General features: G+C 39.0%; 1 protein-coding gene across 1 annotated transcript; it reads right to left on the bottom strand.

Annotated features, from left to right (window-relative positions):
* Positions 1–38900: 38900 nt before the first annotated feature.
* Positions 38901–99735, bottom strand: TRIQK (triple QxxK/R motif containing). Its single transcript, XM_054059398.1, has 4 exons — positions 99668–99735; positions 81683–81763; positions 53733–53818; positions 38901–44052 (listed from the first exon to the last, which is right to left on the bottom strand). Exons 2-4 carry the CDS (start codon positions 81741–81743, stop codon positions 43939–43941), a joined length of 261 nt encoding a protein of 86 aa, XP_053915373.1. The 5' UTR covers positions 81744–81763; positions 99668–99735; the 3' UTR covers positions 38901–43938.
* Between the last annotated feature and the right edge of the window lie 44444 nt (positions 99736–144179).

The raw sequence follows: 144179 nt of genomic DNA, 5'->3' as shown, positions 1-144179 counted from the left end.
TGTCACTAAAAGAAAACATCTTTATAGCACTCGAAGTATTTTGAACTATCAGTCAAATAACATTGAGGATGAAGCTTACACTTGTTTTAGGAAAAAAGATCCAGATGGAAACCTTGGTTAAGCTGAGTAAGGACCAGTCAGGTACCTGCCAAGAAGAAATTTTCTATAGGAGAAACACCTTTCGCCACAAAAGCCCTGATTTCCCATATCCCTCCTTCCTTCCACCACCATCTTTTCACTCTAACTGTTATGTCTGTTCTGTTGAGATATTTATAATCTCACCATTCAAACCACCCCTTTGGGGCTCTCAGGCTGAACAGGGCAACCAAGCAATGGGAGCTCACAAAAGAGAAGCTATTTCATTTCACTGCCTGAAATATTTTGGCAGAAACTCATTGAGCATGCATAGGAAGAGATTAGTCAACTGCCTAAGATGCTTGTGCTTGTTAACTTTGGCTTGACTATCCAAATACGTGGTCCTCACTTAGGGCAACAGCTCAACATTCAAAAATTCATCTTGTTTCTTGCAATAACAGAGATTAAAATTTTACATTTTTAATATATGGGGCACTTCTCCACTTCCCATTGTCCAAAATGAAAAGAAAATAACAAGAAAAGGAGTATGGGATTTATTTCTAATTTTCAGAGTAATTATTCTCCTTTGGATGTAATCTAATCGCAGTGTGTTTCATAGCAAGGGGAGGAAGTTTTAGAAAAATGAATGCTAAACAGAAATAGTTTTCAACTATATTTATTTGTCTCTTAATCAGTAGATACTAAAATAAACTGTTAAAAGAACTAGTTACTGAGAATAAAGAGATATGAACATAACAAAGAAAATATAAATTTAATCAACTATAAAAAGCAACAGTCATGTTGCCGATTTCATTGTAAGGTCCCGAAATAAATGAAAAAGTAAAAAGTTTAATACTTCAGTCACAGAATGTTCTTACACTCAACGTTAAGAAACTTTAAAATAAAGTTTTTACTACATAGAATAATACATACAATATAATATTAAATTAATGCTACCACAGAAACCTTAACTCTTTCACTACTAGAGCTTGTAATTTATTATATTCTGTTAAAGAATAAGTTTTTATATTCATCCAGAACTACTGCCAGAAGTATCAATCCAGTTTTGTGACTGGATTAGATTTTGCATTGCACATCATTTCTCACAGATACTGTCCACTGTTTAACATTTTTAGGCATTTTCAGCTCCTGTTCTGAAATGCTCTGAGCTTCATTCTCTGATCAGATGTGAATATTTCTGGGACAAATAAAAATAATTTGTTCCACATTTTTTGACATGGATTCAATGTTATTTTGTAGTAGATTAAAGTTGAATACTCTAAAGATATTCCTCACTTTGCTGTAAATGTCCTACACAACTATATTCAAGTCACTGAATCTATTTTTCTGTTTTCCAATGGATAATAAAAGATATTTCTATACTTGCCAACTGTAATGTTTTGTGCATGTAAGTGTTTAGGGATATGATTTAGCAGTAGACTTGATCTCAAAGGTCTTTTCCAACCTAGAGATTTTATGATTCTATGGAAACCTGGAAAGACATTGAATGAAAAAACTGTTAAGTATCTATTTCCTTTTGCATCCATTTGCAAAACATTCACAATCCATGCCCAAATAACTTCAGGCTTGAAATAGGAGATATTCTGGGCAGTAGTTTTAGAGAATCCTGTAAGTGGACCGTAAACTTTATGGTATACAATAAGCAGGTGTCTGGAGATACCTGAATTTGCTCAGCTTAAGGTCAAAATTATTTTTTAATTTCCAAGGGTGATCCTTCACACTGCCGTATTTTCCTCCAAGAGACACAAGTGCAGCTCCTGTATGCAGCAGAACTGAAGTTTTCCATGCACAACACCATCCATCCCTACTGGCAGGGCTCAACCTGCGCCAGCTTCTGTCTTCCACACAAGGGATGTGCTATGCTTTGAAGCAGTCCACTGCCTGGATAAACAATGCTGCTGTTTGTTTCGACAGCTTAAAATAATACCACCGTATCACTGACATGCCACTGAACATGTCAAAAGCTAGGCCATTTCCCTGTGCTGAAGTGCTTTTCCTTTTATTGCCAGGCCTATAACAAGATTACTGAAATGATTTAACAATAGTCAAGCTGCAGCTATAGATACTTGTTGAAAGTAAATAATAAAAGTGTTTTGTCAGAATTGCTGTCATTTTCCTGTTGAGGGATACATCTGTTTCATAAGTACATTTTTATGTGTGCCTGCCTTATGTGAACCTGCTCTAATTTAGTTATACCGATAGGTACAGTTGTAGCTTTCTTTCTAACAACATTAACAGATGAATAGGGCAGTCATTTCAGACAGCAATTTGCCATGGCTACAAAGTGGATTGGTTTGAGATTACAACCTGGAAAGAACAGGGGTTTTTTTGTTTTTTTTTCTTGCAGTTACTTTGTTGCTAGGCTGTTGTTTTTCTGTTTTGTTTTTTGTTGTTGTTGTGGTTTTTTTGTTTTAAATTGGGCTACGGGAAACAGTTATGCAGTAATTTCAGATAAAAATTCATAGCAAGAAAAACTCAATAGGGGCCAAAAACACTCTTATGAAAAAAACAGTAGGTAAAGTACAGTCTACAAAAACAGAAATGTACAGACAATATTACCTGTCTACATCCTGAGTATTGTCTAGTAATTCAAACCTTGATCATACAACGCAGCCATCTGACGGACACAAACTGTAAGGACAACTGTAAAGCAAGTAGGTGCATCGTTGCATTTCTGTTTGAGGAAAGGAATCTCAGCCTGCACTTGAAGATGAAGGGAAAACACATACTATTTTGAAAATCAAGTGTTTTGCAGTGAGATTCAAACTTCAAAGGTATTGGCTAGGTTAGCCTAGATGCTGTTTTTAAACAGCAATCCCATAAACGTTGCCCAAGCACCTTCAGCACCCAAAGGCAACTAAACGCCATCCCAATAGCACCTGTCCATCTTTGCTGCTATGTAAGTTTCAATCTGACCAATTTCAATCAGTTTTAACAGATGACGATGGTCTCAAATACACAAAGTTCCACCTAGAAGTTGGTGACTTAACAGAGGAAAAAGACTTAAACCAACATCTGCAGCTGAAAGAAAGTTAGAGTTCAAGCTCTTAGGCTCCCCTTTCTGTTTGACCTCCTGGCTAGCTAACCAAAACACTGCCAGTGGCCCAGGCACTGATGGATTTTCCCTTCCCAGGGCTTCCCCTCTCCTACGCATGGCCCAGGACCCTATTTCAGTCCCCCAGGACCATTGGTCCCTGCCGCAACAACACTGCAGCAAGGCTGGGCTTCAGGTCCCCATAGCCCTGCCCTACCCAGCAATGGGCCCACCTGAAGACCCATGTTCCAGCCTAGTCTCAGCGTGTCCGTGCCCACAGGGAGATGTCTGGCACCCAGGGCTGGGGCTGACCAACATTGATTTAGCAGCTTTTCAGCCTACAAATTTCCACTGCTATGAGTTTACAGATGCCAGAGTGTTTAATTCCTGTTACTTCTACTTAATTTGCTATGTGCCTGCTCTCAGCTGGCAATATTCAGGTAGTGATAAAGACCGCCAAAGCCCTCTTTCCTTTAATTTGTAAGGAATCAGGAACAAGAGTCCAGACACCCTCCAGAGACAGTGGATTCTGAACAATATTGCAACCTGGCAATAATGAAATCCCTCATCCTCTAGAGGGTTTGCACCTCACAGTGAAACGCAGAAATTCTCAGTTGCTGGAACCCGGAAATATCAAAGTTTGCTTTAGTATCAATTATCACCACTGCTCCAAGAATATCTATTGGAGGAAACACAGGCAAAGCCTGCCTATTTCTCTTCTACTTCTAAGTAACAGACAGTGAACACAGAAATTTTGCAGGAAAGAGCTGGATTGCAAAGATAGCTTGGACTTTGTCAGAAATTCTCTTTTACCAATATTTTTTCAGTTCCATTGGTTTTGCTTAGAAAAATATTACTTTCCCTCACATTTATCTCCATTCTCTTCTCCTTTTAAATAACTGCAGGAAGGAGAAGGTTAAGCAATTATCCCTGAGGGAATACCTAAATCAAAGGTTACCTTCAGGTGTATTTTCCTTAAATAAATTTCCATTAAAATATGCAATAGAAATAAGATACCTATTTTGCAACACAGAGGAAGGGAGAGCTGTTCCTGTATGAGCTCAGAGATCTGGCTTGATGCAGTCTCTGAAAGGATACCAAACCCCTCCCTGACCCCTCACTCCAGAGCATGGAGGAAGAAATAAGCCCCTCCCGGCTCCCATGAGTCCTGCCTTCACTTGGCTTCGCAGGACCTGGTGAGAACATTGATGTGAGCTTCTGCAGAGCCAGAACGTCTCCCCAGGATATGAGATTCAACACAACACTGTTAAATACATCTGAAAATCTGCCATTTCTCATGAAAAAAAAAAGTTGGAGGTGGTCCCCCTCCTTCTTCTCCTCAGTGGAGGGAAGCTTTTCACACTGTTTGTAATACATCCAAGCATCTTCAAACACAATATTTCCCTCATGAAGCATCTCAGCCAAAAACCTGGAGGAAACCCTAGTACAACTTTTCCTCTGAGATGACAGTCCTTACTGGGAAAAATACAGTATATATTCTGTGACTGGGAAAGACCTTGACGGAAGTGATGTGGGATGTCAGGGTAGGGAAGGGAAATAGTTTCCAACATAAAAACTGACCTCTCTGCTTGTTGGGCTTTTTAAAAAGAACTGAAGAAGCACTCAGGTTTTTTACACATACACATTTTTTTTTTTTATACATGCACATGGGGTTTTTTTTTATACATACACATGTTTACATATATAGACACAGAGAGAGAGAAAGACAGAGAGAGAGATAATTTATACAAATGTATTTCCTATGGTAGGCACCTAAAGCCTAAATAATTCTGGCCATTTGTTTATTTTACCCAGAAAAATTAGACTAAGACCCTTGAAGGCAAGGACTTTTCTTCTCAGTGATACAAAGTTTAGCACGAGGAGTACTAGATAATACCAGGGATGCGTGGTCAGTGCTGGTATAAAAGGTAATTTACTCTTCTTGTTCCACTGTACTTTTTGTTGTCCTTTGCCTTCATAAAGGCTTCTCTCTCCTTTTCTCCCTAATTACTTCTCAAAGCTTTGCTTCTTCAGTTTAAATTAAAAAAAAAATTCATTAAACATTAATTTTCAGCACTTTAGAAACCCAGCTCCTTTAGGCTCTCCACTTACAGCTGTCATAGAGACAGCTGCTCATTGTCTTTTACTAATCAAAGTGGTCAAATTGAAGAGACAACAAAGATCAATATTGAAGCTTTCTACTCTTTCTGAAGTGATTTCTCTGAGTGAACTGGCCCACGAGCAGCAGATCTAGCAAACCTTTTGTCCTAAACATACATGTCCAATAGCCCTCACTTACACTTATAACCCCCATAGACCTTCCCACAGGACCTCCAGTTCCTCATTTAAGACCTCTCTCTTATTACCTGGTCCCACACTCATCAGATGGATGAACCAGAAGTTGCTTATGTAGTGTCTTCTTGTGAAACAGGAATCCAGCAATTAGTAGAGGAATACATCTATTATTTGGCTGGTTAGCTACTCAGTGTGCAGCTGCTGGGCTCAGAGTCCAGATGCACTCTCAGTGGAACTATTAATTTTGGTTATCCTCTTTTAGCTGCTTGATGACTTTCATAGCTTTGGTACATTTCTATCTTTGAAGCCAGTCTTAGCAGAAATTGATAAATGGGCTCAAAAAGTTATAGAGGAGAGAAGACTAAGATTTCATGATTGTTAAAGTCTTTTCATATAAAGCTAAAAATGCCTATCCTCAAAAAACATCTTTTAAAAGATATTTTATGCACCAAATTTTCCATGCAAGTGGTTAATATGTCACAAGGAGCAGAAAATCTGGAAAAAAGATGTTTTCAGACTACTTTTTCTTGGTCCTAGCATCTATTTTTTTTTTTCATTTCCACATTAAACAAAAGAGCCAGTCATATGTAGGTTAATAAAGTGAACACAAGGGAGATGTACCTCCAAATTGGAGCCAGACAGTGAATAACATAGCAGGAATGTACTTAAACCTCAGTACCAGCTCGTGACAAGGTCTGCTCTCTGTCTTAGCCCTTCGATATTGGAAAAAAGCTTCGGGAGCTAAGAGAAAAACTTTCAACCTGACAAATACTCCTTGGCTGGAAAAGGCTCCTGTTTTAATTCAGCACAGATGTGACTTTTAATGAAAGCATTATGGCTTTGCAGCTGCATGGATGATACAAACCTTCTTAAAGGAATAAATGACTCAAAATGCTTTATTTTCACTGCACCATTACGCTTGACCTTTGCTGGGGTACAATCCTAAGACCAGCTACAGTGCTGTTTATGGTTATCTGTCTTTTATCCAGTTTAACATTGGGAGAAACGAGACAGACTGACTCCTGCTAAATGAGAAAAGAGAATAGCCCATGCCTCCTGGATGGGACTCAGCACTTTGCAGGATTACATGCCTGGTGGGTATAGACACCAGTGGTAATCAAGAAGGAAAATACCTAAATGGACCAGGCAGTTAAATGCAAAGAAATACCAGGTCAAATTAGCACAGAGACACTAGATAACACTGAAATCTAGGTCAGTGTGAGGAACACTGGGAGCTTTTCCTACAGCAGTCATTCTCTAGAAAGCAAGCGGGATCTAAGGTCTGGCCATTGGGCTTGCATTCAGACACCCACTTTATGCAGGCACAAGGCTAAATCACAAACATAATTTCTTCCCTTCATGGAGGGAAAGGCTATGGATGTAGTCTTCTTGGACTTCAGTAAAGCCTTTGACACAGTTTCTCACAGCACTCTGCTTAGGAAACTGGCTGACTTTGGCCGGGACAGGCTCACACTCCCCTGGGTGGAAAACTGGTTGGATGGCCGGGCCCAAAGAGTGGTGGTAAATGGAGTTAAATCCAGCTGGAGGCCCGTCACAAGTGGTGTCCCCAGGGCTCAGTGCCTCATCCAGTTCTGTTCAATATCTTTATCAATGACCTGGACAGAGGCACTGAGTGCACCCTTAGCAAGTTCACAGACAACACTAAGGTGGGAGGAAGTGTTGATCTGCTGGAGGGTAGCGGAGGCTCCAAAGGGAGCTGGACAGGCTGGACCACTGGGTTGAGACCAATGGGATGAGGTTTAACAAGGCCAAATGCCGGGTCCTGCACTTGGGGCACAACAACCCTGTGCAGCTACAGATTAGGGGAAGAGTGGCTAGAAAACTGCATGGAGGAGAAGGACCTGGGGGTGTTGGTTGACAGCGACTGAACATGAGCCAGCAGTGTGCCCAGGTGGCCAAGAAGGCCAATGGCATCTTGGCTTGTATCAGAAACAGTGTGACCAGCAGGTCCAGGGAGGTTATTCTGCCCCTGTATTCAGCACTGGTGAGACCACACCTCAAGTCCTGTGTTCAATTCTGGGCCCCTCACCACAAGAAGGATGTTGAGGCTCTGGAGTGTGTCCAGAGAAGAGCAACGAAGCTGGTGAGGGGGCTGTAGAACAAGTCTTATGAGGAGCGGCTAAGGGAACAGGGGTTGTTTAGCCTTGACAAGAGGAAGCTGAGGGGAGACCTTATTGCTCTCTACAACTAACTGAAAGGAAGAAAGGAAGTTATAGAGAGGGGGCAGCTGGCCTCTTCTCCCAAGTGACAGGGGAAAGGACAAGGGGAATGACCTCAAGCTCCATCAGGGGAGGTTCAGACTGGATTTCAGAAAAAAAATTTTTCACAGAAAGCGTCATCCAGCACTGGGGGAGGCTGCCCAGGGAGGTGTTTGAGTCACCATCCCTCGAGGTATTTAATAGATGGGTAGATGAGGTTCTCAGGGACACAGTTTAGTGGCAGATAGGAACAGTTGGACTCAATGATCCAAGAGGTCTTTTCCAACCTGGTGATTCTATGATTCTATGTCTTAATTCTGCTGGGCAAGAGAGAAGATAAACACTTGTGTAACAAGGGCATTTTTATAGTTAGTCAGGTAGCACCATCTTTATCTTTTCTAACTTACATCTCATCAGAGTTCACTAGTTTCTCTCCACACAGCAGCATTGTTGGTGGTAGTTCACCACATGTACCGCAGGATGGGATATATTTACTCATAGAGGGATCCTGTCTCTTTCTACATAAAGAAGCTGGACTAGGCAATTTTCAGATAGTCATTAAGGTGCTGCAAATCTGACTCTTATTATTTATGACACCAGTGAGTAATTAAAAAAAAAATCCGAAAAAAATAATGAAGATATTTTCCATCTAACCAATCAATAAGGACTATAGTGTCCTAAATGCACAACTTAGTTGCTTTTATCTAAGACTTTTTGGTCCATCTTCTTTCTTGACATTGTTTATGTTTTCATAAATTCTCCTTACTTATTTCAGAGAATTACAGAGTCATTTAGGTTAGAGAAGACATTTAAGATCTTGGAGTCCAATCATAAACCTAACACTGCCAAGTCCACCACTAAACCATATCCTTATGTGCCACATTTACACATCATTTAATTACCTCCAGGCATGATGTCTCAACTAGTTGCCTGGGCAGCCTGTTCCAAAGTTGACAGCCCTTTCAGTGAACTAATATTTCCTAACATCCAATCTCAGCCTCCCCTGGTGTAACTTGAGGCTGTTTCCTCTCATTCTATCACTTTTTACTTGGGAGAAGAGACCAGTGCTCTCCTCACTACAACCCCCTTTCACATAGCTGTGCGTAGCTCATCTCAGACACCTCCAGACTGAACAATTCCAGTTCCCTCAGACACCTCCAGACTGAACAATTCCAGTTCCCTCAGCCACTCCTCATAAGTCTTATGCTCCAGACTTTTCCACAGTTTTGTTGCCCTTCTTTGCACACACTCCAGCAGCTCAATGTCTTTCTTGTAGTGAGAGGCCCAAAACTGAACACAGTATCTGAGATGTGGCCTCACCAATGCCAAGTACACAGGGATAATCTCTTCTCTACTCCTGCTGTATTTCTCATACAAGCCAGGGTGCTGTTGGCTTTCTCAGCCTCCAAGGCACATTGTTGGATCATATTCAGCTGGCTGTTGACCAACCCCCTACATCCTTTTCCACTGAGAAGCCTTCCAGCCGTTCACTTCTAAGCCTGTAGTATATCATGGGGTTGCTGGGTTGCTCTGGTCCAAGTGCAGGACCCAGGACTTAGGCCACCAGGAACCCCATGCTGCTGGCCTCAGCTCATTGATCCAGCCTGTCCAGACCCTTCTGTAGAGCCTTCCTTCTCTAAAGCAGATCAACACTCTCACACAACTTTGTGCCATCTGCAGACTTACTGGAAACTTGAACCCCTTGTCCAGATCATTCATAAAGACATTGAGCAGAACTGGCCTCAACACTGAGCCCAGGAGAACATCACTTGTGACCAGCTGCCAGCTGGATTGAACTCCATTTACCACAACTCTTTGGTCTGGTCATCCAGCCTGTCTTTTTATCCAGCAAGGAGCACGCCCATCCATACAGTTTTTCTAGGAGAATGTTCTGGGAAAGAGTTTAAAAGGCTTTACTAAAGACCTTTCCCTCATCCGCTGAGCCAGTCATCCTGTCATAGAAGAAGATCAGGTTAGTTAAACAGGACCTGCCTTTCCTAAACCAATGCTGACTGGCCTGATCACTTGGTTGTCCTATAAATGCCAATGTGATGCCAGTGTGATCTGCACCATAACCTTCCTGTCACTGAGGTCAGGCTGACAGGCCTATAGTTCCCCAGATCCTCCTTTTGGCCTTTTTTGTAGACAGGTGCCACACTTGCCAAGCTTCAGTCTACCGGGACCTCCCCAGTTAGCCAGGACTGCTGACAAATGATGGAATATGCCTTAGTGAGCACTTCCTCTAGTTCCTTCAGTACTCCTGGGTGGATCTCATCTGGCCACATAAACTTGAATGTGTCTATGTGGAGTATCAGGTTTCCATTTCTTTTTGGATGACGGAGGTTCAATTTTGCTTCTTGTCCCTGTCTTCCAGCTCAGGGGACTGAGTACTCAGAAAACAACTATTCTAACTATTAAAGAGCAAGGTGAAGAAGGAGTTTCATCATCTTTTGTCACTGTTTCCCCCTACATCTAATAAAGGATGAAGATTCTGTTTAACCCTCCTTTTGCAGCTGATACATTTATAGAAATTTATTTTATTTTCTTTTACAGCAGTAGCCAGATTGATTTCTAGCTAGGCTTTGGCCCTTCTAATTTTCTGTCTGCATGACCTCACAACATCCTTGTAATCTTCCTGAGTTGCCTGCTCCTTCTTCCAAAGGTCATTAACTTTCCTTTTTTTTTTTCCTGAGTTCCAGTCAGAGAGCTCTGTTCAGTCAGGCTGGTCTTCTCCCCTCATGGCTTGTGTTACAGTACATGGGGACAACCTGCTCTAGTGCCTTTAAGATTTCTATGTTGACCAACATCCAGCCTTCCTAGACTCCTTTGTCCTTCAAGACTGCCTCCCATGGATCTTTGTTAACCAGACTTCTAAACAGGACAGAGTCTGTGCTCTGGAAGTCCAAGGTGGCAGTTCTGCTGACTCCTCTCCTAAGTTCTCCAAGGATCAAAAACTCTATCATTTCATGATTGCTATGCCCAAGACAGCCTCCAGCCTTCCCCTGTAGTGAAGAAGAAATCAACCCCCTGTGGTAAACATTATCTTTCACCCAATATGGCCTCTACAGGCATTGTACTCTTCTGGCCTCGATTCAGCAGAACACCTATCCATTCCTTTAAGGACTGCTGAGTTGAGGCTAGAGGTACTATCCTGTGCTCAGCAGTGAACTAATGAGCCAGATACTATGAATTCAAGTTCTATATGCTGACAAATTACCATTTCTCAACTTGGACTCCTGAAAGTCTACACATTACTGTAAAAATTTGGACTTCCGGTGATTGTGCCCTTTGTACTGGAGGTATAATATTTTACGTCTTCCTACTGACTCAGTGAAGTTTTGAAAAATATTTATCAATGTTCATATAAGACACTTGTACGAGTATCCAATAATTGACCCATAAAATGTATGTTATATGCAGAGCACATGAAAATAAAGGAAATCTTGTTCATTTCCAAGGGTAACAACAAAAGGAAATATGAGGACCCTGAACAATTGATGAGAGAACCCTGAACAATTCTGTTTAAAGAGAGAATGTTTAAAGTTATTATTCTTCGGCAAATCATTCTGAATGAATTTCATCATTCTTGATTGAAGTGCATTTTTTTGACACTTTAATTATGAAGAAACTGTTCCTGAACCATTCAATATGAACAGAGATGCCATAAGTTTAAGTAAAATGCTATTACTTCCTCATTTTGCAAAATTCACAGTCTCATTCAAATTAAACAGCATTTCTCTGCAATAGAGAAAATGAATATTGCAAAAATGAAACTGTATGCATGGGTTCAGGAACATTTTAATTATTTCATGTTTTATGTACATATATACGTGTGTGTGTGTGTGTGTGTGTATAAAGAATGCCATGCTGGCAACTTTGCAACTTAATGAGTATAGCTTTTTTGCAAGTAACATACCCTCTTATCTCCTTGGAAATGAGAAATATTCACTACAGCAGTAAAACGAAGCAATGTTCATTAAAAGAGGGTATGTAGGTAACAGATTCCTATTACCATGTTACGCCATCCACTTAAATACAGAGCACTCTATGCATTCACCTAATTTTATTGCTTGTACCCCCCTGCTCCCCATTTATTATTGAGTTACCACATTTATAATTCATTTGGACAAGTTTGCTCCAGAATAAAGCCCAGACAACCCATACAGTATAATGTTTACCTCTCACCCTTCCTCTTTTTCCTCTCCCTTCCCTTTTATCACCACAAATCATTTTTACCGGCTACATCTGATTAGTTGTCAGTTTGCTCCTCTTTGTAAATTTAACACAAAATCTTGATCTCAATTTGTTTTTCTTTAATAAATATGTGCTTCTGAATAATTCAGCATGAGCACTTACTTTAGGTATTACATAATACTCTAGCTCAATTGATAACATTTTAAGCCTGTAAATCAGCTTTTAAATTTGTGTGACAAGTAAAGCACATATGACATTTAAGCTAATGACTCACTTTACAAATTTATGAACCTTTCTCATTCCTATAATGTTAGAAAAACAGGAAGCTTTTGTGCTAAAGTATTTGGATTCCAAAATGTTGCAAACTCTTTGTTTCACATTTATGGGATGTGTTCCTCTGCCATGCAGTAAATTTTCAGATGGTAAAAGGGCACTGCAGAGAGCGCAAAACATAAAACCAGACAGACCATAACAAGTCCTTTTCAACACAAGGCAGAGCTGAACTGGGGCACTTTGCTTTACTGTATATATATTAAAAAAAAAAAAAAAAATCCTTAGGAAATAGGGCAGGTGTTTGTAGAACTTCTTTTCTTATAAGGCATCTTCAACTCTATTTTGGCTGAGGGAAAGAAGCAATATGAAGTTGCCTGAACAGAAGCAGCAACAAACCAAATGTCCCACAGTAGCTCACTTCTCCATTTTCATATTGAAATGTGCAAAGAGAATGAATGTGCAGAGAAAAAAAATAGCAGCCTGGCTGCACTGTAGGTACATATATAGATATTTTTGTCTTATTGGCATTAGGACAGTTAGGTTTTCACTGAGTCTCTTAGTTCCTTACTGTAGCTTCTTTGTCCAGCTCTATTAAAACATCGAACAGGCATAAGTGTATTAATTCAGACTACATACTGACCTGATTTATAAGAACAGTCTTCAGGAAGTACTTAACACTTTGAATCTCCAGCTCAGCTGCACTCAGATGACTTATATTGGACTCAATTATCACCTCAGCTTGCTCAAATACAATATTCCCTGTTGTTCAGGAGACTGGTGGCTAATCAAATGCCAACCAATTAATGAAAAATAAGAGGTAAGATACCAGACACACTGAAAACCACCAGCCAGCACAACAGGAAACAAAGCTGAGTGAAATTACAATTTCAGAATGATGTTATTAATTTGCAATTGAAAAAAACTAGTCTTGTGGTTAAGAACCTGTAATAGGACTTGGGACCAGACACGTGATTTGCTTCTTGGCTATGCTGAAGTCTCCCTGAATAATATTTTATTGACCAATTTCTCTTCCATGTCATTTTCCCCACATATGACATAATGATATTTACACTTGTTTCTCTTCCTGTCTCTCTGTCCTCTTTCCTCACCTTCAATCAAGGAAGAAGTAGAACAGCAGATGCTGTCTCCTAAATGCCTATTACATAGAGTTTCTATCCTACTACGGATTTTTTATGTCTATCATTGTAAAAATGAAGTTTCATTTCTTTTTCATAAAAAAAAACCCAAAGCTCTTAAGGTGTAGGTTAAGGAAATCTGAAATGCAAAATTTTACAATTATATTGTTTCAACAAAAATCTATTACCATTGCTAAAGAAAAAAACTATATATCTGAAGACTCAGTGAAACTGTATCTATCTGCTAATCATAAAATACAAATGGTATGCACATTAAGTTATAAGCTATATATTTCAACACTATTCAACCTTACCATATCACAAGCCCTAAGCTCAACTCTGTAGAGGTACTATTTTTTCAGTAATATTGAACTGCACAAAATCTACTGCAAAATAATAAATAGATATAAATTAAACATGATTCAATCTTAAACAAGTCTGCATATATAATTTTACAATAAAATAAATAATATTTTTTATTTTCCTATTAAACTATAAAGTTAGAGCTTTTCTCTAAGCAAGGCTGTCATTTGGTGATGTTCTAGGGCTTATATTATGCAAAGTATCAAACTACAGGGCCCACTTCATGATTATATATGCTTTTTCTTCCAGCAATCTCAACAATTATTAAACTTTCTAATCTCTTTTTATACTCTATACTGAAATACATTAATTGAATGAACAATATCCATGCATGTTCAACCAAAAGGGGCTGAATGACTAGATAAAAGTCTTTTTTTACACTTTAAAAGTATTTTTATCAATTTGCCTTCTGAAAGACTTGTTTCTTTTCACATAAATGAAATCAACAGAGGCTAAATTTATTTTATGAAGATAAAAAATGTAGAAATACTGACGTACACATAAGAAAAACCACCAAATTAAAATGCTTTAAAATTCGTTTCCCCTCACTTTAGCAATACAGCATGACATATCTCAACACATTAAATACAGGAATATATGTGTATTATTAGATTAACATCCAGAACACACTTGTTCATAATGCATTACAGATGGCTCTCCTCTAATTATTTACATATTGCTATGAGGAGGCTATGATGCTTACTGCTTTGATGGTACTTTGAGTTACTGTTTTGATGACTCTGTAAACTTTGAAGAACTTCAAGGTGGTTCAGCATTCTACTTACAAGTCCTCTCTTATTCTTCTGTATGTGCTTAGCATATGAATTGGAAGATTTCTATTTGCAGGTCAAACGCTAAAAGCAAACAACAGTCTGTATCAGATAATCTAAAGAATATACTGGCTACGCTTGTTATTCATTGTTTGTGTTGTTGACCAGACAGTTTAATGATCCGAAATTGAAGAATTATTTCTCTCTTCCCAATGTTTGTGTTGTTTGCTTAAGTCTTTGTGAATAATTATGCACAATAGCTTTTCAAAGTGATTCAGGAATACATCTTACACTAACCCTTTGATCTACCCTGTTCTACTGGAATGACTTCAAAAAACTTTAGTGGAAGCATCATCCTCTATAGAATAGTTTTCTGCATGCAAAATCTTATTTTTTGTAACAAAAGGTGCTTCAGAGGATAAAATTATACTACTTAATGTTATTGAACAAATAGTAATGTTAAATGAATCAATAGCAATAAGAATGATTTAAACATTCAGAATAATCCTACAAGCATGTACATTTCTTAATATACCATTTCCATTGTCTAGAATAACTTATGAAGTCAACTTAGATTTACATACTTCTTTTTGATCTTCCTGAAGGAAGAATGATGCAAGTCAGAAAAGCAAAGCACTTCGGAAATTGTCTTGCAGGAAAAGGAGACTTTTTGTAATTTCAAGGTGGAAGAAGGCTTCTGCAAAAACTCTTCCAAATTACTTTTTTCCTCTGGGTCAATTTAATCCCTGGGAGAGAATATCTTCTGGAATGACCTCCTTGAACCTTTGTGACCAATGCAATAAAACACTAAAAGACCTAGAGATTAGAAAAGAGAGCCTTGAAACAAAAAAAAAAAAAAAAGTGTTCCTCAGGGCTATAAGTTACACCAGAAGAGTGAGAATGAATCCCAGTGGGAAAAGAAGATCCTGTATCCCTACCATTAATTATCTGCTTCGTAATCTACTCCCATTATAATTGTAATACTTTCCAAATGCAGCTCTCCTTTCTCATGCCTGCAGCAATGCACATTGTTCCTTGTCTGACAAAACCCCTCTTTGTTTGGGAATTGCAAGCTATGTAAACTGCATAATAGTCTTTAAGAAAAGAATTGGATCTTTGTTGTGCTTATGCTACACATTTCTATTCTGTGTTTTATACAATGATTTGCCCATAAAAACCACATGGATGTTCCAATAGCACAACTTAAGAAATACTGATCTACATGTCTAAATGCTGCTTTATTCTGTGCACAGCTTTACCCACTGTATGTGTCTTCATTAATTGTGTTTGTTCTTCCCTGTTATTTAAAAATAAAGAAAACCAGTTTTATTATTGGGTACAACTGAGGACACCAAAGGCTTGCTCAGAATTATCCACAGGAATAATTTTAAGCATAGAAGAATACAGTGCATATGTTTAAAAGAGGAGGAATGTGTTTATTCTCACAGAACATATAACTCCTGTCCAACTCATACTAGGAGCATTATCCATTGGTACAACATGAGCTGCAAACTACACTCCTGCAAAAGGAGGTTGGAAGCACTGCAGTTCTACTCTGCTTTACTGCCTGGCTATCCCACGCAATCCCGCACTGTACTCTGCCTGAAGACAGAAGACAGGTTCTTGAGGCAGGGATTAGTGCTGTGGTCTGTCATTGCAGAAGACCTCTGTGGACTTTCCAGGATTGCTCTGGCTCCGTTACTGCACACGCAGTGATAGTGGGGCATTTCTCACAGCTTCATGGTTGTGGGCCTTAAAAAACACAGGGCAAAGAAATTTTCAGAGAAGGTAATAAGGCATGAAATGCACATCTGTAATTTCACAACAAAGTCAAATTATATTTTATGCCTATATTCTGCATGGATATACATAGTGTACACCACTTTTAGAGGCTTCCATTGATTTTTGCTCGTGTTTTTCACTTTTCCCAAGGGTACCAAATTACCAGAGAATGAAGACTCTTTCAGTTGCCATTGCTGAGTACAATCTTTCTAAAGCCTAACACCTGAGTATATGAAGTATAGGTCAGAAATGGGTGGGTTGTTAATGAAATATAAGAGGTCCCTAAAAAAGGAATGAAGCCTCCAGTTTATGAAAGGATTTGTGGGAACTGGGAAACAATTACCATTCACTAAGACACTTGCTTTGCCAGCTGCATACATATATTCTCTCTCCACGAAGACTCTAATCTGCAAAGCTGAAACAATCTTTCAGAGAAGGCCAGTGTTTGGAGGGGTTCATCATTGCAAAGGCAAGCACGGTAATCAAGAACGAGTCACTTATAATCAGAGCTTTTAGTAATAAACACACTGGTTTGATTCAGGAATGTTTCTAAATTATTTCGTAGTTATTCAATATTCTTTTTCTTCTCTGCTTTAAAATGCTTTTTCTTTCAAAAAATATCCTATTTGTGTTAGAATTTATATTTAAGTTTTGCTGTTTAACTTTCTAATACTTTAAAAACACAGAAGAAGGGTAGTGGTAGAATAATCTTTTTACATTAAGCAATAACAGAAGAGTAATGAAGTGGAATTACAGTGTTCAAGTCCTTCATTTACAAAACACTCTTTGATCCCAAACACCTGCATCTTTCCCCAGGCTGAGGGAGCATTTTGACTTAAAATAGAATGTTAGAAGCTCTGGTACATTATCGCTTCAGATCACCTACAGGCAACTGATTCTGGGTGTCAATTAACGCTATTACCACCTAATAAATGCTACTTAATGTAAACTGTGGGCTATACCTTTGGCTTTGTATACAGCTTGGGATTCATAGCTGAAGAAAAAAAAAGCTGTTTGCAAAGGGCCCTTTACAGAAATGCTAGTTTCTAAGCCAGGCAGAGAAGTAAAAAGAATCACATGTGTTTAGTGGAAAGTGTCCCTGCCAGTGGCAGGGATATTGGAAATAGATGATCTTTAAGGTCCCTTCCAACCCTAACCATTCTGTGATTCTATTTCAAGAGGGAAATTTTGCCGTATTTACTTTCAATACGCAAAGGTCATGTCAACAGTATCACATGTGTAGTGGTTTCAAAAGCATAAATTCTTTATGTTTGGTGGAACTCATTCCCTGCACTGTAAAATATTCCTAAAATTGATGTTGGGGGTGGGGTGGACTAGATTGTTTTCAGAGATACCTTCCAACCTCAGCTCTTGTGTGATTCTCTAATAAGTAGGATTAACTTTCCAGGTGGTGGACATGCAATTATGATATAAAACCAGTTATGGTACACAGCCATTTGCCTTTTCAGTCATGTAAGTGGTATCTTATAGCAAATCCAAAATATCTTTCTTTTTCACCTTCATTTTCCTGACAAAATACTTTAAGCAGCAGCTTGTAATCTAAGGTGACATCTTCTGAATTCCTCCCATCTTCTTTGTAAGCATTAATGTAATATTTATAATAAAAGAACAGATGTAACGAGTCTTGGGCTTCCTGTGCTCAGTAGAAAGCCCAGATAGAGAAAGATTAGCCTTTGCTGCAGTTATGATATTGCATAAATATGCATTGTAACATGGTTTAGAACTGGAGGAAGTAAGCATGGGATGATGTCTGGACCACTGAGCCTCCTTGTTCTTTAATCCCAGTAACTGCCAACATCTCACCTTCAGATTCCATAAGGGCTGGCACTTAACAGCTGTCTCCTGGGAGTTCGCTGGTAGAGTGTCAAATCCCTTGCAAATGAGCACAGAGGAAGATAAACCCAAGACCCTTTTCCCTTAGGGTTATACTCCAGTTGTTGACACCTTTAATAAAGAAAACAGCAGCACCAGCTCTCCCCACAGGCATAAACATTGGTGACAGCATGAGCTTTTCCAGCAGATCAGAACTCACTAAAGAGAACATGGACAAATCTCTTCCTGTATATCCTGTTGGGGCAAAAACTGCAGTAGCGATGCGACACAAACAGCTAATCCAGCTATTTACTTCATTTTTCCCAGTCCAAATTAATTCTAAAGTTCTGACAACCTTAATTCTTTTTCTTGCCAGAGGAAGCATAAAGCCAGCACAAAGACATGAACTCTAGATGCTGTAATGCGTGCTGTAACTAATTCAACAGAAAAGTTCATGTGCTCATTTTTGATTCAGATCAAATCTGGACTTCACAAATCAGATCATATACTGCGCAGCCACTGTATTTCTGTGAAGGGGTTTAAGTGCTTCTCACCTTCCCAGTGGAGGCCATTCTATCAACCTGCTTTGGTCAGGTTGATTTGATTTTTTGGTTGAGTATAACAGTACAGTTCTCCATCTCTGTTGCAATACCAGAACACCTCGCACAAGAAAGTACTTGAATGCAGACTGAACTCTTCCATTCCCTTCTCAGAACTCTATTAAACTGGGGTGGAAGATGACCTGCAGTAGCTAGGCCTCTATAATGCGTTGGGTTTGTTGTAATCCTGTCACACAATATGTGATCGCTATCTGATACATTATTTGAAACCCCGCCAAGGCACACTTGAAAAATAAGTTATCTTACAAATGATTTCTGAAGAATTTCTTTTCTATTATAATTAAAGGCCCACTTTATATACACTAAGCATCTTATTTCCTTAATTATTTTCAAACAGTTCTTGAATGGTTTATGCATTCGTCCCCAAGCACACCAGCCTGTTATTCCCCACTGGAATATAACATATGCCAAAAATTAATTATTTGAATATCTAAATGACAAATATTCTTTTCCAATGTCTGTTTACTGACCAAACTCTCCATTATGAATTAAGCATGACTAGGGAAGTTGCCTATTATAGGAAGAAAAGAGCAATGACATAATACAGAGTCTAATTTATGGTATGGACTGGTCACACTACCAGATCTGTGCTGTATGTCTCATGGCTTGAGCACAAGAACCCTTCAGACTATACATCTACATCAGCAGCTGATTTCCACTTCACATCATTTCCTAGGATTCTCTAGCTGGAACGGCAATATCCACCTCTAGACATCATTCGGGCTCCAGCCCTTGTAGATTCTTATCTCCAAGATGTGTTGTATAAAGTTCATCATGCTCATCATGCTCAAACCTGCACTGCTGCCAGCCTCTCGGTCTCTGTGGACTTCGTTCTTTCTTTTGAAAGCCACCTTGAGCAATTTCTTACACAGTTGGTCACAACTGAGTTTTAATGCTGACTGCTTCTATTCCTCTCTTTGGTATTATTTTTTAGGGAAATATAGACAAAATCACCTATATTTAAACAAGATCATCATTATTTTTTCTGACTAAATGCCAAAAAAGCTTAAAAATTAGTGGTATTCAATCCCAGAGTAACATCATTCTGCAGATTTGAACATGGTAAAGAAAACTTTGAGCTTTCAGTTTGAACAATCTTAATAAAATAGAAAAATGATTTTTTTATTATATCATATCTTTGATTTAAAAAAAATCAAATTCTTTTTGGTGTATTTTCATGCATTTTCAGGAATTCTAAAATATACCTTGAATTGCATAGAAATACAGAAATTATAGTTTTAACCAAGAGACGGGCAACAAAATGTTGGCATTTCTGTGTCCTCCAAACTCATGTCTATTTCCCTATCTAACTACATGAGGTCAGTGCCTTGATACTAACCTTTGAAGAAGAAAACACGTAAAGTCATTACCACATTAATCATAAAATCATAGAATCACTAGGTTGGAAAAGACCTTTGAGATCATCAAGCCCATCCATACCTGTCCAGTACTAAATCATATCCCTAAGCACTTCATCTATCCATCTTTGAAATACCTTCACGGATGGTGACTCAACCTCCTCCCTTGGCAGCCTCTGCCAGTGCTTGATAACCCTTTCAGTGAAGAAGTTTTTCCTAATGTCCAATCTGAATCTCTCTTGGCAGAGCTTGAGGCCATTCCCTCTCGTCCTATCACCTATCACTTGGGCTAAGAGACCAATACCCACCTCTCCATAATCACCTTTCAGGTAGTTGTAGACAGTGATAATGTCTCCCCTCAGACTCCTCCAGGCTAAACAACCCCAGTCCCTTCATTTGCTCCTCATAAGACTTGTTCTCCAGTCCCTTCACCAGCTTCATTGCTCTTCTCTGGACATGCTGCAGCACCTCAATGTCTTTCTTGTAGCAAGGAGCCCAAAACTGAAGACAGTGTTCAAGGTGTGGCCTCACCAGTGCTGAGTACAGGGGCAGAATCACTTCCCTGGTCCTGCTGGTCACACTGTTTCTGATACAAGCCAAGATGCCATTGGTCTTCTCGGCCACCTGGGCACACTGCTGGCTCATGTTCAGTCGACTGTCAACAAACACCCCCTACATCCTTCTCTTCCAGGCAGCTTTCTAGCCAGTTTTTCCCATATGACTCCATATTCAAGCCCTCTTTGACTTGATCATTTGTTTGCTGTAATGTTTCCCACTGATTTAAGAGATATAAGCATAAAAAATTTGTCCCAGGAAAACACAACCAGAGAGTCAGACTGAGAAAAAAGTGAAATAGTTGTTTTTTATGGACAGTGTTTTGAATGACCTATAAGTTAGTAATGGAAACTGCAGAGCAAAATTTCAAGCTTTCTGAAGTTTTGGGGGTTGGTTGTGGGGTGTATGTGCATTTTCTTCCTTAAGGCTTTAGTTGCAAACTATTGAGGAAGTATGGTCTTGCTGTAATTACAGATGACGTTCTAACTGCCAATTCTAAAAGCCAGCACAACCAGTTCTTTTTAAAGTGATATAAAAGATAAGTCCATGAAAAAAGTCATATCTTGATGTAATAAAATATCGGTTGCAAAATTCCTTAAGAGAATGCTCAAAAGCAAACAAAAGTTGCTTGGGAGTTGGATTTATTTTAATGAGCTTCCAGGAACATTTATGACATATCTACCCCAGTGACCATAGGTGGATATCCCTTGCTGAGTAACACTCGGCTGCTCCTGAATAAAACAGGAGAGAGCAAACAAACAGAAGAGACAAAACTAAAAAAGGAAGAGATTTATGTCAGGGCACACTTAATGAACACCTGCACTTCACAGGCCTGAGTAACTATTTACCATCTTTTTCCCTCCAGATAAATATCTACTAAGAAATTACTTTTCTTTCTATATAACAGACAAATTAAATGAAACCCTTGAAGAGTGCATGGAGGCAAACTACTCATAGGTTAATTTTCTTTTTTTTTTTTTATGCCAGGAAAATAATCATCATGGAAGCACCTAATTAAAAAGGACTCGACCTTTTGTGCACAATCATGCTTGTTGCTTTGTAACAGAATCACTATTGATCTAGACATGGAGAATGCAGTTAAACAGAACTTCCAACTTCAGTGGTCCAGTCACTTAGGACAAGAACACTCTAACAGTTATCTGTCGGAAAATCACCTGCGTAAACGTCAACCTGGCCACAGTGAGAGAAATCACAAGGTAATATTACACGAGATAAAGGTCTTAACAGACTCTACTTCATTGCCAGTTTATGAACTCAGCCCATTTGTCCAGATCTGTCTTCCTTCATCTCCTCATCTGTGATGACTATTTATGCACAGACATGCTAGGCCTGTGCAAGGCATTTAGAAAGCCAAAACAAGCTATCCAAAGAGCCTAGTAGCCTCTAATCAATCCTGGGCATTTTGCAACCTAGATGCAAGCTATATATGTAATCCACGTGCCACAGCTAACAGTGACCCGGTGTAAAAACACCGCACCGCAAGAGTGCTCAAAAGCTAATTCTGCAGAGAGATTAGAACGATAGTAAAATAAGCAGTACGTTCTAGATACTGCTTCAAAAAAAAGGTCCTGAACAAAACATGGAAAGCAACCCCTCTCCATCGCATACTGCAAACTAACTAGTAGCAGTTCAGCAAGGTGAAGCCGTAAGTTTCTCCAGAGCTGCTCAGGCCAGGAGCTGAAATTCTGGAAAGTCCAGCACACTGTTGTTCATAGGATGAAGTCTGTTGCCAGGACAGTGTGCCATCCTGCCAATCAAATGGTTCTGTAAACCACCGGTGCCCTTGTAGTATGAAAAACATATATGTCAAAAGAGGAAAACCTGTTTTTCAAAAATGCCTCTCCAAGGAGTGATAGGAATCTAGAATGGCTGAAAAGTGGATTTTAAAGGCTAGAGATAGAACTCATCTTGATCGTGTTTACTTGGGTGTCTAATCCAAATTAGTAATTTGAGCATAACCAGGAGGTTTGTTCCACTTAGTTTGCAATCCTGACCACAGGCTGAGATGTCAGGTCCTCTGGAGAGGACTATTCCTGTTCAATGAGCACAAATTAAACATTAGTCTGGAATATCTATAGAGTGCCAGACCGTTTAGACTTGTTTTAGATTAAGACACTAACATTTAGATACCCAAATATTCCTGTCTTAATTTCAGACTGAATCCTCTCCTGAACTTCTAGCCCAGTCGAGGAAAATATTGTCTTCATTGGTTGAGTATAAGCTACTCCTTGAATAATCTTCTCCAAGACCTGTAATTAAGCAGAAGTCTGTGCAGTAATATTTTTAGCCCCTGACTAATCCAAATCGGACATTTTCAGATTTTCAACCTTTATGAGCAAAGAGCAACTCATAACACAGTCATAGAGCAGATCTTCCTCAGGTGTTAAACCTTTAAAATATCCCAACGGAAATAATTTCTTTCTAGAAATATTAGTGCTTTTTCCTTCATTCTTTCTATTATTTTTCGTCATCTCTTTACTTTCTACGATACCATAAATGATAGGGTTTTCATGTTATCTTTTCTCTCTCTCCTCGTTTCACAGCCTCATATGACTCCTTTTGTAAGTGATTAGAAAATCTTCTGCTGCACTGACCTGGTTTTGGAGAAAACAGACCTTGTATTTTTTATTTCACATGCTAAACAAGGAGAAAAAGGATGAAAATTCTATTTGCAAAAAATTCTTCACTCACTTTTTTGTGTTCACTAATTTTGGATACATAGAGAACAATACTTAGAGAAAATAGCAGTACTGGTATTATTGCACTGATGTAAAAATAAATGCTTCATGCTCTGATGGCAATAAAGTCAGTCCACCACCAAGGGTCAATTGCTTTTGCTAAAGGTGGCTTAGTTGTCATTAAAACAAATACAGTGTTGTGACAAAAGCATCCTAGGAGTTATGCTGTGTGCCCCTTACAAAAGGAGCCTTGACGTCCTACAACAAAACTGGACCTTTAGTACAAAAGGCCAATAGCTGCAAATACTCTATGTATGACAGAAGAAAACAGGAAAGGTCAAAGTGCACCTCCTGGTGTCTTATGTCCTCATAATAGCAGGTAGTGAAAAAATGGATTATCCTAGGAAATGGACCATATACTACAAAGGCAGAAAAAGGGCTCTCAGTGTTCTTTGCCAGCCTGACCAGGGGAAATCCTGACCCCAAGTCTCCAGCGAGTGAGCAGCTGGGTACCCAAGCTGCTTCACAGTCAGCTTTGGACATCCCCTGTGCCCTGCCCAACATCCTGAATCTTTCTGCAGCCAAACTCTTGTGCTACTGGGAAACACATTCAAAAATTCACTGTCATGTTTGGGAAGTGTAAATTTGCAGATTCTTTCAAACATACTGCAAGATGATATTTCAGTGTGTTGATACCAAAAAGATAGCCACTATGTTGTAGTCTTCATAAACAAAACAATACATTGCCTCAAACTGAAAATAAGACAGTAATTCAATAGAAAAAATTACAGACAGCATGCAATGCCTGAATTCATTTTAAAGGCTGCATTTACTGTCCCTCTTGGCTTAAAGCTTTTCTAACACATCAGAGAGAATCAAGCAAACAAAGTCTATATTTTAGCATAGAGTGTTTTATGTTCAATACTTCAATAGTTATGAGCGGCATTATTTACCCTATACAAAAATGTAGGCTTTGTGTCTTTCATTTATTCAACACTTCAGAATTGCTAATACCCGTGGGTATACTACACCCACAGGTTTATTCCTTCGACAATCCTTACCTCAGGAAAATGAAAATTCTACATTTCAAATTAAAGCTAATTCTAATTTGCAATTGTAATGTACTGTAAGAGATTATTATTATACACTATGTGTGCCAAAGGAGCTGCCTTATGCTGGTAAGATACACCATAGTAAGGGCTGCTATGAATGAATGTGACACATGAGAACACAGGAAAAAAATAAATCAAGTAACTCAAGTTACTAACTTTAACAACTCCATACTGCTAAAGTAACTTCAGACGTGGCTGATAATCCGCTAGAATCCACCAATCTCTCCAGCCTGGCAAGAAAACATCACTCACATACTATTTACCTGCAAAACCAACTTCTTTGTAAATACACAGAAAAAGTGATGCCCCCCAGGGAATCTCCCTTTATTTTTTAATTGCCTTGGCATTTGCTCTTCTGTTGTAGAATATTTTATCAAGGAATGTTTCTGGATATATTGCATAAACTGAAAATCCTCAATGTATCAGTTACAAATATGCATCTCCCTATTAAGTCTAGATCTGTTCAAGGTGTGGAGGTCAATGATCCCTGTTCCAAGAAGCCACTCTGAAACAAAGCTGCTAAATGTTTTCCCCAGATCTCTCTGAAGCACTAGCCTGACAAGCGACCTGTGTTGAATTTCACTTCCATGACAAGGAACCTCCTGCTCCATCACTATCCTCCTCTTCTTGCAGAGCTAGAAGCAGGATACCAGGTTTAACTTGGCTATACAATCTCTAGGACTCACTTCTATAGTCTAAGGGGTGAAAATAGGAAAGATTCACTCAGGATGATGCTGACCTCCTTCTTGACACATATCAAGCCTAAATTACTTGCTCCCTGCATCCTAGAGATTACTTCCACAACCCAGCTACAGGACATAGAAGTTAATAAATCTTCAGAGTGCTACCATTTCTCAAGGTGTGGTTCCTTGTCCTTAATGCAGCAGGAAAAACAGCTCGCGCTTCTTGACAGGTTCAGGGGCCCTGCAGAAAGGGATTGCCCATCCCTTATGAACAATTACCAGGGTTCATAGGATTTGTGGCCTGAAACAAGACAGAGTATTCCCACAGAACACTTCAAGAGGCAGGAGGCAGAGCTGCCAAATTTCCTCTTACACTGATCATGTGCATCAACTGGCCTTATATTAGAAGAGTGTCTTAAAAAGGCATGCACGAAAACAGACGCCTTTACCATTGTGTGTTTTTTGCTGCCAGTGACTGCAGCATACAAGTTACTCTCCCTGATGTGGTCTATCAAGTATTTTCTGCTTAAAGCCAATAAGCTGTGAGAGTGTTACTTATTCCCCCACCTCCCACTTTTTTTAATTTTCACTGCAAACACAGCTTATTTACACTCTGTCTCTTTTAAAAATCAAGTGTCAAACAAGTGCTAAACTGCTCCTATTTGCCAATGTTTCATTAACACCTTATTAACTTCCAACAGCTGAAGGTGACTGGACCCTCACCTCTGTTTATTTCCTCAAAGTAACAGTTAACCCAAGCATCAGGATACAGGCACCCCTGTAAATATGACTGAAAACAAATATGCATGCAGAATATAATCACACACAACTTCAGCCAGATCTGCTAACAGACACATCTAGTTAATTTTATGCATAGTCACATACTATCAAGTTTGGAGCTCAGATTCCTATTAAGAGATGATAATAAAGATCTCTGTGTGATTTTTGCCCCTTGTCCATATCAGAAACAGGCTAAAACAGGAATACAAACCCCGCACAAATTATGTCACCAGTGGTTTGGTATTTCAGTTTAAATAGGAAGCAGAAAGACCCGATCCTCTTGTCATGTAAATTAGCACAGCTCCACTGATTCCCATAAAACCTGTAGTAGTCTACACAGCTGAGTCTCCAGCACGTATAGATACCTTCTTCTACACTGAATCCCAGTCCACGCAGATGTAACTCTAAAAGAAGGAAACAAAGAAAGAAAGAAAGAGAGAGAGAAAGCAAAAGGCAAACCCCAAGAGATGGGGCTTCCAGAGCACTGAGACAGGAAAAATCCTCCTTTAGAGGGATCCCTGAGGAGTCAAGAGCTTTTTTTTTAGCTTTCCCATATTTCCTTTCCCCAATTTCCCCCTCACCTTTTCCCTGTTCTCATCAATTTGACAGCAGAGAGACAGGAGAGTTTAGATATATGTATTTTTGCCATAACTCTCTTTTCCCCTGTTTTCCATTGTATGAAAAATCTTTCTTACTGTTTTTTGTCCCACACTTCCACACCAACATTCTGCACACCTGGAAAAAGATGCCAATTTAGAAGGCAGTTGCATAGGTTTCTGCTCCCCTTCCTAAATGGGCAGGGCCTTCTGAGCTTCTGAAGGAGCTGGAGCTTTTCTGGTTGTTCTCCAGTTCACACTACTATTTTGGCTGTCACATATTTGGGAACAGAAGCACTAAGAATCACATGAGTGATTAATAAAAGATGAAAAAAGTAAATGGGATGTTGGTACCACTAAAAAAGTAGTGTACTCCAGTCGTTGCAAGGCTAGAAACTTAAATTATTCTTCTCATCTCAAAATATTGTGTTAAGCTAGAACATTTCAAATATAACTGTTAACTCATAACTTGAGCATTCATGTATCTTATCTGATATGATCAATACATTTTTGCATCTTCCCAGGAACACTCCCAGGTTTTACCAGTTTTACTTATAGGTTAGTGGGTAAAAGCGTTCACTCTGTTTACTCTTAAAGTTACACAGAGACACAGATTTTGAAAAGTCTGCAGGGCAGTATATTTTACTTGAGGACTGAAATGAATGTTTTGCTCTTAGTTCTATCTCTGCTAGTACACTGGACGAGATTTTGGTGTCATTAGCACAAATATAAATCTGGAATAGTTCTACTAGTTTCTGTGATGTTACTCCCAACGCATGCTGATTTAACTGAGATCACAAGCTGGTCCATTGACCTAAGTGGTGTCAGTGGGGATGTACTGAGAAGAAAATTTGATCTACTAAATTCAAATCCTTGAGGTGTTGTTCTAGCAGCCAAGTTATTTAGAAAGAAAACACTGAACTTGAATGTTGACCCTCCATCCCAGCTGGATCTCCATGTAAACTGGGCTCCTGCTGAAGCCTTTTAAATAGATCAGCAATTTACATTTTAAATAGATCAGCAATTCAAATTAGTGAAATGCCAGAATGTAGGTAGCATGGAGGGGGGAGAACCTAGTACTTACCTGAAATTTCATCAGCATTCAACAGTGTAACTGTCCTTACATTTTCTGAGAGCAGGGACTGGATGGGCTATAAGGATTCAACTCGTGTGCGTCTGTGCCCAGAGATGGCACAGGGAAAGGATGGGCAGACATGGACACAGCATCACAGATCTTGACCAGACTGACTGGCCATAGCAGGTGGGCTCAGGCACAAACTTTGCCTGGATAAACCTGTCAAGTAAACAGTTCAGATGACCGCAGGAGACACAACTGTGTTCCAGCCTGGTGTGATTTGCTAGTACAAATGTGTCCCATAGGTATCCTCCAGAGCGTGGGGTAACCTAGGGGGAGCAAAGGACATGGAGCAGGGATGCAACAACCCTGCCACTCACACTGAGCCCTGATCTGACACAGGCTCATGGGTCAGAGAACCCAACTGTGCTTTGGCTGCCTCTTGACTGCTGTGCACAAGCACAAGATAATGACTTTGTGCTCCAGTTATTCCTTTAAATGTCTAAATGTTTCTGAGAACAGGAGGTGTTTGCTTCCAGGAGCTTTGAGGTCTAGAGTGGATGTAGGTGCCTCTAGGGTTAAGCTGTGACAGCCTGTGCGTTTTTAAATCATATTCTTGGATTTTAGCACCAAAGTAGGTGGTCTGACTCTCACCAAAGATAAATTATTGGCAGTGTGAGCAATGCATAAACATAGGAAAAATTTAATGGAAAAGCCAGCGTAAAACTGTATGACTGTGTGACGTTTTCTTCAGAAGGTCCTGGCCTAAGTCAGCCTGTCTCATACAACTGCTCATCAGGCCTCATCAGACAAAGTTCTGTCCTTACGTCTACCCATGGAACCACATACACACTAACAGTCACTTGTTAACGAGGGCTCAAACTCTGCTACCATTAACAGGATAGAAGCAGCCCATTCTTCTGAACCGAATGTGGAAAAATATGACTGACATGAAGAGTGAGATTTTAATAGAAGTTTTGTTTATTCACTGCTTTTTGCTTTGATTCTTCATTAATTTGTCTCTCCCTTCAGGTATTTAACCATTGCTGCTGGGCACTGAAAGGACTTTGAGCTATATTATTTCCTCTTTTGATCTTCAGTGCTCATCTCACTCTGAATGCACTGGATGATTTTTGGTTAATACAATGCTGTTACACTGCTCAAGGACAGGTTCATTCCTCTCTCAAGAAACAGTGACGCCTCAGTGCTTATGTTCAGCTACATCACTTGCTTCACACACACAAACAGCCTTTAATTGCTGCTGCCAATTAAAAGCGTGTTGCATAAACACCTTGTCCCCATGGTATTGGGTCTGGCTGTCCTTTGCTGAAGGAATACCACTACATTTTATCTGCCTGCCTCATGCCCTGACACACAGCGTACCGTAGTATCATGCACTTCAGCGTCTGCCTTAAAAAGCATACAAGCTGGCCACAATGCTATTATTCTTAATCCCTTCAGCTCTGATATTTGTTCACCTCATGCCAGGAGGAAGAATGGGGGGCAGTTTCTCAGGATAAACACGAATGACCGAGGGAGATCCCCTCAGGAGCAGCTCTGTCACTGAGGATGTTTGCCTCATTGACAGCCCCGTGTAGCCTGTCGGCTTGGCTGCTGCTCTCTGCAAGAGAAATGGCAGCATTTCAGGCTGTTAAAGGTGTGATTGATGGGTGCTGCCGGTCCCTACCTGTCAGCCCATTGCACTGACAGGAGTGAGATCCCTCCAGAGAGAAAATCGTACACAATGCAGTCCACCCATACCATTCAGTGAGACCCTAATGTCCTGCTGCGATGCTCCTCGCGGGTGGTAATCTGCTCAGCAAGGCTGGGGAAAGGGCAAGCAAAGAGCTGGGAACACATTTTTTTTTGCTGGCAGGGGCAGTGACATCTCTCTCAGAAGTACCTGGAGACACTGGAGCTGGGCTGTGAGCACAGCCGAGGCGGGCTGGCTGCTGCAGAGGGCTGCTTCAGCCCGGGGTTAGGACAGATCCTGCTGCCACGGCTGCAGCTGCTGGGATGTCAGTGGGAGAAACTTGTGGGATGCTGGCATGACTCCATGGCTTTGCATGTGCAACATTAAACACGTGCAGACGGTTTGCAGTATCTGCTCCTGCGCCAGAGGGATGACAGAGGTGATATAACCATTTAGCCCTGCTTGGAGGAATCCCCCACGGATGCACATGGCAGTGCTGGCACATGTAGGTGTGAATTCCTCACCCCACAGGAGTGAGGCTCAATGTTGTCTGACTGTTCCTCTGATTTTACATCAACCTAAATAAAAGTATCCGGTCCGAATAACAAATCACCACAGGAACCAGGGATTTTTTTTTTTCTGTTTCGTGTTTGCTAGCAGGAGATTTAAGGCTGTTTTTCAACACTGCATTTTAAAGAGGATCTTTTCATCCACAAGAGCATCTAAATCAAACCTCTCACCATTCAGCCAAAGTCAATGCAAGAAAGTAACAACAGGAAAATCCAGTTACCGTTCAGCAGCTCCTTCCCTTTCTTGCTGTCCTCTTCTCTTCCCACCCTCTGCCTCCCAGACCAGTGGTGGTTAACCTTTGCGCAGCTTGACCTGCCCTTCCTTGCACCTAGCTGACAGCAGCATGGAGGCTTTGAAGCCAGCATACCCCAGCAAGGCCATCCAAAGCCCACTGACATCAGTGGAAAGCTCCCCACTGACTTCAGGGGAGGCTGCATCAGGCCCAGGTTGAAGCAGAGCCATCTTTCCTTCACAGCCTTTACTTGACTCTTCATAGACCAGCACTGGCCATGCATTAAGGCTTTTAAGGACTTGCTACAGTGCCTACAAGGCAAGCACTGATGCCACTGCTGGATCACTTCTTCCATCTGATGCCTCCGATAGGAGTGTGGCTCACAGCTTCCCTCTCCCCTCCAAATCAAAGGCAGCGACTGCAGCTGCACAGACCGGCAAGTCTGTTTAGCTTCTGTGGGCCAACAGCCACCAGCTGTAGAGGCTGCTGTGCTTTTTGCTGGATGGGAGCCTTTAATTCCGATAGACAATGTGTACAAATATTACCCATATCAAAATTGTTCCATATCTTCCTAACTTAATTAAATGCTAATTTTCTAATGAGGTGACAACAATGGCAACAACCTGTTATCAGCATGCTAGCTAGTGCCTGTAACCAACGGATGAACACAGAACTCTAGTGCTGTTATTAAACTGCATTCCTATATCAATTAATTACTTTTGCAGCTGTATTATTCTGAAGCTGGACAGAAATGTAGATAGTAATTAAATGGAAAAAAATTTACATTATTTGGAGATTGCAGAGTTGCTTTGTGGTATTTATTATTTTGCAGTGTTGTTATAGAAACATCTCATGCTTTTTCACTCCCACCACACATTAGTTTAGCAAAAAATGGTGGAAGAAAAACTCTGGATAAAAGTGCTCCTCAATATCCAGTGAGCATAAATTAAGGGGTAGAAGCTTCCTGAATTTTGGTCGTACTCGGAAAAGGACTTAGGTGCTTAAAACCAGGCAGAGGTGGAAATTATATGCTTATATTCTAAACAGACATTCCGATGTCTGCTTCAGGAGGTTTCCAAACCCCCTCTGACTTCAGCTGCCAGAGAAAAAGCTCCCCAGGTATCTTGAATTCTGGTCATACCCAAGAGCTCTTCAGTCTTAAAAGGTCTAGTTTCCCAACATCCAGTTCAGACACTAGCTTAGTGGGGATCCAAAAAATGTGTTCCTCTGTTTATCTTCCCCAAGGGCTGGTTTGAGTACTCTGAAAATTTCTACCAAAATGCCTTGAAATTGGATTTTTCATAAAACACAACGGCAGCTATCATTTTCTTTTGAAATATGGCTACTGGAGTCCTTCCCTTTTCTAAGCTACTGTAGTGTTTGAATGGGACATGAAAGACACAGTTCAATGCCTTCCTCTGCCTGGTCAGAGCTCATTTGTTCTGTGATACACTCTAGTAAGGAGAGTTCATCTCCCTGGAAGTCAGTGCAAGATTTTCTCATACTTTCTCATAGAAAAGGAGCAGTAATTTCCATCAGGACTGTGATTTAGAGATGTGACATCTTTTCCATCTTTGACAGAGATGGTTTAGGCAGCTAGTGTGAAGATAGCATTCAGACGCCGGGAAATACACAGAAAATTCAGTACACAGAAATTCAAAAACCTAATAAAAAGCCATTCAAAAGTGGAGAAGGACATGGGATTTCAGACAGGTTCCAGACTTCCACTTCTCTGTGTCCTGTAATCACGGTAAGGGAGCATTCTCCACCCTGGGGCACCTCCATATGCTATTCAGGGACCTTGGACACCCAACTAAGAATCAAGGACTGAGAAATGGCATACTGAGAAGGGCAGAGCGTTGTGATGAGTAAAACATTCATTGGTCCTGAATCCTCTTGAACCCTGGGGTTTGTATTTGAGAACCTCCAAATATTTTTCTGCCATCAGGCACCATGCTTCAGAGGTAGAAAGGACAGATTTCCCACCCCCACCCCCCCCAGGTTGGAGAACAGGCTATGCTAACAAAGACTGATGCAGATTTTATTAGGAATTACTTGTATGCACCATGTTTAGATAGTCAGGTAGTGAATGTCCATGTAGAACATTTTACGGCCATTCTCTTAACAGTATGCATCTTGCCACAATGAGCAACAGGTGAGATGCACCTGTAAACCATTTCTCTGAGTGCTTCACACAGTCACAGAAATGATGTTCTACAACGCAATAATAAACCCTGCCAGGAAAATGAAGCCATAATGTGAAATTCATGTTCAAAACTGTTTAAAACAATTTGTTTACCTAATTCAAACAAACCTCCAAATTGTTTTCATTACATTTAGTGCTGGCTGACTCAAGGCAAAAAAATATAAGGCTGATACTAAAATATCAGTCCATTCACACGAAGCAATACTTAGACAAATACTGTATTCCCCTGTGTGCTTCTTTCTATACCAAACATGGACAAATAAATGCTTATTGTTCACTCCTAGTAGTTGCTGCTGCTAATAATAGTGAAATAATTTACATTTAAATAGAAAGTTTTCTCTAAAATCATTCTACAAACTTTGCAAAATGTGGTGGGACCACTTTAACCAGTATCCGAAATGCAGCCACTTCTGGAGTGAATCACAACCTATGCTTAAACACAGATAATGTCAATACAGGTGACAGACTAGGATCAGGAAAGGGGAGGAGTACAATAACTAAGTAATAATGAAAAGGAAATTATCTGATTTGAGGTTTGTAGGAAAACCACAGCTCAAAACTCTTAACTCTAGAGAAAAGTTCTATGAGGTGTTCAGTAATTATTAGGTTTTTTAGATTTGCCGCATAATAACAGCAAAATCTTAAGCTGTACAGCTATCCCAACACCATACTGGAGGAAGGAAAAACCTGACAATAATGGACCTGTACTGCAGCTTCCCAGTGGCTGTGAAATGTGTTCTGAGCAAGTCTCAAGATGAAGCCTGTGGGGATCACACAGTGAGCAAAGTGAACCACTTTCTAAGATGCCTCATTTCATCCCAACCTATCACTTTCATCTTAATGAATTTGGTATTATTTGGCGTGGTGGATTTAATTGAAATATTTAAACTATTTAAATTATTAATGATTTAATAATTAGAAATAAGTATTTTAATCCATGACTAAATAATGTGTACAACTATTCAATTTATTTTTTTGGAAATGAGGGTCTAAGTTTATTCTTTACCTGCTATTTTCAATTCAGAACTATTCAGAAGTAGCGACTCTTCCGTACTGCCTTCCTGAAAAACTCAGTGAGTGCTAAACATCTTATTTAAGGCAGTCCAAGAAAACACACATGTGTGGGAGACAGAAAGTGATACAGTCTCACAAAGTTCTGGTAAAATCTGCGTGGTGGTTAGAGATACAGGTTTGTTAAAAACATCAGAGAAAAACAAATCACAAGTAGTAAAGAAAAAGGATATGATTATGTCAAAGCAAATTTAGAACCTTTACACCAGAAGTTGACTTACTTTGAATGTGCGCACAGAGTCTTTCTCACGCAATATTCATGCATATTCCCCTTTCATTCCTCTAACAAACGTGGGCTATCCTGGGAGCAGCTGGAGACAACCCTTCAGAGATCCTGGACCCACAAACCTGAGCACACCCAGAAGCATTTAGTATTGCCGTAGCAGGGAGTGGGTCAGTGTGCCTCCAGACAGGTTGTTGCAGAAGTCACTTCTGGCCCCACTGTGGCCAGGGAGCAGACAGCCAGGTGGGCAGCAGCTCCTCAGAGACGCAGTCACACATCTGCAACTCCCTTTTGCCTTCTGCTCTCCAGAGGCTTCTGGTCTAGGCCATTGTTCACATTGCTCAGGATCAGCCAAGAGTCAACTCTAAACAAAACCAGCCTCTAAATTCTCTTAACTTCTAACTGGAATTGGATTTAGGTGCCATCCTCCTGACAACATAGCGTATAGATTCTGTGTCCCCAGGGGCTTCTGCTCACCCTCCCATGTGGATTCCTGCCTTGGTTTTGCCTCCAGGGTACTGCCTGCTCAGGTCTACTGCCCAGATAAGCCCTGTCAACACTTAAACTGCTCAGAGGGCTGATGCAGCAGCAGTGAGCGCTGTGGGCTGCCCTGGCTCTGCAGGGACTCAGGACTCCCAGAGCAGGCAGTACTACTGGGAGAGAACATAGCCATCAACAGACTTCTGCCTTCTCCAATGCAAGCTGCCCAGCCAGAGGCGCTGCACTCTTCTCTGTGAGCAAAGATGATCTGTGCCAGCTGCAGTGAATCAAACCACTATCTGTGTGGTTGGTTTTGGTTGTTTTTTTTTTTTTAATTGCAGCTGTCAAGCTGTCATATATCCAAAAAAACCAAGTCATTGGGAAAGTTAACAGTATTAGTCAAATCATCTTGGTTTTTCAGAGGGATGAAAGTGAGTGATATAATTCACAAATAGTAGGTGTTGGTGGGTGGTATTATTACACAGAGATCTCCAAGCTCTTTTCTTCTGTGTGAGCAAATTTTCATTCTTGGAGAGGCATTCTATGTAATTGCAGTTGAAGGGTTACACAAGGTTTATTTTTCCCAAGCTCCCAGGCAGAGTGAGCTGCTCAGAGGCTTGGGCTTCAGATGGAGGGGCACGGCACTGCTGTGGATTTGAGGCTCTGGAAGAAGGGGCTGCTTTTCTTGCTCTCCTTATTTCAGGACTATCTATCCAGCACTCTACATCACTGATTCCTCCTCCACTGGGACATAAATGGTGAAAAGCTTTTTCCACTGTGTTTTCCAAAAAGGAACAACAGTGTCTTTCCCATAGTACTTATCCCAGTTCTACCTCCAAGGACAGCTGAGATGTCTGCCTCTAACTGATTAAGACTAGCATATAGCAGAGTTTTTACAGAATATCCTCTTTTTCCTCCTCATTAGCCTGCCAACTCCAGCTCTCAGCCTAACCTAAGGTCAAGGAACACCTTGTGAGAGGAGAAACATAAGACAAAAAATCTTACATGTGACAGTCTCTATATTTCTCAAGACTTCTGAGACACAAGAGAACTTGACAGCACGTGAACATGTTGCTGGTGGATCCGCTTTTGATAGTTGGCTGTGAGGCACGTAATAGTGGGTAATTTATAAGCTATGATTTAATGAATGGAGAGCTTTATTTCTGCAGCTCTCTAAACTGGGGCAGTTAGGTAGCCTGGTGTTTTGTAATCCTGTTTTACCTAATTAAAGCATTCCTGTTGGCTGGGTGGAAGATGGACTACACTGTTACTAGCACATAATGAAAGGATGCAGATATCATTAGTGCACATGACTCCTCCCTCAGACTCCATCAGAGCTGGGGCCTCTGTACTTCCTCTGGAACAGAATTAACATATTTCTCATTGAAATGTTTTTTTCTCTCATATTCAGCTGCATGGAGTTCCCTGTTAAAGGTATTAAACTGTTTCGTTATCTGTAATGTGCCTGGATTTTCACAAAGGTTCATTTACAAATGAACCCTACTGTTAGGTCAAGGAAGGTTTATTTTAGCACTTAAAAGTTCCTATAATCCTGACTTGTTAATAAACTGACCACTGTTTCATCATGTTTAGCACAAGAAATACTTCTAATGATCTTGACTCTTACTCCAGAAGAGCAAGACTGCACTGGGGTCCTCATAAGTTTTCTTGGGTTTGTGCCACTGGAGGAGGGAGTGCATAAGAAGAAGCATCTGGCAGTACATCTGCATCCAGTCCCTGCTGACATCCTGAGATCCATCTGCCCAGGCTCACTCCTCCTTTCATACAGTTTGATATATCTGGTACCCTGCTGCCAGACAACCTCAGCAAATATTTCTCTCTCCAAGGGAGGTCAAGTCACTTTTTCAGTTTCTTCGTTTTGTGTTGATCTCATTGCTAACCTGATAGAAGAGTGTGTAGTATCTTTTCAAGATGCTTATGGGTCTCTGGAAGGAATCTACTGAAGAACCCTGAGCTGAGCAAGCTGAAAGGCCTGATCTATGTGCAAAGATCAGAATCAGCCTACTCCAGACCGATGACCATGAAGTTTTCATTCTTTACAACGGACGTAAAAACTAAGATGGTCACCGAGATAAATGTTGATGCGTGGGTGTTCCAGATCTGTTCCTCAAGGCTTTGCAAGGAAGCACAAAGGAAGCGCTAAAAACCCTCAGGACAGCTCCATAGTTAGCTGAACAGTTGAAAGTTATAATTTTTTCTGTTGTTATACTTCATTTTGCTTTACATGTTATTGTACATACCCTCTGGTAGACACTTTGAAAGCAACTGAGTAACTCAACACTTAACAGGGATACTTTACTTTTCTTGTTTAACTTCTGGGAAATAAAAGATCATTTTTCATTCCAAGTTGGCAATGATGATCCCCAACTAGTGGTGGAATAGGAAGAATAATAGCTTTGTGAAAACTACTCTAGAGAGCTGTACTGTAAAGAATGATGAATATATGACAGGGGAGTTCTTTATAAATGTGCAGTGTGGTGAAAACTTCCTTTCTGGATTTATATTATCTTTTCGATTTAACACATTTTATGCCTTAGCATATCTCCTGTCTGCAGGAATTACTCTTGTTTCCAAAATACCCTTGCTCACAGGGAGCATTTTTTCTCTTATCTGTATATTCTACATGAAGATGTATAAAACAGAAGTTTTCTTCTTCTGTATGTAGGAATTCACATAGTAAGAGACATCTCTTCTGTGTATAGGAACATAACATAGTGTAGCAGAAACACTTGCCCATGTGAGTTTGTGAGTCTGAGGGTGCAGCAATCACAAGCAAAGTAGATTGTCTCATATGCACTGCCTCTCCATCACCCTGTAACACTGACATAGTCCAGTCACAGCAGTGTATATATGAGAGATTGAATAATGCAAGTGAAGAGTCTCTTAATTTATTTTGTTCTTTTCAGTTGTCCTTCAGGTATTACCCACTCCATCATGATATCAACTTGAAAATTTCCTAATATGTAAAGTAACACTTGTTGAAGAGGAAAAATTTCAAAATAATTGCTCTTGTTAGAGTCATAGATCTGACATTTCTGTGAAAAATTTACCAAATTTCAGCATCACAGTCTTCAGAAAAAGTCATATATATTACAAGAAATTCATATTTTAAGGCTAACTTTAGCTAAAGGGAAGTAATTATCATTCTGTAATGTAAGTAATATAATAATATTTGTATCTTGCCTTATTTTAACTTGAACTTGCAAGCCTTCATGTATAAGGGCAAACATTGTCACATCGCATTCACAAGAACAGAGCAGGTTTTAAAGGGTTGCTCTTCAAAACAAAAATACATATAGCACACTGGGAAAATTTTCCCCACATATATCACCCAAATTTAAATGAATTTGTGGCTTTGGTAATGATCGATGAAGACGCCACTCTACTCTCTTCTCTGTTCAGCACGTCCCTTTATTACCGGTGCAGCAGAGACACGGCAGCACAAAGGTAAAGTACTGCCTGAGAAGAGCAGCTTGAAAATGGCTATGATAAACAGAAATATGGTTGTCTGCCTTTTAAGAAGGAACAGTCATGAGCTCATTAGGGCAGTGAGAAAGCATGATACCACGGTTAAAACAGCCCTGCTTTAAGTAGAAAACCACATCACCTTAGCTTATCTTTTAAAATGGGAAGCTGAAGAAAACCATCAAAAGGCAAGGAAGCAAATAAGGACGCAAAACCTGACTTTCACCATGTAGGCTGCTCTGAAGACTCCTCAAGCAGGAAAGGCTAAATTTATTGAGTCTTCTTCAGCTTCAGTCAGGAGAGAGCAGGGGAGAAAGCAGGTGACCCCCACCAGCCCCTCCTTACAAAAGGATAATAACTACAGCTTTCCTAGCAAAAGGAGTAGGCATGAGCCTGGCACTGTCTGATTGGAAAGCAGTTCCACAGATATTAAGAGAAACAACTATGCAGGAACAAATTTCAAAAGAACAAACCAACCCCCTCCCCCAATTTTTCTGGTACCTCCCTAAGAACCTAATAAATAAAAGTAAAAAGCCTGAACATCTCAGCTTCTATTTATTTGTGGTAACAAATCAAGCACCAGTAATGGTAGGAGACTCGCCCTGTAGGTTAAGCTCTGCTCTGTTCTCTTTTTGTAGCCTGTCCAAAAAAATCCAGGACTGCAGTCCTACCCTAAACACCATCAGCTCCCCACTGAGCAAGGATGATGCTTTAGGAGTGCAGCATCATCAAAAGGTCTCCCCTGCCATTTCCCTCCTTGTCCCTCCTCTCTGCTGATAGTACAACAGAAGAAAGCTTCTCTAGAGAAATGAGGACATTGCCAATATCAGTATATTTACATTTAAGTGGATAACAGACAAACAAAGCTATCCTAACTTGATATAATGTGACATTTTTTACATGAAGGCAATAGCGTTTAGCCTGACCTATGCTTTGTGTAAATCCCCATTTATTCTTTACTTTAACAAATGAAGCACTGATCCAATGAAGAACTGTTTCATTTCAGACATCTTTGTTTCCTCTTGGTCTTTTTTCTCTATAAAAACCTGTAAGTTGAGGCAGCTCTGATTTGATATCAGAATTAGCTTTTCTTCTACCCTCTTCTTGAGCCACACAGTGAGTTGTGAGGTGGCTGTGTACTGGAAGAATTAGCCATTTTCCTTTGGTTTTCTTCCAATTTAATTCCCAGAGAAACTGTGATAGGAGAATGACATCAGTTTGTAACCAAGCTCGATACTCACCTCCTGTAGACACGCTCTTTAAAATTCTTACAGTCTCTTTATGAAATGGAAAACTCTCAAAGAGCTCATTTTTTCCAAGGTTCAGCAAAGAGTAGGTCTTTTTAACTCACATTTATAACTGACCTGTACAAACACCTTTTAGGGAGAATTTGGGCAAGTCAGGGACTGTGCTGCAGGGCTATCAGCTTTTATCTGCTTTCTCAATCATTCAGAATAAGACAACAGAATCAAGCCTATTGTTTGGGCATGTGTTTATTTGTGGCTTTAACAAGCAAAACCAGTGTAACAATTATAGAAATTTGAAAAAAATATAGCACTGAAAAAAGTATTCATGCAGAATGAGGCTTCTACTTGAACTACCCTTCATAATCACCAGTTAGTTGATTTGTCCCAGTATTTATAGCTCATCATTACAACTGCCAAAACTGGCAACCACCGGGATTGTTGTCTCAATTAAGAACAGTAAACAGATTGTTCTGTTTTTAATGAAAAAAATCTAAAATGTAATACTTCACAGTTTAACATGTTTATTCATTTAAACAAGCTAAAAAATAGTGGTGTGACATCTGCTTGAGAGACACTGGTACCTCACATTTTGGCTGTCTCCTCACCAATTTGGTTGTGATTAAGGGGACAATAAAAGAAAGAGTAGAGGATTCTGACATTTAAAAGCATTGATGAACAGCAAAAAACCTTTTTTTTTCACTTTTGGAGAAGTGTAGAAATACATCTACAAAAGAATGCATTACAGCAAACTTAAGAGGATGATGAGGGAAAGTGTTGCAAAATATCTCTGTTGGCTCTTTCAGGGAAAAATATTGTAAGCATATATCACACGCAATCTTTGCCAGTTTATTCATCTCATGGATTCATTTCCCAAAGTGCAAGCATAATCCACTACAAAATCTTTTAAGAAGCAGTTCCAACATCACATTTCTGCTGTCTTATTGATGTGCCATATTGTTATTTTCTTAGTCATAAGCACCACTAATTATTATGCTACTGTAAGTAAAACTTGAAATGCAACCAAGATCTGTAGTATCCTGTTTGCTGGCACTCTAACTTATCTAGTCTTTATTTCAAGTACAGTCCTTTACAGTACTGAGAATTTGACCCTCACCAACTGGCTCAGTTGTGCCTTACGAATACAATCCCGTAGTAGAGGAAAATGAATCATCACTCAACTGGGAGCTGCTAGAAACATTTTCCTCTCTGAAAGGGCAGCATTCAAAACTTGGCCCTAAGTCAGCAAATAAGCCTTTTCCATGATAGCAATTTTCATACAAATGGGATAAGCAGTTTTGTAGGGCTTTCACTGTGCCTTCATTTAGTAGGGCTGTTTAAAAACTGTTTGTTTTCAACCACAACTTGTTAGGTGAACTACTCTAGATGACACCTAAATGAACAGACGAGTTTGCTTGTGTTGTGTATGTTTGCAGTTACATGTCGTGGCATAATCTCATAGTCTATGTGTTGGCCCTGCTACAGCTGGTCTGATGCATGGAATGAGCTATGACAGATCCTGAATCACATGATGTCTATATGATATGCAACAGTGAATTTTAAATAAAGTGTTCTTCAAGAAAAGTTTAAATATATCCCTAGGGTTCATTAAGGAAATGCTTAACATGCCTCCTAAGTTTTCAGTAAAATATATTTATGGACTCTAGGAAATAGAGTTAAAGCCTTTCCTTGGCAATGTTCACCAGCAGCAGCAGTAAAACTACCATACTGAAGCTTCTGTCCTGAGATGGTCTACATGTTGCTTCTGCTTTTGTAGGACCAAAGGGAAAATGAAAACTGCTGAGGAAAGATTTACTGATCAAAATTACTGCTGGAAGACTGTCCTAGCCCGAGACTCTTCCAGATGGGACATCTGCTCCCACTGAAAGAGGAAAGACCCAGAATAAGCATCTCTTCTACAACCTCTGCTGGAAAGAAATTAAGTTTACTCCATAAACAGAGAGGAACAACAATACTGATGTCTACCCTTTCCCCAGAGGTAAACAGCCTTGAAAAAACTGCCCTGTTAAGCCACTGTGTAAATGGTTTGATCTGCAATCTTTCTTTGAAACAAGTACATAGAAGTATTACTCACTGTCTGAAGTTGATAGGAGCTACATGGAACAACTTTGCAGAAAGAAATCTGCTTTATTGGTATTCCGTAGGATGCCAAGGGCAGTTCTCTTTATTAAGTATTCATAGGCTACGCTTAGTTTTAATACGAGCTTAGGGGTTAGAACTGCCTAGAATACTCCAGATACTCTGAAAATGGTGAGTAACACTGCTCACACTTGAACATTGTGCTGTTTAGATTGCTTTAATGTCCTTTCAAATGTATATATAATTCAGCGTGACACACCCAACATTAATAAGAGCACAAAAATAGTAAAAATACATTTATTATGAAAATAGACACAAAGCAAACTCATACAAAGATAGGTGGCTCAAAAAACAAGAGGCATTTAATCTCAGATGTAATTAAGGGCAAAATAAACCACTGGTTTCCAAGATTAAAATTAGTCTCTACTTTAAAAATCAGGCATGGACAATGTAGTGCTCCAGAAAGCAGAAATAACTTCAGGTTTGATTCTGATTTTCCCTTGGAGTAGATCTGTTGCAATTCCAGTGAACTCAGGGGAATCATAAATTAGTAAGCTCAGAATCAGAACTCATTGCCAATACTGTTGTGCTTGCGCCTTTTAGAAAACCAAGGATGAATAATTTGATGAGAAGTGGGAGCTTTGAGCTTTAAGAAACCTATTGACATGCTCCCATTAGAAATTATTGTGCTGGTAAGAGAAAAAGTCTATTTGCTGCAATATTTGCCATGTATATCTATGTATGCTGAACATGTCTATCCAATTTATGTAAGCAAAAGGAAATTTTCTTGTTACATAAGAATATCTTAATTGTGAAAGAAAAGGCCTAGCCTAAATGAAGCCAACAGACAAACTGCAAACTACGGCACTTGTAGGCAATATGGACTGATAAGCCACAAACAGGAAGCTGCTTCAGTCACACATACACAATACTTCTGATATGTCTATAAGCCATAATTATGGGAGATGCAATCTTCCTGTTGTAGGAACTTCATGTTCATAAATTTGACAGTAAGAATAGCTTTCTTTTTCACATAACTGATTCAGAAAGCAAATTACGAGACAACCTGCATCATTCTCAGGCAACACATCACCCAGGGAGCTACGTGCAGACATTAAGAAAGCAATCCTTCCAGCTTTTTATTGAACAAGAAATTTGCTCATGCAAAATAACAGGAGAGGTCTGCAGCTTCTGTGACATGTGGTGTGACACTGGTGAAGAAAAAGGCATGTCACATCCAAGAAGACAGCCTGTGATCTGCCTTTCTTTCCACTGAAAATCGGGCCATGTGTCAGATAATGCTTCATCATAAATGTCACATGTTGCTAAGTGTTTAATCATGTGTGCGAGTATCAGTGGATTATGTCATATGAATGCATAAGATTTTGTGTTTGTAACAGCCAAAATTAGAAAACGAAAACCATTGGCACATATATCTATATGCTTCTCTTCCATATTATTCTCAGAAGACTGATGTACTCTGAATTTCTAGAGGAGTTATTTTGCATTGCATAAAGTGAACGAGGAGTATGACAGACATGAAGTGGATCCTTAGAGACTCATAATGTATATGGTTTAAAAATTAACCTTACTGATCTGTGTTCCTTAAGTGGTGATAGTGGGACTACGTCAATTTAAAATAAAAATATTTTCCATTATAATATTTGCTATGATTTATATCCCTTTGTCTTCAAAATCACTATAAGAAACCTTAGTCAGGCATTTCTGGAAAAATCAGTGAATATCTCAGTTGTAACTAAACCTATGATTTATCCCTGAAATTGGTATCAAAGATACAGCCAAGCTAGTTTGCTAATGAAATTTTTCTGGAAGTCAATCTGCCTAACTCCTTTGCCACATTCAGCATCCATGTCTCTATGCTTTTCTTGGTATCAAAGTGAATCCAAACTAGAGAAAGACTGACCACATTTTTAAAAGGATCAAAACTGAATCTTTAAAACCACAAGCTCAGTTATATGCCAAAGCCAAAGCAGAACTGGATAAAGCCAGAATTTTACAGCTCCCTGCAGCTGCTTTGTCATACAAGCTTCTTCAAGTGGCTTATGGTTATCAAAGGGATCAGAAATGTTATCTACAGTGCATATTCTGAAAAGTACTTTGCAAGAACTGAAGGATGTCATGGGGCCAATATTTTTCCCAATTATTACAATCCATGAAAAAAAAAGTTTCTTAATAGTTACAACTTCTTACATTAGTTTGATGATTAAAAAGATTGTATAACTGGAAAGCAATTTTTTTACAACATCCCCTTAACAGGTAGAGCAAGTTCATACCACAACCAGCAGGAAGAGTATAATTAAAATACAATTTTGACTTTATATTAGTAATAAAGCAATACACTAATTAAAACCAACATCAACTGAACTTTCTATTTACACTAGTTCAGACAGCACAGGAGGCAAAGAACTGTGTTTCAGAGGCATATGCGAATGTTAGAGCTTCTGTCATCCAGGTGCCATTTCTGACAGAACACATGTGTGCTGAACAGTTGGCAAAAGAATGAAAAAGATTACTGCAGATATATGGGCACACAGAATCTGGGATGACATGAAATTAAGTCCATATAGGAAGTGACAGACTGCTTCTAAAAAGATATTTTTTTCTTATAATGTCTTCCATCTTCGTCCTTGCGCGTGTCAACACATGCACAAGAAGGATTAAAAGGGAGAGAAAGGATGAATATTTTTTGACGTATTTTAAGTACCAATAAAGAGAAGATTTCTTATTTGGCATTTCTGCTGTCTTTTGAGGAAGTAAAAGGAACATGATTTGGCTATTAGGAAGCTTTGATTTCTAAATTTAGTCAAGGCAGACTCTCCTCCTACGAAGTCAGCATCAATACCCATGATAATAATAGCACCTGTCTTTTGATATCAAAGTTCTCTGCCTGAGGAAAAAAATAATGTAAACATTAAACTTCATGTATTGTACTGCTGCCCCTGCTTTGGTGTTAACCAAAGACATTTGCCAGGCATAAGTGTTCTCTTTTTTGACCTGGAATGTAGAAGTGACTGATGAATTGCAAAACTTCGGACTGCAAGAAATGGCATCGTTTACTGTCTCACAGCAAAGGGACTGTGTGTTCCTACATAGTCTTGCTCAAGCTGAAGAAATCTTGACGATAGATTCATTGCATCTGTTAGTTTTCATCTGGATCCAGATCAAGGTCAACTTCATTGGAAATGTTAAGATAAAAGAAAGCATAGAAAGCAAACAAAAATACCAGTATAGCTGCAAGGACAAGGGCAACTTCCTGCAGAAATAAGAAAAAAGAAATTAAAACCTGTTAAAAAGTACTATATTTTCAGATAAATCAGGATTAAATATTATTTCCATTCTGTAACACAGAACAAAATAACATATATAATTGCATAAGTCATTGATACTTTACTGTTTTCTTCTTTGTGATTACCATTTCAAAATGTTACAATGTCCATTGACTCAATAAAGATTTTGGTCTGACATACTTATTTGGAGTCTGATATATGGCTGGAAGTAGGATATTTGACTTACAAATCTTTGGTCAGACCTAGAAATAAGAGCTTTACATCCTCTTATTATGCTATTCCTTCTTTTTCAAAAGCAAAGACAGAATTCACAAACCACAGTTTTGAACACAAATTTAAGTTATGAATTTACACTGTGAATTTTGATGTTTTCTAGCAATATGTTACTGCTTTTTGCCAACAAATTTGTAATTTTTTAATGAAGCAAACACAGTATGGTGGAAGTCAATGAAAATTGCTACCTCTACCTCCCAACCTCCTGGCATGCATTACAATATGGAGCTTCAAAATCCTTCAGAATTGGACGAAACTTTTCTGCAATAAGGCAAAAAGCACAACAATTTGCACTTGCCTCTCTTCCCATAAAATATTGCAACTTGCTGCATCTTCCTTAATTAACATAAAAGAGTCTTCCAAAGTATACATGATTTATAGCAGCTTTCAGAAGCAGAAAAATGTTTTTGCACTACACGTCATACTGATTATGTGACTGCCTATTTTCATCTTCTATCTTAAGGCTGGACTTTTAACTCCAGCTTTAGATCCCAGATATTATAAAACATAGTAGGATCATTGTCTTTATAACCCTACTTCTTTCAAAGTAATAGTAATCCAAATTTTTAAGTTTTTATTTTCCTGGAAAGGACAGCATGCTTCCTATAGTGTTGACTCTCATTTTGATAGACAATGAAAGAAGAAATATAAATTTGAGAAAAATCCTTATGTTCCTTCAGGTCACAGAAAGTGCCACTTTCACAGCTAACAACATGCACTGCTTCATTCCTTGTCATCATGATGTATTTTTTAACATCATACACTGAGGCACTCAAAAGAAACAGGTTAGATTGTATCCCCCAAAAAAGTTTTTTCTCTACACAAAGGAGTAACAACCTCCCTCCAAATCTCAGCTCCATGTTTACCTACAAACCATCTGCATCAGAACAACCCAGCTGTATACTTAAAAGGAGAGAAGAAAAACAGTTCAATGACTTTATAACAGCTAATCTGAATCAGTACAGAAGACACCGCATCAAATCTACTCTGCCAGTGGGACTGAGAGAAGATGCCTACACTGCACCTAGACAATCAGACTCCCTTTACCATCCAAGGAAAGAATCTGACTCTTTGTTGTAAGATCCATTGTGTCTTCAGGTCAGGCAAATTCTTCCTAAAAATGCCTGTTTCTCTCCTTAGACTAGAAGAGGAGTGGAGCTGGTAAACAGTGTGGAAACTTGCAATGTAAGGTGCATTCCATCCAGTATCTGTAGATCAGTGGTGGCTTTGTGACCAATTTTGTGTATCCACTGTCATGAAGGAGTTAAAATTGCACTAGCTTCATTTTTTTAAATTCTAGCCCATAATCTGGCGTTCTTCTATAGAACAGCATTTGATTTGCATTTACATGGATGCATTATATAGTTTATCAGAATGTTGGATCAATAATTCAACATATGCCATCTAATAAACTTTGAAATACTACTGCCTAGTTGGCGTATGCTCTATAGGAGTCTTTGTTCTATAGAAATCTTTGCTTTACATTTTATATGGATGATTAATTGAGATGTATTTTATTTTACCACACTGAAATTGCTCCTGTATATTTGCTGAGGCTGTTTGCTACAAATATCAACTGCATGTTCCTCTTGGAATTATATCATCCTCTGAACTTCATCCTCCTTATTTCATATAATTTGATTAAAAAAAAGAAAGTACATCTAATTCACTAATATATTAAAGGAAAGTGATTTGGGCTTTGTTGCAGTTGCAACACGTCAGTATCTCACAAAAGGGCATGGCAGCATCAGACAGGTTTCATTTATTTCCTTGTATCCACAGCTGTGCTCCCAGACCCATCTGGCCACACAGCTACTAATCTTAAGAGGATGTAATAAACAAGTGACATACAACTGCAAGCTCCATCTGCTCAGGAGAGTGGACAACAAAACCATACAATGCAGGCACCATTCACACTTGACACAGAGAGCAAATTCACTCCAGTATTAAAAAGTCTTTCCCCTTGTTTGGATGCCATGCTTGCCATGCTTTCTGTTTTATAATAGGTTCACCTTTCCTCTCCCTTCTCCTCAGTCTCCTTTACAAAATGCAGTGGTAGCAGCAGCAAAATTCTGGGGAATGTCCACACTAAAGATTTGTTTTCTAGGAAACGGAACTGGGAAAATCTTGATTTTTGTTTTCAGGCTGCCCAGTAACTGCTTTGACAGGAGTAGTTCTTTAATTCCTCTGCCTAAGTTTTACAGTGAAAAATACTGAGATAACAATACCACTTTCCTAACACAGGCATTAGGAACCGGGTGACTGGATCAGTATTTATAAACCCTGGGAATGAAAAGCCTTATTAAATAATTCCAGGTTTGAGAATTATGCAAGAACTTTGAGTTACTGAAGAAGGCAGAGTAACAAAAATCTAAAATTAATGTCCTAACAAAGGACACCTGGCTCTCGGCTATGGATATGCAAAATCTTAAGAATTGCATCCAGTTTATGAACTTTTATAAGCATAATTTTTGCAATGTAAATAGCAAATGACATGCTACAACACTATTCTGTCTTTGCAACAACAGTATATATTGTCATTTTAATTTGTTTTACACTTATCAGGCTTTGCTATTTGTATTTTAAGCCATGCATAGAAATGAAATGTTAAAATACTCCCCGCTTGGCATATATAGCTCCCTTTCTCTTGCACTTTATGGATCATCCCCATCATCCCTCTGCAAAATCCATTTACTCAGAGGATTTCATCATGAATAATTAACCAATATAGAAAAAGTCCTATAGAAATAAACTTAAAATGATCACAGGGCTTTTCGCCTTTTTTTTCTTTTATAACATAGTACAGAACACTAGGAAATAACATCCCTGGTCTCAAATCCCAAAGTGCAGTCAAAGAAGGCTTTAAAAAAGAACAGAATTTGCTATTATATTCACTTACATTTAGAATAATGTCTGTAGAACCCTACTGATTTCAGCTTGGTTAAGTTTTTCAGAAAGATTTCCATAAAAGAAACACATACCATTACAGCGTAATGTAGATTTAATTCTCCTAACATTTTTTGTCAGTCTTATGTGCCTCACACCAAAATTCCTGAATAATGTCCTCAGATTCACCCTGATGGAGCAAGCTGCAGAGTTGGGATCTAAATGAGATTAATCAGGAGATGAAAAAATAGGGCTGAAGAAAAAACGTTGGCTATTATAACACAAATCTGGACACTGTGTATGGCAGCATCATCTCCTAAACATATAGAGAAATATCATACTTCTGGGAAATTTTGGATTTCTACATATTTTTTATCGTCCTCCAAAGAGAACGATAACTTTTTACCTGAAGCCAGCTTAAAATAAGGTGAAAGAGTGACAAAAATTGCTGTCTTTTAAATGCTAAACTATCTCTAGCTATTTCTGAAAAAGAGATGAAAAGAAAACCATGCTTACCAAGGATAGCTGTGGAATTAAAACAAACATACATGGACTTGACAGTCAACCTTCTTATCTCATATAATTTCTAACTGGAAGACCTTAACTGGACATTCACTGTGACCATTTTTGTTGAATATTTAAAAATGGATGTTTACTTCCTTAATTCAGGACATTCTACATCTAATACAAGGAACAAATTTATTACCTTTTATCAGTAATTTTTATGTTATAAAATTTTACTGTAGAAAATTCAGATGCAACAAAGATCATCACTGTCTCAAATAATGAGAACAACATACTATTATATAGTCATCTAAAAGGTCCAGCTATACGATCACAAAGCAAGAGGATTCAGTTCAATCTAGCTAAATGCAAATCAATATACACAGGTATCAAAGATATAGATAGTACTTACAAAGCAAAGGACTCTGCCTTGAAAGACTGATTTTTAAAAGGTCTTTGGATTTAAGGAGCAACCACTCCCTCAGTCTGATCTCCAGATGTGCAAAGGCAGAGGGATTTCCAGCAGGGAGATGATGAGCATTTATTTTACCATAGAGAAGAATAAGAGGTAGTTTGGTTACAGCACATGACTAAATCACTCATATTTAAGTAAGTCATTTCACACTGTGGGGTCCTTCTATCCTGTTTACAAGAACCTCTCAAGGTCCAGCTGTGGTTTGATAAGCTCAGTCTTGAAATAAGACGCCATTTCCTAGGAGCAAGAATGATTGAACATTCCAGTTACCTCTTGGGGAAAACATGGTCTTTCGTGGCTGTGAGTCTTTTATGGTCAGATATCTCCAAAAAACTGTATTTTTATCTCACTCTTGGGAAGAATACTTCAGCCTGGGCTTGTGTGAAAAGGAGGTTCTGCTTGCCAGCCTTGGAACTGGCAAACTCAGCCCTCCAGAATGCTCTCCATCAGAGCCCTGGGCAGACTGGGGTCACTTACATGCTCACTGCTCTATTCTGAACCCCAGAAGTACCAGATTGTTAAAAGTAATGGCAGCTCATGCTTCAGTGCTTCGGACTTTTTTTTGTATAGGATCGGAAGAAGTTTTCTTCATTTTCAGGAAATTTCCCCCTAGTTGTATTGATTTCATTCCTAAGATTTGAGGTTTTGTTAGGGATTGGTCATCAGTAAAGACCAAAGCCTATTGTTCCAAGATGATGCAGAAAAATTCCCCTAAGCTCCTGCATCTTGTTCACATGGTCAAACCACCATGGTTATCGTACTTAAATGTAGCAGTCTGGCCACGGTCAGAAGGGAGCAATCCGATTTTATTTTTCTCTTTATACATTTTTTTCACTTCCCTTCCATTTCGAAGTCAGGGCCCAAGTCAGACTACTGGGATCATTGGGAATATTACATTTGGTTCACTGGTGGCACATTAAGCTGCCCTGCTCTTTATGTGAGGCACATAAGCTGGTTTAAAGACACAGTATTTTGGCTGTTATAAAGTGCCTGGACTTCCTAGAAAGTATTTGGATGAAATTTTATGATCTGTAACATATAGAAGGCCAGATCAAATGATCTAAGAGTCCCTTGTGTCCTTAATTTCTGCAAAGCTATGAAACTATATTCCCAACTTATCTTGGCAATTGTAGTTCACTAATTTAGCAGATTATGAACAGTGTGAATTCAGAGAATATCCTTTGCCAAAGCACACTAGGAATGTCTTGTTTATTCATACATAACTTGTTCCAGATGAGATAAACTCTTAACAGTGAAGTAGCTAGCTACACAATAGATTAAGTAGATATGCAAAAGAATGACAGACAGTAAGCTCTCACTTTATTAGGAGATTTTATTTCCTTAACTCTATCAATGTGCTGTGTTGCTGATAATTCTCTATGGAGAAGTATTCTGCAGCTGATTATGTTTTTGCAAGTGGGTGTAAAATACTACTGTTCAGATTTTTGTCTAACTTTCAGCAAGGGAGAAAACTTCATCATCTGTCCCATGGACCACCGATTCATTCTTGCAGCCTGTGTAAAAACCTTTCCCCAAGAACTCCCATTGCTTGCAGCCTCTGCCTCAGCTATCTGGGGCTGAGCTTCCACATCCCTCAAACCATTTTCTGCTTGTTACCCTCCTGCTGGCATCTCTTCCTCACCCACCGAGCGCAGAGTTAGCACCAATGATGCAGACCCCTTGCTGCTCCACCTGGTAAGGAAGAGCAGGTGGGCTTCCACCAGCACGAGCACCCTGAAGGGGGACAACAAAACAACCATGCAGAGAAGGGTCAGAGATTCTCTCTTTGGCACTGCTACAAAGAATTTTGTCTTATCCAAACACTAGGAGACATACAGCATATTGTTTTCTCTCCAAGTGGTTTCTCAAGGCAGGGGTCCTTCTTTTCCAAGAGACACCATATATTTTGGCACTGGTCTGCATTAGTGTCATATATGCAAACAGAGCCAGCACAATAGCTCTGCTATGATATGTAATTTTAAAACACGTTTAAAAAGCAAACATTAACTCTGAGTACTAGCATGGTCACCTTGCTTGAACTAACTTTTGATACCTATTAGTGTTTAGCTGCCTCTCTGACATTATCAACATGGATAAAATCTTTCATTGGGGAAATTAAAAAGTACTAAATGCCAGTGACTGAAAGAAACTTTGTTACTTTAAATCTTGCATTAAAATGACAAGGCAATCAAAGTTTGACAAGACAAGCTAATTAGTATGCCAACGATGAAATGTAAGGGATCTCCAGGGGATTGGTTCTGAAAAGTTTTATGTCATTTACAGAACCTTTTTTTAAGCAAATGTTGTCAGTTCTCATGGTGAAACACATAAGTTGAATTTCATTATCTTCATAGAAATTAATGGCTAAAATCCCTCCACTATTTTCTAGCCCTCTCTTTTTTTTTCCCCTCTAAATACTACACCAAGTCTTAGTTTTTACATCCAGGAATATAAGCTCTACAGAACACCAGTACAAAACAACTCTAGGGGTATCAACGAGCACTAAAAATCCTATTGTTTTAAGTGCCAGTATGGTATGTATTGTCTTAGCTATTCCACAGAACTATAAAAGCATTTGTCTTTCCCAGAGAGCTTGTACTTTTACATGTATGATAAGGATATCCTTCCTCTATAATATTTTTATTAGCTGCAACTTAGATTTTTATAAGAAATAGCTAATATATTTTGAAATACTGCATCATGCACTGAAACCCGGATAAACAAATAAAATACATGGTACATACACATATGCATGTGTTTTCTCCAAGATTTATAAGAACTTTGGACCTTTCTATTTAAAGTGTTGCCTACTTTTTGCACTGCACTGCAGTTACACCACTTTTTTTTTTCCTTAGCATAGAGTGAAGTTAATCAACCATCATAGCACAAAATTGGGGCCTGCATCATATAGCTTATCACCATCAGAAAACTTTGCTAATATTAAGTGACAACTATGACGATATCTTCCCAAAGGAAGAGCTCGGGCACAATCAAAATCTCTGAAAAATAGGAAACAATTAAAGGAATGTACACTTAAGCCTCAAAATAGTTTCATAAATCCATATAACCTGATGGGACCTCAAGTCTGCTGACTCTTCTGACAGCCACAGACATGAGGAATGAGAAGAAGACTTCAAGAAAATCTTATTTCAAAATTTATCCAGAAGACAACAGAGATGTATCTGGGATAGGTGTGGAGGAACGTAAGAAGTTTGCTCTTGGACAGCTGGAGGAACTTAACAGTGGACTGAGCAAAACAAGCCCTGTCCAAGAGATGGTTATGGGCTCTCAAAACAGGGAGAAAGAAGCCATGTCCCTAAGCAGCCGTGTCCCTCTCCTCAGGTAGGGAGGGCAATTTCCCTGCAGGCACTCCAGGTGCATCCACTGCCCATGATGATGCTCTGCTGAACTGGAGGGATAGAGCAGGGTGAAGAGTCGTCACTGTGAGATGGGAAGAAATGCAAGCTTACCCCAAGATATTAAATATGCCTTGCTTCCATACCAAGCGCTGCAGGGTCTGCCAGTAGAAGTGCAGAGTTTTATTCTACAGGGATTACCCATATTCTGGTAGAAGTATTGTAACATTTAGTAAGCCTGAGACTGTTGGCATCAAGCAGCCTCAGTGAGAAGGATGCATACAAAGGCCCTGCTTTCCTTCCTCCACAAGCACATACTCGGAGGGAAAGGCACCCAACTTACCTTCCCACTCTGTCAAGTCTCCCTTACCTTCCCAGCTCTGTCAACTTTTGTCAGCAATTAGGGAGCAAAGCAAAGTGACTGTGATCTGTTTGTGGATGATCCACACACATTATTTAAGGTCCAGGTTTGCAAAAAATATTACAGCCAAAAGACAATATTTCAAAGACAACTTTCTTTAAAGCCAGAGACAGAATTGCAAACCTGAGACATTGCACACCGCAAATGCCCCAGAAATACAACAACTGATGACCTGAAAAGCATGTGTATGCCTTCATAACAAAACTCATTCTTACCTAGAAGTCAATGGGTGTTCTGTTTTGCTATAACATGCATGAACTTATTTGTTCATCATTCCTATTTCTTTACTCACTAACACTTGGTATTTCATTCTACATATGATTGCACATAAGGTTTCCTATTATCCCTCATTTTAAAATAAGAATTACTTAAGAAAATAAGGAAATAAATCAGGTTTTGAAGAACCAAGGTTCATATTTTTCTTAGTTGTGAAAGACACGCAAAAAACTTGCATGTTTTAAAAGAACTAGGCTATACAGTAAAAGCCTCAAAGTAGAACATCAGTTTCAAAAGGTCACGTCATTGAAATTAAAATGAAAAGAAAAAGTAAAATTTAATAAGAAAGTAAGGAAAAAAATGAATTCAAAAGGTTAATAATCTATCCTTTAAACAAAAAAGGCAATCTACTTTTTCTCATTAAAATCTGACACACAGCACTAACTGAGGAGATTATGTTGTGAAAACATACTGCATCGCGTGGTAATGCTTGATCGAGATCAGCAATCAGAAGCAAAAAGAAAGCACAGTTTTGTGATTATAATAGCAAATTCTGGAAGACAACCAAATACATCATCTGGCAGCTCAACAGCTGTTACAGCTTGGTAGTAATACCTTGGCATTTGCTATAAGCCATAACTTGAAAAAATTGATTTCTCATCTGCCAGAAACAAGAAAATGTTCTTTTAACATTTCTAAAGTGTCTTTCACTAGAATACCCACGTATTTGATCAATTTCTTATTTGCTCAGTTTTTACCCTTGCTGCTAGACTGTTTGACAATCTGATTAAAACATAAGTTTGAGGGAAAAATTCTAGATGCATCTTAAATAAACAATGTGTGTTCAGATAAATTCTGTTTTGATGACACACTGGGCAGCAGATAGCACAAAATATTCCTAATTGTCCTCCTTACTCATATTTATAGCTATTATTAATTAGCCATTATTATATTTTATACCTGCCTGAAAAAGGGTCACTTCCAAAACAAAGTTCAGTACCTTTCTGTGTGTTCTGCTGTTATTTAAGCCTTCTTTTCCAAGTCAGAGTCAGTACACAAGAGTGAAGACTGAGATAATAATGATGATAATTTACAATACTTAACAAACCCAGTCTTTAAATTACTACTAAGTATAGAATAGGAAGAGGAAAAAGGAAGATGTCTATTGTAAATTTTATAACTACATGAAATCGTTAAAGCATTTGTTCTGTGTGTAGCATGGCTCCCTGAAAAGATCAATTTTCCAAGCATACGGTACTTTATTGACCTTAAAGTAATTATGCAGCATAACAAGGATGTGGACTACTTAAAATCTTTTAGCAATTCAACTGTTCTAGGTATTTTAGGGTTAAGCAAAAGCAATCCATCATAAATATTTTAGATTCTGGCATTCCACTTAGATTTGGAAGTGTCATAAACAATATCTCTCAGAAATCAATATTCACACAGCACATCTATGGGGAAAATAAACAACATATACACAAAGGTGGTACAAGCTATCAAATAGATCTCTACCTTTACGCCTATTGCAGTTTTCTTGGCCTCTGCTTTTAATCTTGTAGCTCTTAACATAGGCCTGGTTTTCTTATAATCTTGTTTTCCTAGAGTAGAAAAGCACATTTAATGACAATTATGCAAAAAGAATATAAAGAATGTCAGCAATTATTTAAGTTGAAAAGTCAGATCTAACATTTTGAAAAGATCCCACAGTCCAGCACGTTAAACAGTAGCTACTCTGTAAGACAGGGGCTCAGTCTTCTTTGAAAGAACAGTCCTTAACACAGACAGAAACAAGCAAGAGCTGACAAATCAGCATAGAACTCAGTACTCCAGAGGGACATCAAAATACACATACAGATAGCTATCCACTAGTACAATGTTTATTAATTGTTCAGTAAGCATCAAACAGAAAATGTCTATTAAAGGTGGATAATGTTTTTCCCTCACATTTTAATCAAAATAAAATTTTCATTATAATTTTTTGTTGGTTAGTCACCTCTAAGGCATATATAAACATGTAACACAGGTCATTATTGCAAGTGTAAATGTTTTAACTGTATCATTATTTTCTAGTATCAGAACTCAGAGATGCAGCTCAGTCCAAGGAAGTGCTAATAAAACCACTGCTTGTAGAAACATGCTTCTTTAAGTCAGCAGCAGTCAAGATACAGACACAGTGACAAAAGGAGAAGAGGGAAACCTGGAATCTGCGAAGAAACTGCTTAGAGGGGACAAGCCGCAGTGCAACTGCTTTGGCTTTCCAAAAAAGTCCTTTCCCTTTCTCCTCTCACAATGCATACATGCCCTTTGCCCTTTTTGTCTATTTCCAAAGCTGAGCAACCATGCTTAGAGCAGAAATATTTGGCCACTTTTAAATCACTATATTTACCTAGTTGTACATTAGCTTTCATTATTGTCACATTTAAATAATTTAACCTCTGTAAAACTGTGCCCTGTAGTTTTGTGTATGCAACATCTCCGTTTTCTCAACCACATGTTATCTTACATTCAAAATCAATAGTGCAATCTTCTCATTTTATGGTCACCTTCAAAAATCTGGGATATTACAGTGCAGTGGTAAAATTCTGCAACATGAGTAGGAAAACAAAGGTCATCTCCAGTGATATGCTGGGTTCATGGAAAAACATCTCAGCCTTTGCCTACCCTTTCTATCACTCTGCTCATATTTAAAATGGAGCTCGGTACTGTGGATGCTGAACTCATAGTTACGAATTTGGTTTCATTGTGTGATCTCTCCTCAACTCTTGGGATTATATATATTCATCCTTTGGTCAAATACTATTAACAAAAGATCTGAAACAACTTAGAAAATACTCAATGACAAAAGGAAAAATAATTGAAAACATCTATTAAAAAAAAAAAAAGAAAAAGCATATACCCAAGGAAGCTTCTTAGATGATGAAGTGAAGAAGAGATGAAAGAATGACTATTAATGTCTGATGCTCCAATATATTCACCCAGTCGATGTATCTCATTTTCAGGACACGACCACTGCAGCATTACTCTTCAGAAGTCAATGATATCTCATAAAAGGATGCATTAGGAGTATAGTAAATTTTTTGAACAGTTAGGGAAAGAATTGCAGGAGCCACCAAAATGGCTAATTTATGAGACAAATCCAACCAGAAAGAGAACAGTTCTTCTCCCTTAACTATTGCAGTCATATTTTTGTAATGAAATAGTTAAAGCACGGTCAGAATTTCCATTATAAATGGCAGGAGTTTACAACTCACAAAAATTCTATCCAGGCTGAAATTTGGAATAGATATACCCTAGCCTTGAATTATTTTGTTTATTTGTTGGGAGCCAATTTTCAATAATATGATGCAGCTGTTCTTACTTACTTGTGAACAAACTATAGAAATTTATCCATTGGAGATGCTTTAAGCATGAAAAAATACCTTCGTTTAGAAGTATATAACTAACAAGGACTTGGTTCAATTTCAGTTCTCATAATTCAGGTTTGCTGTTCTACCACCTGGGTCAAATAAAACAGGACAGTCAGAGGTTTCCCCTCCAGTGACGCAAACAGCATTAGACAATGAAAACTAGAAAGCCTTTTAAGGCCCATTAGGAATGGGAAACAAGTTGGCTACTGAAAACCACCTCCTTTTCCTCCTATTGCCCCTTGTCCCTCCTCCTCTCCAAGGTTCAGCTGTGAAGGTGAAACGAGCAGGTGTAAACATTGCACAGGTGACCAAGCCTATGAACTTGATCTATCTGTAGGACCAAGTCTAATCCTAGAAAAAAGAAAGCTTATTGGTGTTCTTCCCATCAGTTTCGAGTGCTCTGGTACTATTTATTCCATTACCATGGCTATGGCTAAGACTGGATTCCACTTGTCTACAGAATACTTCCAGATTTATGTTTAATCTGATATGAACAACCAAACCTCCCTATATAACAAATGGGCTATTTTAACAATGACTTTAGAGCTGGTAGTTCTCCAAATCTATGCACCTGCCATTAATTTACTACTCCTTGCTAAGTGTGATAGGCAAAAGGGAAAAAAAATATATGGTAGGGAAACAGTCTGAGTCCACCAAGTGCAAAAGTTTAAAAAGGGCATCTGTGCAGTCCTTTGTAATGAAAACCAGATTCAGCAATTGTACTAGAAGACTCTTAAAACATCTGAACTTTCTGAGGCCTTGGGAAAGACATCTGCAATACAGGACTATAAAGAACTATGAAATGCAAAGCCCCTACCACATGAATACTGATCATTACCACCTGGAAAACAAGCAAAAATAAATAATACAGGCTCCTTATGTTCTTTTGGGTCTGCAAATTCAACCACATGGAACACGTATATTCACAACTCCCAATGTCTTCTAGTTTTATATCACTTATCCTGTAAGCTTTCTGGTACATTTATCTCTCAGAGTCATCGGCTTAAGCTGTTTCTTCTTCCCAGAACTGACCATCAAAGCCAGTTAAGACGGACTCATCAGGCAAAGCCTCATTTCCCTGCTTTAACCAATGTCTATTTAAGACAAACACTGAGCTTTCCCGAGTTCAGAATTCAAAAATTTCCAGACCAAATCTTACTTTTAGCAATTCATCTCATCTCAGCTCAGCTCAGCTCACCTCATCTCATCTCAGCTCAGCTCTTCATAATTTTCTTTCTATTTTTAAGGACAAATATCTAGTCCATGATAAGGTAACTTTTTTACAGACAACAGCCTTCATCCCCCTGCTTGTCCTGCCTCCTGCCAATCCCTCCGAAAACCATGTGCAAAGATATCCACCCTTCTATCTCAGTGTCTGAAGTTGTCTTTGCCCCATGGAATTTTTGCAGGGCTCACTTTTCATCCAGCCCATTTTTTTCCATCTTTCTTGCACAGGTTTTTTCCAGCCCTTTGGTGGCAAAATGACCTCAGCAGCTGATGAAACAATTTGTGCCCGTTTTACAGATCCTACTTTGCCACAGGAAGAAATGAAGACTATTCTACTAGCTATAGAACTATAAAAAGGTGAGGGTAAGGGGGAAACATAGGGACTTTTTGACCTACCAAACATAGTTGTATTGTGAAAAACACCGAAGTGTCTCTGTCAGAGTAAATATGAGGGATTCATACAATATGCAACCTGAGTTTGCCTCTCGTCATGTAACTCAGATTAAAACTCTATGGATGTCACAAGAGTTTTTGTGATTTCTCTCTACTCAAAAGGGAAACTGAGATCCCATATATCTTTTATTCAATAATTTAATAACAAATTGGAGATTACCTAACTTGGTATATTCAGCATTCTTTAAATAAATGTCCAATGACACCATGACTAATGCAAAACTTAAACTAAAGAATACATATAAGCTAGACAAGTTCATTAAGTTGTGGGTGGTCATTTTTTTTTCTAGCCTAGAGAAACACTGTGGCATTACCAGGTAGTATGTGTTACACTGTACTTTTGCATATATACTAAGCTCTGTTATAGGTGTAACTGAGCTCGATGTGCTGAGCACTATATTTAAGAAAACTGTCTAGATTTAAGACTGTGTTTAAAGATGTTGCTGTTTTAAGATACAACCTGAACAAATCTATAGAATAACTACATGAGAAAAAACCTAAGATTCTCAACCATTCCAGACATTAACTCTTTCATTTTAACAATAGCTCATTACTGGAATTGAATAACAGAATAAAGACTAGCTCTCAGCTTTTCAACTCATCAGGCTTAAGCAGAAATAGGACTGCATCTTTGGCCTTTGTTGATGCTGCTGTCCAAGCTTATTATCATATGAATATCTAGTTATTGTTTTATAAATGTTCACATTTCGGAGGCTCCCTGCTTTCTTTTCTCTCAATAGACTTTACAATATCCACCTTCATTATCATCATGTGGCAGCATTGCTCTTTGCCTGCATTTGCTACTTTAAAAATTAATGCACTGCTATTTTCTGAATACTGTACTGCGTAAGCTGCTTATGAGTACATTAGGCTATCAAGCAAACACATGCAGAAAAGCTTCCTAAACTGTTATTCTTTCAATGAAAATACAGCTGGTTCTGCTTCAAAGGCACTTCTTTTCACCTGCAAATGGACTTGCTCCTACACTTATTCCTCAATTCATTGTCTTTTATTTGTGTCTGCAAATCTTTAATTGCCTTTAATTAGAAAAAAGTAAATTCGGTGCTTTAATCTTGCAAATACATTCAATCATAATTCTGTCTGGGATGAATACCAAGTTCTATTCACTGACTGATCTTTATAACAAAGGTATATAAATTTATTGTCCGTTTATATAGACCACACCAATTAAGCCACAATGGAAAAGCAAATAGATAAGAGTCAAAATATTTGAAATGAGAAATGTGCAATCTAAATTCAATTACGCGGACAAATTATTTGAAGATGAGTTATTTACAGCATGCCAAAAAAAACTGACAGATAGTAAAATTTGCTACTCAACATTACAGATTTAAAATTCCTTTCAATACTTCCACTATAATTCGTAACAACCAACAAATTGCCGTCCTGAATATTTCTGCAACGGTATTATACTTACAATCAAAATATTAGTAAGACATTTCCCTTACAGTAGCAATCCATTTCATACATTAAAGTATCGCTTAAGGTGCAATAAAACTAAAACTATTGGGTAAATTTTAGTTACAAGTAGTAGTTTAAAGTATAGTAATGTAACTGATGGTGAAATCTATACCAAAATGTATACATAGGTAATTAGAAACTAGAGACAGACTGTGGCGAGCTTTACTGTCAAACTGGAAGTGTGAAATCACACACCTAGTTAAGCTGAAATCAATGTTCTTATTACAATTATTGATCTAAATTACTGAAGGTTCCAGAAACCCTCCACAAAACACCACAGAACAAGAAAACGGTCTGCTGGACTTTTCAGGGTTTCCACAGTCTGACTTCAAGCATCTCTTCACTTTTCCTGCTGTAACAGGGGGAAGGGAAAAGCTAGATCTCGCTGGCAGGGGAGAAGGTCCAAGACAGAGGAAAGCTCGGTCATGCTATCCTCTACAAACTCGTCACACGCAAGACTTAGGTGGTCATAGGCATTCCACCCAACTTCAGATCTAAGTGATTGCTTGTTTAGGTCTCTCTTTACTTCCCACAGAGAGACTCCTCTAAAGAGTGAGTGACAGTTTAGGACAGCCTAGAGTGCTCCCTGACAGCACCTATTTTAGTGCCCTCAACAACAAAGAGAGCCTAGAGTTGTTCATCAACCAACTCAGGCAGGACGGTTTCACTTCTAAGGTTAAGGAGAGTAAACCTGAGCCAAGGAAGACAGATATAAAGAACAGGTGCAGAAGGAGAAACGGTTTCCTACATGACTTTATTTAGACTCTCGCGACATTTGCGGACATGGCCAAATTACCTTTGAAGGAATTATGTGAAGTATTACTAGCACTACAGAGAGAACATCACAGAGCCATGAAGGGACTGTAAAATGCATTTAAAATCACAGCTTAGCTAGTGGTTCCCAGTGAATTCCACTTTTGCTTAGCTATGTCATGGCAGTTTCCAAGCCAGTTAGCTGCCTCTGTACTATAGAGCCACTGTTGTGAAGGCATACCAGAATTATCACACTGCTTCTTCAAACCCATTCCTGTGTGCTAGCTATGGTTGCTGAGGCTTTAAGCTACAGACTCATAGGATAGTTCAGGTTAGAAGGGACTTCTGGAGATCATCTAGTCCAAGAGAGCCACTCACAACAGACCCAAATTCTAAACTGGATCCAACCTGAAAGTTAGCTCCGGTTGCTCAGGGAGCTAGTCTAGCTCAGCTTGTCTAGCTGAGTTTTGAGTATTTCCAAAGGTGGATATTCCATAACCTCTCTGAGCAACTTTTTCCAACACTTGACCACCCTCCTGGTAAAAACATTTTTCTCGTACCTAATTAGAATTACCATGTTCTAATTTGCCTCTTGTCCTACCATTGTGCACCTTTGAGAAATGTTAGTCTTCACCCTGCCTGTAGCCTTCTATTAAAGATCTGTAGACAGCAATAACTTCTCAGCTGACCCTTCTCTTCTTAAAGCTGAACTAAACAGGTCTCAGCCTCTCCTGGTATATCCTGTACTTCAGATGGCCATCTTTGCCCTTTACTAGACTCACTGTAATATTTCCGGGTCCTCCTTCCAGTTTGCTTGCAGATGGGCACAGCACTCGCCTTTTTCCAGTCACCACTGAACAATTCAGTGACAACTGACAACTCAGTAAGAACTTGGACACAAAATCACACTGCTTCAACGTAACTACAATAACTAAAGTGCACCAAAGGAATTCACTAGGGTCTATAAACAGCAAGTCAATAGGCGAAAAACTTCAAACCAGCTTGCACTCTCAACAATTCATAACTTTTAATTAGTTTGGGTTTTAATATAAGGAAATATAGGGGGTTTTTTTTCCTACATGCCCTGGGACCTCTCAAAACTGGGCTCTATCATACACAGAAGAATAATTTTTCTTAAATTTCCTTTATTAATGCCAACAAGTTAGGTGCCTGGCATGGAGAAAGAAGTGTTTTCCTGAGTACTTTGTAACATAATCAGAACCATAAAGGTACGTAGGCACCTGTTTTCTAAGGTGCGTATAAAGAAGTATATGATCAAATATCTGAGAGATTTTAAACCAGTCACTGTATATTCATAAACATAATTTCAATCCAGTGATACTCTGAAACCCTACTCACATATGACACATCTTAAATATCCATAACACTATAACTCTAAAACTGTACATAACTATTCATCTAGGATGCTACAGGAACCTAAGAAAAACAAAATTCCACAAAAAATTTCAGGTCTAACTCAGTTAGAATCAGACAGCAAATCGCACATCAATAACAGTGTTAAAATCTATGTTTGAGAATTGGTGACAGAACTCTAGGTCATGTCTCCAGAAACAAGACCAAGCTTTCAAGTATATATTGCTGATTTTGTGCTCTTAATGTCACACAGACATATTCAATGACCACTCTTTTCCTGAGAAGCAGAAGTGATATTTTCTTATTTTTAATTGCTGTGATTCCAAATGGAGTTTTTGGAGTCTTAGGTTAACAGAAATTATTTTATAGAGTATGTCTGTTCTCAAAAAAGGCATGAAAACCCCCCACAGCCTCTCTCTTTTTTATTCAGGTTTAATGGCAGCTCAAATCACTGACCATTTTTCAATCTTGAGAGACAGAACAGCTTGACACTAATAATACATTCGCAAGGACACATCATCATTTAACACAACATTAAGTGCTCAGGGACAACTTTTTACCGTAGACACAATGTGCTCTGAGCTCAGGGTTGACATTTAATGCTACAAAGATAATCCAACCAGTCATTCATGAGGGGTAAATTAATTTTCAAGTAACTCTATTTCAACTTTAAGCCAACAAGAAGGATGCATTAAAATGAATAAGTTTCTTTTATACTGAATGCAAGATTAAAAGAAAAAACAACAAAACCACAAAATATAAAGCATTCTTCTTAAGTATACCAAGGTATACCCATTTAGTTATTGCTATCTTTCCCTGATTCCAAAACCAAAGTCTGGTGATATCTGTTAAATGTAATATTCTGACTGGAAACAAAATCCCTTAGAAAATCCCTTAGAATTCGCTGTAAGTGGCCATAAGAAGTAGCATTTCATTAAAGAAATGCTTTACATTTAAAATTCGTATTAGGCTTATGTTGACTGTAATGAGTAAGAATTTATTTAAATTAGCACGGTTTCTGATACTTCCTTTAAGGAATGTTTTAAAAATCTATATAAGCAATTAAGAAAAGCAATTCAGAAAACTAGTTATCAATAACGTACAAAGTAAAAAATAACATAAATATTTCAAATCAGCTAATAAGTCAGGTAATTTTACTGTTTTCAACACCTATAGAATATACTCAGTTAACTGCAAGACCATAATAGAAGATCTGAAGAACAGCACTAAAAATATCAATGCTTATTAGATGCTATTTGATGGGCAGTCCTTTCTGACGCCTTTCAACGCTAAATAATCTACAATTTTTTGCTCAAGTTCAACAGGTGCATGACTATAGTCATTAAAATGTAATAGCTCCACGTAAAAGGAGTATCTTCAACACACAATGGCAATTCTTCAATTAACCTTTCTAACAATCTCTTTAATGTTTCATTCTCAAACAGACAACTATGAAAAAATTAAATGTCTTTCTTAAAAAGAAATTAACACAATTAATTTGAAACAGATCACTGGATGAGTGTTTCACTTTTCCATCTAGACAGTATATACATGGATTAATATGTACATGTAGTTTTGAGCACATTTTTACTACTTTGCTATGGAACAACTATTAGCAGTTGGACTTTTATATAAACAATCATGTTTTAGTATAAAAGCTGAAAATGAGAAAAGCAGGCCAAAAATACTACTGCTTAGTGAAGCACCCATCATTAACACAATTATAAGTCATACATTTATCAAACATTTGATTAGATGATTTTTGTACAACAGAAACTACCATATTATTTCTTTGATTATGAGAGGCATGAAAAAGGCAGTTCGATGCACAGTAAGAGGAACATTCAGCACATAAAGAGTCTTTCTGCCTTTCTGAGACAGACAGTGTCCAGCTGCAACTTGGCTTACATGGATTTTATTTAACTTTGTTGGCTGGAAAGAGGAAAATGTGTTTTACCCTGAAATAAGTGGAAACAGACTTAGGATCAGAGCTTTCTAGGGAGATAGAGGTAGCATGCAGTACCATTATTCCAGAGCTGCACAAATCTGCAAGAGCTCTTCTGGTCTTCGCCATCTCTGTCCCTAGAGGCCTCAGACTTTTTTTTATATTATCCTGTTTGAAGGTACACTCATAACTCTCTTAATAGGGGAAAAAGCTGAACAGAAAAGGATCAGCCAGACAGAAGCTAAGCAGTAAAGACAAGAGAAAGAGAGATGATTACATCGTTGATCACATCATTGTCACAGATACTGACTTAGAGGACACATCCAGCAACCATGTTCCACATACGGACTATGGAGTCACAGAAAACCAGGTTCTTAAAAATGAAGATGGCACAGCCTCACTAACTTTGCCCTGGTGCTTCGCTGGGTTTACAAAGAAAAGTTTCCTTATGTCCAATATCTAACTTTAATCACCCTTACTGAACTCTTAGCACATTACCCTCCTGGCAGGGGGTTGGAACTTAATGATCTCTAAGGTCCCTTCTGACCCAAACCATTCTATGATTCTACTTTTTGTCATATCCACCACAGACTTAGAGGACAGTTGGTTTATTCCCTTCTTCTTTGAACAAGGCTCTTATATACGTCATCACTGCCATTAAATCTCTCAAGCCTTCTGCTCTCCAAATTGAACCAGTCCTTCAGTATCAGTCCTTTTCATTTTCTGAGTTCCTCTTGCTTTTCTCTGGACTTTTTTCCCCGATCTTTGTACAAAATTGAACACAGCACTTCATCTGATGCTTTATTGGCATCTTTTATATATATACTCTCCTTACACACACATTCAATCACAGTCTGCCTGTGAATCTGCTCACTGTTACAAATCCTTTCTCCAAAATTATTGCCTAAGCATTTTTTCTTACCCATATGCAGTCTGCATTATTTCTACCCAAGTTAAGAATCTTGCCTTTTTCCCTTTTGGGTTATATTCTACTTTTCCAAGCCACTTCATAAATTTCTAAAATTTAGTTTAAATTTTAATCTTAAACTATTACCTCTTTGCTGCCTCCCACATTGTTATAATTTGCATCCATCATCCCACTTACAATTAAAATATTGGGTCCAGGACAGACCACTATGGATCCCCCATTACAACTTCAACAAACAGACAATAAACCATATAATAAATAACAAGAACAGCTTTTGTACCAATTTGGTGCCCATCTTATACAGCTTCATATTCATGCACCTCCAGTTTGTTTACCAGGATGCATTGTCAAAAAGCCTTGACAAGGTCAAGGCATATGGCATCTCTTCCTCTTCCCCCAGGTTTGCTCCTCTGTCAGAGAAGAAAGTTGGATTGATTTAACAAATCATGTTGGCTGTTGCTTACCTCCTTGTTGTACTGTAGGTGCTTACAAGATACTGTCTGTCCCTGTCCTGAAGAGTTTACTCTGAAGGATGAGGAAGCTGCACTCAATAATTTATGAATAGTATCTGTCCCATCTGTTTACTTGTTATTGTGATGTTGGCTTTATAATTACTAGAGGTTAGCGCCAATAAAAGCTAGCCAGTGCTTACGCAGGAAGGTAGGAAAATACTACTAATAGTTCTCCACTGAAAGCACTTAAATACAATAAAGGAAAATATAGAGACTGATGACCAGGTCGTCCAATTCAGTTGCCCACAATAAAACATATCCATGTAACAGATGTTCCACAAAACACCTTCTCTGTTCTTCTGTTCCCTGCAACTACATAGCCAGAAATTTCTCCCAGTGTCTTACATAAGTTTCTTTTAACCTTAAACAGAACACAAGAAGTCAGATTCCTTAAAAGGGTATTTTTTTAGGAAAAAAGCCAACACAAACATAAATGATTCTAAGACCATGATCAAAAGGAAAGCAATACCCCCTTGCCTCTTTCCCCAATGAAGAAAACTCCTTCAACAGTCCTACCCTATCTGAATCTGCAAGAAACTCTTCAAGACCACACCTCTAGCAAAAGTTTATCCTCTTGAGTACATGAAGAGGACCAAAGCAACCACTGCCTGAAAAATGTTTTCAATATCACTGATCTGAAATTTATTCCATATTACTCTGGTCTATATCATGCTGCTGCCAGGCAACATCACAAAAAACCATTCACAATGGTGGTTGCTGAATAAGCACCATAACATCACAAGGTACTACATAAAACAATATAAAATCTTCTACATAAAGGGCCAGTGGTGTTTCAGGAGGGGAGGATCTCTCTCCCTCTGCTGCAGTTAATCCCACACCACCTGATGTGTGACCAGGGCCTATTCCTAGGGGATTTCACAGTGGGACTGTGGCACCACATGGGTCTGGAGGTCAGGTCCAGAAGAATGGCACAACTGTGATCCTGCAAGCCTTAAATCCTGATCCAGTGTCTTATCCAGTGAATAATGCTTTTCTCACAATTGAAAATAAATTGGATGCTGTCTGCCAAGATGCAGTAATTCCTTACTAGTAAGTCATATCATTCTGGACCAGCTGTATATTACAAGACCATCCCAAAATACAAGTTGTAATTTATTAATTCTGCTTAAGTAAAAGGTTTCCAGTAATACTGTCAGCACTTGCAGTTCTCACTTCAATGAAACATATTGCAAAGGATGCTTTGTCAGACCTATATATCACTGTCACTCCACGAGTCAATGCACTGACAGTCTTAGCAGAGGTGGATGTTACACGATACTGTGAAAGTGATTATGTAAGATGGAGAAGCAGGTTTTTGGAGTCTCACTCTAGCAAAGCAGAAATCAGAGGCTTTTAATGGAATTAGCGGAGAAGGGAACATCTCTTGTACACATCACCATTATCCCTTGAGATCCTAAAATTACTTGCGAGGAATAATCTCTCTAACTCATAAGTTTAGCACTCATAAGAACTATGCATCTTCAGTTCGCCCATACTTTAAACTTCTTTCCTTCCACAGAAACACCATCTGACAGGTCTTAACTAAAAGTGAATGACAGCGATAGCAGCTTACTTAAAAGTGTAAAGGAAATGCATATTTATGAGCACCCAGAGTAATAGTTTATGGACCTCAGAACTAAAGGTGTAATAACGTCTCGAAGGCATATTAGGAGACACAATTTCAGCTTCAAAAGCCAAATTGGTCTTCAGCCAGTGATGAAATCTGTGTTTGTGTTATGATAATTGTATAAAGGAGCCTGGCTAACTCTAAAATTCATCTTTATTTTTCCACACATACTATTCCATTCTTATCTTTTCCCTTTCTGAAGGCTCGTAGAAAAGGAACTATGTCTGTATCCATATGCTGTATTAAAATGTACAATAATGGCATCTTACTCCTGACTTCACAACTGGGCTTGCTGCATTACAGGCAAATGTCTAGTTCTGCAGTCTTCAATATATAATGAAGAATAACTAAGCTTTACTTCACATCTTCTCTTTAGACATATAAGTTCGTCAAGTAACTTAAATGCTGTATTCTTCCAACCACTTTGCCTTCAGAGTGATAACAAAGACTTTGTCTGAGACCTTGTTACCTTTAATTTATTTGAGACCTTAATTTCATCATCCAGTGTCAGTGCTCTGTTGATGTTTTCATGAATAAAGTCAGTAGGTTTTAGTAATAGCCTTATTTTGGACATGATTATATTATAAACAATTTAAATAGCAAAATACATGTATTAGGCAGTTTATTCAAAGAAACACAGATTGCTCTCAGAATAATTTTTCCCAAAACTTTATTCCACAGTTGATCTTTTAAGTACACTACCTTTTGTAGAAAACATACAAAACTGGAGAGACTGCTGAGGAAAATAGCCTACCATCTGGAAAACTATTCGGTTAGAGCAGATAAAGCATGGAGGTGTTTTCTGTTCCTGAATCTTCCATGAAGTTATATACTATATGACCTTGGGAAATCTCTTCTCCTTGCAAGACTTTGGAACTCATCAGAAGCCCTGAAATCCTGGTCTAAAGGTGCAGCAGAATTGAAAAACACTCGTGAGTGTTATCTATTAGGGATGATTCTCTGATGGCCTATATTAATTTATTTTTAAAGATTTTAGAATTATGTTTACAAATATAACGGGAAACAATTAAAAAAAGTATCTGAAAAAGTAACTAAATTTGCTAGTGACCTTTAAAGCCCATTTCTTATTCATTAAAACTGCGTGCTAAATATTTATAAATGCATGCACAAAGCAATTTCAATTTCTGGAATTAAAAGCATACAAAATTAAACAGAATTAAACATAAAACTAACTTCTAGCTATGCCAGTTTCCCCACAAAGTGTTTATATCAGCACTGCTCTGATCACAAAGGTCCTGTGTAACCCTCACTCTACTCTGTCTCCCCTTGCTGAAGAAGTCCATCTGGTGTGGAGTCACCCAGTACATTCTAGCACACGATACAGGACACGTAACTTCAGCGATGCACCATTAAGCGACCAGTGACTTGGTCCTCATTTAAGTGCATTTCCTGCATGAATGTCCTGATGTGCAGCATCAGCAGAGAAAGTCGCCCACCTCATGTCATGGTGGGCTCCCAACAGACAGGACAGGTATTGCTCAGGACAGATGAGAGAGGTTATTTGTAAATTACCTCAACAGTTCTCTATTAACATTTCTCGCTCTGATTGATTCCATTTTTTAAACATACCAGAAAGGACACATTTATTATACATAGTATGGAGAGTGAAAAACAGTCCATGCATTTCTTTTTCAGAGTAATTTTCCAGTTCCTCCCAACCCAGATGTTAGTCTCACATTCGGAGTGTATTGTTTTTCTGTCTCATTTTGTAGATAGATAGGTACAGAAATACAGAACAAAACAAAGTCACATGCCCTCGCTATGGCCCATTTTTCAACAGTTCATTTCCTCAGAAGAGACAAGACACGACTTCACTCTCAGTAACAACACAGTCCTTATGACAGACATACTTTCCTAGATCCAAGAAAAAGCCAGTGGAACCGATTATGTCAAGTTCTAAGAATTTAGCAAAGGGATTTTACGTATGCAGAACAGAGGATACTAAATTATTAAAACAAAACTACTGCAACTAACATTTGAGTGAAATATGCATGAAATGAAGATTTATATTGAGTTACTTCTTAGTTATTTTGATACAAAATCCAAAGGCATGGCATAAATACAATGTTAATTTAATGCTCATGTTCTAATCAGTATTTTTTTTCTTACAATGAAAGGGCTACAGAGTGTGACAAAAGCACTCAATGACGGTTCTCTGGTGTGCTAGTGCTTTATTTTTTATTGTTTTTCTCCACAAAAATATCATAGAAAAAATCTTTAGGCACCCACTTCTATTTTTAATACAGGTGCATATACTAGCAAGTTCAAAGGAAGGCATGGACAACTCAACGAATAAAGTTGTCTGCTCCTAACACACATACAGAACTGTATGAATTTTTATCATTTTATGATAATGTATGCTGCTCAGAAGCCCCTTCCTCCTTCAGCAGCTAAGTAAATATGGATGATAAGACTCATTGATCAAGTTGGATGAAGTGCAGTAAATGAGGCAAGAGACCCATGAAAGATGACAAATGCATTTATGGTTGGGGTAACAGACCAGGAGCAGAATATCTTTACCTCTCTCAGCAGCATGATTTGGGTATGACCTTGAACAAGACATGCACACTTTGATTCATCAAACATGCAAACAGTTCTAGATAGCACTCTTCCTTCTTTTGGGTTAGGAGAGGTGCAGAGATTTGATGTGGTAACACAAAGAAATGGTCTTACCTCATTCTTCTCAGAGGCCAGCATCCCATGCCATGATCAAATATCAGCCTCAGTTGATATGTCCCTGTGATATGTTAGTGACAAAGAGTCTACATAAATGCATGTGCCCTGATTGCTTTCTACTCCAGGTTTTAACTAACTATAACTCACTCTAGCCAATATCTACCAATTCCAAGACTTACTGAGAACAAAAGTCTTTCAATGTCCCTTATACTGGTATGCACTTCCAAAATTTTATGCTGAATTTTATACTGGTATGCACTTCCGAAGAATTTCATGCTGAAGATTTCAGTAATGCTTAGTGCTGCACACCCACATCAATTTCCTTTACAAGATGCTAAGCTAAGTTAAAATAATTCTTGGTAAATGACTGATTTTTGCATATGCCATTCATTAAACAAGTAGATAGATGCAGAAAGAGAATTCCACATAAAGAAAACACTTCAGTCAGTGATGTATGCCATGGAGACAGCCCATATTACCATGCCCTTATTCCACAACTTTTGGCATTTGCTGTAAACTTTGCCCAAACTCCTTCTATTTACTTACTGAACGAAACATGTTCCCAGGTTCCTTCACAACCTACAAATACTATGCCTATAAATAGTATACAAACACTCTTTTTTTGCCCTCCTGGAGATGAGCTAATTGCTAGGAGTATTTGATATGAACCATTTTTTTTAGTTTCCCAGTTAAAAGATGACAAGAATGCCTTAGTACCAGCTCCATTCCTAGCAGTGGGACATGCCGCAACAGCTAGAGCCAAGGGGCAACACAGGAAAGTCCTGTCAAAGATTCACAGCTGGGGATCCTCTGAGAAATTGCACACTATACTTACTACTAGATTGCTAAGTATTACATTTCTACAATATGAAGAACAAAAAGAGCAGCAACACCAAATGGACACCCAGTAGTTTATTAAAAAAAACAACAACAAAACAAATAGGAAAAGACAATACTGCGGAAATGTTTTGACAGTTTCACTACATTATGTTGAAAGCACAGGCACTGAATAAAAAGGCAGGTGTTATGACCAAAATGTGGCTCTTTCCTGTCATTCCTCTCCTTCCAGCCTGTAATTTCAGCATGAATTTCATATTCTTTTCAACAAAGAGGAAAAAAGCCTATGAAATTCAGAATTATGTTTTCAATTCTCCCAAAATTTTTTATTTTAGTGAAAATACTCAGTATTAATTTTTCCACAAGTAAAACTACAGTTAGAAAGTTATGGCAATACTTCCAAATACATTTTCTAGCTATAAATATCTCAGAAAGCTGCTCCACTTCACAGTGAAACTTTGTCCATATGGAACATGTAACTAGGAAGGACTCGGTGAACTACTGAAATCCAGCACTCTGTTAGTGAAGGCACCCATAGCATTCAGTTTGTTCAAAACTGATCATAGAAAACGATCAGATGGAAAACAAGTTAAAGCTTTGCAGGTTTTTTTGGTTTTTTTGTTTGTTTGTTTTTAGCACTACAAGTAGGACATTACTCAAGAAGCTCAACCTCCTGTTGGTAAGAAACTGCCTTCTAATTTCCAGCTATGTTTCTTCATGAACAATTTATACACAGTTACAGACTGTATATATATGGACTGTTGTCTTCTCAAGTGCTTACTCTCAAGACATCCACTGAGAGGAACCATATTTGTCTTAGTTTGTGTTCAGTTGTGCTAAACAAGGCTATTCTTGGTCATCCTAGTAGTTCTTTCAACACTTCCTTCACTTTTGATTCATCTTTCTTAAACATGTTTGAGCAAAGCAGTACTCAGTAAGTCAAACACAATCTCCAGTGCCCTATTTAACAGCTTTGATATTTCTTACCTCTGCTTTAAGTACACAGAAGGATAAGATACACTTCTTTTTTATGATCATACTTTGGTTGATTATCAGAAAGAAGAGGATATCTCTGCTAAGATTTCCATTTGATGCATTGACAGCATTGGTATTGAGCTAGATTGTCATCAAAGTAAAGATACAAGCCATGTTTCAAGATGCTGATGCAACCCACCCTGACACCCCCACATAGTGATGTACAAGAAGTGCCATATCCTTAGTTTTCCATTTCTTCATCAGTACAACTCTAAGCAAATTATTACCAGCATTTCAGAAACAAATAAGAAAAATGGCAGAGAATGTCAGTCATTCAGGATGGAAGAGAGCTGCGGAGGTTGCTTACTCTAACCAGAAGCTAGGTCAGGCTAACTTCAAAGGTAGATCACGTGGCTCAATACTTGATACAACTCTATTTCCAAAAATTTCCAGAAATGGAAATGCCACAACTTCTCTGGGCAACCTGTACTGGTGTTTACGCTCCTTATTTGCGAAACTTTTCCAAAATGATTACTAAGTTAGCAACACGCACAGCCCTTTGATAGTAGTTTGACAACAAACAAATCTTTTCCAGCACCTAAATGTTATTAATTTTATCTGCACAATTACAGGTTGAATTTTGCTCCCAGTTACAAGGATGAGCATCTGCAATAATTTTGCTAAATTCAGGAGTGTGATATCTGTCCCAATTCTCCACCACCATAAAATCCAACCTTCCTACTCATGGCCTGACGGTAGGAAGTGATTCTCTTCAGATTAAAAATTACCTGAAAGTTAGCTGGATAAAGCAAAACAGTTAGCACTGTACTATGCTTTTTAATTTCTCTTTTTGTGTCAGTGATAGAATGAAGATGGGGAGATGATCCCCTGCAGACTCACAGACTACATATTTTCTGCTTTTGCTACTGTCAAAAATTTTATTCTCTCTCTCTGAAGAATACATGAAAGAACTTCCCTCTGTCCTTTTCATGATGAGTACTCATTAGAATTTGATAGTTTTCTCTGCACAAACACAACAGGTCATATTTGCTTTTTCCATTAACTCATTTGGACAGAGACTCTTCCATGGAATATATGCTACAGGGTCTGTGGTTTTCCAAGCTGCCTATCAAGATACATGGAGCCTCCTGTGTTACAGACATTAGTCTGATTTTCTTGTAACTCTACCAATCATTTCCATCTGGTATTGTACTTAACAGGTCGATTTTCTGAGACACTTCACAGTATGAAGTATGTTAAGGATTGTACTTTCAGTTCTATTTGATTTGCAATTTATTCAATGTTTCTCCCTGTGCAGTTCATTCCAGTTTGCACAGTCCCCATCTATTCCAGAAAAGACACAGTGGACCACAGCCTACCTTTTCTGCCAAAATTTCTTCAGAGACAATCCCACTAGGCACTTCATTTCTTTCTAATGTTTGGTAGTCAAAAATACACTGCATTATACCTGAACATTACGGAAAAGGCTGTGCCAAAAAACAAGAACTGCATTCAGGTTTCGTTGTGCCCTCCACATGTATGGAAGACAACATCATTGTTCCATGCAGACAGCAAAAAATACCTCTAAAAATACATACTGCAATTTTCAATAAGCAGTTTGCAAGCAGCCACTCCATTTTAGGGACAAGGAGTTTAACAGTATGGTCAGGGACATTTGATGCCAGTTGGCCTGTGTGTCAGAAAGCCGTAACAGGCTTGTATAGCCTACAAGTGCAGACATGAATCATGCACCCAAACTCAGGCTTCTCACCTGTTAGAACAGAAGCCCACAAAGTGATTCTTACACATCTCCACTCATTGCCTGCAAAAGTCCTTGGAGGCCTCTACTTCAACTTAAAATTTCCTCCAGATCTTCAGTGACAGTGACCGAAGGCCGCTCAGGCCAGGTCTACACAAAAAGCTGCACACTCATTCTGCCTGTGATGTGAACTGGCTACATGCAGGCCAACTTCAAATCAGGAGGTACGTTGCCATAACACACAGCATCATGGCCGAGTTAATTAATGCTGCTAAGAAGCAGGCCAACACAAGCACTATGCTCCAGAGGTACTAAGTTGAGGCACACTCTGAGTTCAGACTTACTCACAACAGCTTCAGTGACTCTGGGCCATGTTCTCATCAGTATGCTGTAACCTTGAGCTGAAGGGACCATATCTAATGCTGAGACACTGTTTCACTCCATATGCTACTTCATTATCCGGCTCCTCTCTGTTTTGACTGCCAACAAATAATGATGTTTTTCAACACTTCTCCACTAGGAACAGAATGCACAAACATCGCATCATAAATGCCACCCAACATCTGCCAGGCAGTTACCATCTTCCCATGACTATCACCTAGGCTGAACCTGAGCAAGTGATTTAGTGACGAGCTGTGTCACATCCTCTTACCTATCACACCCTAGATCATCCAAACCCCAGTTCTTATGAACAAGAAAGCCCACAGGTATTCAGTTAAAATACCACAGGAAAATTAATTCTAACAAAGAAAGATGCAGTCTAAAATTACTGTTACTTTGCTAATGAAAACCCAAATATCACAATTGAGGATACTAGTATTGCTACAAATCTTACAGCACCAATGCAGATATGGTGATGATAATAAGATATTCACAGAAAACAAACCAAGGAAAAGGCAGGCTTTTATCCACCTTTCCTATTTAACATGCAGTCAAAATTCTCGAAAATATTATCATTTAATATATGCGTTATTTTAGAACAGTACCAATAGCTTAGCAGAGCAAAACTCAGCCAGTCCCAATGTAAACAGAGTATCCCTGTAGCTGGGACGATGACGAAAACCAGATTTCAACTAAAGTATTTCAGAGATTAAACAACAGATTATATTGTCTTATATTAGCTGTAAATTTATTAACTGCAACCAGAACACTCAGTCAGGGTGGAGTATTTGATTTCTCACATTCCACTTCTTATTGTAGAGCTGTTTGTTCACTTCATGGTGCTCTGCTGTACTGATTCAACTGCTACACAAAAAAAATCAAAATAATTTTGAAGCGTGAACACTTTCAATAGTGTTTATTTTAAATCTGCCTTAACCATTGAGGAAAAAGCTAGTCGTGTGTTGTCTGTGATTTCTGTTACTGTAATTCAAATTAAGCAACTGCCATTTTATATTTTCATTCTAGCAGTTTGAGCTTACTAAGATTGCTTTCCCACTGCTCTGTTACTTTATTTCCCACCCAGCACTTAAAGCCTGCAAGTATTATGTAGGGCCTAGCAGACAATCCCATAAATAGTTCAAGACCTTGAAAACTACATGTAGCCCTTCCCTAACATTCTAACAAAATAAAGCATAACAGAAGTGAAATCTTTCGCTGAAAAAATGTTTTTAATAAAAACTAGTTACAGAAATCCCTGACATTGTACAACTAGTGGACTGCATGATAGCAATCACCAACATGAAGAAATTAATTACAAAAACCAGAGTATTGTTCTATGGTCATGCTTACTCTGAAAACAGCCATCTAACACATCTTATTAAAGGCCATAAATAGGTGCAATACCTGCTGAACCACATGACACACATGGTCAGATCCTGAAACATGAAATACAAAAGTCTCTTCAGATAAACCTCTTGAATTGAGCCAAGGGCACTTTATGCCTTTCTTCTTAGACCAGTGTCCCACGCAATGTTCAGCACACTCCATGCTGCGTTCATTTCTGCTATTCCAGAGGGTGAAGGAGGTTTAACAGACTGCAACCCTCCACTGCAGGACAAGGGCTGGACAAAACTTAAAAGCACCAAAAAAATAGCACTACTTCTCATAGCACTGTAACTGAAGAAATGCAGCTATGCATAATGTCCACCTTAAACATCTATCAAGCACATCTTAATAGAAGCATGTGCACTGGGTATTTCATTTTTATACTCCCTGCAGTGCTGCCTTATGTAGATTTATAATTAACTGCCTAACTTTCCTTGCATTTATATTGACACAGTATTACCTACAAATATAAGAACATGCACCACACACAAAGAATGCATAGAAATGAACACTGTATACACAGAAAAATTACATCTGGGATTTTTTAGAAATGAACGTCTAAACTTAGATTTACAGATTCACATTCAAATACGAGTACTTCAAAGTCAATCCTTCATGCATATCAGCTAAGATTTTCAAAGCCTGGTACACGAATGTCTAAAAATGTTAAACCGTTTTGCCCCGGAATGTAATATATACATGCTTATGTGTCTATAGTGAAATTTTTATGTATTTCGGAGAGGATGCAAAGAGTTGTTTTAGGTCGATTTTTTTCGCTGCAGAAAAGAATCCACTGAAGAATGGATCAGAAGCTGAGAGTAAGTACTAGCACAAATATGTATCACTGCAAGAGCCCTTACAAGAATTGCAAGTGCTTGAAATAACACCATGCTGAAATGTAGTTTGGCAATTGGAAACAGCATGTCAAATTTCACTCTCATTTACACCTATAAAAAATTCGTAGTGACTCCATCGAGTGCAATGGTGATGTTGCTGATGAGATTGAAATAAGAGCAGACTATAAGCCTCCATCTGTACAAAAGTACCGAACAAGTATAAACGTATAGTAAAACTAGTATAATCAAACAACTTCAAAGAAACGATAGTTTTACTGTGGAGAGGGGATGGAGCCAAGGGTTAGATATACCACCTTCCTCCTTAGCATTTATGCACAATGTGTGCACACTCCCACCATCCCCGGGCTCTGCAGCCACCCCTTCCACCCCTGCTCAGGTGGTGGCTGTGTCTGCCCAGCAAATGAAAGTTAAATAATAATCTTGCAAACACAAGTACATATCCAGATGTACCACCACTTCTTTTACTCTAAGATAAAGCAATAAAACACAGCCTTTACTGTTTTGGACTTGAAAAAATAAGTGATCGCATATTGTATGGGCTTAAAAATCTATCATCAGCTTTCACATAACATACTTAAAAAAATCCAAATCAACAAAAAATGTGGATTAAGTTAGTACAACCAGACTGGCTTTTACCTCAGCTGCTCCTGCTCTAACCTGCAAGAAAGCAGTGACACTAGCACAAAACTGAAATCAAAGCAGCAATCATTGACCAAAAGATCTAGATCAACTTTTGTGCAAGAAATTAATTCTTCATCAAACTCCCTCCCAAACAAAAGGGACTACAAATGGTATCATGGCACATCACTGCAAAGTATGCAACTCAGCATAGGAAAAAGATTCCAAAACTTGCCAAGTCACACATAATAGCAAAAGGAGGTGTTTTTTTCCTACTTCTCTTTATTATGTGCTTAATAGTACAGTTTTATTAGAAAAATTCAAGACAGTAAATGTAGTGTTCCATATGCAAAAAAAAAAAAAGAGGCAAACCATGCACTGGAATTGCCTATTTCTTGGGTTGGTTTTACATCCTAAATAAATAGCAGGAGAGGTCTCTCCCCTATTTGTCTCAACTTAGAACATCAAGTATATGTTTCTGCACTTTTCCTCTACTACCTTTCCCCCAGTAAAGAGGTGACTGTCATGAAATGTGGTGAAAAAAAAAAAGATGACTAATTAAAAAAATTGGTTGGAGAATTTTTCAATTCATTGACATCAGTCCTGCTACAGTTCTGCTTGTGACAGCAGAGAGCAATCTCAATGATGCAAATGCTGCCTTCTGGTCCTGCACCTTTTCTTAACAGACCAGAGATACAGGAATTCCTACTTTGTGACAAATGGTATAATTTTGAAATTTTCAGCACAAATATAGTCCAAATATTTTTGCCATTGCTGGCGTTACTGTTGTTTCAGAAATGAAATTTAAAATTTTGATGATGATAACAAGCAAAACAATCACATTTCACTTTAAAGTATGTAATAGAGTTCAGAAGAATGTATCAAAATGTAACACTTTTCCCTTTTTTGAGCTAAAAAGCAGGACTGTTAAGGGCCAGTTTGATTTGAGCATGTAATGGCATACATATACAAGGAAGGCAGAGGGACATTAACTCTGTAAAAAAATAGAGAAGATGAACAATAATGGAAAAGAGAGAAAAAGGTGAGGTGGTACAGGGTAAAGATGCTTCTTTTAGCAGCACAGCAAGTGGAGATGGCAATCAGCCACAAGAAGGGCTTCCCCCTGGAGACAAGGAGGCAATACGTCCAGCTCATGATTGAGCCAATGGCTGGAGGTAGGAAACACAAAGACTCTCTGGCTGCTGACAGCTCCCATTCATCCATCCATCCACCCATCCACTCATCCATCCACCCATCCATCCATCCATCCATCCGTTTATTTTTTCACTTTGCCAGTGCAACCATATTACCACAAACAATTCCTAGTTGTTTGTGGGGAGACCGGGACTGCTTTCCTTCTCAATCACCTAGCAGACAGCTGAGCTACTCTGTGTAGGAAGCTGCGAGGCAAAAGAGCCCAGCCCTGCCCACCACGCTCATGCTGAAAGACAAGCTCTTCTCCATCTCATCAGGGCTGCAGTGGGACCATAAGGCATGACAAAAGGATGAGATGCCTTCTGCATGAGTCACCAGTTCCCCAAATCAAGAAATTTTAAAGAGGGGGTGACTTTACCTACAGAGTCTTAATTTTCAGTTCATGTAGGCAGTTCCCTCTCCCCTCCTGCACTGCTTCAGCCGGGGTCTTGGGACTCACACACAGTCCCCTTCACCGCCCCACTGCTCTGTATGTGCTACGTCAACAAACACCATCTCCACCACTGAGCTATCATGCTCAGCCTAGCATCTTGAGAATTTATTTTCATTCATAACTTCTACTCCTTCCCAGGGGATGTATGGAACCTTGTTTACTCCAGAGATTCCCTGGGCTATGCCTATATAAGCTCCAGCCCCTAAAGAATCAAGCCAGCAAGTCAGAAGATAGAGAACAGACAATAAGCAGACCTTTGAGTCTACAAATAGGAGGTCGACTGATTGGCAAACAACCTCTCCTCATGAAAAATTATGCTACAGCAACACAATAGTAATGGGAGCCAAAAGTATGTCTACATTCCGTATTTGTAGACCAGGTTTTAGTTACGCTATAATCCCCTCAGTATGCCTGCTTAGGATCCCACAATCACACGAGTCATGAACACTACCCACAAATCCTGCAGCTTCCATGCCGAGCAAGCAACACACCAGATGAAGAAGGATGGAAAATATACATGTGGAATTGTTCTGGGAACTTAAAGCACACATAACAGTAAACAAAGCAAATATGGTGCAAAACCTGTTGCTATTTTCACAGCATTTGCAGAGCAAAGCTGCATAAATGCAGAAAGATGCATACTGCCTCACACCTTTCCTCCGATCCCAGCAAATTAAACACAGCAGCACAAACAGCAGCAGTGAGAAGGAGACGCTATGCAGAACAGCTGCCCCATTTGTTGCTGCACTACAGGTATATGTTTGGGTATGTGAGAGCGAGCTGAATAAAGAGCGTTGAAATTACTTTTCCTCATGACTCCTTCAGACTCTTGGCTGCTCAAAGGGAACTGAATGGGGAAAGATTCCCTTGGCAGCCTCCTCACTCCTTCAGGCACTGTCTAAGCCAGTTTGAAAAGGCTGCTGCTGCTGTTCCATGTTCCACTTGGGGACAGTCTCCATGAAGCTGGTGCCAGTTTTGTCTGATAACTAAGAGGCCGCCTCTGCTCCCCACAGAAAAGGCAGTGTCACTGTTGGATCCCAGAGCACTTGCTGAACAAGAGGCAATACAGACAAATTTTGGCTGGTAGCAGGAGAGATGGCTGAAAGCCAGCTAACAGAGAAGAGCAGTATCAATCTCTATGGTGGAGGAATCCCCTGAAAATGCTACTGAAGCAAATACCAACCACTAACAGCACAGTGGCAAATAAGACATACATAAGCGATCTTGCACTCACGGAGGAGAGAAAAAGGCAAACGGCTGAAACAATCAACATGAACTTGAACTGTGGCACAGGGCAAACATGTGGCATGCCGTATGGAAACTCAGAACAAAACAGAAAGCTTGGAACAAAATGAAATTAAAAATCTGCTTTTATTTCAAATTACTCCACTAAACATCTAGCTGAAAATTATGTTGAAGTTGACATGACTTTGTGACATGTTGTTCCTTGAAGACTGCCATTTTCCATTAAAAAAAAGTATTAAAAATGTTTCAATCTGGTTACTTTCTATCCATCAAGGCTAGAAAACATTAAATTATGAGCTAAAAAATAACTCCATATCATTAGTTAGCAAGACATAGCTCTTCAGCTAGCATCCATCATATTTTCAAGAATGGATAGATAGATTTCGAATGTCTGGAAAGGAAGGATGGCAACCACTCCAAGCACGTATTTAAAACTTTAAACAGTTTGATTAATTAATTTTTTTAAAGACATACCCCATGCAGCCGCCCTTCACCCACTGTCTCTAGATATAAACTATCTGGGAAAGGGAGATAAAACATCCATCTCCAAAACAGGTGAGCCTTCTGTCTCTGTTCTCTCACAAACAAGAAGGACCCTCCCAGTGACTCCACACAGTCACAGAGCATGACAGCGTTCTGTATTCTGTGTGGTCTTCTACTGAACAGCCTCACACTTGTTATGATCCCCTAATTTCCCTTATTTGGGTCATAACAACACTAAAGTATCCCTGCAAAAGTACTTAGGCTGCCAAATCTAGGGCTCATTTGATGAACGGATTTTAAGAAAAAATTGAAATTCTGCCTGTATAATTTTCAATAAGTATCTGAATAAAATCAGATCATGAAGAACTGGATCAGGAGGAGTTAAAATTTAGGATGTGGAGCATCTCTCCTATGAGGAAAAGCTGAGAGACCTAGGATTGTTCACCCAGAAGAAGAGACAGCTCAGGGGAGACCTCATCAATGTATAAAAGTACCTGAAGGGAGGCTGTAAAGAAAATGGAGCCAGGATCTTCTCACTGGTGCCCAGTGACAAGACCAGATGCAAAGCACACTCACTGCACTTAAGGGCATAATGAGAACAGAATGATAAAGAATGATAGCTCCAATAAGCTCAGCTACCAGGCCTAAAGATAGCCCAAAACACTTATATGTAAAACTCAAACATGCTCATAACATTAAAGTATAAAACCATATTCATAAACTCTCGGGTCACCCTCCCTCACATTCATTAAGTTGACTAGCGAGATCAGAACTAATTTCCACTGGCAAACTCCATGGCTACATCAGTGACTGACCAGAGTGGGAGCTGAAATAACCATCATCAGAGCAAACGGCAGTGGATAGTCTATTTTAGTTCTTGTTCTCTGTCCTCTAAGGAAAACTACAATCACAGAAACACCTCCAAGGTAATATAGTTTATTTGCTTGCCTGTGTGAGGCATTCTTCCCTACAATAATTTTTAACACTTGCTTTTGCCAAGTAAGAGCAACGTGTCACCTCTAAGGAAAACGAGCTTATTATAAGCCCCTCCAGACACTGTATTTTGCAGTACCCAATGGATCAGAGCGCTGTATCGTGTAACAGGGAAGATGTCAAATTGTTGATACAACATGTTATCGCAAAACCAAAGTCAGCTATGTAGCAGGATCCGTCTGAGTGCTGGGCCCCAATAGAAATCCTCTTGCTACAGCATCAGTCATCTCCCCTGCTCCAGGCACAGCTCATGAGTCCCGCCATGTCACAGATGTGCAACTGTGGTGCCATGCACTGGCAATGTACAAAAAGTAGCCCGAGCTGTGGAACAGCAGGAGCTAATTTTATGAGTTTCATACTTCAACGCAGCTTTGCACCTCGCTGGCCCTCCAGTGGCCCAGCCTGCTCTCCCGGGATCCCAATGGAGATGACCAGGCTCTTTCACCCTATGCAGGTCTTCAAAAAACAACTAACCGTGGTCATCTGAAGGTGTTCACAAAAGAAAGAAAAGCAACCCTAAAGAAGATGGATGAAAAAGAAGTGACGGTGATGAAAAACACATGGAGAAAATGCCATAAGCCAATGCAATCCTCCTCTCTCCAAACGCCCAGTTACACATGATTAGTTCTCCTGAAGATAAGCTGCAGGGCTCCGCTTCTCACCACACCTATTTGGGTGAAATATTTGTAGTGTCATCTTCTGTCAGGTACTAGTTCCCTTGCGAGGTTTTCTACATGAAACTAAATCACAGAAAAGTGGAGAGCCCATCTAGTTAAGCATTCGTCCAGTATAACTGTTTCACATTTGTAAAAGTACTTAAGAGGTTTTCAGCCACATTTCTGACTATCCCAGAGAATGAACTTAGGAAGCCAACCACATTAACTGCCCAAGATTACAAAAGATAGAGCATTCCACAGCTATTTAAAAGAAATAAAATATAAAATAGTCCCTTACTTCCAACTTTCAATACAGAAAAGAGCATTAAAACACCTATATTAAAACAGTAAGGTAGCACTAAAAAAATTAAGAGATAATAAAAAATAAAATTGTTCACAAACCCTAGCCCTTTCACCATGAGAAAATATTTACATTATAAACTGCCTATTTTTTCCTAGACACTTGCTATTTTTCTGCATATTAAAACACAGATGTGGGTACTTACCAACTGTAAAACAGAGTCACATACTTAAACAACCGAGTATAGATTAAGGTACTTTATTTTATATATGTACTTTTAAAATACCGTGTCTGTTTTATAATATTATTTAACAACTAGAGAGACAGAATCCTATATATGGATTCTAAAAATAAGTCACCTTTACACTTAAGCAAAGAAAGAGGGAATTGTGTCTGTGATGTAGGCACCTGTGTGAGGGAATGTGCATATTCTGTAACAAGTTACCTAGATTTAGAATGAGTAAGAACAGAAAAAAAACCTTGGAAAATAAATGATTAAAATATTAAAAGTATTCCATTAATGTGAGAATAGATGTCACTGTATGGTGTAATGCTCCTTCTCATTCACCATATCAAAAGAATGTTATAAAGCTGCAACAGTATTTTGTCAGAAATGCCTATATTTTACAATGGAGACAAACAGGAAAATCAGGAAAGTTCGAACAGTTTAGAAATATCACGTAGTCACTGCACTGCAGTGTTTCACTACAATTTCAAAACACAAAATGTGGACTTTTTCCAAGTTACACAAAACACTGGCTGCATAAAAGCTTTGCTGAATTAGTCAACAGCATGCAAAAGATGTTTTCCTGGAGCACGTACTATTTTGTACCACTCACAATCAACATGAACTGTTTTTGAAGAGGAATAAAAAACCAGACTTTTTTAAGCACACAAACTTCTCTTCCTATCTCTTACCTATTTGTTTCCTGTACTGGTCAACAGGAGTCCTTGCTGTAGAGGCATCTTTTCTACCCATCGTTTGCAATCCAAAAATCACTGTTAATATATAAAAAAAAGCATTATTCCTAAATAAGTCACTAAGGAAATCAACGACTTACCAGAAAAAACTGTAACAAGCAACATTTACATGACTATACACAAAGATATGTCTTCCCACAATACAATGAGACACTGGAGTCAATCATCACTATTCTGAAGCCTACTTGATAAATTCCAAACATACCTTTTTCCCTATTGCATGGGTTATTAATACTACAGAATGTCTGTTAGTTTGAATAATAAAAGGGGAAAAAAAAAAAGGATTTAAACTGATTGCACTGTAATTCAGCACTTGGTATCATTGAATTACATTCCTATAGAATTTTTTCTTTAGTAAACCAAGGAGTGAATGTAGTATTGTGAGGTGCTTGTACTGTTGGCAAACACATTTACGCTACACCAGGGAGCCTGAGGCAGGACTAGGCATGTGTGCAGCCACAGGTGTAACTGCTCAGGAAACCCACCTGCAGATGCAGCCCTCCAGCAACCCTGAGCAGAGGGGAACAAAATACCCGAAACATAGCAACCTCACACTCTCCAACCTCCCTGACATGGGCTCTAGAGAACTGTGAATGAAAAAAAAGTGGAGAAAAAAGGTGAGAGCTGGGGCTGTGCCCATTTTACACCCCTCAGCCTGAGAGTTTAAATCACCTCCAACCACCTCAGTTCTTAAATGGGCTTCTCATGCTGTACAGTGCAAGAAGGTGACACTAAGATTGCACAAGGAACTGCATTATCTTTCATGCAAAGCCATTCTTTTTTCTACATTGGTGCTCCCACACCATCCACACAATTGAGTGTGTGTCATCTGAGTAGCATTTTAGCAAACTCCCAAGATATCAATTTAAAACCCTATGGTGTCCTATTCATGCCCTCACAGGTCTGCCTCTCAAAGGATGGAGTAAGGTTCCACAAAAACGTTCATTTCACATCTTTTTCCACAGTCAAAACATACCTGGCTTTTATAGTCACACTTGTTGCTCTAAACACTAGTTTTTGACCATTTTGGCTGGGCTGAAGACATCACTCATCACAGTGATGATAAGCCCCCCCATCTGACCATCGTTATGACACAGGCATCCCAACATCAACTCCTTTGCTCACAAGAGGACTGACATTTTCCAGAAGTGTCATATTTACCATTCAAGCACAGAAGACACACAAAGCCAGCGCTTGCCTTCTCCCAGCTGGCTTTGGTGAGCACAGTGCCAAGGGCAAACTCTGGCTGAGCCATCCTGGGTAGCCACAAACCATCTGCAGATTGCGTACGTATGGCCCTGGAGTATCTGCAACAGGTTTTTTTATACTTTTTTTTAATACTTCTGTCCTTTCCTGTGCCCTGCCAAGACACACTGTCTGGGAAGTGCAGCCCTTGAAAGCACTCTGATGCCAAACCATGGGCACAAAAGCACACCAAAGCACTACTGTCAGCATCACGACCTTGCATATCCACCACTGTTTCCTTCATAGCTTCAAACAAGGCTCTAAGTACAGCTGCAGGAATGATCCTATCAGTGATTTGTGCCTGTTAAACCTCCAAAGTTTCTTTTTTTTTTTTTTTTGGGTGTTTATTCTGCATTTATTGCCAAGTGACAAAACCAGAACAACACAGATGGAACAAGGCTCCTTAATTTAAAGTTTGGGACAGCATGTAAAATTAATTTTGGTGCTCAAAAATCACCAAGATCTTTTAAAAGGTACTCAGGAGTAATATGGTATAAAAGAATACCCTTATTTTTAAATCTGAACTGAAATTCAAACCTAGTGTTCTAATGTTTCCATATATTACTTTGGTTTAATTCAGAGAATACTTCCATTTTATATAAGACACAGAAGGAGTGAACTGTAATCCACTGGGGGTTTTTTCCCATCTATTATGCTTTCCAGCCATTTTCTTGACTGAGTTTGATTTCTCATATAATATTCACATCACAGTACTGAAAGTGTAAAATAACATCTGAAATTTAAGCTAGTTGAGGAGATAACAGATACATTTTACACTGCAAAACTAGTTCTTGGCTTATTTTGTGCCACTCTTTTTGACCTGCTTTTCACAGTTTCAATAGCTTTCTAGTGTTTTGTTACAAAACATCAGTTGTACATTTCTGCAGTTTTACCAGTTCCAATAAAACATAAGAGGAAAATGCAGGCAAAAATTACTTCCCAAATTAATATGAGCCACAGAACTGCTCGCATTTGTCCATGTGGTTCGGTGTCACCGACTCCCACATCTAGAACCTCCACTCTCTTTGTTCTTCAAAGCAATGCAGTAATCATCATTCATTTCCGCTGCTTTGATGGTTAGATAGCAAACCCCGAGAAACCCATGGAGACATTAGCACATACAGCCGCAACGTCTAATAAGACAGCTATTTGCATAAAAGATCAGCCACAATTTAAAATGTGTTGTGATAGATGTGGAAAGGGAATAACAGATCTATATTAGCATGTACAAAACCGAGATTGTTTTCACAATTTAATTCCTCGGAGACTGTGGCTCATCACCTTCTCTTGTAAAGAATCCTGTGTTCCCTGAGGAAGAAACTTGACATGAGCCAGAGTTAAACTAAAATATGGATTAATAAGAGATAATATTTAATATTTATGAACCGTTCTGTGGGAGTGGTTTCCAATGTAACTTTCTGATCAGATTTCCATAAAGGAAAAGACTGAGACCTTTATGAGTCATGAAACAATTTGAAAAGTGCCTTTTCCCTATTTAAAATAGGAATGGCTATCCCCCAAAACCTGATCATCTTAACTTTACAGTAAACGAGATTTGCACTCAAGTTTTTCCACAGCAGCCTCTGGCTGCTCCTCTGCCTCAGTCATCAGCAAGTGGAGGACCTGATTTTTCCTCTATTTCTTTTCTGAATCTAAGGGAGGTCCCTGGAATTTTAATGACTACATAACCATTTAAAAAACAGGTAAAGGAGCTTGGCAATTCTGTTTTACAAGTTACTAAAAATACTTCAAGAGTAATTTCAGATCATTTGAAGGCAACACGAGCCATTCTCAACGTTCAAGTCTTTACAAAAGATGGTTTTAAGAAAATTAAGCAAGGCCCACTTGAATGATTTTTTTTTTTTGTTCATTGCTAATTCAGATACTACCAGATCAAAAGACTTCTTTGTTTTCATGGTTCCCTTCACTGTTTCTTCAACTCTTTTCTCTTCTCATCTATTAATTCACCTGTGAAGGCTTACACACGCAGAACGCATGATTTTTCCTTTCCTCCTCTTTCACTCGGCAGCAATGACTGATAATTAATACACACAATAAATTGCCTATTATCACCTCCAACTGTTAATAGTATTTCATGAGATAAAAAACAATTCTGAATGACCATTCAAGGTCTGGCCACAGGAGTGTTCAAATCCCAACTCACAATTCTTGATACATACACAGCCTATATCAACCAAAAAAAGAATTTAAAGCAATGACTTTAATGAAATAGAAACACACCGTGAATGACTTCAGAAATACTAATAAAAAAGGGAGTATTTCACACAAAGATTGCACTATGTGCATTTGTGGTGCAATACAAATGATTAATAACAGAGATTAGACTTAAAGTGTGAACCAGTGAACACTCAAAGACCTACATATGTGCATGTGTACAAACTTTCTTAGTGTTGATATTTGATAGTATGTCTGTATTCTTAATAACCCGCCTAACTATTAATAGAGGGCATGTTAAAGAAATAAAAATAATTAATGAAATGACTGGGTTTGCAGCTGAAGTATAGCTAGCCAGTTGAGAGAAAACCAATTAAAAATTCAGGACAGAAAAGAACCACTACAGAATGCAAAAGTACTGCGCCACTGAAAATGCAGGTGAATGCACAGTGAAGATCCGCATACACACAGAAGTACCTTATCCTTAATTGAAAATGGATATCTCACTTAAAAATCTTTTTCTGTTGTTGTTGCTGAATGCAATGCAGATTAATAATCCGAATTCAAAAGACAAATAATTTTTTAATATGATTGAAAGCCTATTAATGGCAATGAAAGCACTGGTCTTTCACCAGTCAATTCCATTGCTCACAGTTTAATAATGGATATTAAAATACTTATAAGTTACAAGAGAGAAAAAATACACTTTTATACTCCTCAAAAAAAATCCAAGGAGCACATCAGGTCCTCTGCGAACATCAAATTATTCCAAAGAATTGGTAAAATGCATTTTAAGTGCGAAGCTTTCTGCATGTAGGCATTTTGGAAACCATTGGTGTTATTTTAAACGGCTTTTTTTTGGTGGACTGCCGAAGTACAGTAACAAAGATCTGCCTGTATGGCAATGGAAGAAATGCAGTGGAAATAATCTGGAGCCAAAGTTGCAAGAATAATGCTGCTGAATACTTCAACCATACTTTAGCCAAGAGAAAGTATTAAAAAACCTTCAGTACTACTACTACTTCAAAAAACATACAAATAAACAAAACAAAGCAAAAAGAAAAAATGCATTCATATTCTAGTGATCAGTCTTATAGTAGTCTTCACCACACCTCTGGTGTGCACCACACACACTGTCAGTACTTCCTGCAGAATGTAGCTCTTAGTTTCATTTGGGGCTTATTTAATTTTCTTTTAATAAAAGACATTTAACATCTTTACTTAACCTTGAAAACAGCATATATTATTTAAATTCTGTTAAATTCAGGAAAATTAATAAAAAAGTGGGATCTATAACTCCAGTTAGAACAAATATTGCTAAAATAATCTTAATGTTCTACACAAGGACAAAAACCACTGTCCCATATCCCATATTAAAACAATCTAGGAATCGCAAATTTTACTCTGATATGCATCATGCTGTTTCATAGTTTCATGTAAGCAGGAGGAACCAAACATGCATTGTTACTTCCAGTAAGTCCCCTTTGCACTCCAGGCAATATATTACCAAAAATAAATTTCATTAACAATCCAGATTAGTTCCACCTAATTTTAGGAAGGTCAGTGAGACACCCAACTTATGCAGGAGGCCACCTCCGATCTTTTACAGTGAATGAAGAAAGAGGTGAAAAGGTAAATAAACCAAATTACCTCCAGCAATCCTGCCTTCTTGCTATGCTCTTAAACCTCCTCTAAGTACCTAAAATTTGGTGGATTATTTAGGTCCAAATATTTGCATTTGCATCTCTCTCTTCCGGTAGACATAAAACATTTTTGAACATCTGAAGAGTTGAAGAGATTATCATTAAATTCACGACAGCCATGAAAAACTGAAAATTTCAAGGATTGCGAAACCTAAGATTTTTTTAAAAGACTTCACACTTATGTAAATCTGGGTTTCTTAAGCAAAATGATGGTATTAAAAATGTCAAAGGTTGCTTCCATTCCCAGTACAGTACAGTTTGTCACAGCTTCTACAGGAAGAATAATAAAAAAGTACTAAGCCAAAACTCATTTATAAAACCATTACTTATACAGAAGATACCTGTTTAGCAATTGGTGTTATCCTTGTTATAAAAACGGTGTGACATTTTGCAGAAGAATATTCCTATTTGTAGTGCTTCTACGCACCTTACATTTACTTTTCATTATTGGGATTTTTTATTTGTCTTCAGAACCGAACTCCCTACGCACTTCAGAGCCAAGGAGAGCTACACCATCTGTGAAACATACATTCATTTTAATATGAAGACAGATCTTCATCTGAATGAACTTAAAATTCCAAACGTTCAAAGAGGAACTTTTTTTTTCATTTTTATGAATAAATGATGGCATTGGTGTTTCAAGAATATAGCCTTAAAGAAGTTTATGAAGGAAAAAAGCATACATGTGGTTCAATTCTGTCTTGCCAGACAGTTCAAAATGTAGTATTTCTCAGAGGAAAGAGTCAACTCTGCTAAAGGCAAAATGACACAATAAATGATACCATATGCAATATTTCAGAACAACATTCTTCAAAATAACAGAATCTGTTTAAACTCTTGGGGTTTTGTTTTTTCTTTTCTGGGAGGGGGAGAGAGGGGGCCCTTTTATCAGTGATAAAAAAGATGGGAAGAGAACAGAGATCCAGACCACCGCAATCGATGTCCAGAGGCACATCCACCAAGGATGGATACAGACTCCATAGGAACAACCACAGATGTTGTAAAGCCACCTCTGAGGTCTGGGGGTGAGTATGGAGGACAATGCAGCCACCGCCACGACTGTGTAAGATGGAAATGAATCCCACACTCTCTGACTCACGTGTTAAAAGTTCATCGAATCAAAAGCAATGATGAGAAACAATTATTTGCTCTGTCTCATTAATTGAAGCGGCAGCAGCGAAACTTTTGTGGTTCAGTTAAATCCAGGCAGTTTTATTCCCTCTTTGATCCCCACCACACACCCCTTCAGCACTCATTTACTTCGATGAAGTAGGGAATAATTTAAACAACAGGTATAAAGCTAGAGGTCATAGACCTTAAATTTCAAAATCAGCTAAGTCTGCCTAAGCACTTCACTTCTAATATGTTATGAAGTTATAATTCTTGAATTTAATTGAGCGCCATGTGGTTTCACTGAGGTCTTATTCCAAAACCTCAGTAACTTTGTTTTGCCTTGCTAGGTGCTACAGCAGGGGAAGAGTGGCTTCTTTCCCTTCTTTAAATCATTAAGCAACCTCTCTACTCTCTCCTCTCTTTAGTTTTGGGAAACTACAAAATTCCATTTTTTCCAGATGTTACTCCTTTCCTGGGACTGCCACAAGACAAGCTTGCTATAAGATTGGGTGCTTTTAATATATACATTTATTAATTCCACATTTGTAGATTTTAAACTTAGGCTCACTTTTGAGGGAAATGAAATTCTTATTTCTTCCTTAACTAATAAGAAATATTTAGGGAATAATTATACTTTCCCTTAGCATATCCATCTTAAACTACAATTCACAGCCATCCAAAGGACAGTCTGTTTCATGACATCTTCAGTATGGCAAAATGGGCTAACAACCTTCAGTGAGATTAAATCTTGTAACTTTTGAAGTTTTCCACATACACAAAAAAAACAGAGCAATAGGTAATTCCATACTGGTCTTTTTTTTTTGTTTCTGTAGTGCCTTTTTTTTCACTTGCCTTATTTTGGACCATTACAAATACAACATTTCTAAGTGAATTACTGAAAACTTGAAATAGTTTCTTTGAAGAACTATATCAAAACAAGACAATTTGAAACTGCTAGAACTTTTTCTTTCCTCTTAACATGTTTTTTTAAAAATCCTTTTAAAAGTATGTTAGGCTAAGTTTCAGATTAATTTTTTTCCCCACTAACTCTAACACTGATATCCAATTTATTTTTATTTCATTTTCATTGAAATTTGTCTTTCATTTGAGAAGAAAACCAGCTCTCAGCAAATAGTCCATTCCTGCTTGACAATAAACCTAATAACTGAAAACCAGAAGAGAGAACAGCCACAAATCAGCCAGCCAGGGACAAAGCCGGGAGGCAGACAAATGCACCCTTCTGTTATATATTTCACTGTAATATAATACAATGTCCCATCACACATGACTTCAAGTCATAATAAATGCTAAAACTGGTCACCATGTTTATAGACTAATGATTGCCTCACTTCTTATCTTAGGCAAGTATGCAGAACTTGAAAGCAGGCAACAAATGACAGCAGCAAATAACACTTCAGCACACATAGAGCTAATCGTAACACTTCACCAAAACTGAACGATTAGTTCCATTACTAAACCTGGTGTTGAAAGGACTTAAAAGGTAATCTTTCGATCCAGCACTCAGAATGCATGTGGTTTTTTTCCTTTCTCCGAAACTACTGCAGCTCAATAAGTATTAAATAGACTGATCTATGAATGAACAAAAATAGGTTTGTGCCACTTTTCTTGTCTCACATCCTGTATTATGTATTCAGGAAAGCAACTCAGCTTAAAAATAATAATCTTTTCTAGTCACCAGGCAAAAGAAACATTAAGTATAAAGAGTTTTAATTTAGTCATTTTGGCTTGTATATTTCCTTCTTTTTTTCAATAACTGATTAAAGACAGAATAACATATTAATCTTTCCCATAAAGATCAGAAAATAAAGTTGATGTGGATTTCCTTAGCCTTAAGGCAAGATGTAATTTTTTGTATTTTTTCTTTAAAATTGTCTAAGGGGAAAATCAGTAGATAAACCAGAAGGTAACTCAGTGTTAATGCATCAACCTTAGAGCACTTTATAAGCTTAATAGTCAGGCTTAGTGAACAGGCTCCTTGAAGTCAGCAACAGCATTTTCAAAATCAAGTCCTACTCTATTGGTTAGAAGGATTAGGCCATAATTGGGTGAAGAGTTTAATACGGCTTAAGTAACATTGGCTCAGTAGTTTCCAAAGTAGTTCAAAACAATAGGCCAAGCACGCTCTCTGCAGATTATATCTAAATTGCTGAAGACTTTGCTTTCCTGAAACCTACCTAGAGATCCCATTAAAGGCAATGATTTTTAAGATAAAGTAATAGTGTACACGATACCATCTCTTCAGGAAATTTATGTTCTATTTGGACCAAAAGGGAATATAAGATCATTGATATCTATCAAAAATCTCAATCTTGAACAAAAATTGAATCAAAGGAGTAGGTCAAAATCAGGCTAAAACCTTTATATGCACCAAACGAAAAAATAAACTTTGATAACCATCAGAAAATGTGGCAAATGGTTTACTTGCCTCATTTTAAAGCAGAGCAGACTAAATGTGGAGTGCAGCAGGGAAGATAAGACAGCAAAAAGAAAGATCATCAACCAGGAGAAAAGTATCAGTTGAAATAGCAGAAAGTCACATGAACGCCTGAAGGTCCTGGATACAACTATTTGTGCCAATATCTGCCTGGGTGCTTTTCACAGCTTTCTCTGTAAGAACACAAGACGGGAGGACACTGCATCCCCCATCTATTCCCACTGAACAGCGTGCTTGTGTCACAAAGAAGAAATTTTACCGTAGAGTCCATCGTCCAGGAAAATGCCAAAGGAAAGAATGACACCAAGACCAACACACTGGAAAAAACTACTCCTCTAGATATTTCAAATCACGCAGTACATGTGAAATTCTGTTTACTGTAAAAATATTGGTGAAAAGACAAAATTGAACACATTCTCTCAGCCTGCTGCTTTTGGAGCTGGCACGTTTTTTAAGATCCTGGGTTCTGATGGGTGAAAGGTTGGCCTTCTCTGGCCTAAAAGATACCCTTGATGAGAGAGCCCTACACTTCAAACTAGTTAGAAATGGAACAGAATGCAATAGTTATGAGACTCCTAAAAGACAGCATTTAATAAGTAGCTATCAGCTCACAAGTATCTCTTCAGAAACCTTAGCCTGAGATAAAATGGCAGACAACAATCCACTCCATTTGCTCCAATTTCTAGAGTGCATCTCTTTAAGAGGTTTGCACATACCCTTAGCTAGAGTCAAAGGAGAACACATGCTTCAGCACTGCCATGAAGTTTTATTAGGAGCATGGGAACATACTCCCTGAAACCCAGCCCTGCAGACTCCATACCACACAAAAAAAGCTGCTAGAGCATACAGTAAAATGAGTTCAGACTGGTTTTCCTAAGAACAAACAAATTCAACACCAACATCCCTAGAAAGCGTAGGTCTTTTCCCTTCTTGCTACAATCATGCTGTCTGGCAACTACTGTACCAAAAGCCGTACAGTCCTGTATCCCATCTTAAGAAGTTTAGGGAAAGCTGGTGTATTCTGCAAAGGAGTTTAGCCAAGTTGCTTTTGCTTTCAGCTGCCAAAATATCCCATACACTCAGCTTTACAGCTATCCCATTTGCTTCCATTCTGATTTGTTGGTTTTTTTTTGATGAGGTGAGTTAGTGAAAACCTACGCCAGTGTAGTAGAGGAAAAACATTTTTCCAGTTCTTTGCTATTTCCACTGACAATTCTGAAGTCTGAAGGTTCAAAACCAGGTAAGAGACATGCTTGCTCAGAGCGCCATTGCCCTGAGCTTTTTCCTACGCACACTATTCCCTTCCCTTGAAGGTCTCAAGGTACAGTACGTATTCTAGAGTCCTTCTATGGTCAGGATACAGAATTGTACCAAGCCTATACAATATACAATAATTTTGTGCTATAAATGACAGATGGCAAGTGCTTTGAATTCTTTATTCTGCATATATGGCTATGTTTTAGTACGGCACCCACATTTAGATCATAATTTCCACGGGTCTATATAAACATGCATGAAGATAAACAGGCTCTCTTCCCATGTATAACTGGAAGAATTCATCCAGAAGCTTTGCTTTGTAAATCATTTCAGATGTATTTTACTGAAGCCATAAAGGATATTAGCAAGTGCACTGGGACCTTTTGTTTTAAATTATTATGATCTGTTACTTTAACAGAAGTTACTAATATTATTTAACCCCACTGGTGTACTTAAAATGAAAACAGTTTGAAGCTTTTTTAAATAGGTTTTGTCTCCATAATAATCAGTTTTCCGGAATACCCTCTTTCTAGGTTATTTAGCCTGGTGGTCTGCTGCTGTGTGTACCCAGGTTTTGAAATTATCCTATCTTTCAAAATAAAAAGGTAAACAGCAATCTCAGAATGCTTTGTTAACCTTTTAACTCCAAATTATGGAAAGATTAATTCATACATTAAATAGCATATGTCCAAAGCAATTCCAAAGAAAGCAGTATCCATCCTTGCTCTGAACATTTTTATAACTGCAGAATAAAAAATACCCAAATTATTAGCTGCTACAATTCATTGTGGCTCCATTAAAACTGTATTTATGTTTAATCACACAGAAATCTAAAGTTGAAAAAATATATTAAAGAAAGCTTTCCACAATGCATATATATACAACAAAAAAAAGAATCAATGTCTTCAGTGCCCCCTGTAAAGGGAAGACATGACAAATTCACACAGATGCAGCATAGTCTTGCCGAGGATACACAACACTGTGTGTAGAAGGGCATCTGCAGCAGCCAGGTAGGATAGATAGCTAACAGCTTGCTGAGGTCCAACATGAGTGAGGTAAAGTAGCTGTGTGGTGAGAAAAATCATGGCAAGCTTGAGCCCACTCTCAAGCTGGGGTTGTTCAGCCTGGAGAAGGCTCTGAGAAGCCTTTCAGTATGTAAAGGGAGCTTATAAGAAAGACAGGGACAGACTTTTTAGTGGGTCCCGTAGTGACAAGGAGTAAAGGTTTTAAACTATAAGAGGGTAAATTTAGTCTAGATATAAGGAAAAAGGTTTTTACAATGAGGGTGGTGAAACACTGAAACAGGTTGTCCAGAGAGGAGGCAGATTTCTCATCTCGGGAAACATTAAAGGTCAGGTTGGATGGGGCTCTGAGCAACCTGATCAAGTAGATGTCCCTGCTTATTACCGGTGGTGTGTGGATTAGATGACATTTAAAGGTCTCTTCCAGCCCAAACTATTCTATGATTCTACCAAAGGTTGTACCATTAATAGAAGTGAGTCTGTGTCTTCCAGGACCACCATTATGCTTTCAAATTTTTTGAGATGTGTTTTTCATACATAGACAATTCCAGCACTGGTTGTATTGAAGGGCTTTAAACTACTCCCCTGCTTCTGCCCCCACCTCTACTAGGATGCACTAGCCCTTCTTGCCTTTGCACGTGAATCCCTGTTGGCTACAGGTGCTTCCTCACAAAGTCTTCCTGTAGTCTTCCTGTAGTCACAGCTTTACAAGATAAAACCTTCCATCTTGCATACACATCCAGCATTCCTCCTTCCTTGACTCACTTGCAGACAAACTGCATTCTAACAGACTTTTGTTACCATGATGTCAGCTATGCTTTAAATTTCATCCATGCTTTAAACTTCATCCACTCTTAATCAATTCAGCGATCACTGAACCATCCATACTTTGTTACTATTGCTTTTATGTTTATACCCAGATAATTGACTAAAACATCACACTCAACACAAGTCCCCACAAGCACTCATCTGTTGACAGTGGCCTGCAGCCATTCATTTTGAGTTCTGGCAGCTCACCAGCTCTTTATCCATTTTATTGTTACTGCACAATCTTAATTTTTAAATTAATTTTAATTAACAGTAAATCAAGAAACTAATCATATTTAAATGTTAGCTATACTAGTAGTGTACTTTCAGCTTGACAGCCAAGACACCAAACCACAAGAAGTAATGTGCTGCTTCAGGTTAACTTTCTTTCTGGCAAGAACTAAGTAATACAAAACTAGACTAGCAGTAAAGTAAGTAATGCAGTCTTAACTGCAGAAAGTGCAATCGGCTCCACACACAAGTACAACACTAAAACCACCTACTGGACAATTTCTATAGTGTATGTACTACATGAAGGATTTCTATATTTTCATATGAGCTTTGAGGCATGCTTACTTCTAGAAGTAGAAAAAAACATGAGGTGAGAGTTTAAGTAGAGATGATGATATGGTAAAGTCAAGTACTGCGAAGTCCTCCATGCTGACTTGGTGTGGTAACAAGTTTTAAACATAGGTAGTTTAAAATAGAAAGGTTAAAACACGTTCAATTTGGAAGTACAAGAGAATCTCATACACAAATTCTCTGTATCCGAGAGGCTTTAAGATGATGCTGACCCCAAGTGTTTAATCACCCCTTTTCCAGGGATGAGCAGCCTGTAAGAAAGGGAAACAACATGAGCTATATTCTTCGCCCAGGACCTAGCCCCTCACTCTCAGGCCATGCAACAGTGCAAGCCATCCAAAAAATGCATGTTAAGGTGACGGAAGCAAACTGAGGTGCAGGCATTGCAGGCTCTTCTATACAGACTGCAGTCTGAGGGGTGGGGAGAGGGCAACCAGCTGGCAGCATCTTAAAGTAGAGCATCTAAGCCTTCCAGAGCACATCTGTCAGAGCCATTTGTGAATAAATTTGAGCATAAGAGTTTGTAGAATTGAGAACTTCATATGTAATGATTACAATGAAAACACAATAGATAAAAGCACAAAAAGCTACAAAGGCTGATTGATAATGTAAATGTGAACGGGAATTATCATGGGTAAACTTAACCTTTTCTTCATTTACACCACACAGCACAGCCGGAGAGAAAACGATTGAAACTTTGAAATCTACTACATTTCCAACCCAATCTGTTTCCCACTATAAAAAACAGTTCATAACATAAAAGATGATTTTGTTCCATTATTTATTTTATTTTAATGGAAATACACGAGGACAAATTTGGCTTTCTGGCTAGAGGTAAACAACTACAGGCAATGTAATCCTGTGTTTTATTGTTTTACTGAAGAATATAAATAACACCATTAGTAGCCAACAACAAACCTGTGTACAAAACATTGCACTTTGGTCTGTTCTCTGGATTTTAACTTCCCAATACTACTCTCAGCATTAACCCAGCACTAACCTTTGCTCTTTCCCTCTCTCATACTTGCCCTTTCTGGTATAAGTGACTCCTCCACCGTAAGCTTCTGCTGTCAGAACAGTCTTTCCCCATTTATTCACTTCACCAGTTCAACATCTATTTCTGGATTTCTATTTCACCTTTCCTCTCCTGAATATCTCCCATCCTTCTTTACATCTGTTCTTGGGTCTACATGGCTTGATTTATCAAAATGCGTCTTGTTTTCGATAGTAAAACATAATGGATGAAGGACAATGCCAAGAACAACTACAATACGTGAATAAGCAATATTTTCTTGATGTACAAATTACCATATTTAACACTGCACAAAGTCCTGGGACGCAGTAAACAGTATTGTACAAAGTTCTGTGGTGTCATTGCAATATGTGGTTAGACAGGCAAAATCGAATTTAAAGTCACTAACTGATTTTAGCCTTGATGCTAAAAAAATGCAGAAGAAATAGGAAACAAAGGGATTAGCACTGTCCGTGCCAAGCATGCCTGAAGTAAGTGTTTACTCAGTCAACTGAATTACAGAGGTATCTATGCACAGCTAGGGATACAAAAGCACCTGGGGTGCCTTGACATTTTTCCCATGACCTGCAAACATAATTCTACCCAATAAAAATGTATCAGGAATCACACGCTGTGTCAGATAATTTTGGGATATTAAATATGCATTAACGCAAGTCTTTCTTGGAAAAACACATGCAAGTGCCTTTTCTTCTGCTGTAGCAATACTAGTGACTGTGTGTGTCATCAAATGGAACAGAGTTTCTTCTTAAATGGCAAACACCGCTGTTTTTCCGAAACTGTTTCCTCCTTATCCTCTTTCTAAAAAAGAGAAAAAATCTTACCTACTTATTTTGTGTGTCAAAAACACTCAAACTGATTATTAAGGAATTGTAACATAAATTGTGTTTCCTCATCTCTACCAACAATACCATGATGATTATGTAGTGCATAGACATTGCAATAATATATGAGATCACCAGCTTGGTAACTAAGAACATTTTCACTGTGCCTGTGACTGATAAACTACGGACATATTAAAGCATTAAAAATGTTAATCTTTGTAATAATCTCCTGAAAAGTTTTTATAGCAATTTAAACAATCAATCATTTTAATATTTAATCACTGCAGACTTCACTTGAAATGAGGACAGCCATCCACTGAAATACATTTCATTTTTTATTTTAAAAAACGATCAGCTTGGATGTATTCTATAAATCTCTTTGCATTTTTTCCTCAATAAAAAGTAAACCCGAAAGCAAATGAAAAAAAATCTACAAGAGGAGAAAAAAATTAAGCAGAATTTGTGTCAGTAAACATACACTTTCACAGTGCTCCTTCCCGGTAGTATCGGTAGTATTACAACAGTAGTATCATAAGAGGGTCAGAGGATTCAGGGAGACTTCTGCTGTAAACGAAAATCATTAGCTTCTTTTTCTACATCTTACAACTACGTTTTGTTGTCCTTATGTATCTCATAACACATAAACATAGCAATTTATTTATGAAGAATAAATACTTTAATAGAGTGACTCATCTCTCCAATACTATATTAAGCTTATTTTTTTTTGTTGTTTTTGGTTTTTTTGTTGTTTTTTCAACATGTAACCCCATTTTGCAACATTAGCCTGCTTTGGCAACCTATAAAGACTTCCCAAAGTATCCTATCCTAGTCTATAATTCACAACTTGTCTTTCCTAATGAAAACTTTAGATTAATATGTAAACATCCCAAAAGAAACAAACCAAGAACTTCTAGTTAAGAGAAAAATCTCATGGAACTCTAAAATTCCAATTGCAATTGACCGTAACTAATCTTCACGGTATTTAGGGGGTTTTGGAAACATTTTTAAAACTATATAAGAAACAAAAAGTAATTCATGATATGTAGAAACAAATTTCACAGAAAAATCCAAAGAAAATCTCTTCAACGCACTGCAAAAAAATAACAAAGTCATCTTTTTTTTCTATGTAAAGTCTACTAAAACTGGATGTTTCCTGGAGCTACCGCCATAAAGTACACTGAGCTTACGTCGTTCTTTAAGACTGAGCTGCAGGATTTGGCTGAATTATTTAAACAAAGCAAATCCTAGATATAGACTAGGCAACATCACAACTTAATATATTAGCTTATTTGACTAATCTTTGCTCTGTAATTGTTACTAATAGTGAGTTAGAGGATTTTCCCGTACCTGTTATAAAACTCACACAAAAACTCACTTCCTTTTCGGAAGACGTTGCAGAGTGTAATGGCAAGAGCTATGAAATTAGGGAACCAACAAAAGTGCATCTAGAATCTTCCAGTGCATAAAAACTGACTCTGTACAGTTCAAGTCCATGAAAATAAAATAAGAGACCGGTAATAAAAGCACTGTCTTTATTCTTGATTTTATGAAGAAAGAATGAATCTTGTTACATGTGGTCTTTTCTTACAATGTTTTTAAGGAAAGATATATAGAAAAGTCCTTTTCATTCAATGTGATGCCTTAATTGAATTCAAGAACTTAGCAGCTTGCATTTGTAACAGAAGGGATAGCCCTGTGTTTATGGAACTTAATAGAAACACATATTTTTAGTTGTAGGAATACCCACACAAGACTTACAATTAATTATAAAAGCAATTTTAGTAGTGCTAACAGCAATCTCCGTTTTCGTCATTTGCTTTGAAATACTCCTTCAAAACCTTAATATTTGAAGAGCTCTCACATCTGTGTTGAAACAAATGAGTATTTTCTACACTGCTTTTGCAAATACAGATTACTATTTCAGAGAGACTAAAAAGTTAATTCTAGAACAGTGTTGTAATATCTGCTTGGTTAAACTAATAAATCAGTTCCACAGAATTACAGGATTGTTGCTGTTGGACCTCTTGAGGTCATCCAGTTGGGCTCATCTACTCCTGCTCAGACAGGTTCAGCTACAAGACTATATATAAATTACAGAGTTATAAAGCAAATTACAAAAAGGATTTGCAAATTGAGATAAGAATAACAGAAAAAAAGTCAGCAGTTGCCCTTTCCTAAAAAAAAGTGTGTCAACTGTTTTTATTGGTGTGATTAACTTATTTCAAAGACCACAATTCCTTGTTTTTGCTATGCTCCCACTTACGAGTATGGACCTGAAGTAGGCTTACTCTTTGCAGCTTCCATGAAGACAGAAAACAAGTCCTAGAAGGGTAAATTATACTAATTCATCATGAAAGATAACCACGCCAACAAAAGCATCTGGTATATTTTTCCTGTGAGCAGACAAGCCATTTTCTGTACAACGAAGCTTGCCCCTAGTGCCTGTTGCACCAAGAGGTGAAGTGATTCAGCCAAAGAAGATGTGCCAAACAGCACTACTTCAGAAATGGCTCAGTTTTCCCCATACTTGTAGATTTTTGTGTATCCCTTAAGCATCGCTTTCTAGAGTTCTCCACTATCGAAATCACACACCAGTGGCAAGGCTGGAAGAAAGTCAACACATCTTTATTAACAGATATCCTGGCATCCCAATTAGCTCTTTAGGAATGAGCCCAGTCCCCAACAGCAAAGACCTTGAGCCCTATATGACATATAGTTGATTTACTGCGCGTGAACACACGTGCCTTACATACAGTCCGGTTATACCGTAAGTTCTTTTGCAGGGGCTTTCTGGTACTGCACTCTGTCCTCAGAACTATGAAGGCTGACGTAAGACAGCCCAGTTTTGAGGGCCACACGAATATGTTGGCAGAAATCCCTGCCAAAATTTCACATTGCAGCTCCAGTATTTCTGTCCACGATTTTCTGAGCATAAGCGTGACCAGCTCACTCTGCAGAAAACACAAAGGATTCCAATGTACCCGGAACACATCACGCCTGCAAAGTAAACGCTGCCAGCTCAACAAGCCCGAGTTGTATCAGATTTACTGCACAGCTGGCCAGCCACAGTTATGCGGCTCCAACACCTTCTGGCCTCGCTGACCCCGGGGAACCAGCCTGTATGCATAGAGTGGCTGTTTGTCCAAAACACCCGGAACCCCAGCAGAGTTATGTGCAGAGAGAGGCAGAGAAGCAAGAAAGCACAGAGGTAGAAAGGCTGAGGGGCACAGGGAGGCAGACAGGGAAGGAGGCTCAGCGGGGCACTCCATGCACAGCGAGGAGCTGAGCTCATGAGGGAAAGCCCGGGGTGTCGTCACACACGGGCATCCCAGCGCTCTGCCAGCTCAGCCCCCGGGCCAGGCCTCGAACGCAGATTTAGCTCCTCCGAACGGCCCAACACCGGCACACAGGCCCGGCAGCGCACGTCCCAGCGCTGGGGCCCGGCCCAGTCGCGGCACGGAGCAGCGCCTCCTCCCACCACCCGCCGCGGCCGCTGACCTGCGCGGCCCCTCTGCCCACGCCCCGCCCCGCCTGGCCGCGCGGCCAATGGCGGCGGCGAACGCTGCCACGCGCGCCCCCCCTCCCGCAGGCCAATGGCGGCGGCGCGGCCGCGTGCCCCGAGGCGTGGCGGGGTGGGGGGGCGGCTGCCGTGACGAGCGCGGCTCGGCGGCCGCGGGCCCCTCGCCCACCCCGGGAAGCGGCGCGGTACCTCGGGCCGAGCGGCAAGAGCTCCGCCTCCTCCCTCCTGTCTCGGCCGGGGAGACTTCCTGGGGCCGCCCCCCGCCGCCCCGCCTCCCGCCCGCCCCGACGAGGCTGGGGCTGTCCCGGCAGTTGCGACCGGCCCTGCCTGCACCGGTGCCGGGGGCGATGCTTTGGGAGAGACTGGACGCTCCGTAGTGGAGATTTTGGAATCATAGAGTGGTTTGGGTTGGAAGGGACCTTAGAGGTCATCCAGTTCCAGCCCCGCTGCCATGGGCAGGGACACCTCCCAGCAGACCAGGCTGCCCAAGGCCCCATCCAAGCCGGGCTTGAACACCTCCAGGGATGGGGCAGCCACAACTGCCTGGGCAGCCTGGGCCAGTGCTTCACCACCTCCATAGCGAAGAGCAATAGAATCATAGAATAGTTTGTGTGGGAAGGGACTTCTGCTGATTGCTATGACCTTTCAAAGATTGTGGAGAGTGGCTTGACGACTACATCAGCCAGTTCTTTCAGGATTCACGGATGCATCTCATAAGGTCTCATAGAATTATATGCGTTCAGGTTCCTCAGATGGTCACAGACCTGATTCTCCCCTACAGTGGGAGGGGTTTAACCCCCTGGTCATCATGTTGTCCATTGATCCAGGAGAGGTGAGGAGAGCAGTTGTCAGTGAAGTTTGGTGCAAGGAAGTTGTTGAGTACCTCAGCCTTCTCCTCATCTGTTGATATAAGGTCACCATTTTCAACCATTAGTGGGGATGCTTCTCTTTAACTTTATTCTGATTGATATATCTGTAGATGCTTTTCTTGTCTTCGCTTCCCTTGCCAAGTCCAGCTCCAACTGCACCTTGGCCTTCCTGACCCCACCCCTACACAACTGGGCAGCGTCCCTATACAGTTCCCAGGTTCCCTGTTCCTGCCTGCACTGCCTGTGCAGTTCCCTCTTCTTGAGTTTGACCAGCAGGTCTCGACTCAGCCACGCTGATCTCTCTCCTGTTGTGCCTGATTTGCTACATACAGGGACTGAGTGCCTTTGCGCTTCATGGAAAGCATGCTTAAGTATTTGCCAGCTCTGTTCTGCTCCCTCGTCCCTGAGGACGATTTCCCAGGGGGTCCTACCAAGTAACTCCTTGAAGAGCTTGAAGTCTGCTTTCCTGAAATTCAGGGTCCTGGCTATACTCCTTGCTTGTCCCTCTGGACCTTGAACTCCAGCTGATCACTGCAGCCCAGGCTGCCTCCAATCCTAAAGTCACTGATGAGTTTACTTATACTAGTGACCATCAGGTCCAGTATTGCATCCCCTTGGGTGGGGGTTTCTATCAGTTGGGTTAAGATATTATCTTCAATGTGCTCCAGGACTCTCCTCCTTATGTCTAGTCTAAATCTGCCCCTTTCCAGTTTATACCCATTGCTCCTAGTCCTATCCCTACAAACCATTGTAAACAGTCCCTTCTCAGCTTTCTTGCAGCCCCCTTCAGGTACTGGAAGGTCTCTATAAAGTCCTTGCAGAGCTTTCTGTTCTCCAGGCTGAACAACCCCAACTCGGTCAGCATCTTCCCTTTGCATCCCTAGCTCGGGTTGTACTGCTCTTTTGCCTGCCTGTGTCAGAAACGTAGAATGAGAAGCAATTAGTCACCTCCACATCATCACCATTACAAGGCTGCTTCAGGGTTGATTTACTTTTAAGGTCCTAAAAACATAATACATGGGATTAACCCTGTCAGGTAATCTTTTCACCACCTTAAGATGATGCCAGGTCCTTGCAACAGGGAAGTCGTAGAATTACAGAACACTTTGGGTTGCAAGGGACCTTAAAGCCCATACAGTTCCAACCCCACTGTCATGGACAGGGACGCCTTTTGCTGGATCAGGTTGCTCAAAGCCTCATTCAACCTGGCCTTGAACGCCCTGACGGTTGGAGGACGCCTGGGATTAAGCGATCATGAGATGATAGGGTTTTCAGTTCTAGGTGGGATTAAGAAGGGGGTTAGCAAAACAGTCACATTAAACTTCCAGAGGGCAGACTTTGGCCTGTTCAGAAAGTTGATTAGCAGAGTCCCGTGGGAAACAGTCCTTCAGGGCAAGGGAGCCCATGAGGGTTGGGCGCTCTTGAAAAATGAAATCCTAGCAGCTCAAGAGCAGGCCATCCCTGTGTTCCGGAAAAGGAGCCAGCGGGGGGGAAAAGCCAGCTTGGTGGAGCAGGGAGATCTCAAGAGGTGTCAATAATAAGAAGAAGCTCTGTGTGCTTTGGAGGAAAGGACAGGCATCTTGGGTGGACTACAGGGGCGAAGTGAGATCGTGCAGGGAAAAAATCAGGAGGGCCAAGGCCCAACTAGAAATAAAACTCGCTAAGTCTGTGAAAAACAACAAAAAGTGTTTCTACAAGTACATTAACAGAAAAAGGAGGATGAGGGAGAATATCCAGTCTCTATTGGATGCAGAAGGAATAACAGTGACAGGGGATAAGGACAAGGCTGAGGTACTTAATGCCTTTTTCGCCTCAGTCTTTAATAGCAAAGAAAGTTGTTCCTTCTGTTTACAAACCCAAGAGTTAGAGGGGCAGATTGAGGCTCCCATGATCCAAGAGGAGTCGGTTAGAGACTTGCTTGCCCAGCTAGACGCCCACAAGTCTATGGGGCTGGATGGGATCCACCCAAGAGTATTGAAGGAGCTGGCGGATGTCCTTTCCAAACCCCTATCCATCATCTTCCAGAGGTCCTGGCTGACTGGGAAAGTTCCACTAGACTGGAGGCTGGCTGATGTTGTGCCCATATACAAGAAGGGTTGCAGAGAGGATCCCGGGAACTACAGGCCTGTCAGTCTCACCTCAGTGCCGGGGAAAGTCATGGAACAGGTAATCTTGAGTGCTATCATGAAGCACATGCAAGAGAACCGGGTGATCAGGCCCAGTCAACATGGGTTTACAAAAGGCAGATCTTGCCAAACTAACCTGATCACCTTCTATGACAAAATCACTCAACTACTGGATGGAGGAAAGGCTGTGGATGTATTCTTCTTGGACTTCAGTAAAGCCTTTGACACAGTTTCTCACAGCATTCTGCTGCAGAAACTGTCAGCCTCTGGCCTGGACAGGCGCACACTCTCCTGGGTTGAAAACTGGTTGGATGGCCGGGCCCAGAGAGTGGTGGTCAATGGAGTTAACTCCAGCTGGAGGCCAGTTACAAGTGGGGTTCCTCAGGGCTCAGTACTGGGTCCAGCTCTGTTCAATGTCTTCATCAATGACTTGGATGAAGGCATTGAGTGCACCCTCAGCAAGTTTGCAGATGACACTAAGCTGGGAGGAAGTGTCGGTCTGCTGGAGGGTAGGAAGACTCTGCAAAGAGATCTGAACAGGCTGGACTGCTGGGCCGAGACCAATGGCATGAGGTTTAACAAGACCAAATGTCGGGTCCTGCACTTGGGGCACAACAACCCCATGCAGCGCTACGGACTGGGGGAAGAATGGCTGGAGAGCTGCACGGAAGAGAAGGACCTGGGGGTGCTGGTTGACAGCCGACTGAACATGAGCCAGCAGTGTGCCCAGGTGGCCAAGAAGGCCAACGGCATCTTGGCTTGTATCAGAAATGGGGTCACCAGCAGGTCCAGGGAGGTTATTCTCCCTCTGTACTCAGCACTGGTGAGACCGCACCTTGAGTACTGTGTTCAGTTCTGGACCCCTCACCACAAGAAGGATGTTGAGGCTCTGGAGCGTGTTCAGAGAAGAGCAACAAAGCTGGTGAGGGGGCTGGAGAACAAGTCTTATGAGGAGCGGCTGAGAGAGCTGGGGTTGTTTAGCCTGGAGAAGAGGAGGCTGAGGGGAGACCTTATTACTCTCTACAACTACCTGAAAGGAGGTTGTGGAGAGGAGGGAGCTGGCCTCTTCTCCCAAGTGACAGGGGACAAGACAAGAGGAAATGGCCTGAAGCTCCGTCAGGGGAGGTTCAGGTTGGATATCAGAAAAAAATTCTTCACAGTAAGAGTCATTGGGTACTGGAACAGGCTGCCCAGGGAGGTGGTCGAGTCGCCTTCCCTGGAGGTGTTTAAGGAACGGGTGGATGAAGTGCTGAGGGACATGGTTTAGGGAGTGTTAGGAATGGTTGGACTCGATGATCCAATGGGTCCTTTCCAACCTTGTGATTCTGTGTGATTCTCTGGGCAGCGTGTTCCAGTGCCTTACCACCCTTACAGTAAAAAAAATTCTTCCTAATACTTAATCTAAATCTATTCTCTTTCAGCTTCAAACGGTTAATCTTTATCCCGTCACTACAATCCCTGATAAAGAGGCCCTCCGCAGCTTTACTGTAGGTCCATTCTAAATACTGGAAGGCTGCTATAAGGACTCAATGGAGCTGTCTTTTCTCTAGGCTCAAAAAGCCCATCTTTCTCAACCTGCCCTCATATGGGAGGTGCTCCAACTTTCTGGTCATATTTATGAGCCTCTGGGTTCGACTGTAACAGATCTGTTTTTCCTGTCCTGTGAACTCCAGAACTGAGTGCAGCACTCCAGATGAGGTGTAGTACTCCAGAGTGGAGTAGAGGGGGAGAATCCCTTCCTTCGACCTGCTGGTTACACGTCTTCTGGTGCAGCACAGGATACAGTTGGATTTCTGGGCTGCAAGCACACATTGCCAGTTCACGTTGAGCTACTCATTCACCAGCAGAGCCAAGTCCTTCTTCTCAGAGCTACTCTCAATCCATTCTCCACCCAGCCTGTATGTGTGCTTGGGGTTTACTTCAGCGTAAGAAGTAAGCCACTGACTCTTGGAACAGCTTTCTGATTAGCATTGCAAGTGCATGCTTTGCCTCCTGCTAAACATCAGTTGATAACCAAGTGTAACACTCCTCTGAAAGGAAAAATACACAAAAAAAGAAATATTTGCGTTTGTTTACCTCTGCGGCTTAGGAAGTGAAAGTCGAATTTTCCAATGTTTCTAGAGGACATGCATACTGAGTGGAGAAGGAGCCTACAAAGAAATTGATTAATCAGAGCTTGTGCCTGGCATGTATACCAAACCACAGCATTTTCCCCAGTCATTTCTGCAGGCAACCTTAATGGATGGCTGAAATGAGACAGCTTTCTTAGAAATACAGCCAATCCTGGTTTTGAGTGATGAGGTGCAAAGCCTTATTTGTACCTTTTCTGCCAAGAAATCTCACACTAAGGGTGTTTAGCTTCTTTGAACATGGCAGCTCACAGGGCACAACCTGGTATTGTGTCTTCCCAATGTGTCTTGTACCCTGGGGGATGAGGGGTGTCACACTCATATGCACCATGGACACCACCTCTGAGTTTTTTGTTTGTTCAGAATTTTAATCAACATTTTATTTCATTCCTATTCTTAATAGTAAGCCTAGAATCACATGTATGTAAAATATTTTAATCATTTAATTTGATTCCTAGATGGTTTCGTATCATTCAGTTAAACCCAAGTTATGATTATGCTCATGGACACTTGTACGTAGCATTTTGTGCAAACAGCAATCACGTTCAAATAGCTGTTACACATGACTTTGCGTTACCTGAACCACTGCTGTGGAGTTTGTCCTTGTGAGTCCTTGCAGCAATAAATTTAGCCCTAGTTCAGTTTCACCTAATTTCACCTAATTACAATATTCATTTCACTACCAGGTTATTCTAAGTAATAAACCTGTGTATGCCCAGCAGCCTCAATATTGAATCCATAGAGGAGAAGTCATAAGGAGTTATGACTTCATGAAAACGAACTCTACAACCACTGAGAATTTTTCACTATTTTCAGTTCCACTGAATTTAATTTCTTCGTTCTTAACAGGAATTCTTTTACTGGAAAAATGTTGGTTTTCCATTGCGAGGTTTCTTCTGCAGGGAAGGCATGCACATTGGTGGAATCATCAGAAGAGCAGTTGACATTTAGATGATAGAAAGTACTACTAACAGGCTTGCTGTGTTTTGTAGAGTAAGAACCAGCCTGGGTGGAGTATATGTGTCCCTGGATGTTTATAACCTGTCTGTTACAGGTATAAATGCAGAAGGGATTCAATTACTAAATATGTAACTATACGTGTATATCTATCAGAGAGGAATATTTTACTGATCTTGCAATATTCATCGGTTTGGTGCCATATTCCTTGAGCAGATGAATTTAAAAGTCCAAAAGTGTTTTTTAAACTTACAGGGGTTTATTGCACAAAATTTTGAAGGAAATATAGGACTGTTGTTTTCAGTGATTGTCTTTTGCTGGATTTCCCCCTGCTTTTGAGGGTTTTTTTTCAAGATCTTCAGCCTTACTCCGACAATTTGACAAGAATCTGTCCCTTTTTGTTCTCTTTCTGTGCAGTGAAATTCAGCTTAATGATTTGTGACAAATTTTTGAATAGAAGTTAAGCCTACTGAAAAATAGGCTTCCTTTTCTTATTTATCTTTTGCAGAGCTAGAAGCAGTCCCTGAGCTTTTAGAGTTCAGTAGATAAAAGGTTGGAAAATGATGCTCAACATCTTTGTTCCAAGTTGACAACACAGATTAATTTAACATATAGAAAGCTAACTCCCCAAAATGCAACAACTTGTCTACTGTCTAATGTGATGTCTCCTCATGTATGTCTAACCATCAGGTTAAGCTCAAAGATGTGAAAAAATGTTCTTAATTACTGTTCTTTCATCCTTTTTGCAGTCACTATGAGTAAGACTTTTGCCCCGTCTTCCATCCAGGACTGCAGTGTGAATGTTGCCAATAAAACAGCTATTTAATTGATACTACTGTTTGGGCTATTGTTACATCTTTCAGGTAATACCTTTCTCCAGAACTTCTAAAACATACAGTATTCCCCATCCAGCCACAAAGCTAGAACTCTCTTTATGCTCCTGTCACTTCCTAACAATGTTGTTTCTGGAGGCTTTGACAGATAAAGTCTTGTTCTGCTCATATCCAACCAGAACTACTGCTGAAAGAAATAATCCCCTTAGCTCATCCCTTTGTCCATGTCACTCCCCACTTTACACCTCTCCAGTGTCTCCCAGCTCTACACTGCCTCTGTGTGCACTTTGCCTTCATTTTGAAATCCTTTATTCCTACCCTCTTTTGTTTTCGCTTAGCATTAAATGTTGCTTCTCACCTCTGACTGACCTAGGATACTGGTTCCACTGTCCTATATTCAATTTTTTTTTAACAAACCCTGTTGTGCTTTCCCCCATGTAACACTATGACTCTCAAATGCATCCAAAAACATAAGTACAGCAGAATAGCTACTCTAACTTGAGGACATTGATGTGCTGAGCTTACTCCAATCATGTTTCTCCTGTATTTTTCATTTCCATCCATTAGTTCACGTCCTGTCTTACATTTCATTTGCAATCTCTTCAGCATGGGTGCCTTCCTCTTGCTCTTTGCTTGGTTAATATTTAGCACTATGGTCCCTAAAACTGGGCATTCCTAAAACCTCTGCAGCATAGCCCCTAGAAGAGCACCCTGAAGAACTGTCCTTACACCTGCTCCCATGGGGATAGAAGGGATGCAGAACACATTCCCTCCTTCCAGCTGAAAATATCCACACAGTGTCAGTCATGATAGATGGTGCATTTTGTGATGCAGACAGCCTGCCATTAGGACAAACTCATTTCACTGAAGAGCCGTCTGATGGTAATGACTTGCAGTCACAGGCTGACCTAGGCTGGCTCGAGTCAGTGTGCTGGAGGTGAAAGGCTCCATATTCCATTACCAGTACTCTGAGCCATCAAGTCTGCTCCATCCCTCTACTACTTAATCTGTATTGATAGACTTGGTAGCATTTTCCTAACTACTATCATCCATAAAGATGTCTGCCGTGATTTTGTTGATACAGTCAATCAATACTACATTAAATGTTACCTTCAGTTTATCCTTAATTGTCTAAAGTAGATGTGGTATTTTCATTATTTATACAACTGTGCCATTAAATTATGCATTCCAGATTAAAAGAATAAAGGACTTGTTTACATTATTATTATTGCTCTGGCATCAACTTTTGGATTTCTGTGTAAAGAAATTAATCTCCTATCGGAGGGGGAAATAGGGACTGACAAGCACTAGCTCCTGTTGCCTCTGGGACATAATTATGCTTGCGAATACAAAACTAGAAGAATCATAAGCTTAACACAGTAGACACTCTTGAAAGTTTCGTCTCAGCATGAAGCTATGTTTTAATTATTATTTTTGTCTGCTTTGTTCAGATCGACAGTGCACCAGCTAGAATAAGTGCTTATCCTAGTTAATTCTTCATGAGGTTTATGTCACTGGAATATGCATTTAATTTATTTCCTTTTTCTTTTCTTAAGCCAGCACAGACTGAATGGTTATCTATAAACATTCAACAAAGGTTTTCCTACTTTAAGGCCATATCCAAAGCTTGTTGAGTCAATTCAAAACTTCAGAGTTATTTGGAACAGGCCCTAATACAAGACAGAGGTAAGCTGTAATTTCTTTGGGGACCTTGCAGAATACCTCCCCTCCTTGTTTGTATTGTACAATGTGAACAGATTTCCTATATAATAGAGACTGGTCTTAGAAACTTAATTTGAACACTCTAATATCTCCATATACCTGAATAATTTTAAGTATATACGTATATGTCCCAATTCAAACTGAAGATTAATAACATTGTAATATATGATGTTTTTTCTAATACAGTCCTTGGAAATATGATTCTATATAATACATACAGTTCTTACACTTCAACAACTGTCATCTGTGTTGTGGGAGAAGATTTTTGTATTTACTGATTTAATTAGATAAATGATACATTTCATATTGGGCAAAAATAATATATTTTGAAAATCACCGGGACCCTATTTTGGTTCATTTATTAACAAAAAATAACCCATCAGGTATTAACATAGTAGGTATCTGGTGTAGCATGAAAGAATAAGCTCAACGTCGAAGAATTTTGCCATGAGTGAGTTTTGCCATGCTAAAATTAACCAAAGAAATGCTCTGCCTCCAAATATTAATGTGGTCATCTGGGAAATGAAAACTTATTAATAATTTTATAAATTATTTGTATTATAGTTTGAGAGCCAGGTTCTCCATCTTGCAGGATAGTGTCCCAAATTAGTAGGTTGATACAGTTCTCCTCACTTTCCCTCAGAAATCTCTATTTTGTATGAATAATGGAATATTCCATTACGTTTGGAAGTGAACTCACTTCTGTCCCATCCCAGATGTGTGTGTTAACTGAATTATGCAATGCCTCCCTTTCTACATTACAATTCCATTAGCTAATACAGAGTTGAACACATCAGTAGGGGAAACAAAGAACTTTTCCTCATACAGCCAGTTACCCAGGAACAGAACCCTTAGGGCCCTCTCCTAGCAAGTGTGGGTCCTGAAATCCAGTCTGTCTTTTGAATCAAGTAGAAGGATGGGCTGAAAACAATTCCCACCAGGTGACTACCCTTTCCTCTGGGCTGCAAAGTAAAACAGGAATTTCTTCTCCATGAAGAGTCCCATCCTTGTAAAATTTTGTTTAAGGTGTGACCTGACAAGTGCCACCAGACCAAATGCTGTCATGCCAATGAAAGTGGCATGCTGATACAGCAACTCTCGGGAGTCTAGTATCTAAGGGACAACTAAATGTTGGAGTAATAGTTTTATCACTGAAAGTGGCACTTAGATGCCAAAGTCCCATTGGATATCCAGCTGAGGAGACTCTGTAAGACCTCAGCGTCATGAACTTCAGTCTGTTTAATGCAACAGTGGAAATTTACTGTATGCTCTCATCACCATCTATGAAGAGCTATCTGAGCAATCAAAATATAGTAACAAAGAACTCCATAACCTTTATACACCGTTAGAAATAATATGTATATAAAGAGCTCATAGCTGGGAATTCAAGCTCGACAAAGTGAGAGTAGAAAGAAGACATACACTTTTTCTAAACATTATACTGGATTCTCCATTGTTTTACTGAGTAGATATTTTTTGAACTCCCAGAAGAGAAGACTTTTTCAATGAGTATGTCTCCTGGCTTTTGAAAAGCTGTAAAACAAACTAGGGGATGATAATCATCCCACCAAGCTTTACATTTCATGCTTCTACTCAGCACACAACAATAATAAGTAGTTCAGTATTTTATTTCTTATTGCTATCAGTCTCTCCTTTTTATTTACTACTTACTGGAGTCCTCTCAACAGTTTAAATGTCTTGTAGTCATTCATAACACCCATATTTAAGTAATTCGGAAACATAAATTGATTGATTTTCATTGCAAGCCTGTAAGATAGGGGGTAGCCACAGAGTTTTACAGGTGGGAAGTAAGACACACAGCAGCTGGGAAGATCAGCACATCTGACTTGTGTATCAGGGAAAATGGTTGAAACTACAGTAGAATATAGAACTGGATGGATATTAATTATGGAGGAAGATATCTTATGATTTTTGTAAGTGAGGGCTGCGCTTCCTGTGCCTGTTAGAGTTCTTTGAAAGAGTCATCTGAAAGTGTGGATAAGGGTGACTGGTCAAAATATTATAGCTGGAAAACTGAGATAAAAGGGAAGTTACTTCTCTTGTTTAAAGTCTAGAAAAATAGATAGAAATAACAGCTGGTTTTGTATCAATGAGGCAGTGGCATATTCACAATGATCTGTCTGGGATTCATGCAGGTCAGTACAATAGTAAAGCAACAAAATTTTCTGACTATACTAAATAATTAAAAGCAATCAAAAGTAAAAATTCAAAGATTAGCAGAAATATCCCATGATGTTCAGGGACTGCATTTTAGAATGGCTGATGAAATCCAGCAATAAGAACTCCACATAAACCACAGGAAAAATAACTATCCATACAAATAAAGGACAATAACACTGTCATCAGTAGGCTTGCTGAGGGTACATTGTGCCCCTTCCAACCCAAACTATTCTATGATGCTGTGTTAAACAGGACTGGATCCAGTCTTGACCCCTGCTAGTTACTAGCCTCCAACTAGGCTTTGTGCCACTCATCATCACCCCCAGGGCCCAGCCATTCAGCCAGTTTTCAACCCACCTCACTGCTCATCCAGCCCAGACATCAACAGCTTGTCTATTAGGATATTCTGGGAGATGGTGTCAAAGACCCTACTAAAGTCCAGTAGACAATATCCCCTGCTCTCCCCTTGTCTACCAGGCCAGTTATTTCATCATAGCAGTTTATGAGTTTGGAGTTCCCTTTGGTGAAGCCATGTAGACTGTTCCTGATGATTTTCTTGTTGTTAGTGTGCCTGGAAATGTTTTCCAGAACTAACTGCTCCACCACCTTCCCAGGGATCGGTGTGAGCTGACTGGCATGTAGTTCCCTTAGTCCTCCCTCTTGTCCTTCTTGAAGATAGGAGTGGCATTTGCTTTCCTCAACTCTTCAGGCACTTCTCCCAGTTGTCATGGTCAATCAAAGATTATTGAGAGTGGACTTACAATAGCATCTCCCTCAGTAGTCATGTCTTCATACCAACAGAGCCCATGGATGCATGTATGTTCAGTTTGCTTAGTATTCTCTGATCTGATCTTTTTCCTCCAAGGGCACAACTTCCTTGCTACAGCCTTTCCCTCAGATCTTTGGGACTTGGGATTCATGAAGGCCCATCTTACTAGTAAAGAGTGAGGCAAAGAAGTTCTTTCATACCTCAGGGTTTACCCTGTCCTGTGTAATTAGGGCCCCCGTCTCATTAAGCAAAGAGCCCACAGTTTTACCAGTCCTGCTTTTGTCTCCTAAGAAACACACTTGTATGTTAGGTTTACCCAGAGCTGGTTTTCATGCTAAGGTCATGGCACATGCCCATAATGTTACAAAGCGTTCCCTCTAACCTTCTAGAACAGTGTGGCTACAGACTACCTTCTAGTAATCATTCCTGCTGAATTATGACTCCTGCTTCAGGAAGCTTGAATAGTTTGGAAGCTTGGGAATAGTTTGGGAGAGAGCTAGCTAATACTTTGTTTGGGACTGTTTTAGCTGCTTAGTAGCGCATGTGGTCAAATTTAAGTGCCCAGGAGCAGGGTTCAATGTACTGCTATAGACACAGTCTTAGTGAGCTTTTACTGTTCAAGAAAGAAATCCTAGCGTCACTGTGGATAGTTCTCTAAAAATATCAACTCAGTGTTTAGCAGAGGTTCAATAATCAAAACAGAATAATCAGAATTGTTTAGAAAGGAGCAGAGGACAAAACAGAAGTCATCGTTATACCACAATATGTAACAACATATTTCCATCTTGAATACTGAGCCTTGTCACACTGTCTCAGGAAAGACACAAACCCACAAAACATTACGGAGGTGGGTAACAAGGATGATGAGATTTGGCTACTGTACAAGAGAAGATTAAATTGATTAAAGCTTTTCATCCTGGAGAAAAAGATAACATGAGAAAAGGGACACAAAGTCATTGCTTGCAGAAAGAGTGGAAATAAAGAGCAATTATTTGCAGCTTCCAAAAAACAAAAAAAGAAGAGTGCACAAAACAAAAAATCAGGCTGCAACTTTAAAACAGAGGTTCTTGCTGGGCTGTGGACCTGCTTCTTTCCTTTGCCTTATCTGTGATGATCAGTGGACCCAGGTGTCTCCCCTGCTCTGCCCATCACATGTAGATGCTGTCGATTTGGGTCCTGCCTGTGAGGGCAGTGCCTGTCCTGCAGCTGCCAGCAGCTCCTGACCAACCTGGCTTGTGGAGGAGCCCTGCTTTTACCCCTTCCTGACAGGAAATTTGTAATTTAGCCAGAAATTACTCTGTATATATATAGATTTGCATCTCAAGTGGATAAGTATGACATTTGTCTCTTTTTAAAAAATATTTTATGTCATTTTATGGTTACTACCATTAGGGTAGCATTTATATCATAGTTAAGGCTGCTTAGAAATATTTCTTCTCAGTTAATATTTCTTTCATGTGAGCAGTGTTAACTTCTATACATTTCATACATTTTATGGATGGGTAACAAGATTATTCAATTAAATGGATACATGATTCAGACCAAAATAAGTATGATTCCTGCAGAGCTTTGTCTCACTCGTTTTGACAGGTTGTATTTAAGAGAAAGTATAGTTTATTATGCACACTAATACAACAGTGCCCATGTTCCCCAGATTAGTAGTTTACAGTCAGAAGTGAAGGTTAGATCATTGATTTCACAGTGTGTATATCCTGTGAATTTAAACCTTGCCCACCTACTGTTGTGCTTAGGTTTGCTGGGCACTGGGACATGAGTATGAAAATGTTGTACACTCTGCCAAGAAGTTATGGAAATCCAGCGATGGAGAATCAGTCATTTTTCTGCTGCAGTTTGTTCCCACAATTAATTGCCTTCATAGTTAAGATCAATGGATAACAGCCAAAGATAGTTGTTCCTAATTTCTCTTTTAAATGTATTTCGTTCCCTCCTTCAGGCATTGACTCTTGTTCTATCTTTATCTGATAAGAGGAGTCTTCAGTATCTTTTTACCATGAAGGTGCTTATACACTATAATCAGACCCCAGTCTAACTCTCCTTTAATAAACTACTTACTGAGATTTGAGAAGTTTTACTGAAATTTCTTACTAATAGGACTTTCCTTTAGCTCTCACATAATGTTTGCAGCTGTCTGCTGGGGTCTGTCTAATTTTTCAAAGTGCTTTTGAAAATACAGAAGATAGAAGTGCATGAGTTATTCCGAAAATGATCCCATCAGTGACAAATAGAATTAAACCATGTCATTAACCCTGACTATGAGTTTATTACATTTTTTTATATGCAACAACTGAGCACATGCTTTATCAAAGCTTTGTTTTGGTAAACTACATTAAATAATTGGGAATCAGTGACCATAATAGTTCCTAATCATTGTTTTTCAGGATAAAGCCTCCCATCTTTGTATGTATTACTTGTAATAGTTTGTTTGGCTTCATTAAAAAATGTCTTAATGGTTCCATATTAGCAACAGATTCTTATCATGCTATATTAATTCCATCTTCAATTTTATTTACTACCTGACAACCTTCCTGTTCTCATTTTTTATCAAAATGAATTTATATTTTAACTGGAGCTTTGGCAAAAACTGTAACATGTGTGTAGGTTGCACTCATTCCCTGCAAAACCTGAGCAGAAGTGTATCTTCAATAATAGCTACTTTTTATGGTTCACCATCTATTTCTTAATAGATGCTCTGTTGTTTTGTTATCAGGAAAGTCACATTTTACCATTTCTTCCTACAGACACAAATGGACGGCCAAAATTTCCTAATTGGCTTAATAACAAATTCACAATCTGAAAGCAGGTCTTTTAGTTTTACAGCCTTTGTCTCATTGATGGGATGCATTGTGGCTGCAGGCTGCTGAAATGTGGGAGTGGTGTCAAGGCTGCCCTCCGCTCCACATTTGCCCTTGGTCCTTTCTTGCTGTTGGGGAGGAAGATGGTAGCAACTCCCTTGCCTGTGGCTGGCATGTTGTGTCTGGCAGGACTGGCCTCCTGAACACCTTTTTGCTTTGGTAGTGATTGACACGAGGCAGAACGATCCTTCCTAGAAAGATTCTGGCATCACCTGCTAGAAGAAGTAGATGGGATTTTTACACAGCATGAATTCAAGGACAGTGTGGATGCTTTCTCTGTCAGCACTTCAAACCGCCTAAGTAAGACATAAAGACATAACCCATGTTTCTGGGCTGGCCACGAGTGGAGAGACGTAACGTGATTAGTTCCTTAATTCCCCTGGACTGTGACACAGCGTTGTGAGTTTCATCGTCCCCTATCAAAACTGTATCTAAATGTTATCAAACCCAGAGTTTGGATGCTTAATCTTAAGCTCATAATGGCGGACGGCATTCACAGAGAATGTCCCCATTCTCCTTGTTTTGCAGGGGGTGGAATAACAGCTGAGTAATAACAAGCTGCAACTCCTCAACCTTACAAATAATTGCCAAGCACTGCTCCAGTTAACTAAGAAAATACTGACCCAAAATGGTGCAGCTTTGTGCTGTAATGTTTTATCCTAACTGCTGTGTATCATGGCTCTTCTTGATGCTGCCCTGCTTTAATGGCTGTGTGGATTCTATTGCTTTTATATGAGATTTATATCAGAATTATCTAAATATAAGCTAGAATTACCCTAAAAGGATATTTTCAGGGTTAGTAAAGCCAAAATGAGCCATCTTTTCACTTTCATCTGCTTAGAACATAACTGAATCTGTATCTTTATTCCAATAAAACTTTTACCCAGATGAAGGGCAGCCAGATCTGACTGGAGTTGCTTTGACATGTTTGTAAATATATTGTTACTAATACTGGTTATGCTAATGATATGTTGAACTATATGCCACAAAAATGTAAAACAAAAAAAATATTCTTTGCCTGAAAATTTCTGAGAATGAGCTTCATGTAGCATTAATGAGCTACCCTGCAACAACAAAATAGTGGACACTTGAATTCTGTAGTGACAAAGAGAAAGTACATGGGAATGATTTATTAGCAATAATTCAACATGGGGAGTTAATACTTACCCTACATAACAAGGCAAAAAGTAGCATAGCTGAAAAGCAGTATTAGTTAGAATACTTTTGTGCATATTTTTCTTTCATCTGGTATCTAATCTCTTTATTCTTACTGAAAATATTACTCATTGCAGAGTTACATGCAGAAATCCTCATTCTGCAAACATTTATGCATATGCTTTGTATTATACAATCCAGTGCTAAGTTAAGAAAAGTTCTAGCTTCTAGGGACTTCAGTTCTCAAACACTTCATTTAAAAATCAGCTTAAAATAAAAACATTTTTTGCCTCCTTAACAGACTGTACATTTTCACATTAGCAGAATAAATAATAAATTAATGTGACAGGAGGTAGGATGAGTATGAAGACTGAAGTGCTGCATTTACAACTCTAATGTGTTTTGAGAAAAATCTGATCAAAGGCATTTTATGAACAGAAATTTTCTATTTCCCTTTTGGGTAAATTATCTTTACTGTGCGAGGAGAAATACTACTGGGAGCAGAGAATCTTGTTTTGAAATCTGTTTTCCTAGAATGAGTGCTTTACTTTTGCAGTTTCATAGCCAGTTAGTCTTTTTCTAGCACTAATCATGCAAGTGATGTCATAAAAAGTAACTTTTATAAGTTTTAATCACATATATTTCAAATCTCAAATAGGCTCTTCAGACAATACAGTGTTTAGAAGACCCTATTATACCATGCAGTAGTGTGTGATGAGGAGATGCTACATTTGTTTTAGGAGCGAAAGAAATCTGTATTTCATTTGTTACACTGCTAACTTCACTTTAGGTAATTGCATTCAGCTTTATTATTGCCCAGAGCAATAACTGATTGTTAGTTATTGAAGTCTGAAATGATTTTCTCATTTCCTAGGGGAATCTGGAGATTTACATGGTGCACAGCAGTAACTAATAGATATAATCTGGTCATAATGTAGCCCTATAATGTGTTATTTACGTGTTGAGAACACGGATGTTGAACATTTTAACATTTCCTCAAGAAGTGTGGCAGATTTTACTCATGATACGTGAGCTTTAAGCACGTACTACTCCTAGTTTCACAATGGCTGAAATGCCTGTAACCATTAAAAGGTATATAAAACACTGAAGATCACACACCTGTACCTACACAGCTGCACCAGAACTTGGACAGATTTTATCCTTGATTTCTAACATGTATGCACAAGAATTAAGAATAACCTATGATAATTAAAGTTTCATCAACAATAGATACTTGTTAGTTTGACTTGGAATATTCTTATTATATGAAGATAATTACACCAGGATAGAGAAAGGTTTTTATGGATCAGAGCTTGCTTTTCTTGCTCTCCTATGAATTGTTTGCATGTATTTCAGTACCATGTGTATGTGCAACCCTGGGTAGTTTAAGTTGCACTGTGCATTGTTTTATGAATGCCCTGTGCCATTCTATAGTCAAAGGACATTAGGGGGGTGTAGTCACAAGCATTCCTAGATGCATTTTGGAAGCAGTGGATGTATTAAAGATGGGATTAAGCTGCCTGAACACAGGCATCTAATGCCATTTTGTATGCCATGGTGTATTAAGAGCCTCCCCATAGGAGTGGCATATAAGGCACAGAGACTGCAGGACATTTGGGCCTTCTGAAGCAGCCTGATGAAGTACTTTATGGCATGTCAGGTGTCCAGTGACACCCGTTTTTAGTCAACAAACTACCATTTGGAACGTCTGCTGTATTTTTTTTCAGTGTCCAGCACCAGGGATTCTGACCTAACTGATCTGCTTTAAGGCAGTAAAGTAAACCCTAAGTAACAGTCCCTTTAAACTCAACACTTACGTGGTTCAGATGTCTGCCTTTGGAGCCACATTCAGAAAGAGCATCTTAGAGAAAGAAAAAAAAAAAGGCACTTCTATAAACTTGGATCCATTCTGGCTTACTTAGTTAAAATACTCTTATTTTGAGGTTACAGTAAAATGAACTGTTAGTGTTAGATAAACAAACCAATAATATGAAGTAAAGCGATCTTAGCCTTATAATACATACTGGCAATGCAAGTATGTTATACATGATATTCAAGTAGATAAAATGCCAACTGCTGATTGTATAATAGTGGTAAACATGTTTTATTAAAATAGGTTTTCCTTTCCATCAAATATGAATGTTTTATGAAGGTTTCAAAGTATTCCTCATGGAAACATTAAGGAATCCGTTCTTCTCTCAGTCCCCAGGGGATTTGTGACTGTTATTCACATTAAACCTAATGAGAATTACTGACATAAATACCTGGTGCATCAAGAGGCAACCAGCCTCTTAATCCTTTGCATTTTCATCATCCTTTCTGCACAGGCTCCACCTCTTCCCAGGCTGCTGCTGCTTACTTTCTTGGTGCTCATCTCCTCGTACAAAAACATTCCTGCTAATGTGGGAGCATCTTCTTTAGCATGGAAAATTGGTCGAGGAAAATCCTCCTTCTTGCCTAATCATGCTCTGTTACTTTTTTCATTGCTAGAGACAGGATCTGGATGCCATTTTACTGGGTGGGAAGGGAATCAGAGCCATTTCTGCTCTCTGGATTCTGCTCCAGACTGTTTATTGTCAGGATGGAAGATGAAAGGAAAGAGAGAAGGAAGAAAGCAGTAAAGTGGGGACTGCAGAAGAAAAGGGTGGAGAGTGAGAAAGGACAGGTCGGATCGGTGCTCTGATAAAAACTAAACATCCAATTAAGAGTTCAAAGCCATTCCTTGCCAAATGGCAATCAGAAAGAACAAAATAAATGAAATTCAAACAACACTATCCTCCCTTGAAACACCAACCTTTATGAACCTCCCTCCCTCCCAAAATCCAGAGCAAACAGCCAAACCTGTGTCCAGGAGTTAAGTGTCCTTTTATAGCTTGTGTTAGCTTTTTTACATGACATGTTTGACTGACAGTTCCCCATCTATCTCAAAGTACAATCCAGAAGGAAGGTTGCTTGTTTGTTCTACTCTTCATTTGCTAGCCTAGATTCACTGCCTCATCTGCACCTGCACAACCTATAAATAAAATCATCTGAAGCAAAAAGTCTGGGTTCCAGTGGGTAATCTTACATATTATGCCGTGATGGATCACTGCCGATAACACGTACTAAAAATGTCACATTTCACAATAAAGCCATACATCAGGTAACTCCTGCACTGGACTGTCAGCCAAGGCCATATGTATAATCACTAACAGATTTTGGCATGAATTTTTTTTTTTGAGGATTTTAGTAAAAATTAGAATGTCTCCATCTCTCCAATCTTGTAGTGACAGTCATTTTCCTGTATCTTCATTCTGATCTCTTGCACCTTCGGTTGTGCTATGCTCCTGCATATTATATAAAGCCCCTGTATTACAGAACCTTTCAAGCTTTTTAGCCAGCTTCTAATGATAGCTGTCACTGCAGTACATCTGCACTTTTGCTAATACCAACTCCTTCACATTGGCCCTTTTAAATTACATCAGGGTTTTTATCCACGGGTTTTTTTTCTGATAAGCTAAAAATCTATACAGAACTAGAAGATAAGCTTTTGAGAACTTACCATACAATAGCTTACCTCATGAGTTTACTTTCTCTAATTACTGGTTTTGTACAATTTCTGCTATAGGCACATGTATGTTCAGCACCTCTCAGTTTTTAATGTCAGAATCCTCTTTTCTATACTAGTTACAAATCCAACAGTTCATTATGTGTTTGTTATAGCTCTCTGCACCCCAAAATTGTTAAAACCACTTCTGCAAGACTCATGAACCATATTCCAGAAGAATTAGATTAATCTGGAACAGATAATGAAAAGCTTTGGATGCTCGGGTAAATAAGAAATATTTTGTATGGCAGTGAATTAGAAGACTTGGAATTTGGTGGAATGTATGACAAGGGAATGGGAATTCCTGGTATGAGAATATTGAAGCTAGATGATCATGCTAGTCAAATAATGAAAAGATTATTTTATAATATTTCATAAAAGTAATATTTTATAGAAGAGTAACACAATGACAAATCTTACCATGGATGATTTTTATCTGATTGTAGAGATTTCTAACCATTTGGAAGCAGAAGGTCTGGAGTAGCTTTCAATGGAAGCATTTGTAGCAAGTAATTTAACCCTTTTTAAGAGAGTCATTAAGGAAAGTGTTTCATGTGGTGCTTATGACAGCCAGGATATATACTTAGTCATCCAGGGGTATTTACTGTTCCTTGCTTTTTATCGCTGACCTTGAAAACATAGATGGGAATGCTGTATCCCTTTCTTGGTTGCTATATAAACAATCACCTCTGCTGTGTGGCTTTACATTGTGGACTTCTAGACTATCCAAAATGCTGCTGACATTTCCTCCCCTGAAAACTTCTGTCTGATAAGATCAAAGTAATCTTTTTCAGTTTTGAGTGCATTAGAAAAAGAGACTTAAAATGCAGTAGTCTTTGCTATCTTCATTAACAAAGTAGGACTCAAAATGCATGATCCTTGCTAATGCCTTAAAGAACCGACTCTCTAACTTGGTAAACCTAATTTTATCGAAGCCCCAACAACCTATTGAATAAATATGTCAATGCCATATATATCCTCTTTGGCTTACTATCATTTTCCTCTTTCAGAAGGATTAACTCAGCAAATAAACTAAGTACACATTAACCGTATTGACTGTCAGGTGAATAACTTATTAATTATATATACCTAAGTTAAATTGCATTATCGATAAGGAAACAAAGACCTATTAAAATTAACTTTTAAAATTAACTGTTTCAATGCTTACTGCTATTTGGCGTGCTCAGGCTGTGTGCTAGAGCTATGAGCAATTATTGGCTCCTTCATTTCCAGAATATACTTTATTAGAAGAAGTGCTATCTTTTGGAAGGAATGGAAGTTTCCACATTGTGCTGTTCATCAAGGGCTGACATGCTGGTCTTCAGCTGTTGAACCAGCTTGTGCAACTAGAAGGAAAAATCTCCTCCTGAATTCAGTTTAGAGCTTTTTATGATACCATTAATTTTTTGCTGCTCTTCTAATTTCCCAGAAATTGTTTCAATATCTCCTGGCATCCCATGCCCACATCTTTCTTCTTTCTAACTTTCTGAATGAAAGAATAATATTTAAGTGGTTGGTTGGTTATCTGCACATGCAAAGGACTCACCTTCCAGCTCTCCCTACACCTCTTCAAGGTTTGCACTGAAATATGACTGCGTGTTTCCTAACATATGCTATAAGGACACTTAAGGTCAAGACCTTTATAAGGAGGGCAGTCATAAAATTTTCCCTAGAGCCTAAGACACAAATTTTAACACTGTATCTCTTCGCTCTCTAAAAGGGCATGTGATAGGAGAATTGCTACTGATTTATTAAAAGATAAGGTGACAAAGCCTTTGGTATTATTCATATTGTCTTCCATTAAACTACTCAGGAAAACAATCTGAAAGAACAGAATGACATTTTTGATGAGGGCAGGGAAGACACTGCAGTATTCTTGCAATGCCTTGCAGATTATTGAGCTTTATTAGTAATAATTCAGCAAGGTGAGAGCCATCACCGTGGAATGCAGGTGCTTTCAGGAAGTAAATATCACTGTCCCTGAGTACATGGGGTAGCTTTTCTGAACTGTAACACCCAATTGTGCATAGTCTATTACATAGTCATCTTCTCATGTTTTACATCTTAGGTTGACATTATTTGTTTACGGCAAAAGACTGCAGCTCTTCTGACTGTATCATTTTTAATTGACCAATTTATGAATCGAGCAGAACTACAGAATAAAGTTGTTTTTCCAGGCTTTAGGGGATTATTCAATGACCTTTTCAACTCCCAGAGTATAACGAAAAACAATGTCTCGCAGTTACAGTGAGAATTTTTCCCTGTTGAAAATTGCTTGTTGTTTTTATTATTGTAAGAACTGGTCCACTGAACTTAGCAGAGCCTCTGAGGTCTCAGTGAGAATCCTATGATTAATGAGGTAGCCATTAATGTCAGTAGATTGAACAACTGAAATCTGATTATATTAAAGTGCTTCCCAAACATTAGGGTCACATTAACAGTTTATTGAAACAAGCTGATAAAATTTAAAATGGTCATCTAATTCCCTAGGGTTCCTAATTGTTGCATGATAAATCACTCTGCAGAGAAATCTATTATACTGTTCCAAAATGAGAAAATGTAATTTACTGTACCATTAGTGGGGTGTTTGAAGCACATCAGTTCTTTCATGGGGGACTTTTGCCAGAGTAAGACAAAACTCTGTATATGGAGTTTGTTTTTTTTTTCTTTTAGGTCAAGATAATGCTCATGCCTTGAGCGGCTTAAATTATGTAAGAAAAATGAGGCATCTTATGGAAACGAATTGTCTGACAGTGACTTGCAAGTCTATTGCTAAAGGTCCAGCATGAATGAGTATTCATCTATGTGCACAGTATTACTCTACTTACAAGCACATTTTTGCATAGGTTAAAAAGTTTTCATGGCTCAATTATGGTGGCTTCTGAAGGGGAAAGAATCAACTGAGAATTCACACGTTTCTGGTGTCAGAACCTCAAACTCAGATGCTGAAACAAATCTCTGTACAGAGGACCTAAGTTACTCAAATCAATATCTGCCACATTGGGGTCAGTCTTAATACTTTTCTCCTCCTTTTGGTGTTGAATTTTCCCTATACTCATTTGTATTTATTTTATTCTTTTCCCTAGTTTATTAATTGTATAATTTTATTATTATTAGGTGGAATTTGAACTTCAGATATTAATGTATGTATTTCATTTTGTGTATGAGAATAATGTTCCAATACTTCATAGTTTATAAAATGTATTTCTATATGTGGAGGAAAAGATCATTGCTATTGTGTTTGAATCTTTCCCAAATAAACAGAAAACTACAAAAGGTATTAGAAGTAGAAAGGCCTGTCACAATCACAGTTGACATGGCTGATAGGCAGATAGCCCTTTATCTCAAAACTAGGCATGAAAAAAAAAGAAACAGAGGCATTCTAGAGACTAAGATATTTGCCCACAGAACAGTGGATAAGAGTTGCTGAAATTAAACCCGCTGTAGGGTTAAGAACTTTTATTTTTCTTCAGTCATGCTGGAACTGAAATGGCATATGCTAAGGGACAGCAGTTCTGCGGAGAAGTAACAAGTAGCTGAGTGATGAGCATCTCAACATGCACCAATTCAGTCTCTTGTTTGGTGGTAACCCCAATCAAGCAATCCAATGACCATGCCATTTACTTGCAGCAACAATGAAAAATGGGTTTAGGTCTCATCAAAGCTATTATTACAGTGAAAAAAAAAAATCAGCTTTTTCCCTTTCATGAACAGAATGCTAAAATATTGTAAAATGAGAGATTGATGTCATAGAATGCTGACTGATATCTTTGTGCTGGCTGATGGGATCAAGTGTACTCTGATGGAGTTAGCTGATGATACCAAACTGAGTGGCGAAGTGGACACTTTGGAAGGGAAACCCACCCTGCAAGACGATGTGGATAGGCTGAAAGATTGAGCTAACAAGAACCTTATGAGGTTCAACAAGGAAAAGTGTAAGGTCTTGCACTTGGGAAAACATAATCCAGGAGTGCAGTGTAGTCTGGGATCTACTCAGCTGGGGAGCATCGCAGTGGAAAGAGACCTGGGGGTGCTGGTGGGTAACAGGCTTAATATGAGCGGTGTACTTCTGTGGCAAAGAAGGCCAATAGGATGGTGGGTTGCATCAACATGGGCATCACCACTAGAGATAAAGTCATTATTCCACTCTTGTGGAATGCACTTGTCAAGCCATACCTGGAATACTCTGTTCAGTTTTGGTTCCCGATATATGAAAAATAATTGTAGACAGGCTGGGGGGGATCCAGAGAAGGACTACGAGGATGATCAAAGGACTGGGAAGCCTGGCATCGGAGGAAAGGCTGAGAGAACTGGATTTGTTCAGTCTTGACAAAAGAAGACTTAAGGGAGACCTTGTCAGTATGTTCTAGTATTTAAAGGGTGGCTACAAAGAAGATGGAGACTCTGTGGAGTCATGTGGAGAAGATGAGGGGCAATGAGTATGAGTTATTCCTGTGGAGATTCCAGCTGAACAGAAGAGGAAAATTTTTCACCATGAGAACAATCAGCCATTGGAATAACATCTCCAAGGAAGCAGTGGGTTCCCCAATATTAGACACTCCAGATTCAGCACGACAGGGCACTGGGCCATCTTGTTCAGACTATGCTTTGCCAGAAATGTTCAACCAGATGATCCTTGAGTTCTATTCCAGCCCGGTATTCTATGATTCTATGAAATATACCTGGCATCATGCTAATAGGTCCCTGGATTTTTTTTTTTTTTCTTGTGTGTCATTCTACCTGTGACAAAGTTTTATTCACATTGCATATGAAGAGGAAATGTGTACGTATTTCACATTCAAAACAATGGGTGCAGAATGTGGAGTACTGCTTGAGCATCTGGGAATCTCTGCTGCACAGAAGACTTCTGTGTACAAGGAGAGGCACAAGCACAGGACAAAAAGACGTTTCGGTAAGTTTCAGAGAATAAAGGAAGATATATCAAATGGATGTAAGGAAGTTAAAGGGACCATTAAAACAAGCAGCAGTCTCAGCATTGTTGGCTGTAGGTTTCACCCAAAAGGAAAATTCTAGGCTGGCTGTGCAGAGAATAATAAGGTGCAGCTTTGTGAAAATTTGCTGTTCCCAGAGAAAACACATCTGGAAGAGGAATTACTGCCACTGCTTCTGTTTTATGCAGTGCCTCGGTGGACGGAATAGCCTCTTGGGAGACTCAAGTGCAATTTGCCAGCCTTAATGTCATGGAATTCAGGTTGAGGAGGATTCAGAATCATTTTTGAACAGAGAAAACTCTAGGTTTGGAAGAAACGAGAAAAGAAATAAGGTGACAGTTGAAGGGCAGTCTTTTTTAAGATGGGAAAATAATTGTTTTTGTAGTACGAGGAAGGAGCAAGATGAGATTAGACAAAAGAGAGTAAGAGAGTGACTCTCAAGTCACTTTCTTGAGGGGTCTCAGGGGAAATCAGGCAGCAGATTTAAAACAAATTACATCTTTAAACTGTGGTACTCTTTGCTACAAGATACTGTGGAGATAAAAAGTGATTTTCTTGTGTTTTGTTTTGCTTTTCAAAAAGAGGTTAGACTTTTGTGTAAGACAGGTTCATTAGTACCTACTAAACATAACTGATCCAAAGGAACCTTTGACTTAAGAAGTTACTAAACGGTGGTGGGGTTTATTTTCTTTTCCTTGCCACCTGCTTATTGCTTTGCTTTCAGATATAAGGCACTGAGTTGTGTGCAAAATGAGTCACTAAAGATGATGAACATACCAGTCTTTATACAATGCTGATGAAAATACCAGACTTTCATAGGCCCCTTTGAAACCACTGAAATGGGTCTGCCTGACCTTTCTGAGAGATTGAAGCCTGCCTGGACTTTGAATACAAAGCATAGTTACTTTTTAACCTCTCATATCTTCCCATGGCCTGATGAGATTTGGAGATCCAGCTGCCTTTCCTGTCACAAAGCCCAGGGGTGAAACTGCATGAGATCCAGACCACTACATTAGATTTCTCTCCCCTAGGCTGGACAGCTCTTGGTTATCATCTACGTTCGTTTTTCATCCTCATGATAACTGTGTTCTTTTCAGTTAATCAATTGTCTGGCTGCACTGAAAACTGGCGAGGGGGAAGAAAAAGTCCTAGGGGCCACTAAATTTTGCTGTGGAATACTTGTTAGAATAATGCACTTCTTTGGGGTTTTCCTGAGATGAATAGATGGGAAGGAAAGGTGAAAGAAAATGTGCAGAGGTCAGATGAAGAACTTCATCTGAAGAAGGAGTAAGCAAAGGCAGGCCAAAGAAAGGAGACAAATACAGAGATATGTGACTGAAGTCATTCCAGTGTAATCCTGATTCAACATCATTATTCAGTTTGGGAAGCCCAGCATAGTTTGAACAGGAACTGGGAAGAGAAGGAGGAAGGGATGTGGAGCTGCCCCATGTAGCAACAACTTAAGGTTCCATTGCTGCAAGTTGTCAAGCTGATTACCTGAAAAGGCCTGCCTCTTTAGTCCAAAGGGATGCTGCATTATACTCACTGCATTACTGAAGAACTGACAAGAAATAAATAAATAAGAAAATAAAGTCATTGCAAATTAATAAATTAGTAGACTATTTCCCTGACAGTAACTGATTTCCTAGGCTATGTGACGTTAATTCCTTGCGCAGCTATTGGTTTAGGAGTTACAAAACTGTACATCATTTGCATGCTTTCTCTCCACTTTTTTATTCTTCAGGAGTTGGCTGACTTTGAATTGAAGACCACAGAGTCACAGTGGCTGTGGATGTGCCCCCACAGAGTTTTTTTAATACACTATTTTGCTGGGAAAAGGTTCTTCAGATGTAACTTGTCTGTCAATTTTTCCCTAATTATTATTATTATTGCAGTCTATGAATGATATCTATGAATTTCTGTGGATCTATGATAACTATGGATTTCTAGGTTTTGGCATTAGAAATGTGAATATTGCCTAATGTGCAATTCAGCTCCTCTGAAGCTGCTGAAGGATTCCATGCTGGTTTGCAGGGACTGCTTACACACAACATGTTGCAAATTGGCCCTTTGAATGGTTGGCAATAGAGGTTTTTGTGATACCCTTTGTGTGAAATTGCCTTCCTGGTTTTGGTGAAAACTGACTGAAGTCAATAGAACTACTGCAGAGATGAATTTGGACCTTTGTATTTTGTTTATTCTAAAAAAGAAAAAAGAAAATAAATTGCCTTTATGGAATAAGAAAACATACATAGTATTTACCTGAAAGTTCTCAAAAGCTTTTTCATAAATACATGTTGTATTTCCATTCATGTAAATGTGTATTTGTATTTTTACAAAAAGCCTACTTATTAGTAGCACAGTTAAATAAGTGTTTTGGGTGTGTAGTAGGAGTTTCATAGCTCAAGCATGATTTACCTTATCGGCTATAATGACTACCAGGATAAACGCATATTTTGCTGTAACTAAAAATGCATATTATTACTATTTTTATAATAGTTTACATTTATATAGTGGCTTTCATCCCAAATACCGTAGGGTATTATGTATGTGAATAATCCTATTGAACCGGTGTGAATAGTGCATTGAAACCAATGGGACTATTCACAGAAGCAAGACTATTCACAGGAATTAGAGCTGTAGAGTCTGGCCCTTGTTCTATAATATATTTTTCCTCCACAAAATTGACACTCGCCATACATGTTAGTTTTACATAAATTAATTGCAGAGGACATGAAATTGCAAATGCTGCTCCTTTCAATATATTTTCAGAAATTCACATTTATGAATAAGGATAGGATGCCAAATAATTTAATATCTCTCTCTCTTTCTCTCTCTCAAGAGTATATTAACATGTTAGTTTAGTTCTGATTTGAAATGAAGGTGTGTCTTATTAATGGCTCATCCCAAAACTACTTACCACAAAAAAGGGGCTTAACCCTAGAAATTTTTACTTAGGAAAGCGGGTTTTAATCATAATAAAAATTTTGTTTCATTCAGTGAGATTACTCACATGAGTTATGATTGCAGGATCAAGATTAAGGCCAGATAAACCAGTGGATAATATGATAGATTGCTTTTTGATCTATATTAAATAAATATTTTATACTGAAACAGCCACTTGAAGAATTAGATTTGGGTGACAAATATTTGTTCTTCAGAGATGCTTTTAGTTTCTGTGTGTTAGAGATGCTGAGAAGGCAAACTTTTTGCAAGATTCAGGATATGTTATTCTTTACTTTACCAGGTCTAACTTGTCAACATACCAGCAGTAAAATTCCATGAAAGAATAATTTAATTTGGCACTATTCCTTATGAAAGGATTCTTGCTCTGCTCTGCCCCACGTTGGTTGTTGCTGCCTTTTCAGCCCACTCTGGCCTATGTTCACCCAAGCAATTGTGGAGCCACACATTGACCAGGTCAAGGACTGCTCTGGTGTCAAACTAACCGACTGTTTTCCAGCCAGTTTAGTTTTAACTCTTACTATCTGCCTACCTGAAGTCCATTGAAACCAATGGACAGCACAAATAGCTATGCCATCACCAGGGAGAGGGTGATGCTCCTCTTAAACTGTGAAATGATAGAACCACTTTCATCAAAATTGCCCGTGAGATTAGTGTGCAGGGGCTGAGGTCACCAAGGACCTAAGCATTGGGAAAGCCTTAACATTCAGTGACAACTCAAGCTGGTTTTCCTTCAGACAGGAACAGAGTTACGTACCTTGGAAAGATATCCTAGCACACAGAGGAAGGACTGGTGATATTCAGAAGAAAATGGCAACATGAGGGTTATGTTGGCTCCAGAGAGGCTCTTATTCGCTGCTATGTATGTGGGACAGTCAGGGTTAAAAGAATTTAAGAGACTACCTGGTAAACTAGGAAGATCAAAAAAGAGTTGCAGTGTGGTTATTGGTAGCACAATAGAATCACTAGCTTGGAAAGGACCCACTGGATCATCAAGTTCAATGGCTGAAGGAGTCACTGGGAAAGTGAGAAACCTCCCTTTAGATTCCCACAGTGCCTGATTTGGAGCATTGAAGCTGCACACTGGATGAGGGAGCAAGCCTCTTGCTTGTATTACTTGCCTTTGCAGTGCAATGCAAAGCAAAGGACCTCCCACAGGAGACACTAGAGGTGAGCTGCTCCAGAAGAGAGCTCACCCTGGCAGACATATGAGACTAGGGCTTACATTCTTGCTCTAAAGCAGGCAGAGTGGTGTTGAAAGGAAAGAGGAGAGCCCCATTATCTGCTGGTTCAGTAAAACTGAGCATATCGTTCAGATCAACCATAATGTCTTGAATCATGTTCGGTGAGGAGGCAGGTCTGGGAATGAGTCCCAGATGAGAATTTGCAGGAGTGATCAGTGGGAGTTTTGCTGATCTCCAGGTTACCCGAGTGTTGGGCAGTAAGGTTATCTTGGACTGTCACATTGGCAGGCATATTGGCAGTTCCGTGATGTATAAGGAAATGTAGGCACTTGGAGATTTAGTCGCTTTTGAGGACTTTAGTTTTTCTTGTTATTGAAGTGAAGTACTGCAAGTGGCTGAGTAATGCCCGCATCCCTTTGCAGATTAATTCTAAATAGTTAGAGAAGGTGTAATTTATTCCACATATGTAATATTCCATGTAAAACTTCCTGTGCCCTGACCTACAGGTTGTAATATGTCACCTGAAGGAAAAATCACAGCCACAGGAGGAATGAGAACAAATATTCACTTTTCAGTTTTGTAGTCATGATATGCGTTTGTTCATTAGTTCTGCATATCACATGGCCAAAAAAGGGCCTTATTGTCTCTCAAAAAGTAAATATCCTTTCAAGGGCATTTAAGATTCTCTATTTGGAGTTCTTAAAATGGGCAGCAAAGGATTTGCCAGCAAAATTTTTAAGAAAGCATATTTAATACTTTGTTTTCTTAAGTATTTATTTCAAATAGTTCAGATTCACTATGCTTTTAATACTAATGTCATACTTAAAATTAATCACAATGTTGTACTTCCTGTGATCTTTTCAGAACGTAATAAAACAGATTGTTTTTAATGGCTGTTCCAGCAATGAAAAATATCTGTGTTAGGTGGAAACAACAAATTGATGCTTTTTCAATTCCTTTTAATGGCATGAGGATCTTTGCAACATGCTGTGAAAAATATTCTCTTAATGATAGGCCTGTGGCACAACTTAAGGAGTCATCAAGAAATAAATGCTCTGCTGTCTGGCTGGCAGCTTGGTGTCCCTTAATTGAAGTATTATAAGATTCTGTGCAGAGTAAAGCCTCCAGGGTTTTGTAGCTAAATGGCATGGACACCTCTGATGAGACATGCAGATGAAGATGTGTCAATACAATCTTCACCAATTTGCTGTAATAGCAGAGACTGATTAATTTTATAACCACGGGTGCTTCTATTAGCTAACCTAAGGAATGATTTAGACTTTATTAAGCGACTTATTTCTATCTTTTTCAAGAGACTTTCTACAACATAGTTTATCTCCAAGTGCTAGACAGCAACACTTTTTCTAATAAGGATTCTAAATTTGTTATTTAAGGAGGGATCATGAGTATGACTCAGTTACATGTAGCTTAGCTGAGGTGAATCTTTGTGACTTTGCAAATCAACTGCATTTAGGTTGGTGTTTCTCAAAAAATAAAGTGTCCTGATATCATATGCAACTGAGATGGCAGCTCCTATATAAATTTTTAATGTACAAAAAGGGAAATTGAAGCAACTAAATTGGAAGTATGTGACTCTATATTTTTATCTTTTTTTGCTAGAGTATATATAAAGCTTTTAATATTTTATCATAATGGCTTATGGACATCTAACATGATTTGGTTACCCATAATCAACCAACACTTTATATTTCAGGGGTTTCTTCAATAAAATATGAATTACTACATGGGCAATGAATTTCATGATTGCTCTGTACATTGCTGGCTGTGCAGTCATGCTGTGCTTTCTCCCAGGAATAAGGCACCCAAAATGATTCTTGTACATCCTGGACACAGCACAGTTAAGAAATTGTCTTTCTTGTCTGGATGGAAAACACAGGAATTGATCACTATCATCAGTTTCCTTACGCATTCAGCAGGAAGGCTGATGGCCATATTTTTTCCATCACAAATGCCAGTCTCCCACTGTGGAGACTATATGTGCTGCATTGTACCCTACTGATGCCTCCTGACATGGAACTGTATCCTTATTGCTGAAGGCAAATGTTTTGCCATTGAGTGGAGACAACCCTCCCTCCCTGTGAATATGAAAATCTTACTTACCAAGAATACTGAAGACAGACTGACTTTGGCTTTTCATTTTCCTATTGTTTGCTTTGTTTTGCTTTATTTTTTTTCCCAGCTAGACAGCTCTCATACAAACTAATAAAGAATATGCTGTTCGCAAAAGCCAAGTCCACATATTACAAATTATAGCCCTCAGCATGGGTATAGAATAAACCACATTCAGACCACGGGTCAGAGTTTCAGTCATATACAAAAGGCAGAGAAAGCAGTTCCTGTTCACTCATCATGGTCACAGGATCTGGGCATGTTAAAACCCAGTCTTGTGCTTGTGCATTAACTGTCTGATTCTGGGATGGACACTTAACTGCATGAACTCATCTGTTACAAGGTAGGAGAGCTGCATATAAAGCCTGAGGTTCGTATTTTTTCCCCCACTAGCAGAAAAGTGTATGTAGGAGGATGTTTCTTTGTATAAGAGCTTTTTTCTCCCTTTTCCTCTCCCCTACTGTTTTTATGTTTTATTTATTTTTTTGCCTCTGTGTATGTATATATTCACTTCACTGTAGTGTCTGAATTCATCAACATTATCAACATTTGTTTGATTAAAAATTGTTCTCCTTACTAATTTCATACAATTTCTTCTCCTTTACCAACATATGAAATTATGAAACAGTTATAAATAATTCCTCAGTAGTGAACAAAAAAAATCTCACTTGGTCTTATGCATATGTGCAACTCACTTTAATAGCAAGATGCTCCAGAACAACAGTGTATTAATACTTCATTCTTGCAGGTATTTGAAAGTTCAGCGTACAAAATTTATGCGAATTTCTACTTTTTGACTTACTTAAGATCTTCTGAAGGTCAAATTATTTCTAACTTTGGCTCCTGTGGGCTCTATATGCATTTTTCTCATATTTCTGGTGCTAGCCACATGCCAGTGTTTACCTGGTCTAGCATGGCAAACCCAAATGGCTTGTTACTGCAGATATGTTCAAAGAAATCATTCTCCAAATGTTTGTGGCAACTTCCTGGTGAAGAACAGAAACAGCATCCCTCTGGAATTCAGGAAAACATTGGTGATCACTTTTTATCATACCTGCTTTGCTTTTTCTCTTTCCTGTATCTGTAGGCTTCATTTCCCCCCTTCTCCCAACTAGTCTCACTAGCATCCCCACAATTTCAGAGTTGCAGGTCAGAATCGGAGCTGCATGTGAAATCTGGCTGCTTTGTGTCAAGCAGGTTCATGACAGCTATATCTAGACTGCTTCTCTGAATATCTCAGGCTTGTTCCTCCTGCAAAGATGAAGAATAGTGCTGCTGATTCAGGTTGCATTGTTGTTAAAGTGAGTAAGAACCAGCTCTGATGCTTACATTTTCACTGTATGCTGCTGCAGCAGCTCCATGATATCCTACTTCCTATCATTTCTGCCTTCAAGTCGTTCACAAGGAAGTGAGTTTGAGGCTGCTGAGAAAAGGTACCACGGCATTTTCTGAAGATCCATTCCCTTATTGAATTAGAAGCATAGAGACATGGTTGAGAAATGTCTTTAAAAAGTATATTCATATGTGTAGGTTTCTGTGTGTTTGCAGTTACACATTAATCACTAGAAATATGCCTTTAAAAAGAATTATGTATGGCCAGATCACTTTCCAAACTATAACACAGGCTATTATTTCAGCTTATACTTGTAATTCAAGCATTGCCCCTAGCACCATGCCCTCTGCATCCTCATGGAGAGACAGGAAGGAGAGCTAAGCTCATATAGGCTCATTGGCACCATATTACCCCATCCAACGAGGCTCCCTAACCCTTGGAATGGTGCTACACCTAGCACTGATTGAATCACTAAGCACTATTGATTTCAGCTTTCTAGAGAAGCCATTCACACAGCCTACAGTGTATAAAAGAGCTTCTATTCTCCTTGAAAATGATTTAATATAAATAACTAAAATAAATGTCAGTGGGAGATCTGTGAACTTATTAAGAAGAGGTAGACCTCTTGATGTGTTGCACATAGACTGAATGTGTGTGCATATAGATTTAAATAATGATACATGTATTTTCAGTCCAACTCTGGCACAGCAGCAGAATGGACCTCAGATTGAGTGCAAATACAGCAGACAAATTACATAATGTGCATCTGCGTAGGGAAACCCAGAGCCCAGGCACACCATGTTGATTAATCCCACCCAAGAGGCTCCTAAAGGCTGAAGAATGCATACTCGTAACTGTGGGCTGCATTCTCTGGTCACACAGGCAGACCTTAGAGTCCCATTTGCACCCACCTTGGCAAGGTGGTTTTGTGTCTTTGAGGGTGACCAAAGCAGGGGAAGAAATTCTGCCTTACAGCCAGAAAGAGCCGACTTGGGTCAGTCCTGCTTGTCAGCTACATGGATGTGCTATTTTCTTTGGTCATTTGATTTGGTTACAGATTCCTAACAATCTAAGCAGGTTTTCAGTACACCCAGAAGACTTTTTACCCCTCTGCTCCCTTCTTGCTGAAGCATGAGTGTAAACGTGCTGGCAGATACTGGGAAGGAGAGACTGTATGCCTTCCCCAGCTTCACACCTTGGGAAGAGGATGACGGTGGCTGTGCAATGCCTGCTTTACATCCGTGTGGGCCGGGAGGAAACAAGAGCTCCTGCTTCACAAAGAAGCAATAGACTGCCCCAGATTTTTCCCAGCATCTCCCAGTCTTTAAATAGTCTTGTTTGTTTATGATATCTGGTGGTGAAGCATAGAAAATAAAATATCACGCCAGATCCAGGCATTTCAAGTTAACTCTGATTCATAGTCTGCTGCAGGCAGTAAAAATCCCTCTATCACATCTGATAGACTCTAGGTCAGGCAGATACCAAAGTACTAACAAAGTCTAAAGCTCTACATAGGTGTTCACACACACACACACACACACACAGAGATAGCGTTCGTGCAGTATATACATCTATGCGTCGCTTTAAATTTTCATACTAATATAGCGTAATGCTAAATTATAAAGTGGCTCCATTCCTCTGTTAACTTTTGAAAAATAAAAATAAAAAAATCTTCCCTAAAAATGGACAAGATTTTTAATGTTACATCTTCTTGACGCATGACAACCATTGAAAAAGCTATTTAGCATGTTACATGGTTTAATAAAAATAACTTGTCTGGCAGCGTCTGAAAGCTTTCACAGCTGCAGGGGTACTTCTTGGAAATAAATTTGTGTTTACACAGGTGCAGCCATATTTAACAAAATTTTTATATGCAATGCAAACAGCTGCCTGTCTGTTTTCTTTGGCAGAGCTCTTTCCAACTGAAACAATTTGTATCAAACAAATCTCTCTGTGATACCTATATAAACAATAGACAAAATTCCTGTGAAAGGAAAAGGTTTTCAATAATATGTCTTTTAGATAAACTGGGAAGCAGAAGCAGCCTGATTAGAAAGGTCTGGCCTTTAATGAAATATTTTATATTTGAGAAGGCCTCGGGAATTCAGGAGAGAAGTATTAAGCACTCTGTAGGATAACTCAGAGAGTTTTATTAAGTTACAGACAAGCTGAAGGATGCTATGATCAGTAAAAGATGCTTGGCAAATTGGATTTTTCCCTAACAACAGCACCCCAGGTACTAAGGTACACTGTATTATTCAAATTTTCTCATATTTTTATATTGAATAAGTCTTTGCTAAAATTTTTAGTCATAAGTCAATTATCAGTTTTTTACTATACTGCAAATATTTTGTTACATTTTTTCCATTGTATGAAATTCTAATTCATTCAGAAAACTCTAATTTAGAGGAGTCTTAGTAACCTTGACCTTTACCAATTCTTTACAAAAATACTTATGCTTTTCAAAGGCTGCCCTATTGCTAGCTTGCTTTCTTTCAGTCAAAATTCAGAAGACGAAAAGTTTGTGGATTTTAAATTGCAGTCTGTAGTTTGAGTTTCATAGACACTTTCCTCAGCCTTCTCTGTTCCCAGCCAAATCAACAAATAGTAAAGATTCCTCCACTTAATTCATCTTGGCGTTCACAGTTCCTTCCACTATTTGTTCATGTATGCACGTTTTCTGTTTCATATTCAGAAAAAAAAGTTAGTGTTAATATTTGCTGCTATTGATTCAAATTGTGTGCAAAGATTATTTTACACATACAGAAAATATAGCTCTAACATTAAATATTGCTTTTAATTATTTTAATCTTGATAAAGAATAATTTTCTGCCCACAAAGGAAGAGCAAACTCTCCCATAGCATTATCTTCTCACAAATTATGCCGTATAGCATGTGAACCTATGCATGTGATGTATTTGGTCCTTCTACTTCATTTGAGAGTGAAGTGGAGAAGGTAACAATACTTCTGGCATCCTCACTGCAACAGAAAGCATATGTCTAGATGAAGATTTTAATAAATTATGTATTTGTATAACTCCACTGACTTCAACAGAGGAGTCAGTGGGCTTTGTGCTGTGCTTGCATTTGTGTGGAGCTGATACAGCTCCTGAGCGCTCAGAATGACAAATCTGCGCTCTGTTTCTTAGTATCGCTGCAGCTCTGCAGAAAGCCCTTCCACAAAATGCAGTTTTATGTATCAGCATTGAGGGAGCTTATCGTATCTTCTGCTAGACAAGGTGCTGGAAGCATTTTTGGTGAGGTGGATTGTTTCTTCTTTCCCTGTGGCTTTACCCTTCAGTATAAATAGAGTCCAACAAATGATCTTTTAAAGTCTATTCTACACATGACATATTCACATATGTCCCCAATATGTATTTACATGTACATACTGTATCACTATATAGAATGAGGCTATACATAACCACTGGCTGGAATTATGGCCACTGAAGAAGACTCTGTGATTCTACATTTTCTACACTTTTGGAACTGTCCTGGCTGCCTGTTTGAATTTCAGTTGTATGAACTGAGAACCCAAAACGCATATTAAAGAAACTTGTGCTCCATGTGAAAAGGCTGCTTTATGTTTACATGACTGCATTAGCTGTGAGAAACAGTTAGAAAATGAAAATTCTTTGTGGTTATTTGGCTTCTCTTTCCCATCTAAATAGCATTTAAAACATTAACTATGGTGTCATTATTTGTTTCTAATTTTAAGAGACATGCTTCTATCATCAGGCATGCCTGCACATTTGGTAATTGTGTAAGCATTATGGTTTCAGTAGGAATAGACAAAGTGTATTCAGTAGGAATTTACAAAGTGAATGAGGACTCCACATACCCCTAAATATCTTAAAATTTCAGTATGTAAAATTTTACTCCAGTGCTTTTAGCTGAACTGGACCCTGGTCTAAATTAGGAACACTACTCATGACAACCAAGGTGTCAGGAAATCCGGTACATAAGCTTACAATAGCAATCTTTTTTCCTAATAAATGAACAGTTGGATAAAAGAGGGTATTACATTCAAGTGAAATTAAAAACATTAATAAAAAAGATGGAGAAAATTTCACCTTGATGGAGAAAATTTACTAACATATTAAACGGGGACTGTCTGCTCAAGACTGATGATATCACCAGACATTACAACAGAAGCAGACCTGAGCCTGTGGCAGCTAATGAGAAGCATTGAAAATGGCATTCCTTTATTTCAGTAAGTACTAACCAATGGTTCTTAACACTGCTGGCAACTCTCAAAGTTACCTGACTGACTGCTGAACCATTACACCTTTATAAACAGCCCATTCCATTGTCTCTGTCAAATCCTAGCTTGCTTTCCACCAAAATTTCCTTGCTAAAATGCACAACCACCACCTCTCTGTTTACCTTAGAGTAAAAAATATTTACAGGAACATCTAGTGCTATAAAGTCTATGAAGATTTTAAGATCCTCCTAGATAAAAAGGTGCTTTACAGAAACAATTATTATTATTTGGGTAAGTAATTTCTTCATTTATGTTACTTTAAATATACCTTATCTAAACCACTCTTATAAAACTTGTGTTCTTTCCTACCTGGATTGTTATTATCGTATGCAGTCTTTATGTGATATAGCCTAGGTTTGAGTAGGGTCCCTGAAAGATGAACTGAAATGCTATAGAAGCCATGTCCTTAATCTTGGATATGACTATAAGGAAGCAGAAAGAAGCTGTATTTTTAAGAGATAGACAAGTTCTTGGTTAGGTCATACAAAGTCTCTAAGAAAATGATGTCTTTGACATAGATATGTCTGATGAAGATTTTCTGCTGGCATCCTTCCCTTGAAAGGAATTCTAGGGCAACCAGCATAAAAATAAAGAAATAGACTTGGGGTCAGTAAAACTGACTACAAGTTTAGCAAGGCTGAGATAGCATGCAGATACATTGAATCACGCATAAATATTAATAAGAGGATACAAAAAGCTATCGCAAACCCACCAGATAGCTATGTTAAAGATCACATGAGCAGAACTGTGAGGCTTAACTGCATTCTTTGGTATAAACTGTTATCTTGAATTATGCCTCTAGAACAAAGACCTATACCGCCCTATTGAGGGCGATTGATGAGGGGTCCTTATTAATTCCTTTATCATTACCTTATAAATCACCCTTCTTCCCTTTCATGCTTTCCTCTTACTTCCTCTCCTTGAAGACTATTCTGCTGTGTCACTGCTCTGAGAAAATAGTTTCTATGCATTAGCACCTATACTGGACTTTCCTGGTAGAGCAGCTGGACAGTTCTCCTAGGATGTGCTTCCTTTACAGACAGACAATTTGTCCTACTCCAATCTGATGCAGTCAATAACAGTGTCATTAATTTGCAAACACAAGCAAGCATCGTTACCCTGGGTTCATAAACATGAAGTTAAATCCCTGGAAATTAATCCTCCCAAGATAATGTGGCAAAGCAGTGGTGTAAATATATTATTGCATCACTCAAGTTAATCAATTACACAGTAAAATTCTATTGCTTGTGATAATGCTAGCTGAAATAAATTATTGTACATATCCTCAGAAATAAAATTGGCCAAGGACTATTTTCTATTTTTCAAAGCAAGTGGCACATCTCATATCCATACCATTAAACTTAGTTCATATATACTCCAGTTCCCCAACAAAAAAAAACCAAAAGAAGTCTTGTCCTACATAATCCCTGCTGGAAGCAATCCTAGTCCAGTTCAATCTCTCTCAGCATACCTACCTATTAACTGCTGGTGGGCATGTGACAAAAATGGACTGGAAAGTGTGCTACAGTCAACTGCAATGGGCAGCCATGGTGATGGTTATGCCATGGCTGTACTTTTGCCATGGCAACCTTGCTTAGCTTCCTGGGACTGTGCTTCATTGGTTCAAAGGCATTTTGAAGGTAGTGGAATATTTTATCCTTGAGCCCCTTAAATGAGTCCCAGAATTCCCCCTGCTTTATAGCAAAAGGCCTTAGGTCCCAGCAAACTCCAGAAGAGTTTGATGCTTTTCAGAAGAAAATGTTATATCACAAAGACAATTGAGAAGTAAAAAGAAATTAAGTTTTATTAGTAAAATGTTTTGTAGAAACAATACTAACCAGGAAGATACTGGAGGGTTATGTTTCATCTTGGCTACCTCTCAAAAAGGAAGAGATAAAAAGGTCTACCACCTTTTCATTAATCATTTCTGCCATTATTTTTTTTAAGGTGAAATTGTTTTTTAAGGTGAGAGGCTTGGTATATGACAACATCTCAAGAAGACATGAGTAATTGAAAAAAATCTGTATCCTAGGAGTGAATCTGAAGTCATGCAAAGCAAAACCGCTTTGATAGCAAGGATAAGCTGTTCTAAACAAATATGGTCTCATTGGTCACATGCTTCTTGGTTGTACAAAGCTCTTGAGAAATCTGCCATCTTTGAACTCCAGAAGGCGTTCAAAGCTGCTCTCTGGTGCACAGAATTTATTTTGCTTTGTATTCAGCACGTTCTGTGGTAAAACCAAACTTTTTTAGGAGCTTTGACTGTATTTTGTCCTTACTCTGGATGGAGTTTTGTAGTTAGACTGCAAACACAACCCTGTCAGTGCTCCAGTCTATCGGCCTCAGACCACAAACTGGTAACTGCAGTTATAAACCTCTGTTGCCATCGCCTTTTATTATGTAACCCAAGTTATAATATTGTCATGTCCTCAGTCTGCCTGTGATCACCATGCCACTTAATTGTTCTGGCCTTTTCTGTTTGAAACAGATGTTTAAAAACATTTGAATAAGATATTTTAGTTTGTAGACTGCTTGTCATCATCCTGCAAATTTACAACAGTCAGCAATGTAAACATGTACTTGACAAAATCCAGCAGCTTGTAGACTTCAGAGTTCATCCACTCATTTCAGTGAGGCAGATGTTTCATTTTAATACTCTTCCTACTATAGATTAGGATTATGGTTTTTCTTTCTTTTTCTTTCTTTATTTTTTTTGAAAAGAGAATAAACCTGACATGCTACTAATGTCATTTCACACTGCGGGCCAGATGGTGAAAAATGCAAAGGCTGCAACTCTGTTTATGTATGGGGAAAAAAGGAATTTTGTTCCTGAAAGACTTTCAACTCAATCATTTGTAACTTTAAACTAAACACTAGATGATGAATAAAGTAGGACTATCTGAACTTCAAAAAGGTCCTTGAGATTAAGTGCTTAACAACGTAATGCATCTGGAGGAAGAGTATTACATTATTCCTGCTTGCTGACTTGGAAGGATGTTGGGAACATTTCCACTATGGTGGCTGCCTTCTAGACAATATTTGGCAGTCCCTTAGAAATTTCTGGAGATATAAATCGTATCTCCATCACTTTTTTATTATTATTAGCAAAAGAAAGTGCTTGATCAGAGGATTGGCAGACTGTCTGTGCTAAAATAGCTCATTTTATCTGTCACTTCAAAGCATCAAAATGGTGTATTTACCAAAAGTCGTGTAAAATATTTCCAAATAAATTCAGCATTATTCCAAATAACCCCAACTTAGACCCTGAAACATAGAAAGAGGAATATTTTCACCTCTTCTCCTCTCCTCAGCAGGATCATATTGATTTGCAGACTATCATAGAATTCATCTAAAACTTGTGATTCTCCTTAACTTTTAAAGAAAGGCTGAGAAAACCCTAACTGTGCTTTGATTTGTTTATGTGTAAAGGAAATGTTCCAAAAGAGATTTCAATTTCGGGATTAAACTGTTTTGCTTCGTTTTTTTCCCAGTTATGTAGTACAATTGTAGTATATCTTGGATGTTGTGGCCAATGGCCTCATTGTGTGGGTGGGCAGGGTATTGTTTTCCGTGAAGTACCATCACTCTTCAGGCATGGAAGTGGTTCTCATGCGTCACTGGAGATTCGAGTTTGTCAGAGAAAGTCAACCCTCAGACAGTGATGGGAACAGAAGGGAAGCAAGTCCCAGGTGACAGTACTGCATCATATTTAACTCTAAATCTTTGCATTTAAGACACCGTATCTCAGTTCTTGAGTTTTCACTTATTTTTAATTGAAAAATGGTGTGTGGTTGCTGAGTTCAGTTTTAGTTTTTAAATAGGAATTTTACTTCTCCAATTGCTGACAATAATTTCCAAACAAATGTAAGAGCTGAGTTTGGACTGAGTAAGAGAAAATATTTTGCCCCCCATTTCGTGAGGGGTTTTTTTCATGAGTTTGCCTGTGACCACATCATCATAGCCTTTGCGTGACACCAGACTGTGTCTGGAAGAAGAAACTGCTATGTAGCTTTCCTCAAATGAGTTATGTCAGATTTGTAGAGGAAGGAATTAACTGTGTAAAGAAGGGGAACAACCTTTTGAGATGAAAATTGTCTGGATGAACCCAAGAAAAACTCAAATAGAAGAGCATTGACCATCCTACGACCTCGCAGAATTGCTTCCTTCACTCTTGGCTGAACACAGTGATGATATATCACAGTATGCATGAGAATCTTCCCCCATTTCTTATTATATTAGGCCCTAGCTAAGAATCAAAGGCAAAGATAGTATATGCACTGACTGCATCTTTCCCTGAAACATTTGCTGGTGTTCTAAGTGCTACCCACATGAGTATTCTCCAGCATTAATATAATCAGGAATAAAAAGCAAATACACAAAACGTCTTAAAATAAGTTCTCAGCCGTATTCATGACAGTCCTATTGAGTGTAAAGGTAGCATCAAATGAAATTAAGGAAACTTTTTTGTCCTGATATCAATATCTAAGAGATCCAAAGTAAAAACTAACTTTCACACCGCTTGTATCTTCATGTCATTCAAAATACATCTTAAATTTTTAAGTTATAATGCAGACCAGGAGTAGACAAGTAGTAAAAGCTCTGACTGAACCTCTTGAAATGCCTGAACTCTTTGAATGGGTCTGAATCTAACCCTTCTCCATACACTTTTTGTTCTTGGCCAAATTCAAATTAAAAGAGGGATGTATCATTTCAGATACAACTGAACTTTTCATGTAAGTGACTTACCTCATACCACTATAAATTTCTGAAGCATAAATTACCACAAAAGATTTCTCTGACTGCAAACTGCTGAATCCTGATATAGACTCTAACATTGTTACAACCTCTGGTCTATATGCAAACTCCAATCTACATTTAAACAAGATTCAAATACCTGCTGAACTAAGTGTGGCTAATTTTTTTTAAATGTCTGAAATACATTTTGGAATAAATAAGCTGTCATTCTTCTTTTGGTCTTTTACATTAAGTCTATCAAAACTGAAATGAAGGTATTTTGATACATAAGGACTTCCTTAGAGAAACAGTACTCTGCAGTGTGACTAGGAAAGTCTTACAAAATCTCTCTGTGTTACTTAATTAAAAAATGATGGGCAGAAGGGATAATAGGTTGTTTCTCAAATTTTAATGAATTTTATCATCATAATGATGATTACCAAATGTCTATATTTGCAAAAGAACAGCAGTTCATAAATATCAAATTTGTGCTATTATTAACATGCAGAATGTGCCAGTTTTTATCAATATAAGAATCTGGTAATTATCACTAAAGCTATTCATTAAAATTAAGAAGTGACTAAATAAGGAATAGGAATGCCACTTATTTCTTAACATCCGAAGAGCAGAAATATCTACCTATTATCCTTTTCAGACATCTGACATTGTGACAATAGAATAGAAGTTTGTCACAGTATAATAGTCCCCAGCTGCTGGGTGGATGTGAGCTGAAACAGAGGCATTTATCAAAAATAAACATGGGGGGCAAGCTGGGGGACATAGAACCTGGGACAATACTCTATTAAATTAGTGGTGTGCCTGTTCCAGCAAGTAACTGGTGGCAATGCAACCACTCTGTCTGATGGGTGTTGGTATGACACAACAGTCCCGCTCACTGCACCATGGGGAGCTGCGTGGTGACTGGCTGCAGGGAGCAGAAGGCCGCCTGGGTTGCCCAGTCAGAGGGGAGCTTCTGCAGGGGTCTTTGAGGTGTTGTGTGGTGTCACTTCTCCATCACCCTCTGCCTCACTCCTAGCCTCCGGCTGGTAGCCTCCAGCCCCATTGCTTATTTGACTGCAAGAGTTGGTAGGGGGAGCCAAGTACAGGTTAGTCAGAGGTGGAAGGGAGAGAGGGGCTGGAGACACCCACGGCTGAGCGCTCGGCACAGCCCCTCTGAGAGATGGTGCTGGATGGGGAAGTCTGCACCTCACCCTGGTGTGGGCCCATGCTCGAGCCTCATGGGCACCTTGAAAGATTGTGTGTAGCAGAGCCAACACCCATGAGCACGAGAGGCCTGTGGGATGAGGAGAGTTTCTCTATCATTGCACTGGAAAAAACAGATGGGAGGGTGCAAAGCAACCAGCAGGAGGTCTGATGCTAGAGGTCACAAGGAAAGGAGGTAGTGAGGGAGCAGCAGAGGCTTGGGAAGGAAAAAGGGCTGTGCTTTCATTTGCCACAGTGGCACTCTGGTAGAACTGGAGCTGAGCAGGAGAAGTGCTTGAGGCTCTGCGAGGAAGCACACACACACACAGAGCACCTGTATAGCCAGGCAGGTGGTTAGTGCACACCTCCAGAAAAGCAGCTATCAGACCACCATGAGTGTGTGAGCCAAATGAGGTCTGAGGCATAGGAAGAGGTGTCGCTGGAAGAAACTATCATCATTCTTAATAAAACACTAGTACTAGCCCACAAGCTTCATCTGCACTGAACAATAAAAATTTTGAAGCAGACCAAGTCTTCCAAGGCAGTGAAGGAGGAAGTGGAAAGGGTGCATTTTTTTGAGGCAAATAGCAGTTACCTCTGATTCATAAAGGGCTTTTTGCTATCCTGGCATTGTGTTATACATCTTCAGACTCACTCACTGCCCCCTCCTGTGTAAAATTTACACAAGCATTGAAAGATTGTGGAATACCCAAAGAAATCATTTTTCAGTCAATTGAGTTTTTAATGGAAAAGCCTCCCTGAATGCTATCTTACAAATTAGAAGATCCCCTGCTTTCTAAATAGTTCAATTGAAATCAGCTTTTGTATTTATCCTTCAGGTCATTCAGGCTCAAATGTTGTTAGCTCTGAGTCAAAAAGTCAGATTTTTAAAGGGAAAATGTCAAGTCCTTTTAGGCTTCAACTGACCTTTTAAACCAGATTAGGGATTTGAAGCATTACACATGGATTTCTACATTTTATATCACAGTATTTAACAAATGATCAAATACAACTCCCAAGAATACTATTTTTACAAGCTTGACATTTCAGGCCTTAAAGAATGTTGCTGGTCTTTCTTTTACATAAAATTTCCCTGGAGAGATTCAGCCTGTTTTCTTCTCTTCCATTTCTCTTTCATAGGAAGAGAAATTCTGTGCATTTTATTTCATGCTGTTGTTCTTTCTCTGGCATTGCAAGCAGCAAAATATCATGATGAAATCCTTGAGATGTGCTCGAAGTGATTGCTAAAATAAATTAACTCGGTGAGTGTCACATAGAGTTAGAGTACAACTCGGGCAGTTATAGATGCCGGCAGGGCCCTAGGAATAGATCTGACCTTACTTTCGTGCCTGGACTGTCAGATAATGCCACTGAAAATGCACTAAATCTTCCTAGAAGGAGATAACAGAAACCCTCATTTGGTTCCAAGTGCTTCACTCACACAGGTAGGACAAAGTAACTGGATGGCAGAATGGGATTCTGAATGTGTGAAAGCACATTCTTGAGATGAAGGAACAGGCTTGGTCCAGTGTCTAGAGCTTGCAGACATAGCAGAAACAAGAGGAAGAGTCCCGTTCTCAGCTGCTGTGGTCTGTAATAGGTCTCTGGCAGTCTTAAGTTGCATGACCTGAACAGTTGTCATTTGGTACTGCTACATGATGATGATACTTGTGGAGAAGAGAGAAAAGAGGCGAATTTCCTTCCTGTCAAGGCAGGGAGATCCTAATTCAGAGGTATGACACTGAGGGCTCAGCTTTGCTTTCTGACGGTTCAGCCCTTCTCCTGTCTTCTGAGGTTGTTCTGTTAATGCTAATCATGGTGCTGGAGTTACTAGCTGGACCGTTTCTCTCATCATAGCTGGAGAGAGACCAGCAAATTATTTCACATGGACCAAGTAGTTATCAGATAGCAATGGGGATTCAGATTTAAAAGGCTCTGTATTAAATCACCAGACAGAACCACCAGCTTCTTCTAAGTCTGGAGCAGAGACAGGGTTTGTCATTTGGGCACTTGTTATTTTTTATACCAGACAAACACCTGCATGTTCCCTAACAAGGTAATTCCCATTTCCTGGTGATTCTAAGATCATCTCTGAAGTCAGTATTATCACGGAGTGTAGAGGTCATATCAAAGCTTTACACATAGTCCCATTTTCATTCAACATCTTTCCCCAATAGTCTGAACAGACTATATAGTCTAACACAGACAAACACAATGCAACGTTCTGCTACACACTGCAGTCCAAAGGGATGAAAGCACAAGAGTTTGTTGATGGTCAAGCATTCTCCATCCTTTGATAAACAAAAGGAGTTAAAAGGATAAATTTTTCAAAAAAGAACAAAAAGCTTTCAGGTCACAGTAATGTGTCTGTAGCATTTAATGCAGGTGGGTTTATATTTCAGTGCCTAATGGGCAGTTACTGTGTACACCACAGTACCTGTACGTGGTTATATACAGACTTGCAACATCTACACATTTTAAGTAAGCACAGAGCTTACCTTCTGAAACAGAATTTTAAAGTTTCAATTGCACAAATTATTGTTGTGTTGGAAGGGTTTGAAATGGTGAATCTTGTTACAGCCAGAAGTGGTGCTGACTTTGCATCATTTCTTTTAATTGCTAACTAGAAATTAAACACCGTTCTCTGCATAGAACAAGTGTATACATCTATACGCTTTGATACTTTCTACATTGTAACACTGGCACCGTCATGACAAGATCAGAATAATTCACTTTT

The sequence above is a fragment of the Cuculus canorus genome, chromosome 2, assembly GCF_017976375.1.
Source record: "Cuculus canorus isolate bCucCan1 chromosome 2, bCucCan1.pri, whole genome shotgun sequence".
In the NCBI taxonomy this organism is placed as follows: Eukaryota; Metazoa; Chordata; class Aves; order Cuculiformes; family Cuculidae; genus Cuculus; species Cuculus canorus.
Note: the sequence above shows the minus strand (reverse complement) of the source record. Positions and strands in the feature narration are given on the sequence as shown.

What these genes read in the sequence shown, in the direction of transcription:
- TRIQK (XM_054059398.1), bottom strand. Translation starts at nt 81,743, where the DNA reads ATGGGTAGAAAAGATGCCTCTACAGCAAGGACTCCTGTTGACCAGTAC. An exon ending in CCAGTACAGGAAACAAATAG is followed by an intron (nt 53,819 to 81,682) that starts GTAAGAGATAGG and finishes TTTCTACTCTAG; the next exon opens with GAAAACAAGATTATAAGAAA. An exon ending in AAACTGCAATAGGCGTAAAG is followed by an intron (nt 44,053 to 53,732) that starts GTAGAGATCTAT and finishes TTATTTCTGCAG; the next exon opens with GAAGTTGCCCTTGTCCTTGC.